Here is a 121,896-nt window from a genome sequence, read left to right as displayed (position 1 = left end):
TGTGGCCTCATAGTTGCTGTGTAATATTGCATGTGGCCTCATAGTTGCTTTCTGAACTCTACATGTGGCCTCATAGTTGCTTCCCAATATAACCTGTTGCCGTGTAGTTGCTGTCTGAACTCTAGGTGTGGCCTCATAGTTGCTGTCTAATATTACTTGTGGCCTTTTAGTTGCTATCAGAACATTGCTTGTGGTTGCTATAAGAACATTACTTGTTGCATTGTTGTTGCCATCTGAACATTACTTGTTGCCTTGTAGTTGCTATAAAGAAATTACTTGAGGCCATATAGTTTCTAACTTGCTATAAGGACATTCCTTGAGGCCTTCTAGTTGTTATTAGGACATAATTTAAGGCCTTGTTGTTGTTAATAGAACATAACTTGAGGCCTTGTTGTTATTAGGACATTACTTGAGGCCTTGAAGTTGTTACTAGGATATTACTTGAGGCATTGCTCCAGCAACATTACTTTTGACATTGTAGTTGAGCTTAACTAGTGGCCTTTCAGTTACTATTGGCACATTGCTTGTGACCTTTGTAGCTGCTATTCAAACATTACATGTGGCCTTGAGGCTTTTAGAAGCTACATTACTTGTTACCTTGCACTTGCTTTCTTAACATGACTTGAGCATTTATTATCACTATGGGAACACATTGTGTGACCTTGTAGTCTCTATTAATTTTTTTTTAATGACGTGATCTTGTAGTCACTATCAGAACATAGCTTTTGACCTTGCAGATCATAATTAATGACCCTCTTGTTCCTATTAAAACATACCTTGCCATCTTGCTGTCGCTATCAAAACAATTATTTTGACCTTGTAGTTAATGTTGGAAAATTACTTGTGACCTTGTTTTTTACTCTTTGCTCTTTTCCATTGTTTTTAATTCACATCACAATGATAACTTAAAGGGACCTGTTAACAGTTTGGTAAATTGACAAAATTGTTTCAGATTTGCAAATTATTTTTTTGTGTGCGAGGAAACAATAATAGTGAACATTTTCCATGCTAAAAATATCCATATTTATCTGCATTTTTTGATGATTTAAAAACCTGAAAATTATAAAACGTTACAGATGCAAATCGATTTAATAATTTGGACAGTTCTGTTGATATTGTTATAAACTGTGACACTTATAAGAAGTATACAAGAGGGCCTAAAAGGCCCAAAGTCGCTCACCTGAGATAACAAGATATTATTGGGACAAATCTTCTGACGAAGTTTCAGGAAGATAGGAAAATGAATGTGGCCTCTAGAGTGTTAACAAGATTTTACTATAGCCATATAAGGAAAAATGTCCCACCCCTTGGAAGCCATGTTTTTCAAGCAAACATAATTATTTTCGAACTCATCCAAAATATCATTGAGACCAATCTTCTGACCAAATTTCATGAATGTTGGACAATAAATGTAGCCTCTAGAGTGTTAACAAGGTTTTATTATAGCCATATATAGCCATATAAGGAAAAATGCCCCGCCCCTTGTGGCCATGTTTTTAAAGCAACCAAAACCATTTTCGAACTCATCCAAGATATCATTGGGACAAATCTTTTGACCAAGTTTCATGATGATCAGACTATAAATGTGGCCTCTAGAGTGTTAACAAGATTTTACTATAGCCATATATAGCCATATAAGGAAAAATGCCCCGCCCCTTGGCAGCAATGATTTTCAAGCAAAGGTTACCATTTTCAAACTCATCATGGCCTCTAGAGTGTTAGAGGTTTTACTATAGCCATATAAGGAAAAATGCCCCGCCCCTTGGGGGCCATGTTTTTCAACAACCGGGATCATTTTCGAACTCGTCCAAGATATTATTGGGATGATTCTTCTGACCACGTTTCATGAAGATTGGACAATAAATGTGGCATCAAGAGTGTTAACAAGATTTTACTATAGCTATATATAGCCAAATAAGGAAAAATGCCCCGCCCCTTGTCAGCCATGCTTTTCAAGCAAAGGTTACCATTTTTGAGCTCATTTAAGATATCATTGGGACAAATCTTCTGACCAAGTTTCATGAAGATCGGAAAATTAATGTGGCCTCTAGAGTGTTAACAAGGTTTTGCTATAGCCATATAAGGAAAAATGCCCCGCCCCCTGGCGGCCATGTTTTTCAACCAACCGCCATCATTTTCAAACTAGTCCAAGATATTATTGGGATGAATCTTCTGACCAAGTTTCATGAAGATCAGACAATAAATGTGGCCTCTAGAGAGTTAACAAGATTTTACTATAGCCATATAAGGAACAATAGCTGTCAGAGGACAGCGCGCTCGACTATTCGAGTGCTTGACAGTATAACGTTAGCCATCATGGGGAAATTGTTCATATTCAATAATATATAAGACGATCTTTCTGTCAATAAAAAAAGAATTATTTTGGGGGGGGGGGGGGGGGTAGGGGGGGGTGAGAGGGGGGTATAATGTGGGGTGGGGTAATTTATTATCAGTAGATGTTAAAAAAAATAAAATTATCCCCACGTTTTTCGGAGAAAAAGTGGGGATATTGTATTGATGTGCGTCTGTCCGTCCTGGCCACCTGCTCCTCCTAAACTATTAGCACTAGAACCTTGAAACTTACATACATGGTAGCTATGAGCATATGTGCGACGGTGACAGTGACAGAATTTTTATCTGAAAAAAAGTCAAAAGTGATGGGGGTTGGGGCGGGGCCGGGTCAGAGATTTTCACTCATTTTTTAATGTTATTTTACCTAAACTTCTTCATTTTTGCACCGATTCACTTCTAATTGATTCTGAGCCTCTCTTATGACTATAAGGTCAATCTCAACTATGCATGGCCCCATTACCAACCTTGGGGCGCCCCGGCCAGATAGGCCACACCCAACCAAAATTGCCTTTTACTATAATTTCTTCATTTCTACACTGATTAACTTCAAATTGATACTGAACCTCTCATATGACAATACGGTCAATCTCAGCTATGCATGGCCCCATTACCAACCCTATGGCATCCCGCCCACCCACATAGACCACACCCACCCAAAATTGCCTTTTACTATAATTTCTTCATTTCTACATTGATTCACTTCAAATTAATACTGAACCTCTCATATGACCATACGGTCAATCTCAAATATGTAAGGCACAATTACCAACCCTGGGGCGCCCCGCCCATAATAGGCCACACCCACCCAAAATTGTCTTTTACTATAATTCCTTCATTTCTACACCGATTCACTTCTAATTGATACTGAACTTCTCTTATGACATAACGGTCAATCTCAACTATGTATGGCCCCATTACCAACCCTGGGGCGCCCCTGGGTCAAACATGCGGCGTGGGGATACGCGTCGGCCTCTGCCGCGCCGTTTCAATTTATTAGACGATGTTAAAAAACAAAAAAAATTGAGGGGGGGGGAGGTTGGGGTAAGGGGGTGAGGGGGGTATAATGTGGGGTGTGGTAAGATGAAGTTTAAAAAAAAAAATTGGGGAGGGGGGGGGCGAGTTTGGGGGGAGGGATTCTGGGTAGGTGTGTGGGGTATTGTTTGGGTGGATTACACGTTGTGGTATTCAGGTAAGTGTTGTTTTGTCAAAGTTATAATAAAATGAGATCATAAATAAAGAAGTTTTGGCAATTTAAGCAAAATGTTCAATTATCTAAGTGTAAAAGGGGCCATAATTATGTCAAAATGCTTGATACAGTGGCCTGCTCTTGTTTACAGGTTGGCGTCATGTTGGTAAACTAGTATGCAAAATATAAAAGCAATATGTCAAAGGATATAGGAAATATTTGGGGTAGTACACAAAGTTTAACATAGCTTTATCAATAATATGCATATTCTAAGTATAAAAAGGGCAATAATTCTGTCAAAATGCTTGATATAGTTGTATGCTCTTGTTTATAGGTGGAAGTAATGATGGTAAACAAGTATGCAAAATATGAAAGCAATATGTCAAGGGACATTGAAAATATTTTGGGTAGTACGCAAACTTTAACATTTGCTGCATATTCTAAGTGGAAAAGGGGCCATAATTATGACAAAAAGCTTGATAGAGTTGTCTGCTCTTGTTTATAGGTTGGTGTCATGTTGGTAAACAAGTATGCAAAATATGAAAGCAATATGTCAAGGGACAATGAAAATAATTGAGGAAGTACGAAAACTTCAACATTTGCACACTAACGCAGACGCCGGGGTGAGTAGGATAGCTCCACTATATATATTTCATATATAATAGTCGAGCTAAAAATGCCCTGCCCCTTGGTAGCCATGTTTTTCAAGCAAACGTAACCATTTTCGAACTCATCCAAGATATCATTGAGACCAATCTTTTGACAAAATTTCATGAAGATTGGACAATAAATGTGGACTCTTAGAGAGTTAACAAGGCAAATGTTGACAACGCACGACAGACAAAAGGCGATCACAAAAGGCTCACCATGAGCACGTTGTGCTCAGGTGAACTAAAAATACACCATGAACTACAACAGCACTAGATGGCCCAGTGGTTAAAACGCTAGGCTTTTACTCCAAAGGTCAGTGGTTAGAGCCCAGGAAAGGATAACTTTTCTTTCTTGTATTTAATTTTTGTTTACTACTGAAGCTTTCAAAACATGCCAAACTCTGTGAACAAGTCCCTTTAACCTCCTCGATCTCCTTGGGTTAGTTGGTATACGTTTACTAATTTAAGAACAGGCAACTAATCTCATTAATACATTTGATGTGATAATGGCAAGAGTAATAATGTCCTGACCAATCACCACAGTAGTTTTTTAAAAACGTTGCAGTTATTCAATTTTTGTAGTCATAGCTTTAACATGAATAAACAAAGGAGCATCAATTGTGACCTTATATTCACTACTTGAACATTACTTCAGACCTTGTTGTCACCACTAAAACATTACCTTTTGCGGCTATCAGAACATTACTTTTGGCCCTGTAGTCAATGTCTGAACATATCTTGTGCAATGGCACAAAGTGATACAGAGGTAAGGGGATAATGGTCAGAGAAATAATTGTATGATCTTTCATCAAACACGTGGTATCATATCTTAAAATATTACTTTCGACTTTGAAGAAGGTATCAGACCATTAGTATTTTACTTGTTGCCTTGTAATAGTTGCTGCAGTAACATTACCTCTGACCTTGTCTGAAAATTATTTTAGACCTTTAGCCCTAACATTACTTCCTATGTCAACATAGGAACATTCTTGTGACCCTGTAATCGCTGCTGTAACATCACTCGTGAAAATGTAGTGGCTAGTGTAGAATTAATTTTGACATTATACATGTAGCTGCTAAACCCTTTAAGCGCTGGAACCGGATTTTAAAAGCCTTTGCAAACAGTTTGGATCCAGATGAGACGCCACAGAACGTGGCGTCTCATCAGGATCCAAACTGTTTGCTATTCTGATAGTATTCTTTGAAAAAAATCGAAGAAAATGCTAATTTTAGATATTCAGCAGACGACATTTTAGCAGAAGACAAATTACCCAGCATGCAAAAGGTTAACATAACTTGTGGTTGCTGCTGTAACATTGTTTTGACCTTGATGTAACAATATGAAAATTACATGCGACCTTGTTGTTACTTGTGACCTGGTAGAAGTGACCTTGTAGAAGCCAACTTAACATATCTTGTGGCCGATATTGGAACAGCACTTGTGGCATTGTAATAGCTAGAGGAACATGTTACCCTATAGATATTTGGATATAACTTGTAGACCATGTAGTTGCTATTCAGACATAACATGAGACCTTGTAGTTGCAATTGGAATATTACTTGTTACCTTGGCAAGCACTTTGCTTTAGACCTGTAAGACATGTTCCAAATTTACTATGTACAGTTGAAACCCTCTAAACCGGATACTCTCTATACCGGAATCCTCTCTAAACCGGACAAATTGTCCGGTCCCATTTTTTCCGCTATAAAACCATGTGTTAAATATCTCCTCAAGACCAGAATCCCCTGAATTCCGAATACTGGTCATTCTATTGATCAATATTGGGTCATTCCATACATAATTGTACCTCTCTAAACCGCTCAGGGCTGGTTTATTGCACCTTAGACCTAGTGTTAAAAAGTTGTGAATAGCGGATTAAAGACGCATGAAATTAATGGTGGTCGAAAAAATTACAAACTGTAAAAATCGCAAAACAATTTTAAGGTACTTGTCCTGTGATGTACATATCGATCAATAGAGGTGATAATACCGATTATAATTACTGCTAACAAACATAGAGTTCTTTAGTGTGTTTTGTTTTTGATGTAGGAAGCCGTGCTAAATTTTAATGATCGTTAATGCTATTTAATATTGTGTTGTTTATTACAATTGCTAATTTAGTGTCATATAAAATGGTGATTTGCAGAGTTATTGAAGCAGTTGCATTAAGATATTCATTTAGATTTTCAAATTGGTAATTAAGATAACTAAGACTAAAAATGTCCGAACTTTCTTCCACATTCAGCTATGTCATTGACTTCTGAAAGTTAGATAGTCAATGTCCTCTCTAAACCGGAATTTCCTCTTGGTCCTGAGGTTGTCCGGTTCCACTGTTACTACATGTATAACAAGACTATTGCACTATATGTCCCCTACCGGCTCCACCATTGTAAGAAATTCCACCATTGTAAGAATTTTTTATATATATATTTTTTTATTTGTTGCCATAGCAACCAGAATTTTTGACGTAGGAACAAAATGAAATGACGTGCATAATGTCCATATTGCCATCTTTTCATGTTTTAAGTTTCATGAAAAAATATTAAGAACTTTTTAAGTGATCGCAGGATCAAGAAAACCACCATTTTCAGCAGTATTTGTTGTCTATTTGTTGCCATAGCAACCAGAATTTTTTGACGCAGGAACAAAATGAAAAGACGTGCATACTCTCCATATTGCCACCTATCCATGTTTCAAGTTTCATGAAAAAATATTAAGAATTTTTAAAGTTATCGCAGGATCCAGAAAAGTGTGACAGAAAACCACCATTTTCAGCAGTATTTCTAGTCTATGTGTAGTCATAGCAACCAGAATTTTTGACATAGGAACAAAGTGAAATGACGTGCATAATGTCCATATTGCCATCTATCCATGTTTCAAATTTCATGAAAAAATATTAAGAACTTTTAAAGTTATCGCAGGATCCAGAAAAGTGTGACTGACTGACAGAGCGCAAACCATAAGTCCCCTCCGGTGAAACCGGTAGGGGACAACAAACGTGTTTGACGTATTTTGGTGTGCCAGAGTTTTAATCCAGTTTACTAAGATTCTCACCCTTTTAGAAAGTGCCCCCATTGAACATTGGCTTGATTAACAGGGGATTGTGCAAGATATGTTAATCTACATGTACATTCAGAGCTATTGCAAATCACTTAGGTGTTTATTTAAAATTGTTAAGCATGTTGTAACCAGTAGCTCAGAGTGTATTTCTCAGGCAAATGAGGGAGATTGAAAACCCCAGAATTGAAAATTTGCACGAGACCAAGTATCCCCTACTTTGAGAAATATAACAATGTTCCAATATTGTATCTTAGATGGACCAACAGCATAAAGTTGACAGTAAATCAATACTACCACTGTTCACTGTCTTTCAACTTGCATATTTTGTTTGTGTATGTTCAAAATATTCCATGAGGTTATGGCCCATCATCATTAACCCCAAACTGACATTTATGCATAGTATCTTGAAATGCTATTACAATGCATCTAATAATAAGATTATTGTATATTGCAATATGTGTAATGTAAAACATGTGAAACAATTGCACAAACTGATTACAAGTATTGTATGCAAATCAATCCCGTAAATGATTCTGATACTGTTTTAGATGGTTGATTTCATCAGTATCTGTAAAATGCTGACAATTCAAATTAATTATTGACCATTTCACCATTATAAAGTTATCACTTGATTTAAAACATGAAATGAATTACCAATGTAAGTTATTGCATAATTACAGACCAGAAATTCTCCTCAAACTGTTAGCAGACTGGCATATAGCTACCCAAAACTTTTTACAACCACAAATATAATAAGGGCTGTTTGTAAAACATGCATGCCCCCCATATGGGCTGTCAGTTGTAGTGGCAGCCATTGTGTGAATACATTTTTTGGCACTGTGACCTTACTGTGACAAGTCACCGTGACCTTTGACCTAGTGACCTGAAAGTCAATAGGGGTCATCTGCGAGTCATGATCAATGTACCTATGAAGTTTCATGATCCTAGGCGTAAGCGTCTTTAAATTATCATCCTGAAACCATTTTTCTAAGTTGAGTCACCGTGACCTTGACCTTTGACCTGAAAATCAATAGGGGTCATCTGCCAGTCATGATCAATGTACCTATGAAGTTTCATGATCCTAGGCATAAGCTTTCTTGAGTTATCATCCAGAAACCATTTTACTATTTTGGGTCACCGTGACCTTGACCTTTGACCTAGTGACCTGAAAATCATTAGGGGTCATCTGCGAGTCATGATCAATGTACCTACCGGTATAAAGTTTCATGATCCTAGGCATAAGCGTTCTTGAGTTATCATCCTGAAACCATTTTACTATTTTGGGTCACCATGACCTTGACCTTTGACCTAGTGACCTGAAAATAATTAGAGGTCATCTGCCAGTCATGATCAATGAACCTATGAAGTTTCATGATCCTAGACAAAAGCGTTCTTGAGTTATCATCTGTAAACCATTTTACTATTTCGGGTCACCGTGACCTTTGACCTAGTGACCTGAAAATCAATAGGGGTCATCTGCGAGTCATGATCAATGTACCTATGAAGTTTTGTGATCCTAGGCCTAAGCGTTCTTGAGTTATCATCCGGAAACCATTTTACTATTTCTGGTCACCGTGACCTTGACCTAGTGACCTCAAAATCAATAGGGGTCATCTGCGAGTCATGATCAATGTACCTATGAAGTTTCATGATCCTAGGCCTAAGCGTTCTTGAGTTATCATCCAGAAACCATCTGGTAGACGGACGGACATACGGACGGACGGACATACGGACAGACCGACATGTGCAAAACAATATACCCCTGGGGCATAATAAAATGTTTATTCACCAACACATAGCAATGTTATTTTTTATTCACTTACACAAAGCAATGTTTTGTAAAATATTTAATTCAGCTAACATGATTGCATAATGGATGTGCCATTTTGTTGGACTAAAACATTTCTAAGATAACAAGTTCGATTTTTTTATCAAATTTAAACAATATTTGCATACAAAGTGTTCATGAGAAGTTGTTTTCGAACTGTTCCATTGCCAGATAATTATTCAACAAGTCCACAATATCACACTCTGCAGTCCATGTACTGTCTACATTTTCAATCACCATGGTTCATCGCCGCGGTATTTCTTGAAGTTTGCAGACATCCAGAGCATTGGGGCAGTTGTGAAGAACATGAATATCCCTCCCATCAGGTACTTTTTCTGAAGAAAACCAGAGAAACAACATGGTTCAGATCACTAGAGTAACCACCCTTCAGACTTATCAATCTTACATTGAGTCATGTTCTGAGAAAACTGGGCATATTGCATGTGCGTAAAGTGTCGTCCCAGATATCAGGGATGACACTTTCCGTTTTCATCCGATTTTTCCTTTAAATGAAGTCTATTCTTAGCAAAAATCCAATTTAGGCGGAAAGTGTCTTCCATGATTAGCCTGTGTGGACTGCACAGGCTAATCTGGGACGACACCTTACGCACATGCATTATGCCCAGTTTTTCTCAGGACGCGGCTCAAATAATTATACATTTTATTATTAAAACAGTTATGTAATCCTCATATAAGCCTTTGTTCAAAGCAATATGTTAATGATAAAGGCACCATGTTCAGCCTATGTACAAATGTATATGCAAAATCTGAAATATTTTTATCGAGTCTAAGACTATTATTATTCTTTTTTAATCTAAGATTGGTTGGTGAATACGGTCTGGCTATGAAGTTACTTTTTTAAATATTAATACATCAACAAAAACAATTAGACAATTTTTATGTGAATTGTTTTCATAAATGGTGGTGGTGGTGGTGGTGGTGGTGGTGGTTGATACAATGCATTACAAAAATGCAGTTAGCCTTACATTTGGTAAAATTTAAATATATGACAAGGGAGGCAAATGATGTAACAAAAAGAACATGCATAAACGGTAGTTGTTTCCCTTGTTCGAACCATGCTAAATCCTTAAAATGCCTATTTCCAGTAACTGTGACCTTCACCTGTGACCTTTGACCTTATGACCTCAAAACCAATAGGGGTCATCTGCGAGTCATGATCAATGTACCTATGAAGTTTCATGATCCTAGGCCCAAGCGTTCTCGAGTGGTGGTGGTGGTGGTTGATACAATGCATTACAAAAATGCAGTTAGCCTTACATTTGGTAAAATTTAAATATATTACAAGGGAGGCAAATGATGTAACAAAAAGAACATGCATAAACGGTAGTTGTTTCCCTTGTTTGAACCATGCTAAATCCTTAAAATGCCTATTTCCAGTAACTGTGACCTTCACCTGTGACCTTGACCTAGTGACCTCAAAATCAATAGGGGTCATCTGCGAGTCATGATCAATGTACCTATGAAGTTTCATGATCCTAGGCCCAAGCGTTCTTGAGTGGTGGTGGTGGTGGTTGATACAATGCATTATAAAAATGCAGTTAGCCTTACATTTGGTAAAATTAAAATATATTACAAGGGAGGCAAATGATGTAACAAAAAGAACATGCATAAACAGTAGTTGTTTCCCTTGTTTGAACCATGCTAAATCCTTAAAATGCCTATTTCCAGTAACTGTGACCTTCACCTGTGACCTTTGACCTTATGACCTCAAAACCAATAGGGGTCATCTGCGAGTCATGATCAATGTACCTATGAAGTTTCATGATCCTAGGCCCAAGCGTTCTTGAGTTATCGTCTGACAACCACCTGGTGGACGGACCGACAGACAGACAGACCGACATACTGACATGAGCAAAGCAATATACCCCCTCTTCTTCGAAGGGGGGCATAATTAGTATCACTATAATCAGTATAAGAAATGTTTTAGATAAGGTAAAGTTTTCAAACATAGAGATGTTTGTAGCACATTAAATGCATATATGGTTATAATATTAACGAGGGGCGTAGGTAAGGGGGAGGCAGGGGAGGCGGCCACCTCCCCAATATTTTGGCTAGTCGTTGTTATATAAATAAAACATAAAATCTCCAAAAATCGCCGCCCCCAAAACCAGTATTTTTGTAATCATGCGCCTAAAGTGCAGAAGCCATGTGTCCCCTCTCCTTTTGCTCAGAGGTTGCCAATAGTGATGTGTCAATATCCCTTGTTAGGTGTCATAAACCAGGGGCCCGGGTAAATGTGATTGCGTTAATTGGTTCATTGTTCTTTTCCATGATTGCACTGTAGGTGTTTTGATTAAGGACAGGCTTTTCTTTTAATTTTAATTGATCGCTTTTATTCAAAGGTAACTGCCACTTACATGTTAAACAATTTTGAGTAAATATACGCGTTAAAAACATTAATTTGATTGAAAATATTTTTGTTCTCTAAGTATAACAAAGTATAACAGTTATTATATGATTACAAATCATTGAAACAATATTATATATGTAATTGTTTAATGTTCAAAATGAGTATTCCTAATCAGCCTTCGAAATTTTGCTTTTCCTAAGCGTACATTCGGCAAAAAAAAGCCAGAGCAGCGTTCATTCCAATCTAGTTGGTTTCAATCGTTCACATGGCTCCACTACGATGAGGTATGTATATTAGTATTAAATTTTAATTTGCGACCGTTCTGACCTTTTATGAACCTAACGTCAATCTAAATACAAACAAAATTAAGGAAAAAAAAAACATACAAAAAATAATCGTATTGTTGCTTATACCTCAGTCACAAATAGACATCGATCACCGTCCGACGTATTTTTCCGCTCATCGGGCTGGCGACCGACGGATGATCGCACGGAAACCGGGCCAATTTGTAGCATCGGGCGGCGTCCGGATTAATTTTAAGTCTTACTTACAAATTAACCCGACGTTGGGCCCGGGAAGGAATCGAGTTGAGATCGAAACAAGATTGGACGATCAACGCACGGGTATCGCCCGGCGATCGCCTGACATCGGATTCATTGAACGTTTATCGGAAAAGTAAAGGTATTTCCCACAGGCATATACATCAGCCAGTGACCGTCTGATTGCCGGAGGGCAACCGCACGATGCCTGACGGACGCCGGACAATGCTCCTTATGATACACGTACAATGAATCCGATGTCGGGCGCACGCCGGGCGATAACCGTTCGTTGATCGTCCCATCTTTTTTCGATCTCAACTCGATTCCTTCCCGGACCCGATGTCGGGTAAAACAAATTGTGATATAAAAAATTAATCCGGACGCGCCCGATGCTACAAAATGACCCCATGTGCGTGCTATCAGCGGTTAGTGCCAGCGCGATGAGCGAAAAAAACGTCGGCCGCTGATTGGACAGTGATCAGTGTCTATTTGTGACTGAGGTTTTATACTTTGTCACTCATCGGACGGCTCCGACGTGTCCAGTCTTCCCGATGCCTGGAGATCGGACACATCCGCCGGCGACCGGATTATTTGTGACTGAGGCATTAATAATGTTTTTTTATTATCATCATTAATATTTAACACAAAATTTATTGCATTAACAATGTTATTCTTTTCAGAGCTGGGACCTTGCGTCCACCTCCCCAATGTTTGGAGGTTATCTACGCCCCTGTTAACTGGCAGGAACAGATCGATCTGAACATTCTAATTTCTAAGAGAAAAAATATTTATTGCTTTAATCATAATGCATTTTACTGCTGCCAGAACCATAATCTTTCCAATAATTAGGGAATACCAGGGTTCAAAGGATGTTTTATTACAGTTACCTAATAGTAATTTATATGACAAGGTACCTATTCTACAAGCCTCTTAGACCTTGACCTTTGACCTGTTGATCTTTAATGCATTAGAATTCTTTTCTCTCCAAGTAACCATAATACCTGTTTATATTGTTGTAGGTCAAAGATGTCTTCAGATATTGTGTGGAAAAAAATTGCCTATGCAATTGCTGACCAAAGGACAGGTGAAAGTAATATTTAATCGCTAGTCTTCAAAGGGGGCCATAATTTGAATTGTAAAGCAACTTATAAGAATGCAAAGTGAGGCCCACACTTGAGCAGAGCATAGTAAAAATCTCATATTTCAATTGCACAGAAATTTAGATTTTAAACAACTTTGGCTAACACAATGTGGTGCAAAAGAACAAGCGATTACAAGAAATGATTTATTGAAAGTTATCTCTTACATAATGAACACTTTTCAACGTTCAATTAAAATGAAACTAACACAAACATAATTTAACCAAAAAGCAAATAATCTAAACAAGAGGGCCTGAAAGGCCCAAAGTTGCTCACCTGAGATAACAAGATATTATTTGGACAAATCTTCTGACCAAGTTTCAAGATCGGAACAAATGTGGCCTCTAGAGTGTTAACAAGGTTTTACTATAGCCATATAAGGAAAAATGCCCCGCCCCCCTGGCAGCCATGTTTTTCAACCAACCGGCATCATTTTTGAACTCTTCCAATATATTATAGGGATGAATCTTCTGACCAAGTTTCATAAAGATCGGACAGTAAATGTGCCCTTTAGAGTGTTAACAAGATTTTACTATAGCCATATAAGGAAAAATGCCCCGCCCCTTGGCAGCCATGTTTTTCAGGCAAACGTAACCATTTTCGAGCTCATCCAAGACATCAATAAGACAAATCTTCTAACCATATTTCATGAAGATTAGACAATAAATATGGCCTCTAGATTGTTAGCAATGTTTTACTATAGCCATATAAGGAAAAATGCCCCGCCCTCTAGCGGCCATGTTTTTCAACCAAAGGGCATCATTTTTAAACTTGTCCAATATATTATTGGGATGAATCTTTTGACAAAAGTTCATGAAGATTGGACAATAAATGTGGCCTCTAGAATGTTAACAAGATTTTACTACATGTATAGCCAATTAGTCATATAAGGAAAAATGCCCCGCCCCTTGGCAGCCATGTTTTTCAAACAAAGGTTACCATTTTCAAAATCATCCAAGATATCATTTGGGACAAATCTTCTGACCAAGTTTCATGAAGATCGGAAAATAAATGTAGCCTCTAGAGTGTTAACAAGGTTTTACTATAGCCATATAAGGAAAAATGCCTCGGCCTCTCGGGCAGCAATGTTTTTCAACCAACCGGCATCATTTTGTAACTCGTCCAAGATATTATTGGGATGGATCTTCTGACCAAGTTTCATGAAGATCCGACAATAAATGTGGCCTCTAGAGTGTTAACAAGATTTTACTACAGCCATATAAGGAAAAATGCCACGCCCCTTGGCAGCCATGTTTTTTTAAGCAAAGGTAACCATTTTCGAACTCATCCAAGATATCATTGAGACCAATCTTCTGACCAAATTTCGTGAAGATTGGACAATAAATGTGGCCTCTAGAGAGTTAACAAGGCAATTGTTGATCTGCACGACGGACGACGGACAAAACGCGATCACAAAAGCTCACCATGAGCACGTTTGGCTCAGATAAGCTAAAAAACTCAACAGATAACTATCAAACCTCTCAGGCTTCTTTATTTAACATTCTGGAACATCATTAAGTGTAATAAGGTACAAGTAGAACAAAAAGATGCTTTGTTTCTGGTTACCTGACTAACCCTCTATTTTACTTTCCAACTCAATGTTTCTTTGTCCGAAAGTCTGGATATGAATTTGTTTGTCCAAACCATAATATTTACAAATCAATATTTTTTCATGAACATATGGAAATAAGTTATAATTATTTTTACCATTAATCGATAATACACACAAATCATCACCCAAATTTTATTGCTGGCGTATTTTGTGCAAACCCTTAGTCTCCATCAACAGTTCATGAAAACTGTCGTGCATGTAGTCAGGTCATCTGCATGGAAATAGTGCAGGGCTTTTTTCTTGAATTGGGGAAAGGGCCTGGCCCCTTGGCCTGGCCATTCTGGGGACAAATTATTTGCAAAACTGAGAAAGAGTATAAATGACCCAAAGTAAGCTTGAAATTTGTAGAAAATTGCATAATTTTAATTTAACAAGGACTGTTTGTAAAACATGCATGCCCCCCAAATGGGCTTTCAGTTGTAGTGGCAGCCATTGTGTGAATACTGAAAATCAATAGGGGTCATCTGCAAGTCATGATCAATGTGCCTATGAAGTTTCATGATACTAGGCCCTAGCGTTCTTGTGTTATCATCAGGAAACCATTTTACTGTTTCGAGTCACTATGACCTTGACCTTTGACCTAGTGACGTGAAAATCAATAGGGGCCATCTGCCAGTCATGATCAATGTACATTGTACATGTACCTATAAAGTTTCATGATCCTAGTATGGTAAAATTGACCGGACTGTCAGTGGACCATCCCGACCGTTTTGCCCTATTGCCCTCTTTACCGAAGAACGCGCGAATGACGCAATCATGACAAAAGTGTGTGCAGTAAACAACCCTCTTGACAGGACGTTCCTTTATATCTTGCGGAGAGTATTTCTGCGCTTGTACACACTGTAGACGATGGAATCTACCCCAAGCAACTTGCTTAGGTAAGTTCTATAGTGTTTTATAGCATAAGTACTATAATTGGCGCTGCGAGCACCAAACTTGCAGTATTTTCACTTATAAACAATCGGCTATTTTTAACCGTCAGCGTTCAAAGTCAGCCATCTTGAAAATAAATAAAGTTTCATTTAAATTTAAGTTTCTTATCGTTGTTTTGTTCACTTTTAGTGAATAAAATATTTCTTTAATATACTTAAAGTACTTTTCATCAAACTAAACCGATTTCGTCGGTTTTTGTCAGCTTATTGCCTAAATTTTAGGTTTAACTATTTACGTCATATTGCGGTTCGCTGAACCGTTTAACAGCTCATCTGTGACGTCTATTTTTAGGTTGTTTATGTTTAATGTGTTGAATTGTGAATTCTATTTAAATCATCACACGTTTATATTTAGAGCAGTGTTTATTTACATTGCTCTGTCGCATCTGTAACTTGTTTCGGCTCCATATAAGCCATCTATATTAAGCTGGCTGTACATCTGAATTGTGATTGTTTTGTCTATTGTCTATCGTCAGGCGAATCGCCACATTTTTAGGTAATCAGCATAACGTTTCAGTAGAGTATTTCTACTACTCAATTTAATTCTGATAATTTCATATTTTCATCATTAATAATTCCGCTATAAGTGATGATGGATTTGAGTGTTCTTCGTATTGAATTTGATTGTTTCATTGAATTTGTTTGTGTAACTGTATTGTAGTGAAAACAATTCACTATTTATCAAGTATTAATTGGTGAATTTCTAGCTTTTTCTCTTTGGGTGTATTTATATACTCAAATAGATATCAGTAAAATTTGATTTGTTATTTTATCACAATTTCACTATAGTTATCGAGTAATAACTGGTGAATTTCTGACTTGTTCTCTTTGGGTGTATCTATATACTCAAATAGATATTTTATCAGCAAACATTAGAAACATTCATTTGTGACTTAATTACAATTTCACTAGTTATAAGGTAATAACTAGTGAATTTCTTACATTTTTCTTGAGTAGTGATATACTCATACAGATATTTTATCATTAAAAATTATTATGCATCGATTTGTGATTAAATCACATTTTTACAAGTTATAAATTAATAACTTGTGAATTTTTTGCTTTTCTTGTTGGGTATAATTGAAACATAATTTCACTACATGTGAGATTCAATACTTGTTACTTTTATTGAAATTCGTGCTTTGATTATTAAATTGTATGCCATCATTGTGTTTGTGTGTTTTTTCACATAATTGCCAATTTATCGTTTAAATGGCTTTTGAATGTGACTTTCTCCATGCTTGCACGCTTCAAAGTGTGTGGCCTCTAAATACTTTATTAGTCTGTTGTTGTGCGTTAATTTACAACAAACTGTAATATTAATATCATGGATCGCACTAGGAGAATCAGATTAAAACAGGAGTCCTATGATTCCTAACTTGGAAAACCATGTGTAACATTAGTCTCATTCTAGTTTTTTTTCACTACAGCAAGTGTCCAACCTGTAGCATATACACAACAAAATATTGGATATAACGAAGTCCCTATAATGAATTTAAATAATAACTTTAACTATCGAATTTTTACTATGAAGGGACATTTCAAAATTTACATTTGCTACACCTACTTTGCATCTGATGTGAGTCATGTTTGGGTTCAGTACACCTGATTCTAAACCTGATACCGAGCGTGGAAGTTATGAGGAGGGGGAGTGGTATGGAGAGGCTAATGATCTATTAACTGAACCGGTCGAGCAGGGGTCAGTGGAGCAGCCTGGGCAAGATCGGGCCGCGAAATCGAAGCCAATGGCATGGGAGGCACAGCCTGTGCAATATCAGCCTGTGGCGCTTATGTCAGTGTCACGTGAGATTGGATCGGGTCAAAACCAGGAGGTGGCTCAGATGCCCTTGGCACATGGGGTGTACCCTGTACAGTACCATGCCACAGCACATGAGGATCAGCCTGTTAAGTACCAGTTCACACATGGTGTGCAGCCGGGTCAATACCAGGCGGTGACTCAGGTGCCTTTGGAACATGGAATGTACCCTGCGCAGTACCATGCCATGGCGCTGGGGGCACAGCCTGTTCAGTATGAGCGAATGAAGCAGGTGCCGATCGCAGAAGGAGGCCAGCTGCATAATATGTTAGTGAGCTGTAAGGTTCAATTTATTGATTCAAGTATCCAACCACAATTAACATATATGCATCCACAAGTACAAGGTGTAACCTCGCCACCGGTGGTACCTGTACCGCAGATGGATAGGAGCGGGTTTTGTGACTACAAATTGCTGGAAATGGCAAAGGTCACATTTTTGAGTGCAAGGCAGGCGGAGAATGAGTCTGTGGATGACTGGGCCGACAGGGTGTGTACCCTGGCTGGCAATGCATATAGGGACCTGTCGGAGGAGTATGTGTTGCAGAAATCTATATTAAGATTCTGCATGGGTGCGAAAGAGAGAGAGTCTGGAGAGAGAGTAATAAATCATAGACCAGTGTCCATAGAACAGGCTATTGACCAGCTGAAGTGGGACATTTTCACTCACGGCACTATGTATCGACCAAAATCGGTACGCAACGTGGATTGTGCAGGGCAGGTCAAGGTGGCAGGGGAGAAATTGGCCTCGCAAGGTATGCTTGTAGATAGGGTGGTGGCCTTAGAGAGAAAGATTGACACGTTAGAGAAGAAGATGGACATCTTTATGGGGACACTTGACCAGCTTTTGGCAAGGCCCACCAGAAGTCCATCTCCATCTCCAGTCAGGCAGCAATGTTTCAATTGCAACACGATGGGGCGATTGAGACAATATTGTCCAAATAGTATTCATAACGATAAGGGCCAATCTGTAATAGTCGGGCAGATGAAGTCTGACCCGATGTCCCAGATCAATGCAAGTGTGAACGACCTTGCAATACAGGCTGTAATAGATACGGCGACGGAGGACACGTTGGTCTTGGGCCGGGTAGTTGCTAAGTTACCAAAAAAGCTTCCGGTGTTGGAACAGGTGCGCGAGTGCGAGTGGGTGGTGCACAAACAGGTTGACACTATTGACGGAGTGGGGGCCGCCTTGGGTTTAAGTGGCCAGGTAGTCCATATAGCCCAAGAAAGGGGCCGTACGTATGTATTGGGAAAGGGAAATGATATGCTTCATGGTTCACAGGGGTGCGTTGTGATTAAGGCAGTGAGCGATTTCCGAATTATTCAGGAATGGCTCATACACGGCACTGATCCACCTGGTAATGAATGCTTGACGACCTTAAAAGAGAGCAGTTTCAATGCGAATCGCGACCGACTGAATAATGACAGCCTGAAAATGTGTAAACTGGATAATCTCCCTGTACGGGTGGTTCGAGAGCAAAAGAGTTGTGGTATTGCGTAAGATTAGCAAGTATACTGTATGTGTAGAGGGATTGATGATGGTTCCTTTATGATTGCTTGCGATGTGTGTGAGGAGTGGTTCCACGGAAAGTGTGTGGGAGTCACGGAGGAACAGGGTGAAGAAATAGATCTGTATACATGTCTAAGTTGTAGGACAGGTTAGGTCTATACTTATCGTATATGCCGGTAGCTTGTGAAGCTCAGGCACATTATATTATAAATCTGTGGTGTTTTGCAGAACGCCACGTGTGGTTTGTCGCATGGATGGACGTGACATATTTATTGAGGTCGAGGAGGCCAGCGGTCGGGGTACGCTTTGGAGTTCGGGGCGGGACCTCGTCATTGAGCTGGGGACGATGTTGCCCTTGGACCATGGTAGGGTAGAAAGGGCGGTGGAAGGCCAAGTAAGTTTGGCCAGGAGGAGAGGGGGCCTAGGGTTTGTATCTGAGGTCAGGAAGTACGGCCATCAAATTCTTAGTGATTCGTTCATTAAGAGGGTGTTGGCCGGTCCTGAAAAACAACGGAGGACCCCTGGGGCTTCACTGAGCGGGAGGCCCCGGGGTACTGTAGAGTTGCCCAGATCGAGACCAACGCCGGCTCCGAATCTGACAGCGCTGGACTTCCCTGCGTTGCGAGGGTGAAGGTCGAACCTGAGGAGGAGGCATTTGTCTCCGATTCGACATCGCTGGTTGTCCCTGAGTCGCCAGTGAGGTTGGTGGAGGTCAAGGCCGAGCCTGAAGGGGAGGCCTTCATGGCCTCGCAGCCATCAGCACTGGACTTCCTTGTGTCGCCAGTGAGGTTGGTGGAGGCTGCGTGCAAGGTTTGCCCCGAAGAAGGGGTCATCATCATCTCAGATGAGGAAGACATGGAGGTTGATGCTCCTTTGGCGGCTAACCTTGACCAGGAAATTGTGGGGGAACCCGGTATTGCACGGTCTATAGATGAAGTGGCAGAGCCCGCAGGGGCAATGTCATTTCAAGGTAGGATGATAAGAGGTATGGACCGGTGTGAGAGACGGTCCAGGCCTCTTGATAGAGGGGCAGAGTTAAATGGAGGGGTTGGGACCAGGGATAGATCCCGGTCCCAGCAGGATGATGTGGGTTTTAAGAGGAAAAAGACCCAGGGTTGTCCCGTGTGTGGATTAAGGGAAAGATCGATAAGACACCATGTTGAGGCCCGGCATTTTCCGCCTGTGTTTCGTCGGGAGGCATGGGAGAATCCGGAAAAGGACCATGTGCGGTTTAGAGGGGTAATATGCGTCATCAATAGTCTGGGTCTCCAGAGCTTTGATGAGGCTATGCTTTTCGTGGGCCGCCAGAGGTTATCAATTTCGGAGCAGTCCTGCCTGAACGACAAGGACCAGGTCTAGTTAGAAAGGGTCTCTCGCAGGTTTATGTTTTACATTCCCCCTATATTCCACGTTGCACGGGTTAACTCGCGAGCGCTCCTCTTCCACTGAAGAGTGTTGGCCGCGTTGCTGAAGCTATGCAGCCAAGAGGTAAGAGACGATTTCCTTGCCCAAAGGTTTGGCAGGCGGCGCGGCGTGGTCCAGGTGACTGGGTCGACTCAGGCAACTGAGTTGATGCAGAGATCCGGACCAGATTGTTGTGTGGCGGCCCAGGCTACTGGGTCGACTCAGGCAACTGAGTTGGTGCAGGGAGCCGGATCAGATCGGAGTGTGGTCATGGAGGCTCAGGCGACTGTGTCGAGTCCAGAGATGGATTTGATTCAGAGACCCGAGACAGTCAATTGTGTAGCAAAAGGGGCCCAGGTGATGGCGTTGGCTCAAGTGGCAGAGTCGGTTCCAGAGCCCGGGTCTCTAGGGAATGAGCGTGAATTGGGTGATGACTTTGAAATTGTACCTGTGGTTCAAGAGTGGATTTCGGTTAGGAATGCTGAACTCACCGCGTTCGACAGCCACTTTCACTTGGACCGCAGTTGTAAGACGACCAAGGTTGGTTCTATTGAGGCGTTGGTGGGGCATACCGTGTGGCCAATGCCTGAGGTACCAGTGCGTGTAAATGGGGGAGTTGCAGTTTTCTGCGATCCACCCAACTACCCAAGGGAATATCCCAGTGTCACTGGTTTCGGGTCGGCTGTCGGGGTACATCCTAAGGCGCCTCTAAGGGACGTTAAAGGGGTGGTAGGACAGGTGGAGAGAGAGTTGAGGAAGGATGGGGTGGTAGCGCTTGGAGAGATCGGTTTAGACAGAACCGTGTCTGAAAGAGAGTGGGGTAGGCAGGAGGAGATGTTTGTAGGGCTGTTGGAGCTGGCTTGCCCTAGGCTAGCCGACCGACTCCTAGTTGAGACCGATTCTCCTTACTTGCGAGTCTGAAGTAAGAAAGACAATACTCCGGCGTACGTGGGTGAAGTTGCAAATACGGTGGCCCAGATCCGAAAGGAGACCCTCAGGGAGATATTGGGCACTACTGCTGAGAACGGCAGGCGTCTCTATAACCTGTAGGGGTCGGATACTGGAAACAGTCTGTTGGCGAGTTGGGGATCGAACCATATGAGGGTGACGCGTTTGCGCGCGCCCTTTAACTAGTGATTGAGGCGGTCGGATGTCTGTTAAACACTGGCCAAGGGGCGTCGATAATAGAATGTGTCAGGATTCAGTAATGTGGTCTATGCTTAAGGACACGGTTGGTCAAATTATCAAATGAGTGCTCTGGGTTTCAAAATAAATAAATAAAATACAAAGGTCACATGGTGATAAATAAATAAAATACAAAAGTCACATGGTGAGTGGGTAATGCAAAGGAAAAAACTAGTCAGGAATGTTTCTGTAAGTATGAGATTATATTGTGTGGTCTTGGAACGTGGTATAGGGGTGTGGCAGACTGTCTTGGCGGGGTGAAGAGGAGGGCTATAAAATGGGGAGGAATATGGTAAAATTGACCGGACTGTCAGTGGACCATCCCGACCGTTTTGCCCTATTGCCCTCTTTACCGAAGAACGCGCGAATGACGCAATCATGACAAAAGTGTGTGCAGTAAACAACCCTCTTGACAGGACGTTCCTTTATATCTTGCGGAGAGTATTTCTGCGCTTGTACACACTGTAGACGATGGAATCTACCCCAAGCAACTTGCTTAGGTAAGTTCTATAGTGTTTTATAGCATAAGTACTATACTAGGCCTAAGCATTGTTGAGTTATCATCCGGAAACCATTTTACTGTTTAGAGTCACTGCAGGGTTTTTTCCCCCACTTTTTGGGAAGATAGCCCATGGCTTTGGAATTGGGAATTTTATCGGCATTTTCATGAAATTGGGAAAATAAATTCATTAGCCTTTTAATTCCAAACGAAAAGTCCACTGATTAGAGAAATACTAAATTTGATATAAGTCTTTATAATCATTCAAATTAAAAGAACAAAATCATATAATACTTTGTCAGATGTTATTAAATTAAAATTGAGATAAATTAGACACTTCTTTCTAAAAAAAAAAAAAAAAAAAAAAAAAAATTTTTTTTTTTTTTGGAAATTGGGAATATTTTGCCACATTTTGGGAAAAAAGTATACTTTTAGGGATTGGGAACATAGCCGAATTTCGGCTATAAAATCGAGCCAAAAAAAACCCTGCACTGTGACCTTGGCCTTTGACCTAGTGACATGAAAATCAATAGGGGTCATCTGCCAGTCATGATCCTAGGCCTAAGCGTTCTTGAGTTATCATCCAGAAACCATTTTACTGTTTCGAGTCACTGTGACCTTGACCTTTGACCAAGTGACCTGAAAATCAATAGGGGTCATCTGCCAGTCATGATCAATGTACCTATCAAGTTTCATGATCCTAGGCCTAAGCATTCTTAAGTTATCATCAGGAAACCATTTTACTGTTTCAAGCCGCTGTGACCTTGACCTTTGACCTAGTGACCTGAAAATCAATAGGGGTCATCTGCCAATCATGATCAATGTACCTATGCAGTTTCATGATACTAGGCTTAAGAGTTCTTGAGTTATCATCCAGAAACCATTTAACTGTTTCAAGTCACTGTGACCTTGACCTTTGACCTAGTGACCTGAAAATCAATAGGGGTCATCTACCAGTCATGATCAATGTACCTATGAAGTTTCATGATCCTAGGCTTAGCATTCTTGAGTTATCATCCGGAAACCATTTTACTGTTTCGAGTCACTGTGACCTTGACCTTTGACCTAGTGAACTGAAAATCACTAGGGGTCATTGGCCAGTCTTGATTAATGTACCTATGAACTTTCATGATCCTAGGCCTTAGGGTTCTTGAGTTATCATCCGGAAACCATTTGGTGGACGGACTGACAGACGGACCGACATGTGCAAAACAATATAGCCCCTCTTATTTGAAGGGGGGGCATAATTAATAAAATAATTTTCATGGTGAAAATTAAAAAAAATTATGACATCAAAATTAAATTTCCTGTAAAATATGATCAGATCAAAACAGTGGGGTCCAAATAAATCGGCAGGATGGAATCTTGTGCAGCAGGGTGCTGCGTCACTTAATTAAGGCCTGGCTGGAGCACTGGTTGTATAATTATTTTGACTTCCTTAAGCAACCAATATAAGACTGTGGAAGTCAGGATATGTGTTCAAAGAACCAAATCAGATGATACCCGATAATTTGACTTTTCACTTAATGAGGCTGCAACATTATACCAAAATAAATTTCAATATGGGTTTTCAAACTCATTGTGTATTGCTTTTAGAGTATCATAACACTTAAAATAAATGAATATTTTGTAAAATAATTTGAAAAAATTAAAAAACCTCATTAAAAATCAGTGTTCCTTAAAAAAATAGCCAAACTTTAAACACTAGATGTGGTATGATAACAAAGATTTAACAAGATACAAAATGCTGGTTTTTAATTTTTGTGGCACAATATATTCCATTTTCATTTCCTGCAACGATATCTATTCATACAACACATAAACACTTAACTTCATACATGAACATGTGTTTAATATTTTGTCCAACAGTAAAGAGCATTTTGTATTGTGTTTCATCTAAGTTACAAGCCCAAATCAAGCGTTAAAATTTGGCTTTTGCTTTAAGGAACATTGATGTTTCGTGTTAACTTTATTTTTGAAATATTCATTGATTTTGAGTGTGTATGGGCTGTCAGCAACAAATATAGCCAATGTGCATGCCTAACATCTAACGACTTATGTCATACAGCTGAGGATTCTAAATAAGAACATGTCTGACAAGTCTGTATCACAGGGGACTAGAATATGTCAAGACTGCCTTTCAATTTTCACTCATCCTGCAAAGACAATAAGTCCTCCTTCAAATATCCTCCAATTACCGTAAGTCGACCGGTTAAGGAAACAAGTAAAAGAATTTCTGAATTTACGCAACAAAATGCAGCAATATACTATTTACCTTCAGAGATTTATTTAATTCCCGTTAAATCAATGTCAAAAATGATTATTAACAGCATGTTTTACTACGCAAAGCCGATAGTTCCATACACACTACAAGAACATTAACTCCGCGCGTTGTTTACCTTAAGTCGATACGTCACATCCAGGAAAGGGACAGCACTCTATTGGTAATGGATTAGGCCAACTTAACTTAAAACTTCGCTTCTCTGAACAATTTCAACACGAACTAAAACAGTAAATATATATTAAATATGTTTTCAATATTTTATAAATACAATTGAACAAGTTTCTTTCACTTTTCTTAAGAACAATTTTCACTCTTCTTTATCACAGCATGGGCACATAAATGTTGCACCTCTTCTGATGACTTTAATTTCTGTACAAACTGACAGGTGTACCCAGTGGTTGCAGGCTCTATTGTCACACTGTGCCCATTTTACAAAAGTCGTTTTAGATAAGCCTTAAAAGAAAACAAGTAAAAAAAATCACAACTAAGAAGAGGTCTGAAAACCAATTTAATAAAAAAAGCTTTGCCTTAAATTTACTACGATTTACTACTATTTCCGATATGAAGCGCTGTCAATAAAGTGTTATGTTAAGATCGTCTGCTTTACATTTCAATTTTTGTGGGAATTTAATAAATAGGACCAATAAAATGTATGGGGATATAGTTAAATTTGTGTAATTTTAATTAAATTTTTACTTTGAAATGCAATTTTACCTGTTTTTTCCTCATTTTGTTTTTATTTGTTTTTGTTTATAAGCGTAGTTATGTCACTTCATCGAAATACTCGGAGCGCTTGCGTGTGACGTCATCCAAATGGCCGCGTTCTTAATGTAAACAAAGTGGTCGAAATTAGGTCATGGTCGACTTACGGTAATCGTACGATATATGTGAACTATTGCAAGGGTCTGTTATGACTTATTTTCTTACGCTTAAATGTAGTATATGCAGATTATTAAGGACAGTCCCTAACAAATATGTCATATTATCTTATGAGAAAAAACAAGTTGATTAATTTCTGTGTAGTCCCCATTTTAAGCAGTGAAATAATTTTTATGAAACACAAATAAATAAAGACAATGTGACTTTTAAGTCACATGAGAGAAAGCAAATAAGCATTTCAAATTTAATCAGTCACATCAAAATAATTATCTTTTTGCATTATTTATATAAAGTAATCAAATACAAGCTTTATACTTTATAAGGGCCAAGCGAAATTAGGCTGGTTAATAAAATCATGCTATTTATGGGTACGAAACAGTTGTTGGGCGAATTGGGTGACAATGTGTATAGATGATTAATTATGGTAAATGCATTGACGTAATACCGATTTCGGGACCGGAACACTGGGTAACCCATATGTAAAATTTGCTTTCTGGACAAGGTTTGACCGCTGTGTCAGTCGGCAAACGACGTTCCTAGTTATTCCAATCATCTCACATGCAAGGTCAGTGCAACGGAAATAAACAGAAAGTGACGTCAGGGTCTACTTTTGTTGCGTATTTGTACATAAGTTTAATATGCTCGCATTAAATATTAAACTTTAATTAGTCCCATTTCAAATATCATTAACGTGACTATTCCGTATAATAATATTGAATTGAATTGCATTCATATTCATACAATTGTTTATTGTTATCCCAAATAATCCCATCGCCATTACGTGTGTTATGCGGTTTTGTAAATAAGAAAACAGCACGGCAGCTGATCTAATTTCTGGAAATGCAAAAAATTCTGGACTTTAAACATCGAATCTTGTTATAAAGTCGGTACCGCACATTGATCTTTATTGCTATGAACTTATTTGTGTTTGCTCGATTTTCTAATCGCCGTTGGTATTGCAGTGCAATATTTTTTGTAAACATCCCCCACCCGCACTGTCAATGTTTATGTTGTTGATGAAATGATTTCACAATTGTTCATCGTCTCTTATCACGGGTTCAGCTAAAGTGTCATAACTAGAATGAAATAAGTTAAATTGTGCGTGAACATTATGCATCTGATACTGTATATAACATATGAAATAAAATAAGCGGTGCACTGTAAAGTTTCAGTTTTGCTTTTGATGTTTGCTGTATTTGTAAATCTATTTATCCTTTTTTGGAGTATAACTGTTGTGGAGATTCATATACATGTAAAATGGAAAGAATGATTAACTTGGTCATAGGCATAGATTGCACCCTATAGAACTTTTGTACTACTAACATACATTAATAATTTGGCAATCTGCATATTTTATTTAGCCTCTTGCAGTTGCACTTAAAACTTCCAAAGCAGTTATTGAATGAAAATTGACTAATCAATACCTTAAGATGATATATGGTGTGACCGTTATGTTATGTTTAACCAATAATGAGGAAAATACTAAGGCCAAAAAAAACAGGTCAGTTTCTGGTTGCCCGACCGTGTCTTCAGAATCGGCGCCAACCCTCAACTTTTTATTGGGGTCGCCAAAAAAAACATTTTTTTCCAGTTCATTTCGCATAACCTTCCACTCCCATTTCCATTCTAATACCCGAAAGACCAAAAAAAACATCCCTACCTACCGACCCTTTTTTCCAAGATACCGGAAACTGGCCTATTTTTTTTTGCCTTATCTTTTCAGATAAAATCATGGAGTTACATACACTGTATATATAATATAAATTGGCAGAATAATGTACATTTGCCTGCTTTTACATTATGGATTATATAGTCCCGCAATTTTGTGTTTTTAACTTGTCCTGAACTGCTGGGTTGATCTTGCTAAAACTTTCACGGCTGCATTACCTTACAGTGCTTTCCACAGGATTTTTGTCAGGAGCCCCGAGGCGGATAGGGGTGGGCTGGTTCACCCCTCCCGACGTTGATTTCCAAATTTTGTTTAAAATTTGCACTAATTTGAAGCATGAATATTTCAACGTTGCGGTAACATTTACATTCGGAAGTGTGTTTCGGATTAAAAACGCCTTAACATCGACTTACGGGAATGGGTTTCCGATTACAAATTTAATTACATGTATTCCCATTTGAGATTTCAACAAATATTAACAGTTGCTCCTGAATTCAACGATAATTTGTTTGAACACTTTACGAGTCGAATAAATGTTTTGACGGAGTTATGCATAAAATTCACGTTATCCACGAGGATTACGGCCGGTTGCCATCATCAGTCTTCTAAGAATTGATTATCGGACGAAACATTTACAAGTGTGCGTAAATATTTCAACGAAAACTTGTTAAAATGCATTACGTGTCGAATAAATGTCAGAAAAACGAGGTGAATCAGTTCTATAAATTGACATGATGATATATACATGAACTGGAATTAAATTGTTATCGCATAATTGTAACCGGGAGTTATTTGCACAACTTACTCGCTATAAGTAAATAATTGATTACCACTTGCAATTAATTTCTCGTATTAATTATGAGTCATAGGTAACACTTGTTTACAGTGAAAAGGTGTGATGATGATGCCCGAAACCGTCTTAAATGTACTGTACTGTACTAGTTACCGGTTTTATATTACGTAAATGGTACAACTTCTTGCTGATCAAGCTGCGATAAACTCTTACTTCGTGCCCGACATCAATAAAAAATTATGCTCGATAGTTAACCCCGCCCTCATAAACATTCGCATAACCGATTGGATGATTAACATAACACTTTGACGACTGGAAAGTTACGCGATACATTCTTGTCAGCATGAAAATGGCTGTGTAATGTGGCTAGAATAATAGATACGCGCGTCATGCTCTTCCCTTATCAGCAGGGCTCATGCTGGGCTCAAATTTTAGGGAGAAGTGACTTCTCCCTGACACTGATTTAGGGAGAAGTGAGGAGACTTTAGGGAAAAGTGGAGAGACTCTGACACAAGGGTTTGCATGTAGGGCGTTATAACACACATATATGTGTATCACATTATTGAAGTATACCACTGTAGTAAATATAATTGTATTTCTTTTGTGTATCTTAATTTTTCCAGCAGTTCTAATTAACCAAGTAACAATAGACACGACAGATAAATAACTAAAATTTTTACTAGCTCTCTATTCAATCCATTTTGATGTAAATATCATATCATACTGACTAAAGTATTTCAAAGATTTGTTTATCTTTAAATACGACGTTTGCAATCGGCCGCTATAGTGTTGGCAGACGACAATATCAACTGTGTATTTCCAAGTATACAGTGTCTGCGCATGAATGACCCAATATTATGCGTGAGCTAACTCAATGTTGATTGGCCAGCTACCATGTGACTTGAATGCTGACTTGACCAATATCGATCGCCGATTAGATAAGTTCGGATGTTGGGAGAATCGGGGCGGGGTTCACCTCAAATTACCTGTCGCTCAATTGCGACACGCTCCAGGCTGCGACAGTGTGTATTGTAAAATTGAGTCAGACCTTGACAACAGGATGTAAACAAATTCCGATAAGAGGGAGACTGGAAGTCGCTTTTTATCAACAATTTCTAAAATTTTAGGCGACGTCTGGCGTAAGAAAGCGACTTAGTCGCTCACATCGCTCCCTAGCGCGAGCCCTGATCATTGGATTATCCATTACCCCATGTGGTGTTTATGGTGATTACTTGTGAAAGTAGGTACCGAGTGCTCTTTTAAAACAGGGAAAATTGATACACTGAGAAACCTTTATTTTTTTTGACAATCTCCCCTGTCTTTTACTGAAAAATACACTGATCGGAAAATTTCAAGCGCCCCGGGGACTCTGATTTCGAAATTCAAGTGCCCCGGCGAGAGATTGTTAAATGGCCTGTGGAAAGCCCTGCCTTAATGAGCAGATGATGGAATAGTAGAAAAAACAATTTTGGTTTTGACAGAATAATGGCACTTTGTCTGTTTTTCCATTATGGAATTATATATCAGGGTTTTCACTGGCTCATAACAAGAAGTCGCTACTTAATTTTACCACATTAAAAAAGTGGGATCCAACTTCATGTATTTGGTTACAAGACAATTTTACATTTTCATTCTTGTTCTGTTCTTTAACTCTCTTGGGTATTTTTATGCCCCTGGTAGGGTGGCATATAGCATATAGTTGAACTGTCCGTCAGTGTGTCAGTCAGTATGTCAGTCTGTCCAACCGTTCGAAAACTTTAATGGCCATAACTTTTTCAATATTGAAGATAGCAATTGATGTTTGGCATGCATGTGCATCTCACGGAGCTGCACATTTAAGTGGTGAAAGGTGAAGGTGAAGGTCATCCTTCAAGGTCAAATGCCTAATATATGGCGTCTGTCCGTCCATCCAAAAACTTTGAACATTGGCCATAACTTTTTTTCTATTGAAGATAGCAACTTGATATTTGGCTTTCAAGTGTTTCTCATGGAGCTGAACATTTTGAGTGGTTAAAGGGGCCTTTTCACAGATTTTGGCATTTTTTTAACTTATTCATTAAATGCTTTATATTGATAAATGTAAACATTGGATCGTAAAAGCTCCAGTAAAAAATCAAGAAAAAAATAAAAAAAAGGAAAAGAACATTGCCCGGAGCAGGTTTCGAACCAGTGACCCTTGGAGTCCTGCCAGAGTCCTGAAGTAAAAACGCTTTAGCCTACTGAGCTATTCCGCCGAGTACACAGTATTGACGTATTTTATACCTTATATAAGCAATCTTTGTAGTTTCACAAAATTTAACGACAAAAACAGAACTCTCCAAATTATTCAATCGTTTCGCGTTGCAACGCTTTATAATTTTTAGGTTTTAAAATCGTCAAAAGATGCATATAATGGCTATATTAGAGCATGGTTAATGTTCAGTATTACTGTTTCCTCACAAATATCATAACTAAAACGAAAACTTACGAATCTGAAACAACTTTTTTCAATTTTGTCAATTTACCAAAGCGTGAAAAGATCCCTTTAAAGATGAAGGTCATCCTTCAAGGTCAAATGTCAAATATATGGCGTCTGTCCGTCCGAAAACTTTAACATTGGCCATAACTTTTTTAATATTGAAGATAGCAACTTGATATTTGGCATGCATGTGTATCTCATCAAGCTGCACATTTTGAGTGGTGGAAGTTCAAGCCGTCAAGGTCATCCTTCAAGGTCAAAGGTAAAAAAAATAAAATTCAAAGCGGCGTTCTCATGAAGCTGCACATTTTGAGTGGTGGAAGGTCAAGGTCATCCTTCAAGGTCAAAGGTAATTATTTATTTTTTTCAACGCGGCGTTCTCATGGAGCTGCACATTTTGAGTGGTGGAAGTTCAAGCCTTCAAGGTCAAGGTCATCCTTCAAGGTCAAAGGTAAAAAAAATAAATTCAAAGCGGCGTTCTCATGAAGCTGCACATTTTGAGTGCAGGAAGGTCAAGGTCATCCTTAAAGGTCAAAGGCAGTGCTCCAGATAACATGCGTAAAGGCGTAAAAACGAATAAAATTTCTTAAATAACGATTTAGATTTCAAATCTTTGCGTAAAGTTACGCATTGAAAAAATAAAACACAAATTCGACATTTTGGAACGTGCGTAAAACTTCCAGTAGCAAATTATATGTGGTTAACATTTCATCCCGGTTCTGACTCGTCGAGGCACTCAATTAAAACTTACAACTTTAAGTCAACGTCACTTTGCTGTAAGGAAGGGCCACACTTAAGAACGGTCGAAAGGCCAAACAGTCTCGATTCTGTTCTCCTGGTATTACAGGCGAGTCATTACTGTTTATTGTACCTTTTTAATTACACTTATCGAAATTTTTATACACAAGTAATATACAATATACCTATATATACCTATTCAAAATGTCATTAAAATTAAATGTTAAATATGTATTTTTGATATGACTTTAACGGCGACCAAAATGCCATTATGACCTAAGCCGAAGTGTCAGTGACTGTTTTAAATAAAAAAAATAAAAATGGCCGACCGAAGCGGTGTATCGAAGCGTTGAAGGCAAAAAAAGCAAGATGAGCAAGATAGATGTGGGGTCTTTTGAGCCAGAAAAAGCTGTCCGATTATGGGAAAGCAAGAAATGGAAAAGAAAGCCAGGCTTTTCCAAGACTATAAACCAAAATGTTGGATTGTTGATGTGTCAAAAACAAAGCATAAAAATTATTTGGTAATATAGTGTTTAGAATTAATTTTATAAATAGGGGGTAAAATAAGAATTAATTTTTGAAATAGGGAGTAAATAAGAATTTGACCAAATTTTTATCTGGAGCTCTGGTCAAAGGTAAAAAAAATATTATTTTTTTACGCGGCGTTCTCATGAAGCTGCACATTTTGAGTGGTGGAAGTTCAAGGTCAAGGTCATCCTTCAAGGTCAAAGGTCAAAATAAAATAAAATTTCAAAGCAGCGCAATAGGGGGCATTGTGTTTCTGACGAACACATGTCTTGTTTGGTTGTTTATTCAAAATAAATGTTAATTGGAAAGGGGGCTAATGAAAGTGCACTGGGCTTCAACTTGATAAATCGTTGGAATTACAATGTTACCACACTCAATTGATCAGCAAACTGACAATCAGTATTTAGACTCTTATTATTAAATTACAAAGTGCCTGCTACTTTTGCTCTCCTTTTTTTATGAAATCCTGCAAATGTTTGGTAAAACCCCCCACATTTTTGGAAATATACAAAAATATTTTACATTTGGGATTTTCGGATTTGTTTTGTGTTTTTTAGGTTTAAAAGTTTCATTGCTGCTTTCCAGAATGAAATGTGATTGACTGGAGTATGGACCCTTCTGGTCATCCAGGATCAGTAACCTCCCCTGAACTCAGTGCCCCCGGCAACCTGGAGATCCTGGCGCACACGGCTGCCTCACAGGCATCAGAGGACCCGTACTCTTACGCAGGTAGTAAATTAAATCTTTTTTGTGAAAACTGGGCTTAATGCATGTGCTTAAGGTGTCACTACATTTATGAAAAACAAAAACAAAACCTTGACAAATTATGTTTTTTCACATCAGTAGTTACATGTATTATAAAAAAAATGGTAGGTGAAAATTCTAAGGTGTTTTTATGCCCCCGAAGGAGGGCATATAGTGATCGGACTGTCCGTCACACTTTGCGTTTAGGTTTCGAAAAATGCTCATAACTTCTATGTCGCTTCAGATAGCAATTTCATATTTGGCATGCATGTGTATATGGACAAGGCCTTTCCAGACGCACACAAATTTTTACCCCTGTGACCTTGAACTTAGGGTCCGCGTTTAGGTTTCGAAATCTGTGTTTAGGATTCGAAAAAAGCTCATAACTTATATCAAGAGTTTATAGGGGGCATAACAGGGCTCGCGCTGTCGTTCGCCACTTGAGCCATTTGCGAAAATATTGAGAATTTGGCTCAAGAAAAATCCGATTTGCGAAAATGCTAAAATCTCGTAAAATTTCATTGAAAACAGCCGCCATTTTAACCCGAAACTGGTTTTCTATATTTTTCTCTTTGTTTCAATGAAAGTATTCGCAATTTGAACCGTGAACGAAAACCGGTCTGCACCTGTATCGAGACATCGCTTGACCTTATTGTTATTGAAGTGCACATGGTAGCTGGCCAATCAAAACTGAGCTGGCTTACACATGAAATGACGTTGTTGAATGAAACGTAAAAATGGGTGGAGCTATGAATACACAGTTAATATTGTCGTCTGCAAACAAAATAGCGGATGGTCGCAAATGTCGTATTATAAGATTAAAAATGAAAATAAGCGTGACAATAAATTAATTGTTTCCAAGCTGACTATCGATCCAAATTAAAGAGTGATAATTAAATAATTAGTTCTATGTCGTTGATGTTACAACTTTCTGCCGATTTCCGATTGAAATGAAAAGGTGTTCATTAATAATTTGATCGTTTTACTCACACACTATGATAACTAACAGCGGCGTATTTTAATCAAAGGAAAACGTGAAAAACACGCGCGGTTTAATTGCAATTAAAATTTAATTAAAGTTACGAATTTGTAACGCATAGGAAGACTAATTCATGTCGTCTACTATATAAATGGAAGATACCAATTTGTCTGTACAGTCGTTAACATGACTTCTTTAACCTTAAAGCGTCCTTTGGACGAAAATGAGTCTGAACAAACAAACAAAATAATTAAAACACAAAAACTAGAGCATTCCAAGAGTCATGGAAAGTTGATAATAATTGGCTTCGCTTTGAGAATGAATCAAAATCAATGTACTGTGACCTATGCATTAAGGTGCAGAATTCCAACACGTTCACTGTAGGTTGCAATATCCTGAAAAAAGACTCGGTGACGAAACATGCAAAGTCTATTAAAAGGTAAGATTTTGAAGATGAGAGGAATTTTAATTTGAAATTACTTTGAAATGCTATAGTCTAACTATATGTATATATGCAGATTGACTATGTATTTTTTTTCAGATCACACTCATGCCGTCGATGCCAGCAAGCAGTAAAGCAGCAAAACAATGTATTTTGTGAATGAAATGTATGCTTGTATTTTACATGCCATTCATCATGCTGTTAAAAATGCGCTGTATTAAAATATCTTTATTACTATGAAAATTGTGATTTGATGTATATTATAATATGTGACATGTGCTTGTTGTCATTAAAAGAAATATGAAAAATCTATAGTATAAATTGTTATTTGAAACAAACGAAAACTGGTTGGCAATAGGCCCAAGACGCACCACAGACAATCTAGGATCCAAAAAATCTCCGGGGGGGGGGCATGCCGGACACCCCTACATCTGGGTGGCTCAAACATTTTTTGGGCCAGCGCTAGCCCTGGGCATAAGTCATCCTATGGTGACAGCTCTTGTTTTTCCACAAATTTTGCTGTATATCAAGTTGCCAAATTGCCTTAATTTGTACTCAATCAATAACAGTAGTGTAACAAAAATTTACTTGATGATTGTTACAGATGGTCATTTGCTACCTTCATTCTTCTAAAGCTGTAAAACATAAGGGAAATGTATGACAGGAAAATTTGTCTGTGTTGTGCCTTTTGTAACGTTTAATTAGTTATTTACATTTATTGGTAGTTAATAATAAGTTTGCTCATGTTTGGGCAATGACATGTTAGTGACTGTTTTGCAGACAGACACCGAGTTTGAGTCCAATTATGTTTGATTGTAAGAACACCTTACAATAACATGATTTCCGGTAAATTAAAAAGTTCTTGCTGGTAAATACACTCTTCGAAAATAGACTGTTCGATATATGTAGTTGAATAAGTAGTTAAAGAAAGCATTACATGTATTCATTTTGTTACAAGGTTTTAGGAAAACTTGGCTAAATGCATGTTAAAATGTCATCCCAGATGATCCTGTGCAGTCCGCACAAGCTTACCATGGAAGTCCCCCTCCGCCTAAATTGGATTTTGGCTAGGAGGGACTTCCTATAAACGAACAATACTATAAAAGCAGAAAATGTTGTCCTCATTGAGCCTGTGCAGACTGTACCTGCTAATCTGGGATGACACTTTACACGCATGCATTAAGCCAGGTTTTCCCAGAAACACTTGGCATTTTGTTATAGGGTTCCCAGTCCTGAAACTCCACGAGAATGCTCACATACCTCTGCTGTCGCAGCACGTGAGGATTGAAGGCCAGCCAGGAGGCCCAATGCTTGGCCAGACCCAGCTGCAAAAGCTGCTGGGCGTCTCAGATCACCTGGACAAGGGCTTGTCCCCTGGACCCCTGTCCATCATCACCACCACCAGCATTAGTGATACGGGGCAGCAAAGTCCCGCATCGCTGTCGCATCATGGCTCACAGATGTACAAGTAGGTCATGGTTTTTTAATGTCCGTGCTTGAATAGTTCCTAGCTGTCAACTGAATGATCCTTGGGTGATGCTCGTTTTAATCGTTCCTGTCTGTTGCTTATATAGGTCACCAGAGCTTAAAATGGATTTCAAAAAAGACAAGTTCAGCAATTTTTCATTCTGTAACCACAAAGGTAAGGGGTTTGACATACTATGCTATGTAGTTCTCCACTACTTGTTGTTCAGAGCATGCCTCTGTGGTCGAAAATGGACAAAATCAAGATGTTACATGGTTTAAATAGACTTATGCAGCAAAATAAGTTAAAAATCTCTAAAACAACAAGATCCAGAGGTGTAATATTTGGTATACCATTATAACATCTTATAATGGTCCTTGATGAAGATTATAGAAATAATCACTTTGGGTCAAAATATACCTGTCTTAAAGGTAACTTGCTTGCTTGATTTGTATAAAGTGAAAACTTATCAAAAATCTAATGTCCCGGGGATCAAAATATGACTGCCTGGGGCTACCTGGCTACCCTTCTATGTATGTAGTGAAAACTTTACAAATCTCCTCTGAAACCGCAAGGCCCTGATGTTGGGTATTTGGCATGAAACATTGTATGGTGGTCTTCTCACCAAGTTTGTTCAAATCATACCCAGGGGTCAAAACTGGCCCCTTTCTTGGGTCACTTGTTTCCCTTACATGTTTACACTATACACTAAAAAAAAAATACCTTGAAACTACAAGGCAAAGAAATACATTTATTTGTTATGTTACATTATAAGGTAGTATTTTTCTAAGTTTGTTCAAAATTGGCATCATCATGTGTTTCCCTTATGTAGATGTTTGGTATTTATTAGCTCGTCTGAGCACATACTGCTTATTGGGAGATTTTCTGTTGACTTTTCCTTAATGCCTCTATAGATTTTATAAGAAATGATTTAAGAAACTTCTCTTAAACGACCTGGCCCAGAGATGTTATATTTGGCATGTAACATTTGGTGGTTCTCTACCAAGTTTGTTAAAAAAACATGGGTTTTCATTGTCTTTATTTGTTTCAAGCTCTAAAATAAACATCATTTTCACTATGAAGTAGCATGAACATCATTCTAATGATTAAAATATTGCATTATAAATGTGAATTATAGGAGCTATATATTTTATAACACTTTTTGTCAACTCAAAATAACACTTTCCTAGCAGAGGGCTAAATCCTCCTTCCAATCAAGATCTGTATTTGTTGAAATAACAAATGTCTGCCCCTTATTCATGTTAAATTTCATCTTGATTGAGGACAGACAGTGTTTTAAAATTCAGAAACCAAATCCAAAAGCAATTACGTTTTTCCATGCTGTACAGTGTAGATTAACCACTTTTTGAAATTTAAAGAATCTGCATTTTATCATTCAAAAAAAATTCATTATTATTTTGAAATAAAAATTATTATATTGCAAAAAAAAATCAATCCCAAATAAATAATGCTGATTTTGATTTCAACTGATTTTCCTTGTGTCCAACCAAGTGTGAGGCAGATGCTGTAGCGTTAAAGATCTTTTACAATATGTCTCTCTCATTTGGAATGAAGGGCCAATTAGTTATATGATAACAATCAATGCCCCTGGGGCTTGTTTGTACGCAATCTGATGACTTAATATGCTCCAGTACTGTACCAGACCATATTTCTTGTGAAGATGTGATATTGATTATTACAGACTACAATTAAATTGTCATGAATGAAATTTGCCCCTTGAAAAAATGTTCGCCAGCGCAAATGTTTTTTCACCAGCAGTGAAAAACCCGTAAAACTTACACTTCATCATAAAGTGTCATAGACTTCATTCTGTTGATAACAATTTAACACTTCAAAAGTATATGGTTGTTAATCATTGGATATATTAATTTTCAACACTTTATTCAACACATATAATATTGTTGTCAACATCAAATGACAAAATTGTAATTAGTTTCCTCTTCAAAAATGTAGCTAGGTATGTAATTTATACTTTCCCTCATTGTTAGGTCTGGAGGTACCTCAGGGGATGCTATGCTAAGTGCCATCAACTACAGCGAGAATGAGATACTCCATGACAGCACATTCGACATGTCTTCAAACCTTGGCAATCTAGATGATGGCATCTTGTCGGGAATCGGTCACTCATCCCGGCTGGGAGACAACCCCAGCGAGCAGTTTGGGCTGTTTGATGAAGATGGGGACTCCCTTAACATGGAGACTCTCTCGCCTAATAACTTGATATTGGACACTGGCAGCCTTGCTGGGGTGCATGAATCTGGCGATTCTAATATCTCAGGTATGTAGGTAGATTCTTGTTTGAATTTATATGGAATGGTACCAATTTACATACCATTTCGTGCCCCTGCCATTTTATTACTTTAAAAAATGCTTAGCGTGTTACTCTCTTGTTAGTTCGTTAGCATATTCGTGTGTCCATCAAAATAAAATGTTAGCTTCATCATGTGAAATGGGTACTATTCCATATACCGCCAGCGTAGGTCCAGACCAGCATTCAAAATTGCGCAGTCTGATCAGGAGTTTTGGTGTTTGCTTTAAAGTCAAGCAAGATGTTAATGGTTTTACTAGCAAACATTGTAGCCCCTGAGCAGACTTAGCCCCTGAGCAGACTATCGTAGGCTGGTCTGGAGCAGCGCTGGCTATATATGACATAAGATCCATTTTTGCATGACTTTTCTCATTTAAGATTTCATTAGTCCAATTAAGGAGAGTGATTGGTTTTGGGGTATTGTAGTTAATATTCATGTCATAAACACAGTTCAAGTCTGAAAAATGTTGAAATTTAATTGTAATAAGTTGAAGCTAATTATGAGGATGCTTTGACCCTCAAAGTAAACATTTATAAAAGCCAAGTATAATGCCAATCAATATTTTGCTTCTTGCACTTGAATCAGATGATTTTTGTTTTATTTCTTAGCACACCTGAGCCCAACTTGCTCATGGTAGCTTGTGTGATTGGCTTTTGTCCATTGTCCGTCATAAATTATTCATGACAAATACCATAAAACAATTGTTTTATCAATTCTTCAAGTACATTTTGTACATGTACCACACCGGATACGCAGTAAATTGCATGACAATATTGCTTTCCTGCTATAGATCACTCACAGTCGTATGATGAGGGAAAGAAAGGAAAGGGGCGCGGCAAGAACGGGAAAGGAAGTCAACAGTTGTCCCCAGGAAAAGGGGGAGGGAACCTGGAGTGCAATCTGTGCCATAAAATCTTCAACAATACAAGTGCCTTGGCCAAACACAAGCTCACACACAGTGACGAGCGCAAATTCTTGTGCACAATCTGCGAGAAGAAGTTCAAGAGGCAGGATCATCTGTACGTGTGTGTTCTAAATCTGATGTGTAATAAGTATCTTATTATTCTAAGGTACTTCAGGGATTTAATTAGGAATTATTTTTTTGGGGGTGGGGGGGTGGGAAATAGGACCTTGTTGTTATGCCCCATGGAAAAGCAATTTGATTTTTCACCTCTTCTGTAAAGGGTAGGTAAGATGGTCGTTAGGTCAGTCGGTTTGTAGACCATTTGTTTTCATGTAATGTCTAAATATGTTTTGACCTTCAACAATACATAGTGGTATGATGGTTTGGAGGAAGGAAAGAAAGACATCTATAACACAGTATTATGTGAAGTTGGAATAAGACATTAATTTGGGAATAAATTGTGTTTTTTCAAAAGTGCATTATATGCAGTTGTATATGTTGTATTTATTTAGTTTGACAAATTATAATTAAAACAGATACTTGCATTTACAATAGCATCTTTTAAATTAATTATGCTGCAAAACTGGATTGTTTATTTATTTTGTTTTGAATCCCCATGAAATGAAACTGTGTGAGGCCCATGGACACAGTTTAAAAATACAGTAAAAATGATGAAAATACAATCACTGTTATTGAAAAAATCATGGAAAATTGCTTATTAGCTTGTAGTATAGATAAAATATTACAAAAATAAATTCAGATCATGAAATGAATAGTTTTGTTTGAGAAAATCACCAAAATGATGTCCATTCCCAGTTTGATGTCCAAATTCACATAATACAGTGTTTCTATTGATTTTGAGTTGATCTGGTTAAAGGTCATCGTCACATGTCCTTGTCAGAGTCAAATTGTTTTGTCGCAATATCTTGAGAACACTTTGACCTATGATCATGATAGTTGGTATAGTGATTACCTTGGTGAAAGGGAAGACTTCTATTGAGTCATGTTCTGAGAAAACTGGGCATAATGCATGTGCGTATAGTGTCGTCCCAGATTAGCCTGTGAAAATAGCCCAGTTTTTTCAGAACTCTATTGATTTTGATGTCATCATGATAAAGGTTAAGGTCATAAGGGGTTTGAAACAGGAATTTCTTTTGACACTATATTTTGAGAACACTGAATCAAGAAAATTGCTATAATATTACATGAGATGAAAAGAAGATGCATTTTAATTTTGAAATTGACGGGTCACAGTTCAATATCACAAGAGCATGTGTCAAATAATATGATTTTCTGGGATATACAGAGTGCTTTTACCTATGAATATCTTTATTTTTATGCTGGATACTTGAGTGAAGCCTATTGATTTGAAGCTCACCTGATTGCTCAGGTGAGCTTTTGTGACCGGTCTTTGTCCGTCGTCCGTCCGTCTGTTAACATTTGTTCGTAAACACTCTAAAGGCCACATTTATTGTCCGATCTTCATGAAACTTGGTCAGAAGCTTCGTCCCAATGAAATCTTTGTCGAGTTCGAAACTGGGTCGTGCCGGATCAAAAACTAGGTCACTAGGTCAAAAAATAGAAAAAACTTGTTAACATTGTAGAAGTCAAATTTCATGCCCAATCTTCATGTAAGTTTGTCAAAATGTTGTCTTAATGATATGTTGGTTGAGTTCAAAAGTGGTTCCGGTCCGTTGAAAAACATGGCCACCAGTGGGCGGGGCAGTTTTCCTTATATGGCTATAGAGAAACCTTGTAAACACTCTAGAAGTCACAATTTTGGTCTAATCATCGTGAAAATTGGTCAAAACATTGTCTTTATTGATGTCGGACGAGTTCGAAAATGGTCCAGATCGGTGAAAATACATGGCCGCTAGGGGGCGGGGCATTTTTCTCTATATATGAAAACATGTGAACACTCTAGAAGTCACATTTTTTCCCAATTTCATGAAATTTGGTCAGAACATTTGTTTCCTTTATATGAGAGTTGAGTTGGAAAATGGTTCCGGTCAGTTGAATAACATGGCTGCCGGTGGGGGGCAGTTTTCTTATATTTATCAGGGGTGTCAATTTTCCGGATTATTCCGGAAATCCGGATTTGAGCCGTCCAGGGTTGATTTTGAGGTGAATGTAAATCCGATGAGTTTGTTTAAGGCGGGTGGGGGTAGGGACGTAATTCTTTTAGTGCGCGATCATTTCAGAACGAATATTGTTATAGCATCGTCGGCATTCCGGACATTTGCGCTTGGTACCGATTTTATTTATTGATTTCTGATTGGTAAGCGGCTGGCACTGACATGAGCAGTAACTGGCTAAGTAAAGCACTGCAATATCATATTTTAAAACAATATGTTAATCAAATTATATATTGACTGCGTATTTGCTAGGTAACTGGTTACTGGTTTTCATTTTCTGCAGTCAAACGATATGCATATTTTATTTCATTTGCAAATGATGTATCGCGACATGTTTTCGGACAGTCGTTTTCGGATACGCTGGTTTGTCGATTTTAATTTAATTTCGAAGTTCTTAATATTATTTGTTTAGAATGACAAATACACCTGCGGTGTTACGGATGGTTTGGTTTATAATATTTCGCATTGTACTCACCAGAAATTGCACCTAGAAAGACTATTAAAAAAAAGAACAATAAGCTAGGGCTCGGGGGGTTGGGCCCTCTTGTCCCTTTATCATACGGGACATACGGCTTAATTTTCCAGATTTCAAATTTGGGACAATTGACACCCCTGATTTATATAGTAAAAAAAGCTTGTGAACACTCTAGAAGTCACATTTTTTGCTCAATCATCATGAAACTTGGTAAAAAGATTGGTTTTATATATATCTCAGATGAGTTTGCAAATGGTCTCGATGGGTCAATAAACATGGCTGCCAGTTGGGTGGGGCAGTTTTCTTTATGTGACTATATAGAGAAAACTTGTGATCAAACACTATAGAAGTCACATATTTTGCCTTATCATGGTGAAACTTAGTCAATAAATTTGTTTGATTGATTTCTTGGACAAGTTGGAAAATGGCTCAGATCGGTGAAACACACTTTTTAGCTCACCTGATTGCTCAGGTGAGGTTTTAGGATTGGTCTTTGTCCGCTGTCCGTCTGTCCACATTTGGTTTGTAAACACTCTAGCATTCACATTTCCCAAGTATTCTTTACCAAAGTTGCTGAAAGATCTCAGTCAAGTTTGATGATAAGCAAAATCATATAATTAATGCCATAATTATTGCCCTTAGATTGTCCAAATTTTCATTATATTATACAAAATCCTTGTAAGCAAAGTTTCATGTTTGGTAAGGGGGGTCAACTTAAAATAATGGTCACCATTTCAAATCTTACAAAAACAAAAACACTCCCTACGCAAGAGTTTTGGTTCAATAATGATGAATCTTGACCAGGATGTTTGTCTGGTCAATATCTAGGTCAAGTTTGACATAAGGTAAAGATTGAATGAACCGACTCCTCTCAGGTGAGCGAACTAGGGCCATCTTGGCCCTCTTGTTAGGGTAACAGGTCAAAGGTCAAGGTCATATTGTCTTGTAACATTTAATTTGGCTGGATGAGGCCTTTTGAGGTCGAGGTCATGAAATTGAAGGTCATTGGTTGTATCTTGAAATTGGTTTCTGCTCAATATCTAGAGAATGCTTCAACTATAATTTTCTTGATTTGTAGGATGGTTACTTTGATGAAAAGAAAGATGCCTTTTGATTTTGAGGCAGGTGTGAGATCAGTTAAAAATGGGCTTGTAACATGAACATTTTTTCCAGAAATATCTAAAGAATGCTTAAGATTATTAGTCCCCTACTGGTCAATCTTATGGTTTGCGCTCCGTCTGTCACACTTTTCTGGATCCTGCAATAACTTAAAAAGTTTTTCGTATTTTTTTCATGAAACTTAAAACCTGGACAGAGGGCAATAGGATGATTATGCACATCATTTCATTTTGTTCCTACACCAAGAATTCTGGTTGCTAAGGCAACACATAGATGAGAAATATTGCTGAAAATGGTGGATCCTGCGATAACTTTAAAAGTTCTTCATATTTTGTTATGAAACTTGAAACATGGATAGATGGTAATATGGAGATTATGCACATCATTTCATTTTGTTCCTACGTCAAGAATTCTGGTTGCTATGGCAACAAATAGACTCAAAATATTGCTGAAAATGTTGGAGTTTCACCGGTAGGGGACTTTTTATCCCTCGCCATAGGCGGAGGGATATTGTTTTGGCGTTGTTCGTTCATCCGTCTTTCCGTCCGTCCGTTTTTTCGTCCGTCCGTTTTTTTGTCCGTCCGGCACTTTTGTGTCCGGAGCCATATCTTGGAAGTGCTTTGGTGGATTTCATTGAAACTTGGTAAGAGTATATATATGGATAAGAGGATGATGCACAACAAATGGCATTGTACACCATCTATTAATAACAGAGTTATGGCCCTTTGTATCTTAAAAAAATGCTTTTTAGTGTCAAATATAACACTTTTATGTCCAGAAGCATATTGATGGGGGATATCAATTTAACGCATTTGCTTGTACTGCTTGGCAATAGTCTTGTTTGCATTAGTATGCCAATTTGTATTAACCAAGGATGTCCTCTTATGATTTTCAAGGTCACAGGGACGACTTTCCTGCAAATGTTTGTGTGTTGGGGGTGGCAAACATGTTTTAGAAACATCATATGCTTGCAGTTAAGTTCAATTTGAGCCTTATGTAACAAGACAGGCCTTTTTCCCTTGTTTTAAATTAATTTCATTTCAATATTCTCATATGATGTGTAAGTAATTTTATATATGATGCAAGTTGACGATATGCTTTTGTGTTGGGAAATAACGTTGAAATCAGTTCTTAGAGAAACAATAAATAGACTTAAGAATTTAATTGTGATTGTTGCTTGTATGTCTTAAATAGATTTATTACACTTGTAGCAATGGTCATTTAATGACTCACCGAGAAAAAAAACCTTACGAGTGCATGGTCTCCCACTGTGAGAAAAGTTACTGTGATGCCAGGTCCTTGAAGCGCCACCTTGAAAATCACCACAACCATTCGGCGGACGTAATAGCCCTTGAGATGGTAGAAGCGACAAGTCACGCTGCGGAAGTGTTGGCGGAGGCGTCCACTGGTCAGCCTGTACAGTTGGCAGCAAGCGCTAAAAACCCTGTGGTCAGTGCGTCCAGAGGCAGTGGAGCTAATCTGACTTCCATGGCGACTACGGAATCTGTGATAAACCTGTCAACTGGTGCTCCAGCCAACCAACAACGGGAGAAAACCTCTGTTAAGCAGGAGACCAATGTCCTGGCCCAGCAGTTGATGATTGAACCTCAGGTTAGTCTGCCAGGGCCTTGTGCACAAGGTTGCTTGAGAAAGTAGTAAACATCATACTTCACTGATATATGAAAATATTAAGATACAGTCGTCAATACATATGCATAGGAAGACAGTTTATAAAGTTTGTACCACTTTATTGTCCCCTACCGGTTTCACCGGATGGGACTTATTGTTTGCGCTTTGTGCGTCTGTGAGTCTGTCTGTGAGTCTGTCTGTGAGTCTGTCTGTCTGTCACACTTTTCTGGATCCTGCAATAACTTTAAAAGTTCTTAATACTTTTTCATGAAACTTGCAACATGGATAGATGGCAATATGGACATTATGCACGTCATTTCATTTTGTTCCTACGTCAAAAATTGTGGTTGCTATGGCAACCAACAAACTAAAAATCTGAAAATGGTGGAATTTCTGACAATGGTGGAGCCAGTAGGGGACCATATTGCTTGACAATAGCCTTGTTTTAGAATGGGTCTTACGTCGAATTCGGCCAAGGTAGCTCCAGACAAGCCCGCGCATCAGCACATTCTGGCCTGGAACTTCATGCAAACTTGGGTGACTTTATAGCAGACAGGGTATCTACTGACTATTGCAATTCTGGTTTGGAGCTGCCCTGGCTGCCTTTAGCATAAGACCTATTTTTTGCATTACTCATCTCATATTGTAAGATGCAATCAGATGTTCAATACCCACGGGAAAATGACTGATAGGAATGTACGCTGTGAGCAATTGAGATTTTGAAAATATGCTTCCAGTTGGAAATTGTGTTCAATTTTTCAAGAAAAGCAATTGAGTAATCTTCTTATTGTGAAGACATTTCATATAAGAAAAACAAAAGCAAAAAAGAAAGAAAAATAATTTCAACTTGATAGTACTGACACTTCTTGCTATAAAAATATGGTTGCAATTTTACCTTTACTGTGTAAGAAAAAGCTAAAGTGAAAATCTAGATATGTGTACTTTTGTGTATGTTGTAATTGACTGTCCGTTATCCCAGATTAGCCTGTGTAGTCCGCTAAGACTAGATTTTCTTTTAGAATTTTAGAAGAGACTTAAATTAAATGAAAAATACCATAAACAATGAAATTGTCATCCTTGATTAGCCTGTGCAGCTGGCACAGGCTTATCTGGGATGGCACTTAAACAATATGCATTAAGACACATTTTCTCAGAACGGGGCTAAAATTCAGTGCGTTTACACCTTATCTGCTCAGGTTGGCCCTGCAGTCATGGTTACCATACCGCTGACTATCCATGGTTCTTACGAGTCGGACGCACCTGAGCCCACACCCACACATTATATCCCTCTACAGCCACAACAACAGCATCAGCTTACGCATGCTCAGATAGAAGCTATCATCAAGTTTCAGCAGCAACAGCAGCATCAACAACAGGAGCAGTATGATTCACAGCAGCTGCAGCAGTTCTTTCAGGATCAGGCAGCGATGGATCAAAATGAGGACCACATGAGCATTAACCAAATGGAGAAGTTTCAGGTATAGTGTTTAAATGTTTTATTAAAATTGTAAATTCTTGTGGAGGTCCCTGCATTATACTGGGTCTGTTCGTTTCTCTACATCTGTCTGTTGATCCGTATGAGGTGAACCCAAAATGTTTTTGTAACAACGATGATGTTTCCTACAAAGCGTTTGAACTTTCTTGGATGTTGTTTTTGAACACATCAACCCACCCTAGTTTATCCCAAAAGAACACGATTCATTGAACATTTATAATGCTTTCTTCAAAGCTGATACTTGCAAGATTTATGTTTTTGAAGACTATTATTGCCCTCCAATTGCCTTGCGTCATTTTGAGATTCACATAGACCTACTATGGACTTGTATATATTCAGAAGGTCAAAATTCTTAGTTAACCCTAGCTAAAGAAACTTTAGCGTACAGTTTATGTAGTATTGACAGACCTGTACGCTGAAGTGAACCCCATATTGAAAGTCAACCAAAGTCGTAACATATTTATGTCACGCTATAAATCAAAGACAGTTCATTTTCTTAGATACATTTCTACATTAATTGGTGAATGAATATAAATTACTGCATTGGGGCATATTTTAAGGTTCAAAAGTTTCAAATGCATCTTACAATAGATGAAAATAACTCTCATCAGCCTGAAATTCACAATTTTGACGCCATTGTCGCTTTGTCACGGGACAAGTTTTCATTTGGATACTTTCAGATCGACCTTGACATTTTTTGCTGAAATTGTAAACATTACTTTCGTTTTCTGAAATCTATTATTTGTGATTAACAACTTACCTCTGGTGGATTAGAAGACTGATTTCAAAGTGAATCAGGTATTTTTAAATATGTTTTACTTTGAGTTTGTATTTACACTAGAATTTGTTTAAAAAACAAGCAAGAATAATTTAAAATACAGGGAAATGTCATTCTGAATTTGAAAACACTTTAGCACATGGTATGTTACTAAAAATAGAAATAACGTCACATGAGCATGAAATCTCGGGAGATTCGCATTTCAAGAATGTCTGTCGCATCGCTCTTTTCCTCGATATGTTAGAGCAGAAAAGATGAATTTTAAATGTTGAAGATAGTATTTTATGAAGGAATATATCAGTTAAATGTGAAAAATGTTGATCTTTCCGATCAAGTGGTTTATTTGGGCCAATAACTGCATTTAAAAGCTGTTTTGGACCGGTCTTTGTTAACTGTCAACTTTTCGGGAATTATTTGGTTGACTTTCCTAATGGGGTTGGTCCATAACTTTAAAGTCGTGCCGATCAAAAATCATAAAAAGCGATATTTGAAGTTATGGTAGCCAGAATGAAGTTAACCCTAATAAATGTTTGCTTAACATTAGCATTGATACTTCCATGCAATACCAAACACTTGTATTACATTTTTCCATAAATAGAAACAAATTGAGGTCATAGGCTGGCTGTCATTTGTATTGGCTTGGCCAATATGACTAATTTGAACACAATTTGATGATATATAATATAAAAGATGACATTGGGCAGAGTTTAAATGGATGTCTATAATTGACCCCAGCTGTATAGTGGCCTATGGCTGTTATATAGGCAGTGGGCCGATTATAGACGTCCTGCCCAGCTCTTCCATATGTTATTTTATGTACATGTATTACCTTACCTTATTTTGACCTATACTTTTAACCTTATTTAAATGGGCCAATATATCAACAATGACAAGCCTTCTACTAAAAACATCAGCATTGACTAAACACCACATCGTTTTTTGTCTTTATGGTAAAAATAAATTTAATTAGTTTAATAATATGTCAACCTACTTGTGCAATTGCCTTCATTTCAGCATCAACAGCAGCAGCAGCTTCCACAAACCCCTTCCACTACCCAGTCCTCGCCAACATCCAGTTGGCACACTCCAAACAACCCAGACGACCCGGATTTGTCTCCCGGGTACAGTGAGATGAGCCCAAGTAACCAGGAAGCCCTGAGCATTGGGAGCCCAATCCGTCCTCAGTCACACCCCACCCAGGGGCAGAGCTGGTTTAGTCAGACACAGCCTAATGTCATAGCCCCAAATACAACAGTCACAGATATTAAGGTTTTAGGGTATGTTTTAGGCCTTTTGTCTTATAATTGTTTACCTGCTTACTATTGTCATGTAATGTTAAAAGTTTATCATAAACTGTGTACCTGCCTCTTTTTAGCTCACCTGATTGCTCAGGTGAGCTTTTCTGACCAGTCTTTGTCAGTCGTATGTCCGTCCGTCTGTAAACATTTGCTCGTAAACACTCTAGAGGCCACATTTCTTGTCCCATCTTCATGAAACTTGGTCAAAAGCTTTGCCCCAATAAAATCTCGGCCGGGTCAAAAACTAGGTCACTAGGTAAAAAAGAAAAGAAAAACCTTGTAAACACTGTAGAAGTCACATTTTATGTTCAATCTTCATGTAACTTTGTCAAAATGTTTGTCTTAATGATATCTTGATTGAGTTCAAAAGTGGTTCCTGTGTGTTGAAAAACATGGCCGCCAGTGGGCGGGGCAGTTTTCCTTATTTGGCTATAGAGAAACCTTGTAAACACTCTAGAAGTCACAATGTTTGCCCAATCATCTTGAAAGTGGGTCAAAACATTGGTTTTATTGATTTCTTGGACGAGTTCAAAAATGGTCCAGATCGGTGAAAAAACATGGCCGCCAAGGGGCGGGGCATTTTTCTCTATATGTATATAGTGAAAACATGGGAACACTCTAGAAGTCACATTTTTGGTCCAATGTTCATGAAATTTGGTCAGAACATGTGTTTTAATGGATATGACAGTTGAGTTCAAAAATGGTTCGGATCGGTAAAAAAGCATGGCCGCTGGGGGGGAGGTCATATTCCTTATATTTATATAGTAATAACTGTTTTTGAACACTATATAGTTTATCATGTCAAGGGAAGTAACTGCAAATGAAAAATTATGTTGAATTGACAGAGTTGTTTCCCTTTTTAAAATATTTGTTTTAAGCACAAGAAGATAAAGTGGAATTAATTATAAATGATAGTTTTACATTCTGGAAGATAGCAAACTTTTGAATATGTTTTTTATTGTTTGATGATTCTGTACAATATGGCATTCTTTTGTCAAACAATTAAAGCGAGACTAAACGATTTTTATATGTGTTAAATTGTAATATATTGATAAATACATGTTACAATAACATAAAATAGGCAAGATATTGAAGACGAATTTCATAAAATGCAGCAAAGACAAATTAGCGCCCCGAGCTGATGGTGACGAAGATATTTCGTACATATTTTCCTACAATAACCAAAGAATTCGTCTTTTTATTAGGATTGGAGTTAGTGTTCGTGTGTCGAATGAATAGACATTGCTGCAGGAATTTAAAAACAACCATTAGACTATATTAAGATTCACATCGTACATGCGTGATATACATTCTGGCGAATTGGACTGTACAGACATTTTCGATTTCAGAATTAAATATCTCGCTTATTTCGCATTTTTCGACACATGCTCTTCTTAAGTTTTATTTTAAATAATATTGAAATGTATGACCTTGTTAACACTCTAGAGGTCACATTTATTTTCCGATCATCATGAAACTTGGTCTGAAGATTTGTCTCAATAATATCTTGGATTAGTTCGAAAATGGTTTTTGTTGCTTTAAAAACATGGCCACCAGGGGTGGGGAATTTTTCCTTATATGGCTATATATGGCTTTAGTAAAACCTTGTTAACTCTCTAGAGGCCACATTTATTGTCCAATCTTCATGAAATTTGGTCAGAAGATTGGTCTCAATGATATCTTGGATGAGTTCGAAAATAATTATGTTTGCTTAAAAACACGGCTTCCAATGGGGCGGGGCATTTTTCCTTATACGGCTATAATAAAATCTTGTTAACACTCTAGTTTTATTTAATTCAGTTGCCCAATCTTCATGAAATTTGGTCACAACATTTGTGTCCTGTGAAGTAAGCTTTGGTTTTATTATGTCAGTATTATGTACCATTAACTGTTTTATTTAATTTTTCATAACACAGAATTTTCATAATTAACTACTGTTTTAGTCATTATTACTTATGGTAAGCCTATCAACTTAAGAGAAAGCTAAAATGAAGACAACATGTACACAATTTTGCAGTATCTATCTCCATTGTTTAACCTGCTGAGTCATTTTTCCCAATCTATTTTTAGTTCTGCTCTAGAATTTGTTAGACCCCAGATATTGATCATTGCAGTGTGTAACTATTTACCACTCAGCTTACTGACCCTCTCACTGTGCTGTATGCCTGATGTTAATATCAGTGGTCAGTTATAAAAGCTGGTTGAACTGTTTGATATATTTTGCTCAGGTGAGCTTTTGTGACCGGTCTTTGTCCGTCGTATGTCCGTCCGTCCGTCCGTTAACATTTGCTCGTAAACACTCTAGAGGCCACATTTCTTGTCCCATCTTCATGAAACTTGGTCAGAAGCTTTGTCCCAATGAAATCTCGGCCGAGTTCGAAACTGGGCTGTGCCGGGTCAAAAACTAGGTCACTAGGTAAAAAAAAAGAAAACCTTGTAAACACTGTAGAAGTCACATTTCATGCCCAATCTTCATTTAACTTTGTCAAAATGATTTTCTTAATGATATCTTGGTTGAGTTCAGATCGTTGAAAAACATGGCCGCCAGTGGGCGGGGCAGTTTTCCTTATTTGGCTTGAGAGAAACCTTGTAAACACTCTAGAAGTCACAATTTTGACCCAATCATCATGAATGTTGGTCAAAACATTGGTTCAATTGATGTCTCGAACGAGTTCGAAAATGGTCGAGATCGGTGAAAAAACATGGCCGCCAGTGGGCGGGGCATTTTTCTCTATATGTATATAGTGAAAACATGTGAACACAGTAGAAGTCAAAATTGTGGCCCAATTTTCATGAAATTTGCTCAGAACATTTGTTTCCTTGATACGAGAGTTGAGTTCAAAAATGGTTCCGGTCAGCTGAATAACATGGCTGCTGGGAGGGGGGGCAGTTTTCTCATTAACCCCCCCCCCCCCCCCCCTTTCGAAGAAGAGGGGGTATATTGTTTTGCTCATGTCGGTCCGTCTGTCCACCAGATGGTTTCTGAATGATAACTCAAGAGCGCTTATGCCAAGGATCATGAAACGTCATATGAACATTGATCATGACTCGCAGATGACTCCTATTGATTTTTAGGTCACTAGGTCAAAGGTCAAGTTCACGATAACCCGAAATAGTAAAATGGTTTTCGGATGATAACTCAAAAACACTTATGCCTAGGATCATGAAACTTCATAGATACATTGATCATGACTCGCAGATGACCCATATTAATTTTCAGGTCACTAGGTCAAAGGTCAAGGTCACGGTTACCCAAAGCAGTAAAATGGTTTCCTAATGATAACTCAAGAACACTTATGCCTGGGATCATGAAACTTCATAATCATAGCTACATTGATCATGACTCGCAGATGACCTCTATTGATTTTCAGGTCACTAGGTCAAAGGTCAAGGTCACGATGACCCAAAATAGTAAAATGGTTTCCGGATGATAACTTAAGAACGCTTAGGCCTAGGATCATGAAACTTCATAGGTACATTGGTTATTACTCGTAGATGACCCCTATTGATTTTCTGGTCACTAGGTCAAAGTTCAAGGTCACGATGACCCAAAATAGTAAAATGGTTTCCGGATGATAACTCAAGAACGCTTAGGCCAAGGATCATGAAACTTCATAGGTACATTGATCATGACTCGAAGATGACCCCTATTGATTTTCAGGTCACTAGGTCAAAGGTCAAGGTCGGGATGACCTGAAATAGTAAAATGGTTTCTGGATGATAACTCAAGAACACTTAGGCCTAGGTTCATGAAACTTCATAGGTACAATGATCATGACTCGCAGATGACCCCTATTGGTTTTCAGGTCACTAGGTCAAAGGGCAAGGTCACGGTGACCTGAAATAGTAAAATGGTTTCTGGATGATAACTCAAGAACGCTTATTCCTAGGTTCATGAAACTTAACAGGTATATTGATCATGACTCGCAGATGACCCCTATTGATTATCAGGTTACTAGGTCAAAGGTCAAGGTCCCAGTGCCAAATAACGTATTCACACAATGGCTGTCAAGGTCACAGTGACTCAACTTAGAAAAATGGTTTCTGGATGATAACTCAAGAATGCTTCCGCCTAGGATCATGAAACTTCATAGGTATATTGATCATGACTCGCAGATGAAATAATGATGAAACTTGACCAGGATGTTTGTCTTGACAATATCTAGGTCAAGTTTGACATTTGGTAAAGATTGAATGAACCGACTCCTCTCAGGTGAGCGAACTAGGGCCATCTTGGCCCTCTTGTTGTTGTGTCATGTTATGTTTTTTTTTCTCCATAAACAATTACTGCCCCTTTAACTAGTGTTATGTTATGTTCAATTGTTATCATAAACTTTATACCTGCCCCATTAACTGTTGACATGTAATGTTGAATGTTTATCTGCTTACATGATATGTTAAATGTCCATTAGCGATGAATCAACAAAGCCAGTAGTGTGTACAATCTGCCATAGACGCTTCAAGAATATTCCTGCACTCAACGGTCACATGAGATTACATGGTGGATATTTTAAAAAGGTAATTTTAGGTGAATTGTCAAGATTTTCTTTTATTTTGCTCGTCCATTCACCAAACAATCCATGCGATACTGCTCACCCAAAATGTCCGCTGTTCTGTTGGCGTCCGTATAATGCTCTTGTTAAGGACAAGGTATCACTGTTTTTACTACAGGTATTAATAGAAACTTTAATCATGTTTTTAGCGTTATTGTGTGAGGTCACTTACCAAGTTCCATAACTCTTTTCTGTTTAGTAGAATTATGAGCCCTTTTTGTACTTAAACATATGAGTCGCGTTCTGAGAATGATAGAGATTTTGCACATTTACCTTAATGGTATGTGCCTTGTCTGAGAAAACTGGGCATAACGCATGTGTGTAAAGTGTCGTCCCAGATTAGCCTGTGCAGTCCGCACAGGTTAATCAGGGATGACACTTTCTGCCTATACTTGATTTTCGGTAAGGAGGGACTTCCTTGAAACTTAAAATACCATAAAAGCCGAAGTGTCATCCCTGTTTAGACTGTGCGGACTGCACAGGCTAATCTGGGATGACACTTTACATACATGCGTTATGCCCAGTTTTCTCAGAACGCAGCTCATACCATTAGGGTAAATGTGCAAAATCTCTATCATTGTTTCTACTTAAGGTATTCAACTGAAACTTCATGTGTGTTTGGGTTCATTGTTTGAGGTCACTGTCCACGTTCCATAACGCTTAAGATTCATTTAGCAGAATTGTGTACATTTTTTTCCTTTTTATACTTAAAATTCAGATTGGGATATTCCCATAAAAAGTGCTGATTTAAAAACGATCAAAAAGGCTTGTGTTTGTGTAATTTTTGCAATTGCAGGCTATACTTCTCTGTGAAACACATCTCATTTATCCGACTTCATTTGGAGTAGTTACTTCCATTTTTCGTTTGACTGTTTTAAATTTTTGTTTCCATGGTTAGTGGGCATGAGAGAATTTATATCAATGTCTCCTGATTGAATTTCTTGAGTTCTGTTGTTTTTATATTGTAAAAATACTCAGGAACTGTTTTTTTCTTCTGGGTTTGACGTAAGCGGGCATGGTTTTCAAAACTATAGTAGATTTTCTTTCTATTATGATTCTTTCTGACTTTCTTGTGTAAAGACCTGATAATATACTTATTTCTCAATTCTACTAAGTTTCCTATAGGGCAGAATAAAAGCATATTATGTTATTTTAAAACTTGTTCTCAGATCATTTTAGAAAAAAAGGATGAAGGCATTTGTTTTCATTATGAGCCTTTAACACTCTTATTTTATTGATCTTTGTTATTTATTTTATCTTATTTTATTTAGTTTTCTAATTTATTTTATCTTCTTATATTATTTATCCTTCTTATTAAAGAATAAAGTTTATTATATAATTTACAGGAAGCCAGTTTGAAAGAAGAAAAGAAGAAGAAGTCAGACATGGCCCCGCCCAGTTTGACCCCTTCCCGACCCCAAGGTGTCCCACTTGGGGGCTCTCCAGTGGGCGGGGCGGGCAAGTTGTCAAAGGGAACACCACCCTTGCAGAGTCCCCCATCAGAAGAGGTAGAGGAAATATTGCAGCAACAGTTGAAAGTAATGACCCTATCTGATAGCATTATAGCCAGCATGAGCTGCTTACAGCAAGTATGGTATTGTACAGTGCCAGCGATTGTTTGTGACCAATTGGGAAAAGAACCCTTACCATGCCATTGCGAAAGTTAGTGAGAAAAACCTTGAAATAGGGAAAAATCTTCAAATTGGGTATTATGGGTCCTTTTAATTGCTTGGTTCTTCATGCGCAAACCCAACTAAATATTCTGTTTATAAGCCTTTTAGCTCACCTGAGAACAACGTGCTTATGGTGAGCTTTTTAGCTCGACTATTATATATGAAATATATATAGTGGAGTAATCCTACTCACCCCGGCGTCGGCGTTAGCCTGAGCGTGAGTGTGCAAATGTTAAAGTTTTCATACCTCCCCAAATATTTCCTATGTCCCTTGACATATTGCTTTAATATTTTGCATACTTCTTTACCAACATGACCCCAACCTATAAACAAGAGCAGACAACATTTTATGAGAATTATGGCCCTTTTTTTTCCGTTAGAATATGCATATTATTGATAAATCTATGTTAAAGTTTGCGTACCACCTCAAATATTTCAATGTCCAGGGCTTTTTTTCCTTCTTTGTGATTGGCCGTGGACGGACATTTCACAATTTTGACACGGCCAATTCACAAACCAGACATGTCCGTGAATATTTACAAAAACGGCCGTTTTAAATCGTGTAAAACGGACTTTTCGTGCTCAAAACTGTCAAAAACGGCCATTTCGGAACAGAAATATGAGTTTCAAAATCGCGTTTTTAATTCCGAATTCGCGAAAAATTGTCGACTCGCGTTACCAATGTCTGCTTGTTTTAATTGATTTTAAAGTGTTGTGTAACCGGTGAAACCGGCGTAAATAGTAAAAGCTCTAGGCAACGTCCCTATAAAAAAAATGGCGATGCGGAACGCTCTTTACTACACTAAGAAAATTTAAAAAACGCAAAATAATCCCGATTTACTGAAATTTGGGATAACAGTGAAGAAACAAAAGCTTTCTATAGAAGGGTAAGTTTTGATACATGCACATTGATAACATTATAAGAAGTCATTTGATAAAAGTGAAAGACTATGCCGCGGCTATGTATTGATGGAAGCTAGTCAAAACGTCCTCTAGTATTGATGACCGTGACTTGTTATTCGTATCTGTTTACGATTGCAAATCTTGGTTAAAGTAATAATGTGGTCCCTTCATATATATTTTTTAAATTTAAATGTATATTCATGACGCATATTCATGATTCAAACTTTGTATGTAGTCTATTTATGCTTTGTGAAAAAAATGTGAAAAATAAAATAACTCGTTTACATTTCTTACAAAAGTACTGCTGTTCAATGTATACCTAATGTTTCAGATCAAATGACAACCTCCCAGGGAGATCATCATGCACTGGCGAGGGTCAGGCTCACAGAACATGAAAAATATCATGAAGAAGGAATTTACCTCTAAAGATATTGAGAGAATTATTGACATTTTCAAGAGTAAAATGAACCGAGTTTTAAAGCTGTAAAGTCCAGAACATGTCTGAGTTATATGCCCTTGAAATGCTCTATGTTTATAAATGTTTTTCCTGTGGTAAAGAAGTGTTGGGACCAGGTATTTTAGTTGCATTTGGTACATGAATGTTTTGCAAATCAGATATATGTATATGTGTTGTTATTGTATAAAGTACAGTATTCATAGAAGGAAAATATGCCTTTATTGCATTACTTAAGGAAATGAAATTTTGATAATATTCAAGTGTTTAACACGCTTTAACTATACTAATGAATTGAACTTTGAATTTCACAATTTTAAGAAGTTCGTGACTCGTTTTTTCACAATTTTAAGAAGTTCGCGACTCAATTTTTCACAATTTTGACATGTTTGCGACTCATTTTCTCACAAAGAAAGGGGCCAGGGCTGCTTCACAAAGTCAGGAAAAAAAGCCCTGATGTCCTTTGACATATTGCTTTCATATTTTGCATACTTCTTTACCAACATGACCCCAACCTATAAACAAGAGCAGACAACTGTATCAAGCATTTTGTAAGAATGATGGCCCTTTTTTCACTAAGAATATGCATATTATTGATAAATCTATGTTAAAGTTTACGTACCACCTAAAATATTTTCAATGGCCCTTGACATATTGCTTTCATATTTTGCAAACTTCTTTACCAACATGACCCCAATCTATAAACAAGAGCAGACAACTGTATCAAGCATTTTGTAAGAATTATGGCCCTTTTTGTCTTAGTAACTGAATATTTTGTTAAATTTTGTGTTTAGTTTTGTGTTTAGATCCACTTGACTTCTAAAGTATCAAAGCTATTGCTTTCAAACTTCAAATATTTTCTTACTATCATGAGGGTACTGTACCTGCCAAGTTCAATTTGACCTTGACCTTTGAATGACCTTGACTCTCAAGGTCAAGAGTAAATTTTAGTGAAATTGCCACATCTTTTTTTATGATCAGATTTTATTAATACTCTGACAAAACAACACTTACCTGAATACCACGATAGATTCCACCCAAACAATACCCCACGCCCCAACCCAGAATCCCTGCCCCCCCCCCCCCCCCCCCCCCCCAATTTTTTTTTCCTTTTTTTATTTTCATGCCCCCTTTTCGAAGAAAAGGTGGCATATAGTGATCGGACTGTCTGTCTGTCCGTCTGTCTGTCTTTCCGTCACACTTTGCCTTTAGGTTTCAAGAAATGCTCATAACTTCTATGTCCCTTGAGATATAACCTTCATATTTGGTATGCATATGTATAAAATTATCGACAAGGCCTTTCCATACGCACACAATTTTTTACCCCTGTCACCTTGACCTCGAACAGGGTCCGCGTTTAGGTTTCGAAATATGCGTTTAGGTTTCAAAAAATGCTCATAACTTCTATGCCCCTTGAGATATAACCTTCATATTTGGTATGCATGTGTATATGGACAAGGCATTTCCATACGGACAAAAATTCTTACCCCTGGGACCTTGACCTTGAAGTTAGGGTCCACATTTAGGTTTCGAAATCTGCGTTTAGGTTTCGAAAAATGCTCATAACTTGTATGTCCCTTGAGATATAACCTTCATATTTGGTATGCATGTGTATATGGACAAGGCCTTTCCATACACACACATTTTTTTTTTTTTTTTTTTTTTTTTTTTGTCTGGACAATATCTAGGTTAAGTTCAAACTTCCCACCCAAGCTTTTGCTATCAAGCTTGAAATAAAATCTTATTAATTTGTTTTATGTCTACAAATGTTCAATAGTTTGTGGAAAATATACCTGAACTATTACCTTGACCTTATTGAATAATTTGAACAATTACCCCATGATGGCTTACGTTATACTGTCAAGCACTCGAATAGTCGAGCATGCTGTCCTCTGACAGCTCTTGTTTTGATTGCCTTTTGAAGGTGGTTCGTCGTCAACATTTACCTTGTTAACACTCTAGAGGCCACATTTATTAATCAATCTTCATGAAACATATGTTCCAATTGGTGAGTTAGAAAATGGTTTGGCTGGGCCGCCAGGGAGAGTAGCAGTTTCCTTATATGGCTAAATTAAAACCTTGTTAACACTCTTAAAGTCACATTTATTGTCCGATCTTCATGATACTTAGTCAGAACATTAGTTCTAATGGTATCTTGGATGAGTTAAAAAATAATTGCGGTCTGTTGTAAAACATGGCCGCCAGGGGGCGGGGCATTATTCAAATATGGCTATAGATATTAAAACCTGATTAACACTCTAGAATTCACATTTTTAGTCCAATTGTCATAAAACTTGTCAGAACATGTGTCCTAATGATAACTTGGGCGAGTTTAAAAATGGTTCCAGTTGGTTGAAAAAGGTGGCTTTCATGGGGCCCGGCTATTTTCCTTGGATGGCAATAGTAAAACCTTGTAACATTCTAGAAGTCACATTTATCATCATTAAACTTTGAACAGTAGTTCTAATTATATCTTGTTTGAGTTTGAAAATGGTTCTTGTCAGTTGAAAAAACATAGCCACCAGGGGGTGTGGCATTTTTCCTTATATGGCTATCGCAAATCTTTGTTGGCACTCTAGAAGTCACATTTATAGTCTATTTCCATAAAACTTGGTCAGAACATTTTTTCCAATGATATCTGGGCTGAGTTAGAGAATGGTTCTGGTCTGCCTGTTTTCGTTATGTGGCTTTAGTGAAAACTTGCTGACTATATTTGGCACATTTTATGGCCAATCTTCATGAAACTTGGTTCCCATGAAATTTCGGCTGAGATTGAAACTGGGTCATGCTCAAAAACTAGGTTACTACTTCAAATAAAAAACAACATGTTATTACTCTAAAAGTCACTTTTTTGGTGTAATGATCATGAATCAGCTTTCACTTGTTCAGAATAGTCTAGTTCTTTTCTCATGTGAGAGCCCAAGGGCCCATGGCCTTCTTGTTTGCTTAAATGTTCAGTTTCAGTGCTTATGTTATTTGTTTCTTCCCATTAATGCTTCAGTGCTTTGCATTTGGTATTGTTTATAAAGTTTATAAACTGCACTTTTGCAGCTTTTTGTTTAGCAGATATTCTTAAATTTTCATTTTAAGTTCTGGGTCCCCTCCCCTGGTGTAAGTTATTTAAGTCAAAAGTTCCTGATTAATTTAACTTGTCAACATTTGCTGTTTCTTTGCTTTTGCTTTGATGTTTATTGTAAAGCAGACATAATAAATCCAAATAATACCAGTGTTTTGCAGTTAAATAATTTAATATTTTTAAAATGTTGTAAAGAAGTATTTGCTTTTGATAATTTTTACGCAGCTAGTCATAATTTTCTTTGCATAGCTTCTGCGCTAGTTTTTTTTCAAACAATGTGTTAAATTTGATTCAATATCATATGTGTTACTTTATGTTAAGTCATTACAATGAAATGTGCAATATGTAGTAATGTATTCAGGCTATGCAATAATTATTGTAATGGAGTATAATAATATGTAATATACTTATTTTTCTTTGATGAGCAATTGATAAATTAAATCTGATATTATTTTCTGTGTATTGAGCAATTGTAAAATTTGCAAGGAATGAATTTTGCAATTTTAATTTAAATTTGTGATAATAGTAATTTTTATTATTCATTTGTTTTTCTAAATCATAGATATGAATTGACTGTGTAATTAAAAACCCTCATTAAATACAGTGCAATCACAGCATGCTGACATGTCATTTGATATTTCACAGTTGCATGCTCGGCATTGGAAGGAGAAACAGGAACAGCAACTTCATCAGCAAATTCAACAAGAGCTGCATCAGCAGTTGCAGTTACATGAGCAACAACAGCAGCAGCAGCAACAGCAACAACTGTTTCAGCAACAGCTACAATCGTATAGTAGCCAGTCACATATACAGACCAGCACTCCATTGCATGTCACAGGCATTAAGCCTTTGAAAAATTCTTCACAAACTGTCCAGGAACATCTGAATCAGAAGCTTATAGAACAAGAACAGTTGAAGCAGCAGCATATACAGGTAGAGACTAGCAGTTACAGGTTGAGACTAGCAGTTACAGGTAGAGACTAGCAGTTACAGGTAGAGACTAGCAGTTACAGGTAGAGACTAGAAGTTACAGGTTGAGACTAGCCGTTACAAGTAGAGACTAGCAGTTACAGGTTGAGACTAGCAGTTACAGGTACGGACTAGCAGTTACAGGTAGAGACTAGCAGTTACAGGTTGAGACTAGCAGTTACAGGTAGAGACTAGCAGTTACAGGTAGAGACTAGCAGTTACAGGTAGAGACTAGCAGTAACAGGTAGAGGCTAGCAGTTACAGGTTGAGACTAGCAGTTACAGGTAGAGACTAGCAGTTACAGGTAGAGACTAGCAATTACAGGTACAGACTAGCAGATACAAATAGAGACTAGCAGTTACAGGTTGGGACTAGCAATTACAGGTAGAGACTAGCAGTTACAGGTAGAGACTAGCAGTTACAGGTAGAAACTAGTAGTTACAGGTAGAGGCTAGCAGTTACAGGTAGAGACTAGCAGTTACAGGTAGAGACTAGCAGTTACAGGTAGGGACTAGCAGTTACAGGTAGAGACTAGGAGTTACAGGTAGAGACTAGCAGTTACAGGTTGGGACTAGCAATTACAGGTAGAGACTAGCAGTTACAGGTAGAGACTAGCAGTTACAGGTAGAAACTAGTAGTTACAGGTAGAGACTAGCAGTTACAGGTAGAGACTAGCAGTTACAGGTAGAGACTAGCAGTTACAGGTAGGGACTAGCAGTTACAGGTAGAGACTAGGAGTTACAGGTAGAGACTAGCAGTTACAGGTAGGGGCTAGCAGGTACAGTTAGAGACTAGCAGTTACAGGTAGAGACTAGCAGTTACAGGTAGAGACTAGCAGTTACATGTAGAGACTAACAGTTACAGATAGAGACTAGCAGTTACAGATAGAGACTAGCAGTTACAGGTAGAGACTAGCAGTTACAGGTAGAGACTAGCAGTTACAGATAGATACTAGTAGTTACAGGTAGAGACTAGCAGTTACAGATAGAGACTAGCAGTTACAGATAGATACTAGTAGTTACAGGTAGAGACGAGCAGTCACAGATAGAGACTAGCAGTTACAGGTAGAGACTAGCAGTTACAGGAAGAGACTAGCAGTTACAGGTAGAGACTGGCAGTTATAGGTAGTGACTAGCAGTTACAGGTAGAGACTAGCAGTTACAGGTAGAGACTAGCAGTTACAGATAGATACTAGCAGTTACAGGTAGAGACAAGCAGTTACAGGTAGAGACTAGCAGTTACAGGTAGAGACTAGCAGTTACAGGCAGAGACTAGCAGTTACAGGTAGAGACTAGCTGTTACAGGTAGAGACTAGCAATTACAGGAGCAATTACAGGTAGACTAGCAATTACAGGTAGAGACTAGCAGTTACAGGTAGAGACAAGCAGTTACAGGTAGAGACTAGCAATTACAGGTAGACTAGCAATTACAGGTAGAGACAAGCAGTTACAGGTGGAGACTAGAAGTTACAGGTAGAGACTAGCAGTAACAGATAGGGACTAGCAATTACATGTGGACTAGCAATTACAGGTAGAGACTAGCAGTTACACGTAGAGACTAGCAGTTACAGGTATAGAGACTAGCAGTTACAGGTAGAGACTAGCAGTTACATGTAGAGACTAGCAGTTACAGGCATAGAGGCCAGCAGTTACAGGTAGAGACAAGCACTTACAGTTGGAGACTAGCAATTATAGGTAGAGACTAGAAATAACAGGTTGACTAGCAATTACAGGTAGAGACTAGCAGTTATAGGTAGAGACTAGCAGTTACAGGAGGTAGATACTAGCAGTTACAGGTAGAGACTAGCAGTTACAGGTATAGAGACAAGCAGTTACAGGTAGAGACTAGCACTTACAGGTAGAGACTAGCAATTACAGTTAGACTAGCAATTACAGGTAGAGACTAGCATTTACAGGTAGAGAAAGCAGTTACAGGTAGAGACTAGAAGTTACAGGTAGAGACTAGCAGTTACCTCTTTTGTTTGGAGATCTGCAGAAAGTCTTCAGAGAATTCAATTATTCAACTACAATGAAAAAATTTAATATGATTAAGATCTATAAGTGATCTCTAAACTTAATACAAATAATATTGCTTTTCAATGGTGTGATTAAAGGGACTTGTTCATTGTTTAGCAAAATGACGTTTTTGAGTTCTGTACATAATTGCCGTTCTATTCTTGTTGGTCCACATTTTGAAAATAAATTTAACTGACATTTTATGAGGTTCAAGAGCTTATTGTAACACAACTTGATTACATTGGGTAAGGGTATGTAGTCTTAAATTGATGGTACATCTTCGGCCGACTTCAAGTCTACCCCCTGATCACTGGGTTACAAGTTGTCTGTTTACACTTTATATTAACAATTTAAGAACATGTTCTTATAAACAAGGGGTTGCAAACATTAATACAAATAATAGATGATACTGATATAATTTAATTATGTGATAATGAAATTCGTCATTTCATATGTAAAATTAATGTTCTATACTCCATTATGCAAATAGTTTGAAGAAATCCAAAAGCAACAGCAACTACAACTTGCTGCACAGTCTACAGCCTCTATGATGCAAGACAACCAGTCTAATTCTCTCCAAGGTGGTACCCAGCTGAACCACTTGCAGCTTCTGCAGTTGGTTGGTGCACACGGGGGCCTGGAACTAGGGCAGTTAGAAATGCTTAAGGTACCATAATCATGAGAGAAGGCTGAAGATGCCATCATTTTAATATCATAAATAATTGCCTGTTATCTCTAGCTAATCTCTTCCAGGGAGTTAATTATCCTGAAAACTTTAAGCGCTGAGAATCATCCACCTCTAATAAAGAAAACCAAGTCAGGTTAAACATAGTACAATGTAACCTAACCGGAAAACAAGAACAACAACTCATCTTTCCTTTCCGGATAACCATGAGTGCATGCCTATTTTGGCTCAGGACTTTTTCGTCTTTTAATCGTGTTTATTGTCGGAGTTTGAGGGATAAATTTAATTTATCTTTTCTGTATATTATTCGGTTTACTTTTTTATACTTTTTATTGCAGTTTTTTGTTATAATTCTGCTTTTGCTGGGTATCTTTGTTTATAGTGCTCATGTACATTAGCACGTGCACCAGGAGGTTTTTGTTCCATTTCCTTCTATAGGTAATCCACGAGGACTTCGTGCCTTTTTCCTCAATAAATAATTGAGGGCAATTGTACAGCGTTTGTTTATTTACATTGTGGTTTAAATTTAACAATTGTCTTTGTCTGTTGTATGCTCTTTCTGTTTCTTTTGTTTTCAGAAATGAACTTATAAAAGAGAGGTTCGTGAGGTCACATCAAGGCAAGGTGGGATTCTCACGAATCTTGCCTGACATGTACCGGTTGTACTTTACTTAAAAAAATGTGCGATGTGTGAATTATGGTCTTACGACATATGGACAAAATCTGGTCGCCGTCGGACGTCGATCAGCCGAAAACGCCACGAACCTCTAACGGACATTGATGATCTGGTGACTTCACTGGTCACGGATGACCAGCTGACATTTCAGTCACCGGATACTGGGCACAACTGTGGTGTTGTCTGTGGGTCATCATCTGACCGTATGACTCCCACCATACATACCGGCGACATTGATCGTGGACCTACAGATTGATCAATGTATGACCAAATGGCAGCCGCCATTCTACGGTCTTTGGCGGGTGACGTAACCGGTCATGATATGACCAGCCAGTCACCGGTCCGGTCATGATATGACCGGACGGTCACCGGTTTGGTCCGGTCATGATATGACTGGCCGGTCACAGGTCCGGTCCGGTCATGATATGACCGGCCGGTCACCGGTCCGGTCACTGGTCCGATAACGGTGACCGGTCCGGTCACCTTCACCGGTCCAGTCCGGTCCGGTCACCGGTCAACAGTCAGAAGAAGGCATCGATCTTCATAATCGGATTACTCTTCCTCCAACTCGTCATCCACGAATGAATCTTTTTCATCAAGGAGTAGATATCGGACACGCTCATCTTCGTCGAGTGATTCTCATCACCGCTACGCGCATAAGCGATCACGTCGTCGTTCACGGAGACGCTATTCCAGAAGATCCCGATCTCATCGCAGCCGATCTACATCTCGACATTGCAGCTGATCCAGATCGCGACATCGCAGAAAACGAGCACGTCGACAAACCTCACGTAGACATCGCACCTACCATTCGGATAGTCGATCACCGTCTTATTCCTTTATGGAATCACATGTTTCCTCACCACATGTGTCGGCTCCCATGTTAACAGCCACACATGTTGGAACTTCAGGAGCGCAGCTAAAAACTACTGCTACATTATCAGCACCACGGGTGTCTTCGACCGTATCTAGTCGTGTACTCCCTAATGCTACCCATTCGAATCCTAATGTTCTATGGGTACAGAATGCGTTTGGTCATTTTGTACCGGTCAATGCTGATAAGCATTATCAAATTGCTGACGTCGTGGATGATCATTCATCTTTACCAGACAATCTGGCACAAGATAGTTTCATTCCTGTTCCTGCTGTTTCTCTACACACCTCTGTTCCTGTAGAGAGTGAAGCTGAATCGGATGCGGACATTGATACGGATAAATTTTTGGCTTCCAGTAATTAAATTTACGAGCTGATATTCCAGACTCTGGGTGAAGAGTTGTGTCCACGACCATTGGAGACTTCTTCTAATTCAACGATCTCGATCACTGAACAACTCGTTCGTACGTTTGATCCCACCATGGTTACTAAGGCCTTTCCCGCTTGGATACACGCCTTCCGATTGGTACTATTGTCTTATCTGTTTTTCAATCGTTGGAATCAGTGAATAAAACAATTCCTAAACAAGGAGATATGTGGAAAGTACCTAAGGATTTTGCGGAGTAACTACAAACCACCAGTACCCGATCCGACTGTTTAGATTGTTCTTAATTACCATCGCAGGATCCAGACATCAATAAGCTGTTGCTTACGATGCCTAGTTCATCTACTTCAGTGTCTGTCCCTTTTTCCATGATAGAACATTGGGATAGTAGAGAGCAAAGATCGTTAGGTCTATCCAACCAGGAAGACTTAATGCTAGCAACCTTGTTACACTTGGTTTGTGATTGGTCTGATTCTGTTCCGGAAGGATTTATTGATCCACCTATCACGAACAGCATTATCCCTTTCACATAATGCTGCTTCTTCAATGTCTGAGATGTTAAGGATTCGTAGAGATCTTATCCTTTCATCTTTACCTAAAGATTTTCTCTTAGAACCAGGTATGAACTCGCTCAGAACGGCTCCTCTCACATCAGGTTTCCTTTTTGGTGGAAGTATACAAGAAGCAATCACAGCTGACAAGGATGACCAACTTCATGCTTCTTTAGCTAGAAACAATTCTGGACAATGCCAACGAGCCTTTAAGCAGCCCTCTTCTAGGCCACCAGCAGTTCCAGCACCCAAGAAGGCTAAGAGAAACAATCTTTTCTCTAAAAGACCTGCTGTTAATCCACAATCGGGTTCTAACAGGCCTTCTTCCTATAACAGACCTTCTTTTTCTAAGAATTTTTCTGGTAGATTCTGGGAAAAAGAACAAACCCAAGCCGAATCAGAGGAATTTCAAACCTTCTGCTGGCAAGGGCGTACCGCCTCCTTATCAGCCCTAGGCCCCTACCCTTTCTACCTCCACAACCTCCGATGCCGGAAATACCAGTCGGGGCCAGACTTTTCCACTTTTCAAACTGATGGCTTCAAATTACTTCAGACGCATGGGTTCATTCTCTGGTTACAAAAGGCCTGACTTTTCAATTCGAAAAAAGGCCTTCACTTTCTCGCGTTCCGATAGAACTGGTATCTCAGCATCCACATATTCCACAGTCCATTCTCGGGCTTTGGAAAAAACAGACGGTAGAAAGGATTCAAGATCCTTATTCTCCAGGATTCTACAGTCGTATTTTTCTTGTTCAAAAGAAAAATGGTTCCTGGAGACCAGTAATAGATTTAAAAGTGTTAAACATGTACCTTCTCAAACCAACTTTCAAAATGGAGACTCCTTCCTTCATACGGAACTCCATCAAACCCCTGCACTCAGGGGTGTCTTTGGATCTGGAAGATGCTTAGTTCCAAGATGCGTCAACTGGGTTTTGTCCCAATCTCATATAACAGCTCAAGAATTCCTATCTCTCAACGGTATCCTGAGCCCAGTAGCAGACTTTGTGCAGTTGGGACATCTATTCCTACGTCCTCTTCAGCATTATCTCTCAGCTTGTTGGAAATGGTCTCCCAGCAATCTGTTAAAACAGATTCCAATCCATCCTTCCCTAGTGTTTCATCTTAAGTGGTGGCTAGACGAGGAGACTCTCTGAGCAGGAGTACCACTTCTTCCTCAGCAACCGTCATTACATCTAATCACGGATGCGAGGAAGGAAGGATGGGGTGCTCACCTGGAACCTCTCAGTCTTATAGTTTCAGGGTTGTGGTCTCATCAGGAATCTCACCTTCATATCAACAATCTAGAAATGCGAGCAGTATTTCTAGTTGTATCTCATTTCCAATCACATCTTAGAGACTCTTGTGTGATGGTGTCAACAGACAACTCATCGGTGGTGGCTTACATCCAGGCACAGGGGGGAATTACTTGTTTTTTGCAAAACACTCAACATTTTTATTCTGACCAAATACATGCCAGGTCGCCTCAACGCCCTGGCGGATGGGTTGTCTCGCAAACACCAGATACTTCCATCGGAATGGACACTTCATCAAGAAGTGACCAACCAGATCTTTTTCAAGTTCGGTTATCACCTGGTCGATCTATTTGCGACCAGACACAACTACAGACTACCTCTGTATGTGAGGCCAGTTTACGATCCAGCAGCATGGGCAATAGACGCGCTTTTGTTCGCTTGGGACCAACTGGCAGCTTACACCTATCCCCCACCCATTCTAATTCCCCAAATATTGGCGAAAATCAGGGTGAGCTCATGCCGGATACTCCTGATTGCCCCTTGGTTGCCCAGGAGATCTTGGTTCAACGATCTTCTCAGTCTCCTGTACGATTATCCCAGGAAACTTCCTCACAGGTCAGATCTTCTATCTCAAAGCGGCAGACTACATGCGGATCCAGTAATGTTCCACTTACACGTCTGGCTGTTATCAGGCAATCTCTGCAGAAGAAACGTTTTTCTGTCAGGGCTTCAACCCTCGTTGCTTCTGCAAGGAGAAAGTCCACCAGAGCAGTCTATGATGCTCGCTGGAAACTCTTCTCTAATTGGTGTATTCGAGGGAAAATTGATCTCCTCAATCCCTCTGCTAGACGGATAGCGGATTTTCTCATCTATCTTTTTGATGATAAGAAACTTTCTCTTAGCTCTATCAAAGGATACAGATCTATGATTTCGCATACATTGGCTTTTACTAAGTCATCACAAATCTGTGCTGATCCAGCGATTTCGGAACTGATTAGAGCTATGGAACTTAAACGTCCTGTATCTGGAACACTGGCTCCTAAATGGGATTTAGCTTGTGTACTTGGTTCGCTTACAAAGGCTCCCTATGAACCTCTTGATCAGGCTTCTTTACAGTTCCTAACCTGGAAGACCGTTTTTCTTCTTACTATGGCTTCATCCAAACGGAGAAGTGAAATTCATGCTCTTTCTATAGAAGATAACCATCTTCGTTTTGATGCTGTCGATGGATCTGTTACATTATTATGTCAGCCAGGATTTCTTGTTAAAAATCAACTTCCCTCTATGGATTCCAAACCCTTCAAAGTTCCAAGTCTTTCTAGAACTTGTGGACATGAAGATGATGATAGACTCCTTTGCCCGGTAAGGGCTTTGAAGTTCTACCTTAAGAGAGTAAAGTTTGGTCGAGGTTCTTGTAAAAGACTTTTCATTCCATTAAAGGGGGGGGGGGGGAGCGATGTGTCTGCGGCTTTTATTTCCTGTTGGATATCCTTGACAATTAAGAAAGCTTATTCTTCTCTTTCATCCAGTGATTTATTCCAGTTTAAGATAAGACCGCATGAATTAAGAGCTCTTTCGGCTCCGTGGGCTTATATTAATTATACCCCACTGTCTGAAGTGCTTCAAGCTGCTTTCTGGAGGAATCCTACCACCTTCTCCTCTTTTTATCTTCGTTCTCTTAAGTGCCAACAAGACAATTTGTATATGTTGGGTCCTCTTGTTGTGGCTCAAACTGTAATTTCTCCTATGGCGTAAGTACTCTAGGCCATCCGAGAATTAAGTACGTACAATATGGTACAAACGAAGATAATCTGAGGACATGATCTACTATCTCTGGCTGAAAACCCTAAATATGGGTTCTGCTGTGATGGGAAAAAATATGCGAACCTTCCCGCCGCAGCTGCAAAATCAGCTAGAGATAACAGGTAATTATTTATGATATTAAAACAAATTTTTAAAGTAAAATTCATTTAAGTTATTAAATACTTACCTGTTATCGGTAAGTCCCACCTCCCACTCCACTCATAGACATTTTATGTTTTTGTAAAGGAAAGATGAGTTGTTGTTCTTGTTTTCCGGTTAGGTTACATTGTACTATGTTTAACCTGACTTGGTTTTCTTTATTAGTGGTGGATGATTCCCAGCGCTTAAAGTTTTCCGGATAATTAACTCCCTGGAAAGGGATTAGCTAGAGATAACAGGTAAGTATTTAATAATTAAAATAAATTTTACTTTAAAAATTTGTTTTAAGTATAGGCGGAAGATACCACATAATTATATAATAAGACATGTTAAGTCCTCTTGTACTAATATGGGACAGAATGTGAGGTACATGTATTTCCTATTTGAGAGAACAGTCCTTTTAACCATAAATCCATGTAGATGAAAATTGCCATCTTTTATTTGATTTTGCTGATTGCACAGGCAGATCCAGGATGACACTGTACAACCGTGAATGAAGACGGGTTTTCCATGATACAGCTATTATAAACATTTATTATGAATATGTGGTGACAAGCATTATTGGTTGTAATGTCTTTGTAACTCAATATACCTTACTTTTCCTTACATAGCATCAGCAATTTTGTCATATTTATTATTAAAAGGTGAATTGAAATTTACAAATACGTAAGTTTCTGTCACAGATTTGTGTGGGTTATGGTCAGACAATTATTTCCTTAGTTCGCATCTGTAGATGTAGGGGGCATATACATATTGGTCTTTCCTTCCGTCCGTAGGTCTGTCCGTACAAAGTTTACCCAAAATGATTATTGAAGCCCAAACTGTTGGTTAACCCAAAATGAAGCGTTTCTTCTTACATTATTTACGCTTCCTACAAAGCTAAAAAAGTCAAATACTTGCATAGATGATGTCTTTGAACCACACATCCAAATCACATCCATCCCTCGGCCTCTCTTTGGCCTATACATTTACCTGTTTGACTTTGTCAAACAAACTTTGATACTGGTATGGATGCTATTTATGGGCACTCTTAAACACACATCACCTGACCTCATTTTGACTTGAAATTGACCCTCTTATGAACTTACCCAGATTGACCCATGAATCCATACTGACAAGGGTATCAATAGGGGCATATGTTCATTATTGAACACAGCATCTTGTGGGTTTTTAATGTTCAAGTTTTAACATTTCTTTTTAAAGTTTCTTTATGATTATGCTATGTGTGATTTTTATCAAGTTTTAATTATTTACAAGTTGATATTCAATTTACATACTTATCTGAGCACAAACATATTGACTACATGTACATTGTTTTGCCGTTTGAAATGTTGTGTGTCATCTTAGTTGCCAAGAAAGACATGAGAGTAAATAGTTTGAATTATATGGTCTTGATGTTATCATGTCTGTAATTTTAATAAAACAGGGATCCCTTAATATTACATTGTATACAAACCAGTTGCAAATTTTGTTATGATAATTTACTTAAATTCAGATAATTCAACAACTGCAAGAGCACCAATTTAAGCAGCAGCAGCAACAACAACAACAGCAGCAGCAGCTAGAGTCCCAGAGTCAGATAGAGCTGTTACAGCAGCAGTTGATGTATGAAGCCTCCACTCAGGAACAGGCACTGGGCGGCCATGACATGCAGTTTGTGGGGTCCCCAATATCACAGCAGGTGTCACACCTGACAAGTTCCCCGCAGTACCCCAGTCATCCCCACAGTGTGCCCCAGTCCCCGTTGCTACAGCGACAGGGCTCAGTGGAGTCCCTTCGGAGTCCCCCTGGGGCCCAGGATTACAATAAAGGGGCCCACCAACAGGGGCTGGCTGAGCAGGAATCCATAGGGCTGAGTTCAAGGTTTGCAGATCAGGGAGTGCACGATTATGGGCAAGTGCATGTGGGCAGTAATGGAGGCAGCTTGTTACAGTTACAAGGGCAAATGCAGTCACAGAATGTAGGGATGAGCAATCTCCATGGTGACTTGACATTTCAGAGCCAGCATCTAGCTAATGTGCATAATAGTAGTAATAATACAAACATTGTACATAGGTCTGATATGGACTTGGAAGCATCTTTACACCAGGATTTGTTTAATCAGAATCTGCACTTTTCTCAAGATCAAAGTGGTTTTCAGTCTCCGTATACTGGTGGTTATAGAGTGAGTGACGAACTTGTTTCAAACCCTGGCCCTGGTGGCCATATAGACAACAGTGATAGTGAAATAGTGTCGCAAATCATAACAAGTTTAGAGAATTTAGGTGAGGTGCCTCCTGGATCAATGCATCAAGTAAACAAATCCCATTCACACCATCTCCCCCAGCTATCAAATCAAGTGTTTGCTTCGGAAAATGACAATTTGTTTCAGGCACATCCTGTTAGTGAAAACTGTTTAGGTGTCTCTTCAGATGAATTTGCTCATCATAATGCAGCTGTAAGTGTGCAGACTTTGTCTACAAACTATAACATGGCATTTGGGGCCCCAACTTCAGTTTCGGAGCCCCGTGTCAGTGTAAAACAAGAATTACTGAAACATTTAGCGACAAAGCCTTCATCCCCTAGGGCAGCTCAAAGTTTACAATTCTCATTCCAAAATAATAGTAATGGCTCTAATGTTAGCAATTCCAATATTAACTACATGCAGAGGCAGCGACATCACAGTGCTAAGGCAGAACTAAACCCCATACCTGTGTTGGCCAAGAGTCCCAATAGTGAACTGAAGCGGAGACTTTCTTCAGGGCCAGAAGATGTGCGTGCTCATGTTCTGTTCTCACCTACAAGTGCCCCTGATTTGCAGAAACGTGAATCTGCATACTTACGTCCCCCACTTACAAGATCTGATGAAGGTTCTAGGCCAAGACTGCGTAGCAAGTCTGGCGACGATTTCAGGTTACACAAACATGATGACCCGTTCTTTGTTAAACCAAGGAATCGTGTGGACGATTATGCTCAAAGGCCCCGCAGTAAAACTAACGAACATTTGTCAGATTGGAGCAATATGGACTTCTTGTCTAGATCTGATGGGGCCGGCGTTTTCCGAAATCCAAGTGCAATGGCGCCTGGCTCATCTAAAATCAGGCGGAAAAAATCGTCCGGCCCCTCTTATTATACCTTCCCATACCAACCACTGCGGGTTTCAAAGTCGCTTACGATCTCCTAGAATACACTCTGATGGTGAGAATGGCACTAACACTATGACTGTGCCATACACTCCGCCCCCGATGTTGAGTCCTTTACGGCGTGGGTCTGGGCTGTTCTCGTCCATACATCATTCAGGGTTGACTCCACAGCCGCTGATGTCCTCTGGACCTCCATCTACTCCATTGAGACCATCGCTTCTTAGATCAGGTAAGGACCAAGCCTACTTAGGAAAGTCTTAGTTCATATATTAAAGAAATTGGTTTGGTGTTGGCGTGATAAATCAGTTGGTAATCAATGGACATGTAGACAAATACTGTTTTCCTATAAAAGAATATAGAAATGTACAGTCCATACAGTCCTGTGTACAGTGAAGTCATGTTGGACTGTTTTAGTTTTTGGTGTGATTATTTCATCACTGAAAAGGAAGACAATATTTTAATAAGTGCTTGTTCAAATGAAAATTTCTAAATTTAGTGAAACAAAGAATGTATTTAAAAGTTATTCTTGACTTAACAAAGTCAGCGCTTAAATATTTTACCTATGCGCAAACTCATTTTCATATGAAGGTTATACTTGTGTGAATGTTATAATCTCTGAATGTTGTTCTGATATTGTGACTCCTTGCAGCGAGTGTGCAGAAGTCAGAGGATTTGTTAGATGATACAGTCTCCTTTGAGGAGGAACAGCCACCGCCAGAGTCTGATACACATCCGTAAGAGATTGTTTACTGAATGATGATCTGTCAGATAATGTTAATTGAATAAATATCTGTTAGAAATGTTAACTAAATGAACGTCCATAAAAAATTTTAACTGAAAGAATGGCTGTAAGATAATTTAAATTGAATGAACATCTGAAAAATAATGTTAACAAAATGAGCATCTGAAAGATAATGTTAACTGAACTATTTTACATTTGACACGAATCTTTGAGATAATTTCAATGAAATGTTTGTGAACCAAAACTAAGGCAAGATAATTTAAATGGGTATGTTGCACTTGCTTGAAAGAGTGGTAATTGAATTGTTATATAATTGTTATGTATTAAACCATGCACATTTGTAAGATATACTTGTAAGACATACAATTTATGGTCATACTTTTAGGCATGTCAATATAGGGCCACAGTACCAGGCGGCATTGCCAGCCTTCAGAGGTAAGTTCTCCTTCATATTTACTAGGGATGGCAACACACAGCTAAATATATTTTTAAATACTGGCTTTCAATTTATTTAGTATTTGAGAATTCAATATATTCAATATATATGACTTTGTTATGAACAAAGCTTCTACAAACATTTTGATGAAAATGTGTAACAATATACTTGTTTATACCATATCATCTATTAACATTCATCAAATACACACATACAAAGGCCTTTCAAATAAAAAGATGGCAAGCAAACAGACGTACTTTATAAAAGAATTTAATTTATTGCTCTCAAGTCACTCTGCAGTTAACTCAAGTAACTCACAAAATTGCCGCCTTTTGATGTGCAGGTATAATAGATATGCATTTTTTTTATTTGTTCAAACTTTTGAAAATGATAGTGACGAAAAATCATGTTAAATTAAAGTAAATTATGCATTATGCGCTTTATTATAGACTGTGGTTTACACTTTCATCTAGGGGATTATAAGTTACAGCTAAGTGTTAAAACATAAACACAACATTAGGATGACAGTTTGATTTGACACCTATCCAGTGTTATTGAAATCCAGCATGGAGTGAAAGTAATTAAATACTAATAGTTGCAATTTATGTGTTAAATATGCTTAAAAAGAGAAATGAATTCAAATAAAAAATGAACACAAAATGTTGTATTATTTGAATATTGAATATTATTTGAATAATCCAATATTTGTTGCCATCTCTACTATTTACTGATGTAGTTCTTATTGCTGTGTACTGATTGAGTGGCTATACTCATTTCACTTATAGATAGTGAGAGATAAATGAACATGATTGAGAGATATACATTGGACAAATGCTGGAGTTTCCTGGTTTATATAGGAAGGATATGTGGATTCAGTTTAATGATGTAAATGGTTATAAATATATATACTTTAAGTTGGTTGACAGGTTAATACATGTTCATTGACTTAACCGGTGCATATGGTGATTGAGCCTGTTATTTTACTGGTTAATGTAGGGATTTAACCAAGAAAAATGCGGAGACAATTGTAAAATCTTGGGAACTTAATAAATTGATTTATTTGTAAGTTTATGTAACAATTGAAATGGTTAACCCATTACCACTTAGATAGTATTTTGACGCATTTGTAGTCCCTTAGAAAGTTGTATTTAATTAAACACCTTTATTACTTCTATTCAAGTTTTAAAGGCTTCATTTCCGCCCCTTAGATACTGATGAGCAGCAAACAGCATAAAACCTGAACAAACTGGGAATTACTTGCAGGCTGTTCTAGTGTTATGGTGTTTGCACAAAAGTCATTGCCATTTTCACTTTGATTCTAAATGGGAAATGATTCATATGAGTAGCAGTAAGAAACAAAAAGCAGATGCTTGGGGTTGTGACATTTAATTTGCTAATATATTATATAGAGAATTGCGTCTTTCACAGGTCATGATTGATCATGCATTTATCTGCAAAGTATTATGAAGTTTGATCTATATTTCATCTTTGTTCTTCATTGACTGTTTTTAAATGTCATAAATAATACATTTATATATTTTATAGCTGGCAAGAAGCTTGCGTTGAACGACATTAGCAGGGCAGATCTGGTGTTTGATCCGGTCTGTGTCAAGGATGTAACGGAGTTAGAATGTGAGTATGCAGCTGATAAACAAACAACCTTCTCCTCAATGGGATGCCTGCACTTGAGATAATAAACACATCACTTCACTTTATGTATCTGGCATACGATAAAATTGTCTTTCTTTACATTTGAGTTCTTGCACATATTACCCCAAAATTTGTTGACATTCATAATTCATCAATCCCTGTACTTGACATTCATCATCATGCAATAATTCATCAATCCCTGTACTTGACATTCATCATCATGCCAATAATTCATCAATCCCTGTACTTGACATTCATCATTATGCCAATAATTCATCAATCCCTGTACTTGACATTCATCATCATGCCAATAATTAATCAATCCTTGTACATGACATGCATCATCATGCCAATAATTCATCAATCCCTGTACTTGACATGCATCATCATGCCAATAATTCATCAATCCCTGTACTTGACATTCATCATCATGCCAATAATTCATCAATCCCCGTACTTGACATGCATCATCATGCCAATAATTCATCAATCCCCATACTTGACATTCATCTTCATGCCAATTATTCATCAATCCCCGTACTTGACATTCATCATTATGCCAATAATTCATCAATCCCTGAACTTGACATGCATCATCATGCCAGTTATTCATCAATCCTCGTACTTGACATTCATCATCATGCCAATAAGTCATCAATCCCCATACTTGAAATGCATCATCATGCCAGTAATTCATCAATCCCTGTACTTGACATTCATAATCATGCCAATAATTCATCAATCCCTGTACTTGACATTCATCATCATGCCAACAATTCATCAATCCCTGTACTTGACATTCATCATCATACTAATAATTCATCAATCCCCGTACTTGACATGCATCATCATGCCAGTAATTCATCAATCCCTGTACTCGGCATTCATCATCATGCCAATAATTCATCATTCCCTGTACTTGACAATTATCATCATACCAATAATTCATCAATCCCTGTACTTGACATTCATCATCATGCCAATAATTCATAAATCCCTGTACTTGACATTCATCATTATGCCAATAATTCATCAATCCCCGTACTTGACATGCATCATCATGCCAATAATTCATCAATCCCCATACTTGACATTCATCTTCATGCCAATTATTCATTAATCCCCGTACTTGACATTCATCATTATGCCAATAATTCATCAATCCCTGAACTTGACATGCATCATCATGCCAGTTATTCATCAATCCTCGTACTTGACATTCATCATCATGCCAATAAGTCATCAATCCCCATACTTGAAATGCATCATCATGCCAGTAATTCATCAATCCCTGTACTTGACATTCATAATCATGCCAATAATTCATCAATCCCTGTACTTGACATTCATCATCATGCCAACAATTCATCAATCCCTGTACTTGACATTCATCATCATACTAATAATTCATCAATCCCCGTACTTGACATGCATCATCATGCCAATAATTCATCAATTCCTGTACTTGACATTCATCATCATGCCAATAATTCATCAATTCATGTACTTGACATTCATCATCATGCCAATAATTCATCAATCCCTGTACTTGACATTCATCATCATGCAATAATTCATCAATGCCCGTACTTGACATTCATCATCATGCCAATAATTCATCAATCCCTGTACTTGACATTTATCATCATGCCAATAATTCATCAATCCCTGTACTTGACATGCAGCATCATTGGTTGCTGCGGCTTTTCTTGCAATAAAATGTGTACACAATGCCTTTCCAATATACCTGCGCAATAAGCATTCGTAAGATAAAGAAGGCTCATAAACTGACATATAACCGCCAATACATGTAGGTGCCAGATGGGGTAAGTGCTTATGGGCTTGCAAATTAAACACACAAAAGTAGTATCCTAAATATCATCTTCTGAATATCCTGTTCTTGAATTCTTGAATTGTAATAACTGTTCAAACTTTGAATGCAGTTTTTTTAACAAGCTGTATCATTTGTTGCTGTCACTGCAGTTAATCTGTGACGAGCTCTAAGATTTGTCTCTTGTAGTGCACCTGTTCTGTAAAAAGCTCTGTAATTGGTTGCTTTCAGTGCGGTCATACCAGAATCTGGCCTGGAGCTCTGTACTGAGCGGAAATGGCTTCAATGTGGAGTACGCCCTCCATGTGTTGTATATTGCTGGAGGAAGTATAGAGGTACAAAAGATGTAGGGTGTGTCGATCTCATTTTCAGCAGGAATTTGTGTACTTTACATCATAATGTATAATATCACAAAAGTGTCACTGATTTTCATAGTTGAATTGTCAAATGAATAAGTTGAGCTTTGCACTATTGTCATATACGAAATGAAATATTGAGACAATACAAAGTACAGCCAGTTTTGCTCTTGAAATGTGATGTATTTGATATATGAATTAAACATGTATATACTATTTGCTCAGCATTTTTTCATATATTTTAAACAATGTATTGCATCCATTTTCAGAAAGCCATGCTGATGCTGATGTCAGGTCCATGTAAACTACCAAAGAATCATCCACTCATGTCATATTCCTATCAAGGTAACCTCTAGTGTTTTACACTGAACTGAATTACTCAAGGTTTTTCAGTGTGATCATTAATTGTTGCAGGGGTGTGATTTCTATTCCCTTCTGCTGATTTTTTCCCTTTTAATGTGAAACTAATTTTACAAATTGTTGTTAACTTTGATGGATTTGCATAGAACTGAAGGGTTAAGTTTAACACTGTTAGGTTGGTTAGGGCATTTTCATCTCCAGAGGTGATTCTTAATTCACACCCTGGTGTTGTCAAGTATTACTCATGCATATCCGAAAGTTATTTGTTTAGACTCGGGTTCCAAACAGATCATGCATATTCTGATGATACTAGTATGGAGTCATATATTTGTAGTTTGGTTGACAAAATATAATGCACATTCTGATGTTATTTTACTAAGCCCTATATTTGTAGTCAGTACAATTTCAGATTTTATTTGTTCAGAGTGATATTTGTAGTCCATTAATATTCTAATAATATTGTACAAAGTTCGATATTCTGACTCTATGAATGTTATGATGTTATTTATACAGAGTCTTATATTTGTTCTCCATGCATTCTGATGATCCAGTATTTTGACTCCAAGCGTATTCTAATGTAATTTGCAAAGAGTTCTGTATTTGGAGTTAAGTTATTACAAGTCTATGCATCTTCTATTGTAATTTTGTACAGAGTCCGATATATGGAGTCCAGACGAGATAGAGCGGTACACTCAAGCCATTTTAAAGGTGGACAAGGACTTCTTCCAAGTGGCTAGAGAGGTCAGTTTTATCGGAATTCTGTATTCTTCAGCATTTTCTTTCTCATTTAATAATATCTTTTTTGTTTCTATCATTCAGTCCAGAAAATGGTCAAGAAGTGTTTAGGTGTTTAATATTCATTAATATTGAAGGGGTTATGGCCCAAATGACCAAATCAGAGAATTTGACAAATTTTGTCCTTTTTAGCTCACCTGTCACGAAGTGACATGGTGAGCTTATGTAACCGTGTGATGTCCGGCGTCCGTATGTGCGTGCGTATGTGTGTGCATGTGTCCGTCAACAATTTGTTTGTGTAGACAGTAGAGGTCACAGTTTTCATCCAATCTTTATGAAATCTGGTCAGAATGTTTATCTTGATGAAATCTGGGTTTGGATTGTATTTGGATCATCTGGGGTCAAAAACTAGGTCACTAGGTCACATAATAGGTCAATAATAGAAAAACCTTGTGTAGACAATAGAGGTCGCAGTTTTCATCCAATCTTTATGAAATTTGGTCAGAATGTTTATCTTGATGAAATGTGGGTTGGGATTGTATTTGAGTCATCTGGGGTCAAAAACTAGGTCAAATAATAGAAAAACCTTGTTTAGACAGTAGAGGTCACAGTTTTCATCCAATCTTTATGAAATTTGGTCAGAATAATAATCTTGATGAAATCAGAATGTTTATCTTGATGAAATCTGGGTTGGGATTGTATTTGGGTCATCTGAGGTAAAAAACTAAGTCACTAGGTCAAATAATGGGAAAACCGTCAACAATGTGTTTATGTAGACAGTAAAGGTCACAGTTTTCATCCAATCTTTATGAAATTTGGTCAGTATGTTTATCTTGATGAAATCTGGGTTGGGATTGTATTTGGGTCATCTGGGGTCAAAAACTAGGTCACTAGGTCAAAAACTAGGTCACTAAATCAAAAACTAGGTAACTAGGTCAAATAATAGAAAAACCTTGTATAGACAACAGAGGTCACAGTTTTCATCCAATCTTTATGAAATTTGTTCAGAATGTTTATCTTGATGAAATCTGGGTTGGATTGTATTTGGGTAATCTGGGGTCAAAAACTAGGTCACTAGGTCAAATAATAGAAAAACCTTGTGTAGACAATAGAGGTCACAGTTTTCATCTAATCTTTATGAAATTTGGTCAGAATGTTTATCTTGATGAAATCTGGGTTGGGATTGTATTTGGTTAGTCAGGTGAGCGATTCAGGGCCATCATGGCCTCTTGTTTAAAATTTATGTCAGCTACAGTTACAGAGTTTTCGACAAATTGGTCCATGTATTATTACTCAATTGCTATGTTCAATTTAGTCTGTGTTTTTAATACAACTTCCGGGTGCAACTGCTCCAAATCTATATGTTTAAACAGATATTAAATTAAGATACATACATGTTAAGGATCTTTATGAACATATCTTTCTTCAACTTTTACATTTGACTTAATTATGCTTTGTTTTCTACTTAAAATAGTGTGGATAAGGTTTACATGCGAGAAAAGAATCAGGTTTGCATGCAGTGCATATTTCTGTAACTACTACAGATATTGAATTGAAACTTTACACTGGTCTCTGGATCAACATGCAAGGTTACTGGAGAAACCCATTAACTCTGACCCGCATTTAGCAGAATTATGCCCCTTATTGTACTTTTTAGCTCACCTGAGCACAATGTGCTCATGATGAGCTTTTGTGATCGCCTTTTGTCCGTTGTGTGCCGTCAACATTTGCCTTGTTTACACTACAGAGGCCACATTTATTGTCCAATCTTCATGAAATTTGGTCAGAAGATTGGTCTCAATGATATCTTGGATGAATTCGAAAATGGTTACGCTTGCTTGAAAAACATGGCTGCCAAGGGGCGGGGAATTTTTCCTTATATGGCTATATATGGCTATTGTAAAACCTTGTTAACACTCTAGAGGCCACATTTATTGTCCAATCTTCATGAAACTTGGTAAGAAGATTCATCCCAATAATATGTTGGACGAGTTCGAAAATGATGCCAGTTGGTTGAAAAACATGGCCGCCAGGGGGCGGGGGATTTTTCCTTATATGGCTATAGTAAAACCTTGTTAACAATCTAGAGGCCACATTTATTGTCCAATCTTCATGAAACTTGGTTATAAGATTCAACCCAATAATATCTTGGACAGTTTCGAAAATGATGCCAGTTGGTTGAAAAACATGGCCGCCAGGGGGCGGGGCATTTTTCCTTATATGGCTTTAGTAAAACCTTGACCTTGTTAACACTCTAGAGGCCACATTTATTTTCCAATCATCATGAAACTTTTTCTGAAGATTTATCCCAATGATATCTTGGACAAGTTCGAAAATGGTTCTGGTTGCTTAAAAAACATGGCCACCAGGGGGCGGGGCATTTTTCTTTATATGGCTATATATGGCTATAGTATAATCTTGTTAACACTCTACAGGCCACATTTATTGTCCAATCTTAATGAAACTTGGTCAGAAGATTCATCCCAATGATATCTTGGATGAGTTCGAAAATGGTTTCGGTTGCTGAAAAAACATGGCCACAAGGGGTGGGGCATTTTTCCTTATATGGCTTTATATGGCTTTAGTAAAACATTGTTAACACTCTAGAGGCCACATTTATTGTCCAATCTTCATGAAAGTTGGTCAGAAGATTGGTCTCAATGATATCTTGGATGAGTTCGAAAATGGTTATGTTTGCTTAAAAAAAATGGCTGCCAAGGGGCGGGGCATTTTTCCTTATATGGCTATATATGGCTATAGTAAAATCTTGTTAATACTCTAGAGGCCACATTTATTGTCCAAACTTCATGAAACTTGGTCAGAAGATTCATCCCAATGATATCTTGGATGAGTTCGGTTGGTGGAAAAACATGGCCGCCAAGGGGGCGTGGCATTTTTCCTTATATAGCTATAGTAAAACCTCGTTAACACTCTAGAAGCCATATTTATTGTCCGATCATCATGAAACCTGGTCAGAAGATTTGTCCCAATGATATCTTGGACAAGATCGAAAATGGTTCCAGTTGCTTGAAAAACATGGCTACCAGGGGGCGGGGAATTTTTCCTTATATGGCTTCATGAATCTTCATGAAACTTTGTCAGAATATTTGTTTAGATGATATCGTGGATGTGTATGAAAATGGTTCTGGTCTGTTGAAAAACGTGGCTGCCAGGGTGTTCACTAGTCATAACGAGGTAAGAACATTTGTTCTAATGACATCTTGGACTGCAAAGAACAGGTCAGTTCCTTTGAATCTCAGGTGAGTGACTTTGGGCCTTTCAGGCCCTCTTGTTGTTATTGGAAGCTTAGATAAATGTGTGTGACCAACAACTCATGTCTCCTGCTGACTTGCAGATCAAGCAGGGGCTGTATTTGGGGCAAGTTGGGGCAAGATCATTTTTGCTTAAACTGAGAACAATTTTTTGCTTTACTACTGAGAAATGATGTTTATTTAAAAAATGTACTAAAATTGTTTGTGTGAGTAGGTTATAGGATGATCTAGTTAGGGATTGAATCTGAGGCAAGTGGGGTTAAAGTCACTGTCACTTAAAATAGAAAGAGGGATTTGGCTCAATAATTTTATGGAGGTATTGTGCTTTAAGTATTGTAGGTAGCTTTCATGTAAACCTAGTGTGGGGTTTCATTTGGGGCCAGTGGGGTCAAAGTCATTGTTTTGTTATACATGTACTTTGACTTTGAGGAGGTGTTGTGCAGGAACTTTGTGCGTAGGTAGCTGAAATGCAGACCCTGCGTTCAAAACAAATTGAAACACCTTAATAAATTATTAATAAGTTGAAAATGTAGTTTCTTGGCATGGTCAGATTTCTTGTTTTAATTTATTTTTATGCCCCCGGATCGAAAGATCGGGGGTATATTGTTTTTGGCCTGTCTGTCATTCTGTCCCAAAACTTTAACCTTGGTTAAACTTTAACTTTAACTTAAAACTTTTGCAATATTGAAGATAGCAACTTGATATTTGGCATGCATGTGTATCACATGTAGCTGCATATTTTGAGTGGTGAAAGGTCAAGGTCATCCTTCAAGGTCAAATATATGGTTTCAAAGCGGCGCAATAGGAGGCATTGTGTTTCTGACAAACACATCTCTTGTTGTTATGCCCCCGGATTGAAAGATCGGGGGTATATTGTTTTTGGCCTGTCTGTCATTGTATATGTGTGTGTCCCAAAACTTTAACCAAAACTTTAACCTTGGTCATAACTTTTGCAATATTGAAGATAGCAACTTGATATTTGGCATGCATGTGTATCTCATGGAGCTGCACATTTTGATTGGTGAAAGGTCAAGGTCAAGGTCATCCTTCAAGGTCAAAGGTCATAAAAACAAATTCAAAAACCTTAACCAAAACTTTAACCTTCTTCATAACTTTTGCAATATTGAACATAGCAACTTGATATTTGGCATGCATGTGTATGTCATGGAGCTGCAAATTTTGAGTGGTGAAAGGTCAAGGTCATCCTTCAAGGTCAAAGGTAAAAAAAAAATCAAAGCGGCGCATAAGGGGGCATTGTGTTTCAGACAAACACATCTCTTGTTTTTGTTTTAAGTTTCCATATACTAGATGTGTCTTTTTCATCATTAGATCAGGTTACTGATAGAAAATGGTGATCATACTACATGCATCAAAGTGGAAGAATAGTCCGCCATAGTCTTTGTTGTGGAGTATAAGACAGCAAAATTAATCTAAGATTACATAAACACATTGAGAACCAGCCTTTTAAGAGTGTCCTAGATTAAACCAAAGCCTTAGGCTTATAAAAACACTCATTTTCTTGGGTAGGGCCACCTCTTGGGAGTCTTAGTAGAAGGCCTTGAGAACTTTCCCTGAGTGAGAATTGAACCAGTTATATCCTAGGGTTGACACCATATCCACTTGGTCAAGTTTCAATCATTTTGGTTGTATTGTTCAGGTGAAGACCAAGACAGTGCGCCAGTGCGTGCAGTTTTACTATCTGTGGAAGAAGGTGCTGGTGGATGATCACAAGAGACTGCGGGCCATGCGGCGCCGCCGGGAGCAGGACTACAACCTCCGCTCCACCCGTGCACAACCGGATGCCACCACCATCGGACCGCAGCAGGTGGGGGTGTGGGGCGTGTTGATAAAATTCTGAGATATTACCAGCTCTGTCAATTTTAATAGCTGGCCAATCAAAGCCTTGGATTTCAAATTGTGAGAAAATTATCGCCTTTTGTAGAGGCTTTAAATTTGTGTCAGAATTATTGAAATGTATGCCCATAGACCTCTCCCCTAATTTGATTAGATTTGTATAAATATATCGTGTTTTATTTCTAAAACTGAAGAGGTGGCCCAGAGCGAAAGAAACAACATACATGTATAACCGTCATGATCCAATATTCCTGTTTTTAAGGGAAATCATGAAATAACGGTTTTGTATAAAAATACAACACAATCCAAGTGTTAAAATTTGCAATTAAATACAGACCAACATGTTTTCAAATTTAATAAATGTGAATTCTAGATGACTTCCCAACTGCCTCTTGCTCTGCAGGTGGTCATCACGGGTACAGAGAAGGTGGAGGAGGCAGGGGTTGATGAGGATGAGGAGGAGGAGGTACAGCCTATGGAAGAGGAGGAGGAGGAGGATGTGGACTCCTTGTCAGAGGCCAGCACATCTGTGGGCACGTTTGACGATCATAATGTGAGTGTGTGTGTGTGAGGGGGGCATGTGGGGATCAATACATGACTTGTTCAATTGGTTTGAAGATGCAGTTTCATAAATGTATCTATGTTAGATAACAGTCAGTGGGGCACAGTGCGTAACATTACAGATGGTTTAATGGTACTGTGTCATGTATGTAAATAACCTGTACTTTGTGTAGGAGGGGGGGGGGGATGTCAATGCTGTACTTTGTCATTTGGAAAAAATATTGAACTGTATGTTAATAGATCATACAATTAGTAGGGCTTAAAACTGACTGTGTTTGGGTGGATACGGTACATATAAACGATATCAGATGACACTGAGTGGCAGGTTGTTATCATCATATGCTGTTAAGCAAAGACAGCTCCTTAATTCAACAGAAACGTGTTAACAATCCTAAAAGTTGTTAGTTTTCTGTTATGACGTAATCTCATTTTGACTGTATCATTTTCCCCGAATTGTTAAGTAAAAGATTAAGTTATCTCAGGGCATATTTCAAAATTAAATTCATCCACATTTTCCCAAGCTATTTATTTTCTCAAATAAAAATCCCTTAAAGACGAAAACAGTTTTAAAGCGTAGTAAACAATTGTAAATAAAGTGTTGTTCTTTTTGTAAAACCGTTTTTTTTTTGCTTTTAAAACATACTATGTGTATATTATCAATAATACGTGTCAACAGGTGGGTAAAAAGTTTGGTCATCAGGTCAATTTTTCAAAACCTAGTCACCAGTCTAGAATTCACATTTGTAACTTTTTTTATATACATTAATTTTCCTCAAAATATTTCTTTATTTTACTCTTACTAAAACATGTGCATTTTTGAAAGTTCTTGATAATTCTTCACTTTTATAGTCTGTCTAATATTCACAATTGGAAAATATTAAAACAAATTGTAAGGAATACTGAACTAAATATGTGTTAATAATTGTTGAATTGATTTTTAAATGGCATTTGATTTGATAATATCTTAAAAATAGTTTCATGATTTTAAACTATGATCTAGAATTTCCTTTATATTTAAAATGGTGTATCATAAAATACGCACACAATACTTGGCATTGGCTATTGGTTGAAAGTATAAAGAAATATCTCTATAATTGTGTGTTCCTGTCAAGCATGATGGTGTCTTTTTAATCAGGAGAAGGATTTGGAGACAGAAGAGCTAGTGGAGCTGCCTGTTCCCAGTCCTGCCAGGTCTATCTCACCTGTTGTCGTATTCTCCTGCTCCTTCCATGAATGTAGCTCGGTAAGTGGCATGTCTTTCTTATCTCTCTTACTCATGCTCCTTCCATAACTGTACCTATAAAATTCTTTTTATGTCAACCACTTTATTTCGCCTTTTATCTGGCTTTTGTTGTGTGTCGTCAGTTGTCAACATTAACCTTGTGGACACTCTAGAAGCAAGATTTATGGCCAAATCTCGATCAAACATGCCTAGAATAATTGTCCCAATGATATATCATCCTAGATTGAAAATTGTTCTGCTCCTTGGTAAAGCAAGGCACCCAGAGGACATGGCAATTTTACTTATTTTGCTGTAGTGAAACCTTGTGAATACTTTGGAGGTCATATTTATTGCCATCTTCATGAAACTTGCTTAGAACATTTGTCCAAATAAAAAACATGGCTGCCAGGGGGCAGGGCAGTGTTCCATATATTTCTATAGTAAAACCTTGGAAATGTTCTAAAGGTCACATTTATTGACTAATCTTCATGAAAATTGCTCAGACTTGCATCCACTGAGTTCAAACGTGCATTGGATTGTGTTAGAATCTAGGTCACTAAGTCAAATGAAAGAAAAAGCTTGCAAGCTCACTTGAGGTCATATTTATTGACCAACTTCATGAAACTTGGTCTACAGTTTATCCCATTTACATCTCAATCAAGTTCACAACTGGGTAACATGGGATTCAAAACTAGGTCTAATTAAAGAAAAAGCTTATGAACACTGTAAAAGGTAATATTTATCAACCAATTTGAGGAATTTTTATGCAAGTAATATCTCAGTCAAGTTCAAAACTGGGTTAAAAACTAGGCAACTAGGTGGTCTAATTAAACAAATGCTTATGAACAATTGAGGCTACATTTATTGCCCAATCTTCCGGAAACTTGGTTAGAACATTCTTGATTGATTAAGTAACTAGGAATGGAAAAATAGGTCACTTGGTCGGAATTAAAAATGCTTTTGAACACTTTATGCTACATTTATTTCCCAATCTTCAGGGTACTTTGTCAGAACAGTTTCCCAAATATATTATGAAAGCATTCAAAATTGGGTTACTTATGGTAAAAAAAACTAGGTTTCTAGGTCAAATTTAATTAAGGATTTATTAACACTCCAGAGGCCATGTTTATGGCCAAATTACAATGAAACCTGTTCAGTACATTTGTCCCCATGATGTTTCTCCTGAGGTGAAACTTGGTCATGTGAAATGAAAATCTTGGTAACTATGTTAAATTAATTAAAAAACTTGTGAACACTCTGGAGGCCACAATAAATGCCCAATCTTTATCAGAACATGTTTCCCAATGATGTTCCAATGAAGTTTTAAACTGGGTTATGTGGGGTCATCAACTAGGTCAATCGGTAAATTAACCAAAACAGTTTGTGAATACTCTTGATGTCACATTTATTGCTAAGTCGTCACGAAACTTTGTTGGAACATATGCTGGTGGAAAAAAGGGTCTAAGGTTGAATAAAATTAAGCTTTTGAACTCTCTTGAGGTCACACTTGTTTCTCAATATTCATATAACTTCAATTAGACAATGCAGTTTTCCTAACCTGGCTATATTAAAACCAGTTGAGCACTCTCGAAATCACTTTTTTATCAACTCATAATGAAACTTGGGAAGAAAGTTAAAACAAAGTGTGTTTTTTTTATATCTGGAGTTTGAAAAAAATTATTGAGTTTTTTTAAAACAAAATATGGCTGTCAATTTGGCACAGTTTGATTGTGAAACCTGTGGAAGCTACCAGCTCAGAAAAAGTAAGTTCCTGATCGCCTCATGTGAGCGACTTAGTGACATAAGAATTTTTGGCTATCTGGTTTCTTATTTTTCAATTATTGAAGACATTACCCAATCCAATAGTCCAAAATAAACTTAAACTTTTAATTTCAAAATTTATTTTCAGTTTTATTAGCTCATCTATTTTTTGAAAAAAAATTATGAGCTATTGTCATCACCTTGGCGTCGGCGTCGGCGTTGGCGTTGGCGTTGGCGTCGGCGTCCGGTTAAGTTTTGCGTTTAGGTCCACTTTTCTCAGAAAGTATCAATGCTATTGCATTCAAACTTGGTACACTTACTTACTATCATGAGGGGACTGGGCAGGCAAAGTTAGATAACTCTGGCGTGCATTTTGACAGAATTATGTGCCCTTTTTATACTTAAAAAATTGAAAATTTTGGTTAAGTTTTGCGTTTAGTTCCACTTTTCTCAGTAAGTATCAATGCTATTGCATTCAAACTTGGTACATTTACTTACTATCATGAGGGGACTGGGCAGGCAAAGTTAGATAACTCTGGCATGCATTTTGACAGAATTATGTGCCCTTTTTATACTTAGAAAATTGACAATTTTGGTTAAGTTTTGTGTTTAGGTCCATTTTTTTCCTTAAGCATCAAAGCTATTGCTTTCATACTTGCAACACTTACTAACTATCATAAGGGGACTGTGCAGGCAAAGTAATGTAACTCTGACTGGCATTTTGACAGAATTATGTGCCCTTTTATACTTAGAAAATTGAAAATTTGATTAAGTTTTGTGTTTAGGTCCACTTTATTCCTACAGTATCAAAGCTATTGCTTTCATACTTGCAAGATTTATGAACTATCATAAGGGGACGGTGCAGGCAAAGTTATGTAACTCTGACTGGCATTTGGACGGAATTATGGGCCCTTTATACTTAGAAAATTGAAAATTTGGTTAAGATTTATGTTTTGGTCCACTTTACCCCTAAAGTATCATAGATATTGCTTTCATACTTGGAACACTCACAAACTATCATAAGGGTACAGTAAAAGGACAAGTTGCATAACTCTGGTTGTCATTGTTACGGAATTATGGCCCTTTTTTGACTTAGTAACTTTTAATATATGGTTAAATTTTGTGTTTCGATCCACTCGAAGTATCAAGGCTATTGCTTTCAAACTTCAAATACTTACATGCTATCATGAGGTTACTGTACCTGGCAACTTGAATTTTACTTTGACCTTTGAATGACCTTGACTCTCAAGGTCAAATTATTAAATTTTGCTAAAATTGCCATAACTTCTTTATTTATGATTAGATTTGATTGATACTTTGATGAAACTACTCTTACCTGACATACCACAATAGACTTCACCCAAACCATCCCCCGTGCCCTCCCCCCCTCCCCCGTGCCCTCCCCCCCCCCCCCTAATTTTTTTTTTTTTTTTGTTTTTTTTTTTAAGATCATCTCACAAATGACCACCACACCCTCACACTATACCCCCCCCCCTACCCCCCCACCCCACCCCCCCCCCCCCCCCAATTTTTTTTTTTTATTTTTTTTTTTTTTTTTTTTTAAGATCAACTCACAAATTATCACCACACCCTCACACTATACCCCCCCCCCCCATTTTTTTTTAAAAACGGTTATGTTTCAAATACCGTCCAACCATCGCACCCAATCCCCTCCCCCCCCCCCCCCCCCCCCCCCCCCCCCCCCCCCCGATTTTTTTTTTTTTTTTTTTCGCTTTTTTGGAAGATAATGTAATAAATGTCCACAACCCCACACTATACACCCCTCTTCACTCCACTCGTCCCTCCTTTGTGATTGAAAATGAGAGTCCCTTCACCTTTAAAAAGAAAATAGATGAGCGGTCTGCACCCGCAAGGCGGTGCTCTTGTTCTTTGCCTTATGCTAATTTAGTAAGATTCCAATCATATATTGTAACATTTGTTAAGACACCTTATTACTATAAATGCTATCTGTATTTCGGATCTTTCCAGAATTACCCGGTAACATTCAACTGTCCGCATGGTTTATTATCTTAAGTATTTTAGTCTTGTTCTACTTACTTATGTTGTTTGCTAGTTATTGCGCTTTAAGACTTCATGTGCAGCAATAGAATTAGAGATTAAACAAATAAATATGGTTGCAATAAATGTTGGTACCGGTATGTATAATCCTGCAGACAGCAGTTAAAGCACTGATTTTTGGAATTAAAGTTCTGATGTTTGAACTGAATGATAATAGTATTATTCAACCTGTTTATGCCTTGATCCACCTCTATAAGTTTGTGAGCATCATACGCCCAGTCACTGACAAGTGTCTTATGGTTAATATCTCAAAGATGGTACACATTACCGAATTGCAAGATAGCACTGTTAATGTATGTGTCTTGTTCTAATAAAACTGGGCATAATGCATGTGCGTTAAGTGTCGTCCCAGATTAGCCTGTGCAGTCCGCACAGGCTAATCAGGGACGACACTTTCCGCTTAAACTAGATTTTCGTTAAAAATGGACTTCCTTTATACAAAAAATACCATTAAAGTGGAAAGTGTTGTCCCTGATTAGCCTGTGCTGACTGCACAGGCTAATCTGGGACGACACTTTACACACATGCATTTTGCCCAATTTTCAAAGAACAAGACACATATAATAATGATTATGCAATCATTGTATTTTTTCAGAAATTCTCCTCAAAGGCAGCTCTCAGCGCTCACATGAAGATCCACCAGCAGGCCATGAAGCCTGCTAGTGTGGTGTATGAAGACCGGTACGATGGCAAGGCAGCCACACTGCAGGTCATGGCACACCAGTACAAGGCCAAGCAGACATCCACGCCACCCTCACGATCACCGGTCAACAACCAGGAGCAGAAACAAGACGTGTTCCCGTGTAAACTGTGTGGCAGGTCAGTAATAACATTGGTATTTTTTAGGACAGTCATGTTCATGTCTCGGTGAGTTTCATCATGTTGAGAATTATTTTCAAGTTTAAATTATTTTTTAAAATTCATAAAAAATTTAGTTTACTTAGTTTTGTGATTTAATTTGGTAATCGTCCAGTCTGGTCAGGAGATATGCTGTCTGCTATAAACAAAGTTTGGTGGTCACAGTAGAGTACAGAGTGCATGACATGTCTCAAATAGGCCATAAAAGCTTCACACTTATACATGATATCCCCATGAAACATACAGGCCACACTTATTTTCAAAAATGGGAGATTAAGTTCAATAATTGACCAAAAGTTAGTTTGATGATCATCTTTCCACACGCATTCTGGTTCTGTGCACCCCACCCCCACCCCCTTCGAAAAAAAAATGAAAGAAAGAAAGATAAATGAACTATATAAAAAAACTTCAATAAAAAAATATTGTGATTTTTTAGCAACAATTGGACAACACCTGTTTTTATACTCCTAACAGGGTGTTTGCCAAAGTGAAGAGCCGCAGTGCGCACATGAAAATCCACCGACCCGATCAGGACAAAGAGAAGGAAAAGAAGGCGAAGATTGCCAAGCAGCAAGCAGCAGTAGCCGCTGCCAACGCAGCCAAGATGGAGGCACTGTATGAAAACCAGCACAACTATCAGAACTTGCAGAACGGGCCACCCACTATGTTGTAACTGTTCTAGTGTTTGGCATATGGATACTGGAAATTTACACGAAACTGAAGCACTGAATGGGCATTCAGAGGTATCAGTATTTGCAGAAGGTTCACTGACTCTGTTGTAAGTGCATATCTTTGAGGTTACTGAAAATACAGCCAGGATAGAGGCATCATACAAAGATGCTCAAAACTACCAAAGCTCTCCTTCATAAAGGCCCTCATTGTTGTAGCAAGACTGGTGCTCGCTGATACTAAAGAAAATACAGCCAAGATATTGGCACTTGAGGAGGATATTCTTAGCCAGACAAATCTTCAGAACTCTTGTGTAACAACACTAGTGCATGTGTGTAACTTATGAAAAGTCAGTCAAGATTAGCTGGAGAGGGACACTGAACAAGAATTCCCCTGCTGAAGCCACACTTCCAGACTTCTGCCACACTTCCAGAATGGCATTCTGCCTCATAATCATAAGGTTCTCTGGGTGCATGTATGGTAGAAACTAGTGCTGTAGCGAAAACAAATCTGGAACTTCCCTATGCCTCAGTATGTCCTCCACCTCTGCCATAACGTCACTCACACTCGGCTGGTCTCCGGGTAAAAACCAAACTGGTCACAATCTGGACCAGTAGCATAATATAATTTAGCCTTTCTCTGTGAAACAGGGTTTAATGCACATGCGTAAAGTGTTTAACCAGATTAACCTGTCGGCACTGGCTAATAATCAGTGACAACACTTTCAGCTTTGATTGAAACTTTTGTTTAAAGGAAGTCTCTTGTAAACAAAAATCCAATCTAGACGGAAAGTGTTGTCCCTCCCTGATAAGCCTCATAGGCTAATCTGGGACGTTACTTTATGCACATGTATTAAACTCCTTTTTCCCAGAGCGATACTCAATTTTAAGTCTTTGGCAACATTTGTAGAATTGGCGTATTATGTGTATCTTTTAACTACAACATGTGTGTCCATTGTCCTCTCACAGCAATTATTTGTTTTTGTTTTTTTACCTGTTCAAAGGGAACATTTTGCCTGTCATGTCATCTGAATCCTTAACAGGGCTGCAAAGTTGTGTGATCTGTGTGATTGTTGGTCTAATAGCATGAAATATTTGTTATGTGGTCTTTATTTGAACATATCTTTCCAATTTCTGAGCGAAAATCCCAATTGGAAAAAAATGTAGTTTTTTTTTTCCTTTAAAATGAAAGTACAAATAATTTTCAAAACTAAACAGCACATTTTCAGACTGACAATTTATGTGGCTACCTTAGGTATTTACCGTTGACAGTATTGTTTAAGCAAAGGATGATAACAGCCAAGGTATACTAGCTTTAATTGTCCCACATTTTCCAGACTTAGGCATGTTGTGTTGGTAAAAAACAATGTGTATTAATATTTCATTTAAGATTTGTGTTTAGATTCCACAATTTTGTGTTATCCTTGTGAAGATGGTCAAATTTGGTGTTGATTTTCTAGATGTATAGTTGAACATAATAATATTATATTAATTATATTATTAGCTCGGCTTTTTTCGGAGAAAACCCGAGGTATTGTCATAGCCAGCTCGTCATGTCCGTCATTGTGTCCATCGTTGTGTCATCTGCCGTCCACGTCGTGCTAAAACCTTGACATTTTGTCAAGGTTTTGAACATTGGCTCTAAAATCAAAGTGCTTCAACTTACAACTTTGAAACTTCATATGTAGCTGCACCTTGATGAGTTCTACATGCCACACCCATTTTTGGGTCACTAGGTCAAAGGTAACGGTCACTGTGACCTCTCAAAAAAAACAACTGACAAGCTTTCATTTATTTAAAACTGCACCCGCAGCAAAGCGTGGCACCTATTATGCCGTGCTCTTGTTGGAAAAGAGAAATTAATATGACAACAAAACCCGATTTGCATACCTACATGAGTTGTTTTATCACAATTTAGAGTGAAATACAAATAATATGTGCTTTGACATACATTTCACTTATTCAAACTGTACATTTCGTTTTCAGTATGTTGTTATGGATTTCCATATTGTTGAATAACTCCAAACTTTTCAAGAATAATAATTTTAATTTACGTTTTGTAATGTGATAACTGAATATAGTAAAACTCCTAGCAAAGGTTGTTTAAGCAATACTTGACAGAAAAAGTTAATACAGAAAAACAAAACGTGCAATAGGAATATGACAGAAGTGGCCATTTATTAATAGAAGAATTCTTTATTTGATTTTGAATTAAACAAAATGCAAATAAACAATTAAAATGGCATCTAATTATTTGGTATGATGCTCTTAGCTGGATGATGCTCTTAGCAAGCTATTCTACTCGCCCCTGATGGCGTCTGAGCTAGTTTGAATTTTTGTGTACAATAGTTTCTTAGGAGTTTCTTGAGGGAAAACATAAATGCCCCATAATTAAAGGACTCCATAGGCAAAGTTTGGTAACTCTGGTCTTGACATTTGTCAAAATTAAAGGACTTTTTATATGTGTTTATTTGAATATACACAACTAAGACTTGATAATTTGTTTCTGTTAGCTAATTTTAAAGGAATGACTTTATGAATGTCATTCGAACTTATGATATTTATTAACTAATATTAAAATGACAAAGGCAATAAGCTTCTGTAATTTGTCCTTGGTACACTTTGATAGTTTACATAATAGATAAATATGTAACACTTCATCAAACCTAGATATACCCATCAAACATATGTTGATACATTGTTCAATGACCATTACCCTGCACCCATATTGGCATTGCTGATGGAATGATTGAGGGTGCAGGTCAATTGTACTAAATATAGCCTTATGAATTCCAATTAATTTCTTTATAACAAATCAAGTGATTTATTGACACTGTGAACATAAATGCCTTTTATTGAGATCTAGGATGAGTTTGCATATGGTGTGTGGGGGGTCAAGGTCACTGTTATTAGGTATTGAAGAATTATTTGTACTCAATAATGTGAAAACAAATTGAACAATTGTAATTAAACGTGATACATAGATTCTTCATATTCAGGGATTACATTTGGGATCCGATTGGTGTAATCAAGGTCACTGTTACAAAATAAAAAGAAAGCTGATTTCACCTTAATATTGTAAGCCTACAAATTTAGCTTTAGTGATGAAAATTGAATTCATTGTACATGTACAACAAAGTGTGTCACGGTCAACAGTCAAGGTCACATGTTTTTTTTCTAAAAAGAACAGCAATAGAACCTCTCACAAAAACTGTGAAAGTTAAGCGCCCTGTCTTCCAACACCTTCTGTAAAAAAAAGAACTCAAATGCAAGTGTATGTTATTAAGAAGTGTTCAAGTTACATTGGTATTGTTGAATATTTACTTTTGTAGTGTCACTTTTGTTACATTTATTGTTTTGTTGTGTTTTTTTATCTTTTAAAGTTTATGTTATGTTGTGTTCTCTTTTAGTCTATACAGACAGTGTATTTAAAATTCACACACACTGTATAATTTTGGGAATATTTTTTGCAAAGGAGAATATTAAGTTGTTTTTAAAACTGAATATTAACAACATACATTTCCTTATATGATAATCATGATTTCTTAGAACTGTTACGATTTTTAGCTAACCTGAGCTCATGATGTACTTTTGGGAACCTCTATATCTGTCGTGCATAGTCAACATTTACCCCATGAATACTCTATAGAGGCCACATTTGTTGCCCCATTTTTATAAAACTTAGTTAGAATGTTTGTCCAAATTATAAATTTTTAAAAACTGGGTCACTTGGCGTAAAAAAAAGGCACCAGGTGAAATTAAAGAAACATCTTAAGAATATTCTAGAGACAATTGTTTCCTATCTTCATGGCACTTGCTCAGAACATTTGTTGTAAAGATCTCTCTACTGAATTAGACAATGGTTCCACTCCATTGATAAATATGGCAGCCAGGGGGCAGGGCTATAGCTTAATCTTTTGAACACTTGTTATCATATTTCAGCCCTGTTTTCAAACTTGTTCTGGTCTGTTGAAAAGCATGGGGTTTATGGGGCTGGGAGTTTTCCGTATACATGTATAACTATACTGAAACCTTGTGAATATGTAAATTTAACATTTAACAGCATTTAACATTATCAAAACATTCTTATATATGATATCTCATACAATGTTTGAAATCAGTTGGGTTAAAAAGCAAAGTCAGAAGCCGAGTTTATATAAAAAAAAAACACATCATAAAAGCTGCTAACAGATTTAACAGATAAGCTGCTTGGTATATCATGTGAGGGATTTAGAACCTTGGGCCCTGGTTTTAGCTCAACTGAGCACATGTATGCATACTCTCATATGAAAGGGACGTGTTCACAGATTGTCAAAATAACAATATTCCAACGTTTTATCACATCACTTGACAACATTTTACCGTACATTGATCTATTTTTGTACTAAGACTTAATCAAATATGAAATTAATAATTACTGGCGAGTCTTAGTCTTCCACTGGATGCATCTGCCTATATGGAAAGGCAGCATCTTGGTGTTATAACTATTCTCCTGATTCAAAACTGTTCATCATGTAAACATGTTTTCTTTGCACAAAAAGTGTGCTTTCCATACTATTTATCATATGAACAACAACATTGATATACACAATGACAAAAAGCAATCCAGTTTTGAAGAGTAATTTCTCTTAGTTTGAAACAGGGAGGCTGTTCATTTGACTCTGTGATACTCAGCTGGTTGGAATCAGCTTAGTTGAAATGCAATGTGTTCTGAAATCAGGGACAGTATTATGGTGATCAAGGAACCAAGTAAAATTATTTTAAAACATTTATTATTTTGATCTTTTATCATTTCATATATTTCTGTAATACTTTAAAATTCAAAGTAAGCAAACAAAAACTAAGAATTAAATTAATGATGTTTGGTTTATTTTGACAGAAAGAAATTTATTTTATTTTGTAACTCACCTGAGCACAATGTACTCCATGGTGAAATTAAGTGATCACTTTTTTCTGTTGTGCAGCGTCAACATTTGCCTTATTAACACTCTAGAGGCCACATTTATTGTCCTATATTCATGAAATTTGGTCAGAAGATTTGTCTCAATGATACCTTAGACGAGTTGGAACATGGTTCCAGTTGGTTGAAAAACATGGCCGCCAGGGGGCGGGGCATTTTTCCTTATATGGTTATAGTAAAACCTTGTTAACACTCTATTGTCACATTTATTGTCTGATCTTCATGAAACTTTGTTAGAAAATTTGTTTCATCTTGGATAAGTTGTAAAATGGTTCTGGTTGTTTGAAAACATTGCCATCACGGGTGGGTTCTGGGGGCATATTAAAATCGCACTGTCCGTTAGTCAGTTAGTGTATCAGTTAGTTAGTCAGTTAGTTTTTCTGTCCGGATTAGTTTCCACTCATTAAATCAAGCAATTGTCATCAGATCTTCACCAGCCTTCATGAAAATGTGTAAGGCAATAACATCTAGGTAAAGTTCGATAATCTCCCAAATTGACCCGGACACTCTTGAGTTACGGCCCTTGAATCATTGTAAAATAGTTTTTTTCTGGTTTCCGCTCAATAACTTGAGGAATTGTCATCAGATCTTCACCAAACTTCATGAAAATGTGTAAGGCAATAACATCTTGGTAAAGATTGATAATCAGCAAAATTGACTCAGACACTCTTGAGTGACGGCCCTTGAATCATCGTAAAATTGAGTTTTTTCTCATTTACGCTCAATAACTTGAGCAATTGTCATCTGATCTTCTTTAAACTTCATGAAAATGTGTAAGGCAATAACATTTAGGTCAAGTTTGATAATCTGCCAAATTGACCCAGACACTCTTGGGTTACGGCCCTTGAATCAGCGTATTTTTTTTTTCTCGTTTCCGCTCAATAACTCGAGCAAATGTCATAGGATCTTCGCCACACTTCATGGAAATGTGTAAGGCAATAACATCTAGGTCAAGTTCGATAATGGGCCAAATTGACCCAGACACTCCTGAGTTACGGCCCTTGAATCATCGTAAAATTAGGGTTTTTCTCATTTCCGCTCAATAACTCTAGCAAATGTAATAGGATCTTCGCCACACTTCATGAAAATGTGTAAGGCAATAACATCTAGGTCAAGTTCGATAATCCACCAAAATGACCAAGACACTCCTGAGTTACGGCCCTTGAATCATATAAAAATTGTGTTTTTTCTCATTTATGCTCAATAACTCGAGAAAATGTCATAGGATCTTGGCCACACTTCATGAAAATGTGTAAGGTCATAACATCTAGGTTAAGTTCGATAATCAGCCAAATTTACCCAGGCACTTCTGAGTTACTGCCCTTGAATCATACAAAAATTGCTCTGCTCATTAACTCAAGTAATTGTCATTGGATTGTCACCAAACTTCATGAAAATGTGTTAGTCGATAAGAAATATGTCAAGTTACATAATCAGCCAAATTGACTCGGGGTCCACGTTTAGGTTTCGAAATCTGCGTTTAGGTTTTGAATTTTTATGGGCATTTTTAGCAATTGTTAAACATTGTTAACACTCTAAATGTCACATTGATAGTTTAGGCTTTATTGAACTTGGTTTTTGTAATTATATCTTGGATAAGTGCAAAAATGGCTCTTGTGTTTTGAAAAGCATGGCAGCCAAGGGGTGGGGCTTTTTTCTTTAAATTGCTTTAGTGAAACCTTGTAAACAATGCATCTTTGGCTGCACATAACAGGTCAGTTCCTTTTGATATCAGGTGAGCGACTTTGGGCCTTTCATGCTCTCTTGTTTGAGAGAGTAATGACTTTGTAATACAGTACAAATAAATGTGTGTGTGAAAGCGTGTTATCTTTAGGCTATACATGTCTATATGTAGATGCTGTGTACAATATTGTAAATAGTATAGTAATTGCTTTGTATGCAATTGCTTTATATGATCTCTTATTTGTATAAATAGTTAATGTATTTGAAATTTGGTTATTCCTTGTAACTGTTTCTGCAATCAGTAGTAATATTTTGGTAATATTGTTTGGGTTGATACAAAATTATTACAATAGGATCTATGTATGGTAACAAAAGCATGGTGGTAAATACAGACATCACAATGTCTCAAATTGATATGTGAAGGAGCTTCTAACACAAGTGCTGGTTGAAAATGCTAATATTATATGCTGAAATAATAGGTCTCTTATATCAGGCATGACAATTTGCTCTCTGAGCTAATGTCTTGAGTGGTTTGTCTGAAAATGTTCATTTATAAACCTCTTGAAGTTTGTAAGATCTGAATAAAATGCAAAGATTAAAAAAAATATTTTAAAGGAAGGTACAATCAGGTCTGAAACTAATTACACTCATGTTATTTAGTCAATGAATATTGTCTTTTACGCACTGTACAGATAGAATATTGGAGACAATTGTAAACTTAGTCAATTTTATGACATATTTCATTATTTAATTCTTAATTGCACTTTAAAACATGTATAATGTACATTTAAAATCTAGCAATATAAGAAAATGTTCAATTAAGCAAGATAGTGAAGTATACTGGTATTTGTAAGTATTATGTTGAAGCAATTTAGAATGTGCAATAGCCGTAAGGAAGTACTTAAAGTGTGACTTGATATTCATTGTCAAGATTATTTTTTTTATGTCAGATATAATTGATAAATATACAAACATATTCATTGATATCACTCAATATTTAAAAAAAAAGGAAATACTTTCCAAAATGTAAATTGTAATTGACAGACGGACACGATTTACAAATACACACTCTATGTATGACTTTTTATTTGTATCTGATAATATTTATTGTCCCCTACCGGTTTCACCGGAGGGGATTTATGGTTTGCGCTCTGTGTGTCCGTCAGTCTGTGAGTCTGTCACACTTTTCTGGATCATGTGATAACTTTAAAAGTTCTTCATATTTTTTAATTTAACTTGAAACATGAAACATGGATAAATGGCAATATGGACATTATGGACGTCATTTTATTTTGTTCCTATGTAAAAAATTCTGGTTGCTATGGCAACAAAAAAATAAATAAAAAAATCTGACAATTGTGGAGCCGGTAGGGAACATATATTGCTTGGCAAAATAGACTTGTTAGATATTGTTTCCTGTCGTTTTTTTTAGTTCTTGTTAATGCATTTTGTTTCAAATGACTAAAGATTTAGAAATCAATACTCTTGTCTGACATTTGTTTGTCCTAATACAAATACATACATATGCAGGACATGTTGTTAAGTTTGTTATCCATAAAGTTTTGTTGCTTAGTTAAATTACTTTTGCCTCTTGTTTCTCTATAACTATTATTTTTACTTCTTCTTGAATTGGAGCCTGTCTCCTTTTATTGTCCCCTACCAGTTTCACTGGTTTGCGCTCTGTGAGTCTGTCTGTCACACTTTTCTGGATCCTGTGGTAACTTTAAAAAATCTTCATATTTTTCATGAAACTTTAAACATGGATAGATTGCAATATGGGCATTATGCATGTCATTTCATTTTGTTCCTACGTTAAAAATTCTGGTTGCTATGGCAACAAATAGACTAGAAATATTGCTGAAAATTGCTAAAATTTTCTGGATCCTGCGATAACTTGAAAACTTCTTCATATTTTTTCATGAAACTTGAAACATGGATGGATGGCAATATGGACATTATGCACGTCATTTCATTTTGTTCCTACGTCAAAAAATCTGGTTGCTATGGCAACCAAAAAATAAATATATAAATCTGACAATGGTGGAGCTGGTAGGGGGACATATATTGCTTTGCAATAGTTTTGTTTCATTTGCTGTCATCAAAGAACAAGATTATTGTCGTATTGTTTGTTAAAATGTATGTACAAATCAAGTTTCTTTACAACATATCAGAATAACATTTTCCAGAGGTTAATGTTTAACCCGGAGATTAACTACAATTCTTTGTACCATATCTGACCATAGCTGTATTGTTTTGCCGTTTGTAAGTGATCAGATCTAATACAACTATTGTAATATGAGTTGTGCTGTGGGAAAACTAAGCTTAATGAATGTGTAATAAGCATAGTACCAGATATTAACCTGTGCAGTTCTCATAAAGCTTATTATTGATGAAACTTTCCTGAACTCAATTTTTATTTTGAAAAAGTCAACAGTGTCATCCCAGATTAGCCCGAGTTGACTGAAATGTTTATCAGGGTTAACATTTTTTGTGCATACATGAAGCTGAGTTTTGTCATAGCGCGGTCATATGTCATCTTGCTTATACTTCATTCTTTCTGCCATTTTGTTTGCCTGTGATAATTATATAGCTATTTTCATTAATTTTATTGTGACTTCCTTTTGTTTTAAAATTGTATAGTGGACATGTAGTTATAACAACAAATTGTGTATAGATTTTGCACATTGTGTTTTCACTTTAACACTTTTTGAATAGCTTTAAAACATTTATTTTGAATGCTAATTTTTATAGATATTGATTTGTTTTATAAATTGTTAATTGTGTATAGATAAAACATCAATTATTTCATATGCGCTTGCTTTATTGTACTTGTATAGCATCATTTTAATTCCCATTGATTAAGTAGCGGAGCTCCCTTCCCATGAATGGTGTCATTCAAATACTTTAATACAATATGTGGTTGTTTTATGCACATTTTACATTTGTATATTTCCATATATTTTATAATTCCAATGTAATTTTAGACCAGTTGTTTCATATTTTATTGTTTGTCATATTTAGACTGGTACCCCTGCCTGTAGAGCAAAGTTAGATTTTCTGTTACCAGTCTAAAGCTGTACTTGCTATTATTCCTATAACAGTCTCTTATAAAATGCTCAGAATGAAAGCTGTGTTTGTTGTTGGACTTCTAAAAACAACGTTTAGTTCGACACAAGAGAAAAAAGGAACCAGCTTGCTAGTTCAATAAATGTTTTTGAAGTGTTCAAACTTCCGTGATGGTCTGATCAAAAGGCACAATTCCCTTAACCATTGTATTTAAAACAATCCCAAATTTGACAGGACCTAAAAGGGAATGTTTGTATAGGAGTTTAGGAAAACAATTGCACACAATGAGTTTAGTATGTTTAAGGGTCGTACCAATTGGCGAATCCGAAAATTATTCAATATAATTAGTCAACACCATTGTGATTCAGTATAACTATGGACGTTAAGCACATTGTTCTTCTGTGTAAAAGAATATCTTCCCTTGTTCAAAGCGTCAATGGTTTTAAATCGAAAACACTATTAAAATCAACAAATGCAGATTAGACTTGGCTTATCAGACCAGACTTACCCGTTATTTACCTCAATTAAACAAACTTTAACACAATAGACGTCAAACATACTTGTATTTCTCAAATTCAATAGTTTTCAAATTCATGCTTGAACAATACAAAGATCAACAGAACCAAAAATAAATTACCGGTAGCATAGTAAGAAGATAAATTTAGGTTAAACATCAATACTGTTGAGAACACAGAAATATTTAATACGCTGATTATACAAAACTAACGGAGCAAGTTTTCTTCTAAAGACATAATGGAAATTGCCTGACCTCCTTCTGGCCCTTTGTTTCAAAGGATCGGAAATGGATTTAATGTTCTGAGCGATTTTGATGTAGATGCGAAAAATACTTCTTAAGTGTTCACAAGGTTCCACTCTTTGGAAAAAGCCCTTCTCTCTGGTGGCCATGCTGTCTCATGGACTGGAACCATTTTCGAAATAAACTGAGATATTAGAACACAGTCATGTTCGGACCAAGTTTCAAGAAGATTGGACTAAAACTGTGACTTTTAGAGTACTCACAATGTCTTACTATCGACATATTAGAAAAGTTGTTAACAAGGTTTCATTTTAGTTAAATGAGAACAACTGACCTGTCCCCGCTGCCCATTTTTAGCTTGACTATTATATATGAAATATATATAGTGGAGCTATCCTACTCACCCCGGCGTCGGCGTTGGCGTTAACGTTGGCGTAAGCGTGCAAATGTTAAAGTATGCGTACAACCCCAAATATTTCCAATTTCCATTTACATATTGCTATCATATTTTGCATACTTGTTTACCATCATGACCCCCAACCTATAAACAAGAGCAGACCACTGTATCATGCATTTTGACAGAATTATTGCCCCTTTTATACTTGAATATGCAACTTATTGATAAATCTATGTTAAAGTTTGCGTACTACCCCAAATATTTCCTATGTCCCTTGACATATCGCTTTCATATTTTGCATACTTGTTTACCAACATGACCCCAACCTATAAACAAGAGCAGACCACTGTATCAAGCATTTTGACAGAATTATTGCCCCTTTTTACCTAGAATATGCATATTATTGATAAATCTATGTTAAAGTTTGCGTACTACCCCAAATATTTCCTATGTCCTTTGACATATTGCTTTCATATTTTGCATACTTATTTACCAACATGACCCCAACCTATTAACAAGAGCAGACAACTGTATCAAGCATTTTGACAGAATAATGGCCCCTTTTGTACTTAGATAATTGAACATTTTGCTTACATTGCCATAACTTCTTCATTTATAATCAGATTTTATTTATACTTTGACAAAACAACACTTATTGGAATACCACAATGGATTCCAACCAAACAATACCCCACGCCCCAACCCAGAATCCCTGCCCCCCCCCCACCTCCCCCCCAAAAAAAATTTATTTATTTTTTCCTTTTTTTATTTTTTAAAGATCATCTTATAAATGACCACACCCCACATTATACCCCTCTCTCAACCCCCACCCTTCCCCCCCCCCCCTAATTTTGTTTTTTTCTTTAAAAAAATAAAATAATCGTCTAATAAATTATTGAATATGAACAATTTCTCCATGATGGCTTACATTATACTGTCAAGCACTGGAATAGTCGAGCGCGCTGTCCTCTGACAGCTCTTGTTTCAACTGACTGCAACCATTTTCCACCTCGTAATGATTAGCAAAAACATGAGAGAGTGCTCACTAGCTTTTTAGCTCACCTGATTGCTCAGGTGAGCTTTTGTGACCGGTCTTTGTCCGTCGTCAGTCCGCCCGTTAACATTTGTTTGTTAACACACTAGAGGCCACATTTTTTGTCCGATCTTCATGAAACTTGGACAGAAGCTTCGTCCAAATAAAATCTCGGTCGAGTTCGAAACTGGGTTGTGCCGGGTCAAAAACTAGGTCACTAGGTCAAAAAAAAGAAAAAAACTTGTAAACACTGTAGAAGTCACATTTCATGCCCAATCTTTACGTAACTTTGTCAAAATGTTTGTCTAAATGATATGTTGGTTGAGTTCAAAAGTGGTTCCGGTCCGTTGAAAAACATGGCCGCCAGTGGGCGGGGCAGTTTTCCTTATTTGGCTATTGAGAAACCTTGTAAACACTCTGGAAGTCACAATTTTTGCCCAATCATCATGACAGTGGGTCAAAAAATTGCTTTTATTGATTTCTCGGACGAGTTTGAAAATGGTCCAGATTGGTGAAAAAAACATGGCCGCCAGTGGGCGGGGCATTTTTCTCTATATGTATATAGTGAAAACATGTGAACACCCTAGAAGTCACATTTTTGGCCCAATTTTCATGAAATTTTGTCAGAACATTTTATTCCTAGATACGTGAGTTAAGTTTGAAAATGGTTCCCGGCTGTTGAAAACATGGTTGTCAGGGGGACGGGGCAGTTTTCCTTATATTTATATAGTAAAAAGGCTTGCAAACAATCATGAATTAAGGTCATGTAACATGCTAGACAACTCTTCTAAATATCGATTTAAGTTTACAGTAGTGACTCCCCTATGATTATTAATGTTTTTAGCTCACCTGATTGCTCAGGTGAGCTTTTGTGACCGGTCTTTGTCTGTCTTACGTCTGTCTGTCCGTCCGTCGTCCACATTTGGTTTGTAAACACTCTAGAGGCCACATTTCATGTCCGATCTTCATGAAACTTGGTCAGAAGATTTGTCCCAATGATATCTCAATCCAGTTCCAGAACTGGGTCATGCTGGGTCAAAAACTAGGTCACTAGGTCAAAAAAAGAAAAACCTTGTAAACACTGTAGAAGTCACATTTCATGCCCAATCTTTACGTAACTTTGTCAAAATGTTTGTCTAAATGATATGTTGGTTGAGTTCAAAAGTGGTTCCGGTCCGTTGAAAAACATGGCCGCCAGTGGGCGGGGCAGTTTTCCTTATTTGGCTATAGAGAAACCTTGTAAACACTCTGGAAGTCACAATTTTTGCCCAATCATCATGGCAGTTGGTCAAAAAATTGCTTTTATTGATATCTCGGACAAGTTCGAAAATCGTCCATATCGGTGAAAAAACATGGCCGCCAGTGGGCGGGGCATTTTTCTCTATATGTTTATAGTGAAAACATGTGAACACTCTAGAAGTCACATTTTTGGCCCATGAAAATTAGTCAGAATATTTTATTCCTTGATATGAGAGTTGAGTTCAAAAATGATTCCGGTCAGTTGAAGAACATGGCTGCCGGGGGGGGGGGGCAGCTTTCCTTATTTGGCTATATAGAAACCTTGTAAACACTCTTGAAGTCACAATTTTTGCCCAATCATCATGAAAGTTGGTCAAAACATTGGTTTTATTGATATCTTGGACGAGTTCGAAAATGGTCCAGATCAGTGAAAAAACATGGCCGCCATGAAATTGGGTCAGAACATTTGTTTCCTTGATATGAGAGTTGAGTTCGTAAATGGTTCTGGTTTGATTCTATTCTTTGGATATTGATTCATATTAACTGTAATTAGTTTAATTGTAATTTTAGTAAAATTGACCTTACATTTTACATCAGAAGAAAATTAAAGAATAAGTTTGTCATAACCTGTGGAATGTCAACCAAGTATCACTTTCACATCTTATGTACTTGTCTAGTTATGTCAGATTTTTGAAGATGATCTGACAGACGACTATAGGAAGAAATTGACAGACAAACATGGTTCACACACAACCCAATATGCACCCCAATGTATTGTAAAATACGAAACTCCGGAAGCATTATGATGAGAGAAGTTCTCGTTCAGTCTTTAATGTTAGGAAACCCGTAATAATGATTCAAGCTGGGATCAACGCATTGAAATGCAAATGATTAAGGGATTAAACCGGGAGGTTGAAGGCTAGAAAAGAATTGATCACACAACACATACGTGTAACTAAACATTGACCTCATAGCATCGTTATTCAAATACAAAAGGTATATTCAGGATAATTATTTTACGTATTATTAGATAACAGCTTAATTAAATAACTGTTTGAGTTTATGTAAATTGATTTTTTATAATTTTAAATGTGACCTTACAACTCACCGCTGCTGAAAAAGAGCTGTTCACCATCTTTGCGATGACTTTTATAAGCATACACATTTTAATCAGAGTACCTTAAGTATTTCTGAGAAATTCATGATTCAGTTTTGTAATAGTATCTACAATTATTTTAGTTTGAATTGATGGAAAGACGAACATATAAACAGATGAAGAGATTGACCGACGTACATGATATGGTTGAGATAAAGTTCACTGGGTATACAAAGTTTCATGTTGATATCTTTTTCTTTTGAGATATTAACATATAAGCTTCATTTCGTTTTTAGTAACAATGCAAAATATTATAGCAAGGAGGACTACGTCACATTTTTTGCAATGAAACATGCACTCTAAACATGCAAACTTTGTTTATTTTCAATATTAATAAATGTATATACATATACGAGAGTAGACCTGTTAATTCATATACGACGGCCTTAAAACCCTATGTTCTCCATGACACCCGGATGAGTGAGCAGTTTTTGTAATGTTCATTGAATATATCTTTCACATGTGGTGAGCAAGTACCATGATCATTGGGCAACTAATGTGACTCTAAGAGTGCTCACTAGAAAACGCTTTCTAATTACTCTATAACCATGTTATATGCATAATACCAAACCTCTGTGCCGTGCGGTTTTAGAAAAGAATACTTGTTATGAGTTTTCACTATTTAAATAAAAGGGAAACAAGTTACCGCTAGGACGGGGTAAATGTTTAACTATGATTTCCCAATATTTTTTATGAAAAAAAGAATGGCAGACTGCTTACATTGCAGTGCCGATTTGGAGCGTCATAAACGGATTGAGTCACCCCAAACTTCCCAATTAGTTAGAACGAATTCTCGAGAAGCCCGGTAGAAACGTTGTAAACCCTACGGCACACGCGCTCAACCCAATGAGAGCGAACGCGGGCCAATTTGGAGAGGTGCTCGATCGTGCGGCGAGGCAGCGAGAGCACCGGTATGTGAAACGTGTGAAGGGACAGCTTACTGAGCAGATCAGCCGTAGTCAGCGATCGATGTTCAGATGTGTCGACCGGGACACACGCTCCGATCATTTGGGTGGTATTTGTGCTTTTATATGCTGGTAAAATACACGTTCACAATAAAGCGCTTTGCATGATTTTTCAATAAGTGTTGTTATTATATCCCTTTATTTTTTCCTTTCAAATAGCTCCTTTTGGTTTGCATAAAATGAATTTGTCGTACTTACGTGTCGCATATTTAGTGCAAATGAATGATAGAATGACCACGTTCTAATTGTGAGTAACAAAAATCTTCATATATCAAAACTTTAAAATTAGAAGGGACACAAACCTGATAAACACTAATTCGATAGCCTCCCTTCAACGTATTATTGCGCATATTATTTTGCGTTTTGCAACCAGTCGCCAAATAATCGTAAGCCCTGAACACAGTATCGCGCCCAGAGAACAGTATTGTTTTTAAGTAATATGATACTATATATAAGAAGCCAACAGCGTCGTCCCAGATAAGCCTGTGCGGACTGCAAGGGCTTATCAGGGTTAACATTTGAGCCTTGTTCTGAGAAAACTGGGCTTAATGCATGTGCGTAAAGTGTCGTCCCTTTCCGCTTTTATGGTATTTTTAGTTTCAAGGAAGTCCCTCCTTACCGAATATTAAGTTTAGGCGGAAAGTGTCGTCCCTGATTAGACTGTGCGGACTGCACAGGCTAATCTGGGACGACACTTTACGCACATGCATTATACCCAGTTTTCTCAGAGGGCGGTCATCTGTCATCTTGCTTACATCATTCTGCCTGCCATTTTGTTTTCCTGTGATAATTATAAAGCTATTTTCATGAATTTTATTGTGAGTTCCTTTTGTTTTAAATTTGTAAAGTGGACATGTTGTTATAGCAACAAATTGTGTATAGATTTTGCACATTGTGTTTTCACTTTAACACTTATTGCATAGCTTTAAAAAATATATTTTGAATGCTAAATTTTATAGATATTGACTTGTTTTATAAATTGTTAATTGTGTATAGATAAAACATCAATTTTCCTTTATTTCATATGCGCTTGCTTTAATGTACTTGCATAGCATCATTTTAATTCCCATTGATTAAGTAGCGAAGCTCCCTACCCATGAATGGTGTAATTCAAATACCTTAAAACAATATGTTGTTGTTTTATGAACATTTTACATTTGTATATTTCAATACATTTTATAATTCAACTGTTATTTTAGACAAGTTATTTCATATTTTATTGTTTGTCATATTTTGACTGGTACCCCTGCCTGTAGAGCGAAGTTAGATTTTTTGTTACCAGTCTAAAGATGTACTTGCTATTATTCCTATAACAGTCTCTTATAAAATGCTCAGAATGAAAGCTGTGTTTGTTGTTGGTGGACTTTATATCTAAAAACAACATCGAGTTAAACTCAAGAGAAAAAAGGAACCAGCTTGCTAGTTCAATAAATGTTTTTGAAGTGTTCAAACTTCCGCGATGTTCTGATCAATTAGTATGTTTAAGGGTCTTACAAACTGTCGAATACGATAATTATTCAATATAATTAGTAAACACCAATGTGATTCAGTTGTATTGTCGTTACGCACATATTGTTCTTGTGAGTAAAAGAATATTTTCCGTTGTTAAAAGCATCAATGTTTTAAATCGAAAACACAGTGTAAATCATTAAAATGTATACAAAAATTAATGCTTATTCGACTTTGCTAACAGACCAGATGTACCTGTTATTTACCTAAATAAAACAAACTTTAACACAATAAACGCCAAACATACTTGTATTTCTCAAATCCTATAGTTTTCAAATATATGCCTGAACAATAAAAAGATTATTAACTGAACCAAAAAATAAATGAGCATAGTTAGAAGATAAATTTAGATTAAACATCAATATTGTTTAGAACACAGAAATATTAAATACCCTGATTATATAAAAATAACAGAGCAAATAACTCGTAAACTTGTTTGTAAGTTATTACTGGTGTGCATTCTGATGACAGTTTCACTTGCAGACGTACGCATAATGAAACAAGAGGACTAAGTTATCACTGGTAGTGCATTCTGATGACAGTTTCACTTGCAGACGTAAGCAAAACGAAACAAGAGGACCAACAGCCCTAGTTTGCTCATCCGAAAATGAAAAAAGTTTAACTGTTCTGAGCAGCTTTTGTGATTGTTTGTGAAATAAATGTGGCGTCTGACCTTGCCTTTTACCCAGAACCATTTTTAACAAGGCTGAGATGTCATCATGACATGAGGACAAAAGTTCTCATATTGCCTTAGTTGACAGTTTTTGAACCACGAGACTCAACAAGGTATACATAATATGATTACAACCAAGTTTGATAAATATCCACCCATCCAGTAGGGTGACCTAGTAGGATATCCAACAAGGTTAAATAGGAGGTCCACCCATCTAACACTGTTTTCAATTTTCTGGATAAAGATTATGTCTCCCACCACTTAAGTGGTTTGAGAGACATTTGATTTACCCCTGTGTGTCTGTCTGTCTGTTTGTCTGTCACAATTGATGTCTTAGCTCTAGTTCTTGTTTGTTTTACATGCACTTTTATCATGCAAAATGCTGATTAGATAGCAGGAAATAGCATAATTTCAAGTTCAGCCCCCTCTTAAAAATTTCTGGATACGCCTCTGTTATGAGGACAAAATTTCTCATCAAGTTCGTGCTGATAGGACAAAGGGTGAGACGGTAAGAGGGTTCACCCCTTTTTTTCGAAAGACATATATGGACATTGCCCCATCCACTGATGGACCTTTGTTTTAAAGGATCGGAAACGGGTTTAAACTCGGTAAAGATAACATAATGACAAATGTTCTGTGCAAGTTTGATGCATGCGAATAATGGCCATTCTCACTGGTGGCCATGCTTTTCATGCACTGGAACCATGTTGGAACTTAACTGGGATATAAGTACACATGTTTTAATCAAGTTTCAAGAAGATTGGAATTAAACTGGCACTTTTAAGAGTACTCACAACGTCATACTATTGCAATATGAGAAAACTGGATTGTTGTATCATGATTCGACAACCAAAATCACTTCTAGAGTGTCAACAAGGTTTCACTATAGTTATATGAGAAAAACTGCCCTGCCCCCGGTGGCAATGTGTTTCAACTGACTACAACCATTTCAAACTCGTGATGATTCGCAAAAATATGACGGTGCTCACTAGCTTTTCATTTAATTGGACCTAGTGGTTTATTTATGAACCCACCTGACCAAGTTTTGAACTAGGTCGTGATATTATCTGTTTTAATGTTCTGACCAAGCTGCGTGAAGATCAGCCATTTATGTGGCCTCTAGTGTGTTCACGAGGAAAACATAACGACGGACCAAGCATGGCAAACGAATTACGACCAACACAAATATATAATGATATATCAATAATATAATTAATCAAACATCAGTTATAAATTAATGTATTACAACATAATGGATTGACTTTGTATATATTCTTACGGTTAATATGCATTTCCTCTTGTAAATAATTTATTAGCACTAATTATGTAATTATTATTTAAAAAGTTGAGTACTCGCTTATTCATAATTTCATGTGATTGTTATAATCATTTGTATATGTCTATTACTGTAGTTATAATATTGCTTGTTCTAAAATATGTCCACACGGGCCATTGGCCTTCTTGAAATTCTGTAAATAAAATCTGATTCGAATCTCTCTCTCTCTCTCTCTCCTCTCTCTCCTCTCTCTCTCTCTCTCTCTCGCTCTCTCTCTCTCTCTCTCTCTCTCTCTCTCTCTCTCTCTCTCTCTCTCTCTCTCTCTCTCTCTCTCTCTCTCTCTATATATATATATATATATATATATATATATATATATATATATATATATAATTTTGCATGACATATATTTCATTGCATGTCCATTTGATTTTATGCTCAACATCGTGTATTTTATTTATTAATACGTGTGCTGTAAAAAAAAAATGGACACGTACTGTCTCCATTCACAATAATGGTACATCATTTGTAAGTGTTGTTTTCCTTCAATAATCCCATTTATGAATGCCGTTGCTATCAGCGCACACACTCGAGAAACCACGTTTGTGGCCGCCATGCATTTTTTCATTTGAATTCAATGCGAACATAATTGCGCCATTCACTGTTATTTGACATCTATTTATATTTATATATTTATATATTTATTTATATATGTATATATATATATATATATATATATATATATATATATATATATATATATATATATATATATATATATATATATATATATATATACCGTTTTATTAATACATCCATCACCCAAAAGACTATTCAAGTAGATTTTTATATACATGTACCAGTTCTGGCATCTATTGTTCGGGTAAAATATTTAAGCTCTGAACAAATATTGTGCCATGTTCATGTGGATAATAGCGTCGGACATTGTCTTTGAAAGCAGGTGTTAATGTGTAGCATGTATAACAAAGTTCAAAAGGATTTGTAATGATTTAATGATGTTTAAGAAATTTATTCCTGCTGTATGTGGAATGATTTATCATATATCAGTTAGTTTTAAAGACAGCGATGAAACTGGTGTATTGCCCAATAATGAGCGCTTTCGTTTTTGTACTGTAGAACATTGATCCTGGGTTTATTATTCCCTTGCCTGCTGCGATGACTTCACTTATTATATCTTTTCCATCACAATCAACTTGGTAAACACTGTTTCCATTATACGCGCATACAAGTAACTGTCCATTGTCTGTCACTCGTACACTAGTTAAAAGCTTGAATTTAGGTGAAACAGTTGTTGACAACTGAATACCGTCCTTGGAGAGTGTATTTAACTCGCTTCCGTGGTGGTCAATAACGTATATTTTTGTTTCATCTGGGCTAATTGCGCATTTGTATACTAAAAGTAGATACAAAGCATATTGATTAGTATATTGAGATAAGTATCGAAATTTATAACAAATATGTACAAAATAGTTGTAGAAATTGCCTTCTACTGGTATTTATACAATGAATGGATAAAACAATGTCACCTACTGATCAGGAAAATAATGAAATTATCGAATACAAACTACAAATGTTACCTGAATCGTTTGATTTCTTGTTGAAAATCTCTTTAACACGTTTGCCATCGAGTGTATATTGATATAACATGGTTCCAGAAGTAATGAACAGGTGTCCACTTTTTGTCCCGAATGCAATTCCAATACATTTGTGTTGGAGAGTAAGATTCTTATTCTTCTGAATCTGTCCATCAGCAACCCTGCATAAATAGACCTCATGGACGACGTCATCTGAAATGACTGCTATTTCATTAGCAGTGACACCACACAAGTCCCATACTGCGCCCGGAAATACAAGATGGGTGACAATCTTATAATCTTTATCCAGCAACTTAACGCGTTTGTTATTTCTGTCACTTAAAACAATTGTTCCATCGGGAAACTCATGGACGCCGGTTATAAAGCTTTGGTCAGAATCACTAGCTACTTGTATGTTGTGTGATGTATAATCTCCAGTAACACTTATCTTTTGGTTAGATTCAACTTCTTCGTTTTTCGAAAGACTACTTTCACAAACAATCTTGCCAAATTCTGATAAGCTGGAGAAGAATTTCTCAATGCTAGGGTTTTTATGGAATGTGATTATGTTGTCTTTACGTTTGATATCTTTATACGACTGAGAAAGCGTCTGGCATTTCTTATGTATCATAAAAGAGAGTGATTCATTGTCTTTTGTTATAGTTCTGAGGGCATCTCCGATCGTGTGTAATTCTCTTTGTAGCTTTGTACACTGGTCGATATCAAATTGAATGGCCTTTTGGGAATCAGTAAGGCAATGGTCTAAATCCTCTGTTGATTTCTTTTCTAGCTCATCAAAGTACTCGTTTATTTTCGTGCGAAAAGATTGGATATCATCTTTACACCGTATGTGTGAAGCTTTAAGCAGCTGAAGGTCATCGTTGAGTTCACGACTCAGTCTATCAATTTTTTCTTGTTGATCTATTAAATTCTTTGGAATGCGTTGAAAATCAGTTGTTTTAGGGAAACCTTTCGCTTTCTCAGCAATCAGTGCAATCTTACTACAAGTTCTGTAAAATACGTTTGAATATTAATAGCTTTAAAATGAAAACCAATACACTTTAATGTTCGTCGTTATGGTTGGTGAACAAATTGGATAAGCACTCTTATCTTGTTTAAACCAAAACGTGCATTCTAAATGTCCATTTGACATTTTTTACTCAAGACAAATAACAGTGTAGCAAACCTATGATCTATTTTAAAAACGGATACTAAATAATTGCCAAAACTATGCCTCCCCCTCTCTTCGATAAAAACGACCTACCAAAATACATAAATACAAAGCAACATTATTTGTTTGATTTTCAGTAATTAACAATAGTCCGATATTTTACACTGCAATTTGCATAAACATTTACTCACACGAAAATATTAATACAATTGAGTGTTATATGAAATTATTGTGTAGAGCTTTGAAATTGTTATATAAACGCTATCGCAGTTAATGTGATCCACAATCCATACCTGTGACTGTCAAACTGGCATTGATAACAACACAGCTGACTGTGATCTTCGCAGTATAATTCAAGTTTCCTGCTTTCGTGTTCTTTACATTTCTCTACTAGTTCAATACAAGCTTGACCCACTGGCCATTGCGCCTTACTGTCTCTGCCCACAACATCGTGCTTTTTAAATAGTTGTCCATGCGGTTTATCACACTCATCACAGTAAAATGTCGTGCATTGTTGGCAATAGAAATGAGCCTCAATATTTAATCCATTTTCTTGACAGGTAAAGCAGCAATTCTCCAGAAATTGATCTGATCCCCTTTGGGCGGAATTGCTATTATCCATGTCCAGAATAATGTTTTGACTATTACAATGAACCGTGGCTTAAATTCTAAATAAACCCACGTATGTGTAGAAATGGTGTATACAAATTATCAATCTTAACTAAAATGGCGATGCGTAGAGCTGTGGTGCACTTTTAACTGATAGTAAAATATCACCTGACCTGCATGTAAACATTGAACGTTTAAAGGAAGTTATTCGTAATATTGGCGAACTTCCAATCAGTTGTGTTAATAATGAAAGATGTTAAACGGTTCACAGGATTTGTACCATTAAAGAGGAAAAATATATATCGGGATCGGGTGATTGCAGGTAATATTATGCATAAAAATAGTCATGTTCTGTTGATAACTCAAAAATATTTTTTTTATAATGATTGAAGCAGATAGTCTGTTAGGCTTTACTGATATCATTTCGGCCAGTCTAGGCTCTTACCATCAATTTAATCGTGAGATATAACGATTTCATTATCGTATCGTATCTTCACGGAGCGCATTGATTCTTGATACATGTATGGTAACGTATTACTGCGTGAAAGAACGAACTAATTCGGGGAACTCGGTCGTTGCGGATCGTAATCCAATCATGGACTCATTTCAAACGCTCCCAACTAGCCGTATAAAATCGTTTCTGAACTGTAAATTAAAACGTTTGAATTCGGGCACACCATATCATAGATTATGAGTACGAATCAGATTCTAATGAAGCATAACATCTCATAGAATTAGCTCAATTAATAACGTTTTACCAATCGTGGCGTTCGTAGCGGGTTGCACGTTAGTGGGAACCTAGCATAATAATAATAAACTAATAATAAAAACAGGTATTCAAAAGCGAATAGTTTTTTCTTCAATAAAAACCATCATTTAGCTGTTTTTGAGCATATTTGGTTCTAATTTAAGTATTATTTAATCAACATTAAGTAAAATAACAAGAGAAAAATCCAGATTCAATAAATGTTCTTTACCTGTTAAACTACCGCGATGTTCAGATCAGTTTAACAGATGAAAAACCCCTAAATTAAATGAGACCAAAGGAGAAAAATATATGTTGGAGTTAAAGAAAACAATATAAAAAGATATGTTTAGTAATTTCAACGTTCTTACAAACTGGAAATTCCGAAAATTAGTCATTATTATCTGTTCAAGACGGCTCGAACTAAAAACCTCTTCACACATAGACGAATCCATATGACAAAGCCTGGCGAAAAGGGTAAATTTAATAATTCTAGCGAATTTTTGCAGAACTGTTTAAAAATTTGTTGCATTGTGTCATATTATAACGAAAGGTGAACGTAGAGGAACTTTTTGGTGCGAATGAAAACAGCACTAAATGTATATAATGTATGTAATTACAAAATAATGCAGTTAAATTTATGTAGAATAATACTCACCACCCAGATCACACCTTACGAACTTGTAGTCCGAGTAGAAAATGGCCAGTAAGATGATGCTGAAGAATCCCTTATAATTATAATATAAGGAATCAGAACTGAGCAGGCTTTCTGATAGCTATGTGCTTGCCATCAATAGCAGCAACGCAATTTGGAAAGTTCTAATTCGTGAGGAAACCATCAGCCAGTTGTCTCCATTCTTCAGGTATGGAGGGGGCTGTCATCACCTCATCAACATATTCTTCACATATAGCATGACACAGGTCTCTGACCACTACATAGAGGGTATTCTCAGCGACCCGCCAGGAATACTGCATGTCTGAGTACTTGACACTTGAAACCAGGTGACGTAGTGTGGCAGCTAACTTTAGCCCTGGATCCAAGGGCTCCCTGTACCGAGTGTGTTGCTTCACGAGGCGATGACGAACCCTTCCCAAAATGTCATCGTACATTTCAGTAGGCATGCGGAGGAATTTCTTAAATGTTCCAGGATCTTCTCTTCTGAGCTCAACCATGAGCTGATCATAGATGCTTAATTGACGCCAACTCCCGGGATGCAGCCATGGTCTTCTCCAGATATAACGTGCTCTGGCTTCTCTTCTCAACCTTAGTCGGTCTCTGAGAAACCGGTGTATGCTTAGTTGTTGCTGGACTACTTCTTGATTGGCCATAGCAGCAACATACTGCAGTTTCAGGCGTTGTATATCTTCCATTTGTCGAAAATATAATGATACCTTCATCATTATATATATGAAATATAGGAATATGTCTGTACAAACTACTAAAACAATCAGGAGCGCTGTTATTCGGATGGATTCGCATAGATTCGCTTATCGTAGTTACCCTTCGGATTGATTCGTATACGAGCGTATACCGTTCGTTTTCTGAACGTTAACTTATCGTTATAAATCGCTTAAGTGCGTCGGATTCAATTCGCTACCATACGCAAATCCTCGCTGTAGTTCGCAAAAATTCGCAAGCTATCGCAAAGATTTGTTTTCGGATCGTTCTCTTTCGCTTGATATGCAAATCAAGTAAACATGATATTCAAATTAGCTGAAAGCTGCGACCACTAACGCCTGTTGACGAACGCTATGCGAAGACTTTCCGATCGGCTGACGTATTGAAACGAATTTTAACGAACGATAGACGAAACTTGTATTCGCCAACAATTTTTCAACATGTTTAAAATTTTCCGACGAGCAGAACTAATCGCAACGGACGCAAAAGCTCACAAACGCATCCATACGAGCACCGCCAACGATGTGCAACGTACATATACTAATGAGAACGAATTTTGCTGAAGTCTTATTCGCCAGTACACGCAAGTTGACGTCGGGAGACTTTCGCTTATGTGTGAGGAGGCTTTAAAAGACTGAGATGAGAGTAAGAGAAAACATATTGTGAAGTTTTAGCTGACTTGAGCACAATGTCCTTAAGTGAGTTTAGATAAAGCATATTCTTCCTCCTGCGCCGTCAACATGATAAACTTTTCCTTTATGGACACAGTAAGGACCACGCCATGTGTCGCCTCCCATTTATGAAACTTGATAAGAACATTTGTAAAGATGATACCTTGACCGAGTTCGAAACTGGGACACGTTGGGTAACAACTTAGTCACTATGCAAATTATAGACAAAGTTTGTCATTTATAAAGCAAAACATATTTTTTCGCAATCAAGTTTTTTCATGATGTCTCAACTTCAAAAACGGTCCGTGCAGTCCATTGAAAAACATGACCGTCAGGAATGGGACAGGTTTCCTTCAATTGATATAGGACAAATTTATGAACTCTCGAGAACACGAGAGATTTCGCATTGGTAATTGTTTGTTTAGTTTAATCATAATACTACTTGCTTTGAACATATGTTCCAATGATAAACTCAAAGATTTGGAGCGCTTTTTTAGAACAGTTTTAGTTCTAAGTATAGGGTCACAGGTGAACGCCCGAGGATCGATTGGCGGCCATGTTTAATCGATTTTGGGCTTAAACACGGCATCAACGTAAACATAAAGTGAGCGCACAATATCTACCTTCTATTTGAAAGTTACAACGTACCGAATGCTATTTGTAATTTTCTACACACCAAATGCAAATTGTGTGTTCGACGTACCAAATGCAAATTACATTTTTTACGTACCGATTGCAAATGACATTGCGTACGCACCAAACGACAATTGTATTTGCTTTTTACAAAGAGTAAATTTTAGTTCCTATTTTATTTACGAAATGCAAATTGCATTTTTTTGTACTAACTGGACATTGTTATATCTACATACCACATGTAAATCGTATTTTCTTTATTTCAAATACAAATTTTCTACGGACCAAAACGAAATCGTATTTTCTACACACCAAATGCAAATAGTATTTGCTAAATACGAACTATAAATTGTATTTTCTTCTTACCGAATGGATTTTTTCCTCGCACCAAATAGAGAAATGGTTGTACTCTATTTATTGATAAAATACTTTAACCCTCTTCTTGAAATGTCTGATAAGATTGTTTAAAATATGCTTGCATTGTATTATACCAAAATATTGAGTGAAAGACCCGATTAAAATCGATATTGTAATGAGCGAAGATGAATACGAAAGTGAAAGGTACATAGCTCTTTAAAATTTCAGATTTTGTAGTTAAATCGACGTAACCGAGAAATCCGTGGCGCAGCAGATCGATTACAGTTTGAGTTAGTGGTTCAATATAACTCATGCTTATTCCAGACATACTTAGCTTTTATGAAAGGTATTGTTTTTCTTCGTATTTTGATTGTATAAGTATGTCACTCCTCAACTTCGTCTGCTTATTTAAATGTTTGAACTCCGAAATCAATGTTACATTTTTCGTGACACAAATATGAGTCAGTTTTATTATTATTATTAAGAGACAAATAGTTATCCTGAGGAAAATAATATTTCGAAATATTATAATCAACACCGGTTTAAAATCCGAAATATAGTTTAAATGGACAGAAAAAGGCTTGACTTAACCATCCTTTACCAAAATGACAAACATTGGCCTAAGGTAAATGGAGCTGTACCATTGATTACCCGAAACACGACAACTAAGACTTCAGACATGACCATGGCTTTTACTGGAAGCCAGTGTAGCTGTTTCAGAAGATCATTGATTGGTTCTTCAAAAGAAATGTTCATTACTACTATAGCAGTATTATTTTGTACTCATTGTAGCTTCTTGCTTTGATACGCACGAACTTTCGTAAAAAGACCATTGCAAAAGTCAATATGCGAATGAACTAATTACTTTACTACTGATGCAGTCGACTATTTTGTAAGATGTTACCGTATAGCTTTGATGTTTGTAGCTGAACATGAGCAATCTGACACCTTTTCTGGATGCGTTTGTCGAATTTCAGTTTGTTAGTCATGAAAACACCAAGATCTCTTACATGATTGACTTATTTCACTTCGCAACCAACGACAGCCACGCTTGAAGTACACAGTTTTGCCAACTGTTGCCTGGTCCCATATACAATAATTTAAGTATTTATTGGTTCATTTTTAGTTTGAAGGTTGGCATCCACTTAATGACAAATTCCAAGCAACTATCAAGGTGCTGAAAAACAGTTCACTCATTTTCTGAAAACCTGTTTGAATTTTTATTGGCCGGGTATTTTTTTAACCACTCTGTTGAGAGCATATATATACAAGGTAAATACAAGAATTGGCGTGACAGAGGCCGACGTGTATCCCCACGCCGCATGTTTAACACAGGGGAGCCTCAGGGTTGGTAATAGGTCCATGCATAGCTGAGATTGAACGTATTAGCATAAGAGATGGTATGTTCAGTATCAATTTTAAGTGTTGTAGAAATAAAGAAATTAATGTAAAATAACCTAACACAATGATTGAAAAAATGATTTTAGGAAGGATTGCCACTTGCCAGCCTGGATGATTATTTACAGATATATATGTCAGAAATAAGACAAAAATCATATTTGGCACTACTTTGTTGTATTAGCTTCACATCTTTTCCACAGTGTATTCATGCGCAACTGGCAGCAGCCTCCATGACGGCAAATTATTCGAAGATACATACTTTGAGTTGATCTATACGTTTATATTGTATTCAAATCTATTTAAATTCATTTTACTTCATTGTTTTCAAAAGGGTGTTGCCTTCTCTTTCAAAGCATGTATGGTGATATATTGGAACGTAGCTTGGTCATGTGGAACACTGACATCAAAACAAACAGTGTATACTATGGAACGCCATAGCGCCTTAACATGACAAAGTATATTACACGACTATCTTTATCAGTACATGTATATGATGTTGATTTTACATTATATGATGTTACTTTGGCATTATACCCAATAATAAATGATAGTATGATGATAATTTACCATGATATGATGCTAACGGTCCATTATATAATGCTCATTGTTCATTATATGATGCTCACTGTACATTATATAATTATAAGTGTCCATTTTATGATGCTCATTGTACATTATATGATGCTCACTCTCAAGTATATGATGCTCACTCTCCATTATATGATGCTCATGGTACATTATATGACGCTCACTCTCAATTATATGATGCTCACTCTCCATTATATGCTGCTCACTCTCAATTATATGATGCTCATTGTACATTATATGACGCTCACTCTCAATTATATGATGCTCACTCTCAATTATATGATGCTCACTCTCAATTATATGATGCTCACTCTCCATTATATGATGCTCAATCTCTATTATATGATTCTCACTCTCCATTATATTATGCTCACTCTCAATTATATGATGTTCACTCTCAATTATACGATGCTCACATTTAAGTATATGATGCTCATTGTACATTATATGGTTCTCACTTTTCATTATATGATACTCACTGTTCAGTACATGATGCTCACTCTCCATTATCTGCTCCTCATTGTTCATTATATGATGTGCAAATTTCATTATACGATGGTCGAATATAGAGCAAGTGTATTTCTCGGCAAAGTGAATCATTAACTGTACTAGTAGCGCGAGCGAGCACATGCTTTTTATCAAGCGTCTCAGTTCTCCTATATATAATACATGAATATATAAGGGGAGGATTCAATGTAGAAAAGATGGCGAAACGTATTTTTAAATATTTCTAAAAACCAATATAAATGTTGCATTGATCTAAGATTTAAATTCGCGGCATCATGTTTATATTAGCCGTCTAATGAACATGTGCATATCTGAACGGTTGCCTCTCTTTGTTCTTAGCTAACTAAAGAAGCATGGCCTCCGAAAAACGGTCGAAAAAGTGTTGGAAGAAAGTGGCCTCCATGTACTGTTAGCATTTTTTTGTTGGCCAGGGAATCGAGTTTGAATCGTTGACATACTTGGCTGACAATGAACTCGGTCAGCCACATGTATCTATCCTATCGATTAAAACTTTCACATCACCACGAACAATTTAGCCTTAACAATAACAATTCATCAACACGGAAATTGAAATAGCATCCAGTCCCCCAATCATGTTTTTGAATATTGGTCATCCTAAAATAGAATCTGAGCATTGCATAATAATAAATAATGAGCATACAATAAAGAACTAGAACCAGAATATAGCAAACGGACCAGACATCATAAGCAATCATACATTGAACAATGAGCATCATATTATGGACAGTGGACATCATATAATGGGAAATGAAATTCATATAATGGACAATCGGCATACTATAAGGGACTGTGACCATCGTATAATGAACAATGAGCATAAAATGGAGAGTGAGCATCATATAATGGACGATGAGCATCGTATAATTGAGATTTAGCATCGTAAAATTGAGAGTGAGCATCAAATAATTGAGAGTGAGCATCATATAATTGAGAGTGAGCATCATATAATTGAGAGTGATTATCATATAATTGAGAGTGAGCGTCATATAATTGAGAGTGAGCATCATATAATTGAGAGTGAGCATCATATAATTGAGAGAACAAATGCCGAGAACAACCAACAACTTGTGAAGATCGTGTGCAAATTATGTGAGAGCGATGGATATGCAAATAAACTAGAGGGCATGAAAATGATTCTGTTTTGTGAAGGAGAAGCCTTTCAGTTTACAACAAGAGATGGTGAAACCACTGAAAAGATACTTATTGAAGACTTGAAATCGACACGAGAGGAAACCGACACTAAAGTAATTATGTATGCACTCAACGGGAAAGAACAGGGTTACAACACTATTTAAATTGCAACCCCTTACAGTGACATATTCTTCATAATGTTGTATTACCTTCAATTATTTGACAGTTGCAAGATACTTTTTGACACTGGTGCTGGCAATCATAGAAAACTATTTGACATGAATGAAGTAGCTACGGGATTGACTGAAGAGTTCAGATCATCACTTTTAGGTATACATGCATACTGTGGTTGTGACACAACAAGCGCTTTCAAAAGGAAAGGATCATAGCAAACCTTTTAAGTTGATGCAAAAAAGGCCACGAACCGTTGCTCCGATGGCTGCTTTATGAAATACCTGGACAGTTGCAGACGAAGTAGTGAGTGAATTGGATATATTCACGCGTGTCATGTATGGAAATGCTAGAACCGACTTGGTAGATAAATTGCGTTTTCCTAAAATAAAGGAGGTCTGTGATGATAGCCCAAATGCGTCAAAGAATGAAGACTTGTCAGTGTTGCCGCCCTGTAAGCAATGTCTCCTGCAACACATCCGTAGAGTGAATTATCAAGTTGGCATATGGAAAAGGTCACTCATACCAGATCCAGATAAACCACTTGCATCGGAAGGACATGGATGGACCAAACACACGGATACAGGCCTCATTGAACCTCTTTGGATTGATGGAGATATACTCTCGCCTCAAATTGTTGATGTATTGGAGGACATGGCAAATGAACTTGAAGAAGATAATGACACTGATGAAAGTGATACTGAAACGGAAAGAGTTGGCTATAAAGACAGTTAATCAGTATACACAAAATGTATTTAAATCAAGAGAACAAGTTAAAGCAGCAATGAGCAACTAAATAACTAAAAGGAAGAGATTATGTTATTTTCCTTGTTTTTTTGTGTTTACCCTACCCACTTTTCTGGGCGTGTTAAATCTATTTAGCTTCAATAAATGTCCTTTATATCGCTCTTTTTGAATGTCTGCAAGTAGTGGCGTATGCTGACATTCACATATTTACTGAAAACAATCTGTACTTAAAATATTTCAGTCTATATAGTGATATTTGTCTATTTTTTCCCGATTTTGTTAGTTTCTCATTAATATTTATGAATATGCAAATGAGATAAATATATAATTTGGTCTTCAAAATAAAGTACAATGTGTAGCCCTTTGTTTAAACACTAATGTGTTTGTATTACGATAAGATATAATATAACAATCATGTGATATATTCCCCTGGTCCGTTTTCCAATTTTGAGTGGTGGTTGCCATGGAAACTGGTTGATATGAACACTTTCAATTGAGTTTATCTTTGAGGACAAGTGAAAAAAATACTTACTTGAGTTACTGAACAACTTGGTATAGGTGAAAATTAATCCCAGGTGTGTGCATGGAGACCCCTATTAGGACATGGCCTATTACAACTTACTAGCTAATACACAAATTTCTAAATCAACGAAATTTAATATCTGATATATAAATTGTCAGTGAAGGGTATGCATTACATCATATTATTTCTAAATTTTAGTTTTTGGTAAACAAAAAACAAACATGTAAAAATGAAGATACAAACTAATATTCATTAAGAAAATGAAGCAAATACTTTTTCTATGCAAATAAATTGATTAAAAATTATCCATGCTACTCAAATGAAGTAACTTGTCGTTTTCACGGGATTTCATAACATATACAAAAATTCGACCTAAACTAATACTGATGTCACCACAGCTAAGGTATAGATAGACGAAATATTTTTTTAATTGAAAAAAAAATCGAAAGATAAGTAAAAAATAAAGCGTTGTTTTATTAACACAAATAAACTGTCACCTTCATTTGTTGTTTTTAAGAAATTTATCAATCGTACATATTTTATTTATAAGCATTAAGTATCCATGCATTTATCAACGAGAAAATATATACACAAAACATTCTCTTAATATATTCAAATAATAGTTTTATAAACAAATAATAATGTTGTATGCACAAAATAAGATAATTATTGTACTACTGGATCCAAAAGACAATTAGTGTTTTTGTTTTCAGACCAGAAACCATGGTCTGTCGAAAACGTTCATGTGACAAGTTATTGGCGTCGCACTGAAGTGCGGCGACTAGTATGCAATACGTTTTTTCTCGCTTATGGGAGAAGAAGTTATTTTACGGATCAATGTATATATTTTTGTTGTCAGAATATCTTGCATAGTGGTGATTTTTTTGTGTAAATTAGTGTAAATAAGTACTGCATTTGTGCCTAGTACATTTACTTCAACATTTATGGCCAATAATACAAAGCTAATTGTTTAAATTAATAACTGATCACAGGGACTGGGCAATAATAAAAGATCACAGGGACTGGGTAAATACGCGAACCGGTGAAACTTTCTGGTTTTGTATACAAACAAAACTTCTTTGTTCCACTATCCTAGCAACCACCTAGTTACTAATATGTGTGAGAGGTTTCGTAAACACATGAAAACTTTTACAGTGTTTTCATATCAATGAGTAATCAACCCCTATCGTAAATGAGCAACGTAAGAATGAGTTCAGAATCATCTCCCCTTGAAGTTGGGAGAAATATGAAATTACGATTACAAGATGAAGCAGATTTTTTAAAACCTACACAGTTCTGTTCCATTAATGAAAACTGCACACGGATGCATGTAAAAAAGGTAACCAATGTAAATAAAATAAACTATGAAATATTTGGGGGTTACAGCACACAATCATAGATAATAGTTATTTGGGGGTTATAACATAACATCATAGATAATGGTTATTTGGGGGTTATAACACAAAATCATAGATAATGGTTATACCAGTATCTTTTTCTATTTTGTTTGAAAAAATCGGCCAATATATTAATATTTACAGTAGAAAAAAAATCTTCCCATGTAACTTCATTGAGTGCCTTTTACACTGAAATTCCCGACGCCCTTTGATGCTTTGCATCAATACTTATCTTGTTTTTTCTTGATATAACGTTTTGGTAGAACTATTACATTTGCAACAGAAACATGTCTTATTATTATTATTATTATTATTATTATTATTATTATTATTATTATTATTATTATTATTATTATTATTATTATTGACGTTACGCAATTGTCTGTTTATGTATTGCTCACTGTTCACTAACCTGTTCATTTTTCGGCGTTAGCTGTATACTCCAGCTTTTCACCTTAGCCTGACCTTTGTTAGCGTCCAATAGAATTCAAATAAAACTTCCCGCGGCCAAGTACAGATGAATACACTTCATTGACTGCATTGGCTGATTAAAGAATACGACCAGACCATTGGAAACATGTCCGCGTCTTTGTAACACTGTTTTACTGCGTGATCAGCATGAAACAATTTTATATCTAATGAAAAGGTTTTATAGATAGAACATTTTTACACTCAATTTCGACATCAATACAGTTTGTGCGTCCACCTTTTATTTTCAGAAGATTTTCAGCGCGAGAACTTTTGCACTTAAAGGC

The 121,896-nt window shown here is 37.2% G+C and overlaps 3 protein-coding genes and 2 long non-coding RNA genes across 6 annotated transcripts; 3 read left to right on the top strand and 2 right to left on the bottom strand.

The window, feature by feature from the left end:
- Positions 1–8,732: 8,732 nt before the first annotated feature.
- LOC127872781 (uncharacterized) lies at positions 8,733–26,244 on the bottom strand. 2 transcript variants are annotated; one of them, XR_008045781.1, is made up of 3 exons: positions 25,693–25,864; positions 8,886–9,412; positions 8,733–8,747 (listed from the first exon to the last, which is right to left on the bottom strand). It is a non-coding gene; the product is annotated as an uncharacterized LOC127872781 (long non-coding RNA). The 2 variants fall into 2 exon arrangements; XR_008045780.1 differs by lacking the exon at positions 8,733–8,747 and having other exon boundaries at positions 9,046–9,412; positions 25,693–26,244.
- Positions 15,406–22,123, top strand: LOC127872775 (uncharacterized). Its single transcript, XM_052416162.1, has 2 exons — positions 15,406–15,616; positions 19,225–22,123. The coding sequence occupies exon 2, from the start codon at positions 20,569–20,571 to the stop codon at positions 21,319–21,321; it is 753 nt and encodes a 250-aa protein (XP_052272122.1). The 5' UTR covers positions 15,406–15,616; positions 19,225–20,568; the 3' UTR covers positions 21,322–22,123.
- LOC127872758 (uncharacterized) lies at positions 26,024–98,531 on the top strand. The gene is given in 25 exon segments (XM_052416137.1): positions 26,024–26,130; positions 32,019–32,162; positions 34,820–35,066; positions 37,073–37,362; positions 38,184–38,412; positions 43,238–43,637; positions 44,852–45,133; positions 46,943–47,205; positions 51,639–51,744; positions 53,126–53,317; positions 58,531–58,818; positions 61,360–61,536; positions 68,750–70,339; positions 70,341–70,605; positions 71,026–71,110; positions 71,504–71,553; positions 73,100–73,186; positions 75,267–75,370; positions 75,661–75,736; positions 76,404–76,492; positions 81,416–81,583; positions 82,016–82,165; positions 83,309–83,416; positions 87,831–88,054; positions 88,568–98,531. Coding segments are annotated over 24 exon segments (5,790 nt in total). The 5' UTR covers positions 26,024–26,130; positions 32,019–32,041; the 3' UTR covers positions 88,767–98,531.
- LOC127872784 (uncharacterized) lies at positions 58,930–59,349 on the top strand. Its single transcript, XR_008045783.1, has 3 exons — positions 58,930–59,178; positions 59,239–59,258; positions 59,299–59,349. It is a non-coding gene; the product is annotated as an uncharacterized LOC127872784 (long non-coding RNA).
- Positions 98,532–108,472: 9,941 nt separating the features above from the next.
- On the bottom strand, positions 108,473–110,992 carry LOC127872766 (uncharacterized). Its single transcript, XM_052416150.1, has 3 exons — positions 110,535–110,992; positions 109,074–110,080; positions 108,473–108,889 (listed from the first exon to the last, which is right to left on the bottom strand). Exons 1-3 carry the CDS (start codon positions 110,861–110,863, stop codon positions 108,540–108,542), a joined length of 1,686 nt encoding a protein of 561 aa, XP_052272110.1. The 5' UTR covers positions 110,864–110,992; the 3' UTR covers positions 108,473–108,539.
- Between the last annotated feature and the right edge of the window lie 10,904 nt (positions 110,993–121,896).

Source organism: Dreissena polymorpha, chromosome 3 (assembly GCF_020536995.1).
Source record: "Dreissena polymorpha isolate Duluth1 chromosome 3, UMN_Dpol_1.0, whole genome shotgun sequence".
In the NCBI taxonomy this organism is placed as follows: Eukaryota; Metazoa; Mollusca; class Bivalvia; order Myida; family Dreissenidae; genus Dreissena; species Dreissena polymorpha.
This window is presented reverse-complemented; position numbering and strand designations above follow the sequence as displayed.

Coding starts and splice junctions, on each gene's coding strand:
- LOC127872775 (XM_052416162.1), top strand. CDS start 20,569: ATGCAGAGATCCGGACCAGATTGTTGTGTGGCGGCCCAGGCTACTGGG.
- LOC127872766 (XM_052416150.1), bottom strand. CDS start 110,863: ATGGATAATAGCAATTCCGCCCAAAGGGGATCAGATCAATTTCTGGAG. Junction 110,081..110,534: donor TGCCAGTTTGACAGTCACAG/GTATGGATTGTG, acceptor CGTATTTTACAG/AACTTGTAGTAAGATTGCAC. Junction 108,890..109,073: donor CAAGAAATCAAACGATTCAG/GTAACATTTGTA, acceptor ATCTACTTTTAG/TATACAAATGCGCAATTAGC.